Source organism: Chelonoidis abingdonii, chromosome 7 (assembly GCF_003597395.2).
Source record: "Chelonoidis abingdonii isolate Lonesome George chromosome 7, CheloAbing_2.0, whole genome shotgun sequence".
NCBI classification, from domain to species: domain Eukaryota; kingdom Metazoa; phylum Chordata; order Testudines; family Testudinidae; genus Chelonoidis; species Chelonoidis abingdonii.
In genome coordinates this window covers 96,169,382-96,313,560 of record NC_133775.1, presented here as the reverse complement: position 1 = coordinate 96,313,560, position 144,179 = coordinate 96,169,382, and the positions used below count along the sequence as shown (strand labels likewise).

The 144,179-nt window shown below is 41.6% G+C and overlaps 1 protein-coding gene and 1 long non-coding RNA gene across 5 annotated transcripts; one reads left to right on the top strand and one right to left on the bottom strand.

Annotated features, from left to right (window-relative positions):
• The first annotated feature begins 46,936 nt into the window (after positions 1-46,936).
• Positions 46,937-126,985, top strand: RAD50 (RAD50 double strand break repair protein). 4 transcript variants are annotated; one of them, XM_075068123.1, is made up of 26 exons: positions 46,937-47,069; positions 80,748-80,930; positions 81,675-81,758; positions 82,879-83,030; positions 83,857-84,042; positions 84,191-84,395; positions 87,675-87,803; positions 89,284-89,449; positions 93,793-93,986; positions 95,420-95,626; positions 96,493-96,675; positions 96,909-97,066; positions 99,291-99,466; positions 100,129-100,366; positions 101,891-102,080; positions 103,227-103,353; positions 103,658-103,851; positions 104,259-104,369; positions 104,945-105,037; positions 105,116-105,229; positions 107,944-108,071; positions 109,464-109,688; positions 116,700-116,785; positions 117,307-117,449; positions 125,529-125,662; positions 126,481-126,985. In XM_075068123.1, exons 2-26 carry the CDS (start codon positions 80,802-80,804, stop codon positions 126,665-126,667), a joined length of 3,939 nt encoding a protein of 1,312 aa, XP_074924224.1. In that variant the 5' UTR covers positions 46,937-47,069; positions 80,748-80,801; the 3' UTR covers positions 126,668-126,985. The 4 variants fall into 4 exon arrangements, with proteins under 4 accessions (XP_074924224.1, XP_032625011.1, XP_032625015.1 ...); XM_032769120.2 differs by lacking the exon at positions 46,937-47,069 and adding an exon at positions 77,995-78,073; XM_032769124.2 differs by lacking the exons at positions 46,937-47,069; positions 116,700-116,785; positions 117,307-117,449; positions 125,529-125,662; positions 126,481-126,985 and adding exons at positions 77,995-78,073; positions 110,647-110,702.
• Positions 121,907-122,790, bottom strand: LOC142047122 (uncharacterized). Its single transcript, XR_012656303.1, has 2 exons — positions 122,049-122,790; positions 121,907-121,961 (listed from the first exon to the last, which is right to left on the bottom strand). It is a non-coding gene; the product is annotated as an uncharacterized LOC142047122 (long non-coding RNA).
• Positions 126,986-144,179: the final 17,194 nt, after the last annotated feature.

The following is a 144,179-nucleotide window of genomic DNA, read 5'->3' as shown; positions in this document are numbered from 1 at the left end:
GCACCACCCTAAAAACCACATTCCTACTCATCAGCTGATTGAGGACAATGGACGGGGGGTTGGGGGGGGATTGTGGTTATCCCTGCATTGGACCAGAAGGGGGTAGTGAGGGAGACAATACACCAAAAGTCACCTCTCCCTGGAGTATCTGCACGAGTTTCAGTTCTAACTTCTTTATGGGAGACACAGTCCCTCCTCACTGGTTCTTGGAGCTAGGCTGGCTGAGCAAGGAGTGTCAGTGGTCCTTTGCTCCTGGAGTCTTCGCACCTGATTCAGTCATAGTGAGCTCTCCTCTTTCACTCTTTTTGCAAGAGTGTAACACTCCTGACTTCGGAGAGCTTACTCCTGATGTACATTGCTCTAAGCAGGAGGAAAACCAGGCCCACGCAATGTATCCAGGATCTTTTGCTAGGGCAGTGCTCCTCCCGTACCACAAGCAGTGACTCATATGTCATGATCTCACTCTCAATTTCTAAATATCTCAAGATATAACAACCCATCCGACTGCCATAAGTTTCTCCGACACAAGGGCCGGCGTGGACAGCGCTGTGTCGGGGGAAGGAGGGAGGTTGCTCTCCTGCTGATATAGCTACTGCCGCTCATTGGGGGTGGTTTAATTATGCCAGCAGGAGAGCTCTCTCCCGTCGGCATAGAGCGGCTCCACAGGAGACCTTACAACGGCGCAGCTGCAGCGATACGGCTGTGCACCTGTACAGTCTATAGTGTAGACATAGCCCAAGTCTCAGGGCGCTCGCTTTTGCTGGCTGTAAGAACAGCTGTCCCAAATGAAAAATCACATGATAGGATGCAAGGGTAGAGATTAGAAAGGGTTCAGCAACTTGGAGCTCATGGTTTTGTGGGTCCAAAAGGCAGCTATGCGCAAATCAAGAGATTATTGTATTGCATCCCCTTGACTGCCTGCACCCTCGCTTTCTGATTTGAAAGAAGCACAGCGTAGCCTGGAGAATCAAGCTTTGGAGAGCTGAGGTGGGCTGGAAATAATAATGAGTATAATTTAATCATGACCAGTGCAGTGAACAGTCTCTGAGAGAGGCTCTGTCTGGAGTGCTCTCCTTATAGTCACATATAAATGAACCTTATGTTCAAGGATCTCAAAATGTTCTGTGCTGTACTGGCCCATAGGGAATTTTACTATTAACTTCCCTGGGAGCAGAACCTGTATGGTACTGTTGCTGTTACATAATGGAGTTTACCACTGTGTTAGGTAAACTCCACACGACAGTCTGAGCGATGTATTTACTGCCTTGCAAAATTCTACTCACCCACTCACTGCACAGAGAGTGAATCTTTTTGGTGGGTAGGTACAATATCATTTATATGGTCAAGGACAGATGAGTAGCTTTGGTATCTAGGCTGTTAAATTTTCACAACTGTTTTGTTAGCCTGCATTAGGGGAATGTGTGGTATCAAGAGCATGACATGACTGGCAGCTAGCGCAAATTTGCATCGAGAGTTTTAAGGTAATTTTGTAATGCAGCTAGGTGCCAAGGAACAAGAAGGTTTATGTCTGCGACTCTGATATTGCGAGTGCAGTAAAGAGATTGGCCTCCAAATCACAGAGCCCTGGACTATATATTACAAAAATTGGAGTGTGTTCCAGCACTGTCACTAACTTGCTGTTTGATTATGACCCCAAACAGCTGGGCTCAGAAAAACATGCTTCAACATGAACCAAACCTGGAGCAGAACCAGTTGCTTACGCAATGTGACTGCCTTCATGGGGACTGTATTAATTCAATGTTTTAAAATCTGTTGACCAGTTTCTGCACTAGGATGAATGCAGTTTGGTCTTTGTGCACAAAGACAATCCACAGTATGTTACGAACCCAGTTCTGCCGAACTATCTGCAGGTGTGGCTGCTAAACAAACACCATTCTTCAGTCAGGACAGTGAGGGGACTGCTGTCCAGAGTGGGGAAACCTCTTGAGGAGAGTGGGGGGGATAACCTAAGCAAATGAACGCCAGAGAGCTTGCAAACAACTGTTTGAATGATTGCTTCCTGCTAAAGTAAAACATGGGGCGAATGCCAGTTGAGAAGGACTCAGCACCCTCAGCCAGACCCAAATTTTCAGATGAGCTCAGCTCCCATTTAGGCACCACAATAAAGGGCCAGATTTTCAACAGCTCATTGTGTTGGATGCACATTGGGTGTTTAGCCCTTTTGAAAAATCTGGCCATGGGAACTGCTAGGTGTTGAATACTTATGAAAATCTGCCCCTTATTCAGGTGCTTAAAGGGCAGCTGAGCTCTTATGAAAATCTGTCCCTCGTTGCTGCCGAGCACTGGGAAATCTGGGTCTCAGATCTTTTGAAAATCTGACTCTAAAGGTTTGATCCAAGGCCTATTGAAGTTAATGCAAAGACTGACTCCTATGCTCTTCAGTGGGCTTTGGCTCAGGCGTATACAATGAATGCTCTTCTATGGGGTTGTGAGGGTTAATTATGTTTGTGCTGGGCTTTGAAGAGGCGAAATGCTGTTTAGTGCTAAAAGCCTATACCAAAGCTCTCTGAGGCCAATGAGAATCTTTTCACTGACTTTGGATTCGTCTCTAAATATCCTATATCTATTCAGCCTCCTTTAGGGCCAGACCCTAACTTGCTTTGTGGAATCTCACCTACTCCAGTGAGATGTGTCTAGGGTGATCAGATAGCAAGTGTGAAAAATTAGGACAGGGGTGGAGGGAAATAGGTGCCTATGTAAGAGCTCCAAAAATCAGGACTGTCCATATAAAATCGAGACGTATGGTCACCCTAGATGTGTCACTTGAGAAAGGCAAACAAGAAATCCTGCTCCTGCATCTCTGTCTCAGTCTCTGTGCATTTCATAAATAAAATGTCATGGCAAAATAAATAAAAATCCCTTGGATATCCCCTTCCAATAAGGAAAAGGATTCCAATGATGATTCACTTGCGTTCTGCTGAAGCTGGCAGGGGTCCTAGTTCTTTTGAACTCAGACATGCAGCATGTGGGGATACTGAAACAATTGCCACATTCTTTGGTATCAGTACATCAAATAAGTGACAGAAGAGACACCAAAGCATTGCCCCTCCAAGGGAATGTGCAGAACCAGAACTATCTCCTCACTTCATACTAAACCAAAACATACCCAAAAGGGGTTGTCTCTCAAAAGACAACACATTTGCCATCCAGTGAATGGCTGCTAAGACTAATAAGAGTGCAATGTGTACCAAGGAATCAGTACTCTAGTGAATTCCTGTGATTAAATATTTTTCCATACACAAAGATACTTTTGGTGAGAATGAGCTTTGATTTAAGATTTAAGAAAAAACAAAAACAAAAACAAAAGCAAGCAGTAAATTCTTGAGGTGCTATCACATGACATTGTGTCCTTGGTAACAACCTGCCATGAAATGAACGCTAAATGGTAGCCTGCTCCTGCAGATGATAGTCCTTGAAGATTCAAAAGAGGCAGAGAGAGAAAAGGCGCCTCTCTAAGGCTCTCTGCTGTCTCCAGGGGCTGGGCAGTAGTCATAAACAAATAGACAAACTTATTAGGTCCAAAAGCCCTTCTAATCCACCAAAATAAACTTTTCTCCTTCCCTTCACTTCAATCACATTTGATCCCCTAGTGAAAAAGGTTGGGAAAACGAAGGAGGCTTGCGGAACACTCTGAAGGTCACCACATTTCTGGATTGTGTCAGATCAAGAGAGGGAGGTGAATTCTAGTGTAGGGGCTCTATCATGAAAAATGTCCTAAAGGATGGTGACCCCACCATACTTTCATTTACTACCTCTAAACAATCCCATCCCAAAAAGTCTCTCGTGCCTGTAACCTGGTCTAAGCTTTATACTCAAACAAATATCGTAAGTATTTTTTTAAAAGTCCTCTGGTGCACTTTCTGAGAGTAGTTGGCTTCCCCCTGCCCTACACTACAATCTCAGGCAAGTGCTAATATGCCATGGCAGAAAGGCAGGCTCACTTCTTCTGAGGCCTTTAGCTAAGCTCAAGCCTGAATGATACCTTGTGAGAAGGGGGATACTCTACTGCTGTTCACATGCTGATCATTAGAGCACTGGACGCCTGGGACCCCAAGAATGAGACTGTGTTCCAGGACTGTATTGTGCCCAGACACTACACCAAGCTGATGAGGCAGTTGATGGTTTCCAATACTATCCATTGATCAAGGGACATCTATATTGAACATGTTACTGGACACCACCAATATGAAGATAACATGATCCAGACCACTAGCTGAGAAGCAACAAGACTGAAGCATCTTTGAACTGATTTAACTAACTAGGCTCCTTTTTTTTTTTTCTGTTATATTATTAACTACTAATCCTTTTGTCTGAATTTTCTACTGTGGGCAATTGTCAGCTCATACAAATTCTCTCTCTCTCTCCATTTGCAATTCATGGATATAACTTTGTTTTTGACAAACACGAACTGATATAATTGGTGTATTTATAATGTATATTCAATAACTTGTGCTCTACAATATTCTCTGATAAAAGTTTTATCAGTTTAATACTGGAGGCATGTGCTGAGTGACTATAACTAGGTTCTGAATTTGTCATGGGATGGTCTTGATTACCCAACTTTTTTCCATCTCAAAATTGCTGACTTATACGGATTGAATGGAGAAGTTGTCATTTAGCATATTGATGGATGATATGGCACTTCGCTGAAGGAACTGCTCACTGTTGAGTCAGCAATTTCTGGTCTCTGTCATTCATCTTCTCTGTGGATGGGAACTTCCTTTGAATGGCATGGGGTTGCCAATGCCACGTCTTGTAATGGGACTCAAACTACTACTGAAACCATTTAAAACATGGTTTTTAAGACGTTCAAGATGAAATGGCTTAAATGTGGTTTAGCTGGCAAATTTAGCCCTGTTCACACTGGGTAGTCTCACTAGAGTTCAGCCAAGTTCGTGCAAACCAGCTTGATGAATGTGGCTACCAGCACAATTTAGAAGGGGCCTCAAATAGTAAAGTCTTCAGGGCAGCAAAACCTGGCTAAATTCCCCAGGAGTGAATCTGCACACTGTCTTTTACTCCAGGAAGTGGTGGTTGGATTTGGATCCAGATTAATGTTAGGCTGGAGCTTGGGATCTGGATTCAAGGCCAAACCATTACTAGGGTATCAAAATTTTGCAAGCAGCTCTCATGAAATTTCTACCCCAGATGGTGGAAAACTTGTGAGATCAGCTGTTCTTGCAAGAATTTGGCTGTGTCAAACCAGAAAATAGGCACCTATTTCTTTTTGTTCTCACGTAAACCAAAACCCTCCTGGCTGGTTCAGATTGGTGGGGTAGATTGTGAATCCCTTAATCCCTACCAAGGGGGGTGGATTTGAGGTTCCAGCTTTGGCCCAGCTGTCTTTGTGTGCTCTGCAAAGCCCAGCGAGCCTGAGTGCTGCGGTATCACTAGAAGATGAGAAAAGCGCTCGTGTCACTTTTGGCCACTCCTAGTGGTCATCGGGCTTTGTCCACATGCCCCTCTGCCCCAGCTATCCTTTGGGGGTGGGTAATGTTTTGCCCTTTGCCATCTAACCCAGCTCAGATACTGTACCTCTCCCTCTGCAAAGTCAGAAATGTTTTCTTTCCTCTAAGAACAGACATCCACATGAAATCACCCACAGAGCTTAAAGAAAACCAAGTTTAGTAGAGAAGGTGGGAGAAAATCATATCATATTCAAAGCAAATGGTGTGACACCAATGTGCTTTAAGGCTGGATAGTAATTCAGGGCTTTTTGCCACCAAGAAAAGCGTTACCAGTGATACCAGTAAAATGATACAGGTATAGTTAAAGTGCCATATAACTCCCCACCTAGGGCTTATCCACACTTAAAACACTGCAACAGCACAGCTGAGCCGCTATAGCCCTGCAGTCAAGACGCTACCTATGCTGATACACTGGGATCTCCTGTCGGTGTAGATGATTCACCTCCCTGAGAGGCAGCAGCTAGGTCAATGGGAGACTTCTCCCGTCAGCTAGCGCTGTCTACATGGGGAGGTTAGGTCGGTTTAACTGTCACTGTGGATTTTTCACACCCCTGAGTGATATAGTTACACTGACCTACTGTCCTAGTGAAGACCGGGCCTTAGGGCATGTCTATACTTGAAACGCCGTCGGAGCACAGTTGCATCACTGTAGCATGAAAGTGTAGATGCTCCCTATGCCAATGGGAGGGGTTCTCTGGTCGGTGTGGGTAATCCACTCCCCCTCCCAAAGATAGTAGCTAGGCCAACTGAAGAATTTTCTAGTGTAGGCCAGACCTCATTCTGAAATAACAGTGGCTTTTTCCAGGTTTAGTGTAAACCACTTCCAAAGCGACATAAGCTAGGGCCTGGTCTGTGCTAGAAAATCCACACCTCTGAGCAGTGTAGTTAAACTGACCTAAATCCTCTTGAGGGAGGTGGATTACTTAGGCTGCCGGGAGAACCCTGCCTATTGGCATAGGAGATGTGTACACTGAGGCCTAGCCTACACTACAGCGTTAGGTCAGCGTAAGCTGCTTTGCGTCAACCTAGCTGTGGAAGTGTCTTCACTTAAACTTGGCTCCTGGTAACCTGAGTGCTTTTCTACATCAATTTAGTGACACCACCTCCTTGAATGACGTAGTGTCACGGTTGATGTAATTAGGTGATGCAGTGTCAATGCAGACACTACATTGCTTACGTTGACTTTTGGTGGCTTTCAGGAGCTGTCCCACAATGCCCCATGCTGACAATGCAATCAATACAAGCGCTCCTGGTGAGGACGCACACTGCCGATACAACCATGTACACTCACAGTCAATTTAATAACTGTGGTGGCCAACTGCGGATGTAAATTAGCTCAACATAATTTTGTAATGTAGACGTGGCCTGAAGTGCTACAGCACGTGGGTCAAGGGGATCCAGTGGATATAGTGTAGATTTTCAGAAAGCTTTTTGACAGGGTCCCTCACTGAAGGCTCTTACGCAAAGTAAGCTGCCACTGGATAAGAGGGAAGATGCTCTCTTGGATTGGTAACTGGTTAAAAGATAGGAAACAAAAGGTAGGTATAAATGGTCAGTTTTCAGAATGGAGAGAGGTAAATAGTGGTGCCCCCCAGGGGTCTATTCTGGGACTAGTCCTATTCAACATATTCATAAACTATCTGGAAAAAGGGGTAAACAATGTGGGTGGTGAAATTTGAAGATGATACAAAATTAATTAAGACCCAGGCAGACTGTGAAGATCTACAAAAGGCTCTCTCAAAACTGGGTGACTGGGAAACAAAATGGCAGATGAAATTCAATGGTGATAAATGCAAAGTAATGCACATTGGAAAACCTAATCCCAACTATACATATAAAATGATCAGGTCTAAATTCAAGAAAGAGATCCTGGAGTCATTGTGGATAGTTCTGTGAAAACATCCACTCAATGTGCAGCGGCAGTCAAAAAAGCGAACAGAATGCTGGGAATGATTAAGAAGGGATAGATAATAGGACAGAAAATATAATGTTGCTCTCTATAATTCCATGGTACACCCACATCTTGAATACTGTGTGCAGATGTGGTCGCTCCATCTCAAAAAAGATATATTGGAATTGGAAAAGGTTCAGAAAAGGGCAACAAAAATGATTAGGGGTATGGAACAGCTTTGTATGAGGAGAAATTAATAAGACTAGGACTTTTCAGCTTGGAAAAGAGACAGCTTAGGGGACATGATTGAGGTCTATAAAATCATGACTGGTGTAGACAAAGTAGATAGGGAAGTGTTTACTACTTCTCATAACACAAGAACTCGGGGTCACCAAATGAAATAAATAGGCAGTAGGTTTAAAAACAAATAAAAGGAACACACAGTTAACCTGTGGAACTCCTTGCCAGAGGATGTTGTGAAGGCCAAGACCATAACAGGGTTCAAAAAAGAACTAGATAAATTCATGGAGGATAGGTCCATCAGTGGCTATTAGCCAGGATGGGCAGGGATGGTGCCCCTAGCCTCTCTTTGCCAGAAGCTGGGAATGGGCGACGGGATGGATCACTCGATGATGACCTGTTCTGTTCATTCCCTCTGGGGCACCTGGCATTGGCCACTGTCAAAAGACAGGATACTGGGCTAGATGGACCTTTGGTCTGAGCCAGTATGGCTGTTCTTACGTTCTTCTGTACAGTGTGCTGCCATCTTGCTGTAGTGTTTTAAGTGTAGACAAGCCCATGCTGCTATACATATAGTGCTTTAAAGTCAGACTCTACCGAGCACTCCAGGATCTGTCCTCTCTAGATTAGCCTAGATAAAACCTCTTTCTCCAGGCTTCTTCGCCAACTTTGCAGCTTGCCAGCCCTGGGACCTGCTACTACTAATCTAGTCTCAGTGCCAGGCTGCTTACAAGGGGCCAGTTAGTCTCTAAGGTGCCACAAGTACTCCTGCTCTTTTTACAAGAGGCCAGTTATTCCTTCCTCTTTCTTTGCTTGTTTCTAAAAACTCCAGCGAGTTATTAAAAACTTGAAGAGGTCAGGAGCTGTGGGTTCATTGTTCGGTTAAAGGCGGGGCGAGGTACAACCGGTCCCTGCCAACAAAACTTCTTTCTTTCTTCCTTCTTCCTTGGCAGGCCTCCCGCTCCCCGGTAGTCTGGAGTTTCGGTTTCTTGCAAAAGGAGCGTTGTGAATGAAATTGAGAATTTTCCGGGAATCGGTAACAGCCGCAGGAGGCCAGCAGGGGGCGGCAGAGCTGAGCCACGGAGCAGCGTCACAAGCCCCAGAGCAAACAGCTGCGAGGAAGGAGAGGTCAGGGAGGGGATTTTTCTGCGGCAGGGCGGAGATCGGTGCCTGGGGAGTAGGCGAGGGGGAGGCAGGTCCCGCCGTACCACGCAGGTGGTTGGCGGGTTCCTGGGCTAGGCGCGGGGTGCAGAGAACCTGGGGTGGGGTGAGGGGGGTGGTGGTAAGAGGGATGCATCTCGCTGGGTGTTTGCCTGTGTCGTCCCCATTTTCCTGCCCGCTCTAGTCTCTGGGGCCCGCCCGAGACCCCGGGTGACTGTCTCTGTGCACCCGATTAAACCTTGTCAGCTGCGGGAGCGGGTTTGCAACTGGCCCGCGGGGCGTGGATTCGGTTTGATGGTACCGAGTGTGGAAGGGCTCAAACCCCCCGGCTGGCAGCAGCCCCGGCGTGGCTCAGTGCGGACGGAGCCTGGTGTCTCTGGCAGGCGCTTTATAGCGGATTGAGCCCGGGGGCTGGGGAATCCCTGGAGTGGAGCGAGCCGTGAGTCAGGGGTGGGCGGGAGTCCAGCGCTGGAGCCAGGGCAGCGCTGGGACTTCCTGCGCCGGGGCTGGGAAAATCCGGGCCGTGGGGAAAAGCCCTGCTTGAATGCACCTGACTTTCCAGAGGGCTGTTTACACTCGTCCTCGCTGCCGAAATGGGGCGGGAGGCGCTGGTTTACGGCCAGGCTCACGGCTAGGGGGCTCCGCTGTCCAACAGCCCCAGCTGTGCCCCTCCAGGGGCGCCGCCAGCCCAAAGGAGAGGGATTTGTCTGTATGGCTGCAGCCAGGCTGTCCCAACACCCCGCTCTGCCTGTCCAAATAGTGCTGCTTTGTCTTGCACAAACACCGACTGACGGGGCTGAGCCAGGCTTCTCAACAGGAATTAGCCCCTCTGCTCAGCTGTCTGTCTGGGGTGCTGATACATCTTCCATGCCTACCTGTAACAGTTAGGGTTTCCCATTGTAGGATCTCAAAGAGCTTCACCAACACTAATTCAGCCTCGCAACGTCCCTGCGAGGTAGCTACAGAGAGGGGCAGTGAGGCACAAAGGATCTGCTCTGTTTATATTCTGATACTGCAACCATCAGTAAAGGTTTTGTGAGTCATGAGCCAGATCACTCCCAGCCTCCCGCTCTCACCACAAGGGGCTCTCTTGGAAATCTGGATGAGCAGGCGGTGTGACATGAGGCAGGGTGAAATGCAGGCTCAGTCTATGAAAATAACCTGTTTAGTGGTGGAATTCATTCGCAGAACAGGGGTGGTTTTGTTTACGCTGATGGAAAGGGTTCCCCATCAAAAGCTATTTACAGCGTGTATCAATATGGCTAATAAACTCGTGTTCCCTTTAAATGACACTTTGCTTTACAAACAAAAATAAGAGAGGGTCTGTGTGCCCAGGAGTTACAAGCTTAAATAGCACACAGATACCTGGGTACCCATTTTGCATGCACAAAGGCAAGGTGTACAGCCACATTGTCTCTGTGTGCATATGTTAATTACAAAATTAGACAATTAAAATAATTAACCCCATGTGAGTTACCTACCTCCAGCCCTATACACCTATCCTTAGATTCTCTAGTCACTGTGATGCTTTTGTCTTTTGAGTGTTCCCCAGGATGGACCTGGTCACTCGGAGACACCTCCTGGTCAGATTGAGACTAGCTGTACCAATCAGCCACCTTAAAATGACATCCCTCTACCCCCTCACTTATAGACTAGTGCAGGATCATTCACGCAACCGCAATATCCACAGTAGATGCCCCAGAGCTACAATCTCTATCAAACTGTTCCACAGTATCTGTGACCAACATAACTGAACTTCTTTATGCTAAATATTAGCTGGTCTCTGGATGCCATGATACCTGCTGCCCCACTGCTGCTGAACTGTATGTGAGGTTATTTCTAAGCCTTCTGCCTCTGAACTAATCCTGCATTGGCAGGGAGATGACCTAATACATCTTTCTCATCTCTGATTTCTGTAATTTAATAGTGGTCTGCAGCTATTCTGCCTTGGGCTGTGGATTTATTAAATCTCATTAGCTAGGCATCTTCAGGCTGAGTCAGCGCTTAGCTAGAAGACCTTGCGGGAAAAGCCCAGGTGTTCAAGAAGAGGAGTTGAAGTTTCAGTAGTTAATACTGTTCTCTCTGAATGCTGTTCTCTTTGAGGTACTGTTAAACCAATACCCCAGCTGGGTTCCCAAGCTCCCAGTAAACATTTCTCAAGTAGATTTAGAACAGGCCTTACTCATTTGGGATTGTGAAAGGTGGGGCCTTTCGGCTCAAGTCAGAGTATTGTTAGTGCCAGTGCCCTGGCCGGATTCCAGCTTTGGGCCTGTTACCGAAATATCGGGTCCGCCTAGATGAGAGCCAATGACAGCCAGACAGAGATAAGGAAAGGTTGCTTTATTCTGCAGAAGAAAGGAGAGTTCTGTACCTTGATACCAAAAACTCTACTCCATACAAAAACCAAGAATCTTTTATACACGCTCACACACAGGCTTCAGTTGTATTAGCATTTGATTGGTGGTTAGCAAAACCTGCACTTCTGCAATCTGCTCAGCATAAACCAGCTTGGGATCAGCTTCAACTGCCTCAAGTCTGATAAGGGAAGACAATTCAAAAGTTCAGGCTACTGTGTCCGTGAAGCGTCCAATTTCTCCTAATGGTTGCCAGCTATTATAAAACTGCTAGCTTTTAGGGGGTCGCTGCTAACTGTAACAGTCCCCCCTTCGGGCCTGACAATCCAAATTGTCAGGCCCGTTACGCAATTTGCGATCAAGCTGGAGGGAGAAATATTGTGTTCTCCTGTGGACAGTAGAGCCCTTAGTAACAGCACTACACAAACATTTTGCACACTGCAACATTACCCTTGGGCTGCTGACATGCAGCGTAGGCCTGTGACAGTTAGCATGTCAGTAGCCCACGTTAGAAGTGGCTGTTTCTCAGTGATGGGTGAAGTGAAGCAAGACTTGCCTGCATACAGTCCATAAAGCACCTTGAGGCTTGTGCAAGGCACTAGATAAGCCAACAAATCATGAGACTGATCCCTGGCTTTTCAGACTTGATGCCGAGTGAGCCTTTTGTGCCGCAGTCGCAAACAGCCAGCTTTCTCCAACCTGTTAGGACATTCTCTGGGGCTCACGATTCTCTTCCTTCTTCGTAGCGATCATTACAGAATCCTGTCTGTCTGTGCTGCGGCAGCTGAGGATTTTCCCACCAACCACCCAGTCATGTCTGTGTTTTAAACCCTTTCTGCTGTTACTCCTGGGAACTTGTGTGGCTCTCAGGGTGCTTAACAAACACTGCAAGAATCACTGAGTGGATTCCTATGACCTGTGCTAGGCAGAGTGATCAGACTGGATCAGTGGTCTCCAACCTTTTAATGCGCAAGATCACTTTTTTAAGCTAAGGGCAACTCAGGGTCTGCCCTGCCCCTTCCCCAAAGCCCCGTCCCACTCACTCCATCCCCCCATCTCTCTGTCGCTTGCTCTCCTCCACTCTCGCTCACTTTCACCGGCCTGGGGCAGAGGGTTGGGGTTGAGGTTCGGGATGGGGTGCAGGCAGCACTTACCTCTGGTGGCTCCCAGTCAGGGCTTTCAGGGGTGGTGCTTTCAGGCAGGAGCAGCACACAGAGGGAGACTCTCACCCCCGGGGCCACGGGGCTGCAGTGGCCACTGCTGGGAGTGGTGTGGGACCAGGGTAGGCAGGGGGTCTGCCTTAGCAACAGCCATACTGCACTGCCGCCAGAGATCGCGATCAGCTGGGAGAGCCTCTAGGATTGACTAGTCGATGGCGATCAACCGGTTGGTGACCACTGGACTAGATGATCAGAGTGGACTCTGTTGACCTGAAAATCCATGGGCCTGATTCTCAATAATGCTGAGGCTCCCTGAACCACTCCAGTGGTGTACAAACAAGGCACCTTGTCTCAGCAGTGTCAAGAGCCCTCAGTGTAACAGCATGGGCCCGATAGCCTATGAATTAAAGCTGAGAATTTGGTCCTATTGTGACCTGAGATGCTAGAGTTGGGCCTTTTATTTTCCTTTCACAACTCTTCCCTTTCCAGCATCTACCCACTGCAAAGGCTCAAGATCCTGTGAGGCCCATTGGGTAGCTTTGGCCACATATCTCCCAGGGATGTAAAGAAGAGGAAGGAGGTTTGGGGAATGGATTGTGATTGTGGCTGGGCTGATGAGATGGTGACCTCAGGTACTATTATTATAGGGAAGAAGAACTTAACTAGCTGTGATAAGACAGGTGAAGGTTTCTTCCACTGAATGGCCTAAGCACGGCTTGAAAAGTTCAGGAACTAATAGGAAAGAATGGTGACAGCATGGACTTGGGGAGAGCTTAGGTACTACCCAGTGATGCTCCCCACAGGCTCCCAAAATTGGACTGAATCAGAACCAGCTGCGTGGACTCTGCAGTGTTGTCTATCTAAATAGCTTTGTAACTGTTGACCACGCAGTCGCTAGCAAACTCCCCCTATGTGGTTTGGGTTCCCCCCCCATTTGTAGCTCTTACGTAGTTTGAAAACTCTCAGGACAATATTGCAGGGGAGATCAGCCTGGGAGACAGGGCTATGCTTATTTGTCCTTACTTTGTGTGTGGGGGGAGGCATATTGTGTTTCACCTCCTCAGTTCCTTGTGTATGGCTCTGCAGTATTTAAGCAGTGGAGAGCCTAGTTACCTGCGTCTACTTCTGTGCTGTGTTACATAATTCTGAGTTGCTTATGTGGGCAGGTACCTCAGTACTACAGCAACAGGTTCTGTTTCCTGCCTAGGAGACTGTGAAACAAAGCTGACCGGTGGCTCCCAAACAAACAGCAAATGGGAGAACCTCAGGGCACCACCTCCATCTATCATAATGCATAAAACTAATAAATACAATGACAGTAACAAAATACATGCTCTTATTACAGCTGAGCGACTGTAACACTACAGTGCAACCTCCCACCCTTTCCAGTGGGACATTCTAAGACCAATTAGCCCCAGGACATGATACACCATCTGTATAGAGCCTTAGCTATTGAGGTGAGTCCAGAAATCCAAATGCCTCCTGAGTGCTTTACCACTGGTATCAGGGCAAGCTGAAAGGGTTTGTCAGAACTGGAATAATCCCACCCAAGGGCATTTTGTCAACCTCCTGGTAGAGAAAGTATGTTTGCACTTACCAGTCGAGCTGGCCAGCATTTTTTGGTCAAAACGGTTTTTTCATTGGAAAATCCTGTTTCCGTTAAACTGAATATTTTGGCAAAATTGTATCCATTTTGACAAAAGTTTCCACGAAAACAAAATGTCCCCAAATTAAAAACGAAGGGCAGCTACTACTTAGTACAGATGGAAACATTTTATCTTACTCTCTCTAGATCAAAGTGTGTCCTGTTTGTGTTGTTATATGAGACAGTTTGACAGAGTCCAGAGGAATCTGCCATTGATTTCCTCTGTGATTTTGGGCAAGTCACTTTCCCCCTCTGTGCTATGGTTTCTCCATCTGTAACATGGGAGTGCTAATGCTGGCCAGCCTCATAGGAGTATTGTGAAACTTAATTGTTTGGAAGGTCTCTAGGAGCCTCATATGAGAGGGTGTTTTAGAAATACCAAGTTTTATTATGATGATTGAATTTTGTCTTGGATGGCCATAGACTCCTCAAATGAAGACCCTGAGACTCAAACAAGAGCAACTATGTTTAATTATGAGCAGCAGCCCGTGTGTAATGGCACAAATTGCTTCATGACTCTGGATATTTCAAGATTGCCTAACTGCGTTCTGGAATCTAAGCCTTAAATTTAAGCCTCTTGCCCTTATGATTGCAAAGATAAACTTTGAAATGTGACCTGAGGTTATGTCTACACATAAACTGCTACAGCAGTTGCAGCCTGTGACACTGGAGTGCTTCAGTGAAGATTCCACTTGTGCTGGTGGAGGGATTCTCCCACTGGCATAGGTAATCCGTCTCTCCAAAAGGCGGTAGCTTAGGTTGATGGAGATGACTGGACTCTGGGTATGGATCCCCCTGCCAGAGGCGAGATGCCCCCAGTGGCTGCCCCCCTGCTCCTGGCTGGGAGGCAAAGGCGAGAAGCTCTGGGAGGGAAGCTGGACTTCCAGTTGGGAACTGCGTAGAGCTGAGAGCCCTGGCTCTGTCCCCCACACTGCCCCTCTTGAGTGGGTGGAAGCACTCCTGGTGAAGACGCGCACAACCAACAGAAGGAGGGTAGTGTGGACACCAGCCACCGCAGTAATTAATGGCATGGCTGTAAGTCGACCTAACATAGGTCGAGTTATTGTTGTAGTATAGACATAGCCTAAGCTTTTGAGCTTACCCAGAGCTCTTCTTCAGTCCTAGGAAAGGCATTCAGAGTGTCACAGCTACATACAAGGTGGAACAGCTTGTTTAACATAAGTAGTTAATACATATTGTGAAGGACCAATCAAGGTGAAGAGGTCAGTTAACACCTCATCAGTCATAGGACAAAAAAGGGGGGTTAGTGCAGTGGTGGGCAACCTGCGGCCCTATGTCAGGGTAATCTGCTGGTGGACCGTGAGACAGTTTGTTTACATTGACCATCCACAGGCAAGGCATCCTGCAGCTCCCAGTGGCTTTGGTTTGCTATTCCCGGCCAATGGGAGCTGCAGGAAGTTGCGGTCAGCACAGATATGGCATTTTCCTGCAATATCCTTGCAAGACTTTATCAGACTAAGTTTATGTATTCTTGTGGGCCAGGATCTCTAAGGGGAGAGATGTGACAGATCTTGCAACCCCAGGCAGCGTCTTTGGGGTTTATAGTTTATGTATGATTGTGTTCTGCTCTATGGGACTGGAGGGAGAGGGACTACCACAGGCCCTCCAGGAGCTAAAAATAGTTGGGGGTGATAAAGGCAGATCAGCCAGGTTGTAACCCTGCAGAGAGAGGTACTCCCTTCTGGGGAGGCTGGCATATACTAGTTCGAACTTGCTGCAGAGACCAACAGACAAAGAAAAGACATTTGGATAAATAGCCTGAATTTAAACTGAGTCAGGGTCTTCTTTTTGATCCAGCAAACGAACAGGACTTTCTATCTAAAGAGGGCCCTGATCCTTGCAGAAGGAGTTGAAAGGACTTGACCTGCTAGGGCCTCATCAGACAAATGGGTGAGATCCAGTAAGCTTTTAGCACGCGGTTAGGAACTTTTATTGTTTTTACATGTTTTCTCTGTAATGCTTTTACCTTAAAAAGTAATGTGCTTGCTTATAAGGAGCTGTGTGGTAACTGATAACTGCAGGCAATATACTGCTCAGAGCCCTTGGAGAGAAAGCAAAGTGCAGGCACTGGCCTGTTTAGGCAGCCTGGCTTGCTGGGGATATCGCACTGTAGATCCGGGAGCTGTGCTGCCTTAAACCCTGCTCAGGAGGGAGTGAGACACAGGTCTCCACCCAGAAGAGGTGACCAATCTGAGAGCTCTTATAAGACTGTAGGAAGTTTTGCTTTTCAAAAATAAATAACCTGTCTTGTTTGATTTATGTAACTAATGTGGATAACTCCACCAGAGAGGTCCTTTGGGGCCATCTGCCTGTCCCAAGTCAGGATAAAGGAGGAGGGTTGGTGTAGTAAAGCCTCCTGTCCCAAATCTGGACTTTAGCGTCCAAAATCTGGGGGCTTACCTGAAACTCCCCCAAGCTCACTACCTGCTTGGATATTTTCTCGCTGCCACCAACTAGGACTATTGGGGGTCCTAGTATCCCCCCTGAGTCACCCCAACCTTCCCCTGGGGGACCCCCAAGACCCAGAGCCCTGGGTCTCCCTCTCTTCTCTCCCAGCTTCCCCCCCCTTTCCTGGGTTAGCCCGTGCAAGACTAGACTTCACTCTTTGAATGCAACCGGAGAGGCAATCTAGCGTCCCCGAGGCTATGCATTCACAGCTAATCACACTAGCACACAAGGAGATTCCCCCTCCCTGATCTCATAGCAGTAACTAGAGAAAAACTTCAAACACAAGAGAACAGAGATGATTCTTTTTCTCTTTCCCCGTAGCCTGCTCTTTCCCTGGAAACAATAGGAAAATAGCCCACAGCCTGGCTTTTCCCTTCCCTTTGCCTCACTAGGAAAAGAAACTCCCACCAGTTTTCAAAAGAACTTTATATAAAAAGAAAGAAAATACAAAACAATAATCTTGCATTAAGAAACTCAATACAGGCTCTTGCTTATAAGAAAATAAAATAAACAGTCTGATTTAACAAGATAGCCCGATTAAACCAGTCCAGCAAATCAACATACATGTAAATACAAACACAAAGCTCATCATAGCCGAATTTACTATTGCTTTCCTTTGTACTCACAGATGTTTATGGAGAAACTTTGAGATAAGATGGAGTTAGAAGAAAGCTTGTTTACTCATGCCGAGGAAACAACAAAACCCCAGTCTACAAATTCCCGCCCCTGACTTTAAACAATCCAGTTCTCTGATTGGTCCCTGGTCAGGTGTTTGGTTCTCTTTGTTCCCCTTTACAGGAAAAAGAAAATTATACCTTACCTTTACTATTCCTTATGACAGTATGGGCCTGGGGCTAGCAACTCCACCCGCGAAAAAATCAACCTGCTACAGAAAACGCCAACAGACAGAGACAACAGATGCAGAAAGTGAGAGAGACACTTGGTTAGTATGCCAGGAAGTGCTTGGAATTAAGAAACACCAGCAGAAAGAGTGGATCACAGCAAAGACCCTTGACCAAGATAGAAAGACGAAAGAAGAAGAAAGGCAGCAGCAACAACAGCAGGACTAGAGCTGCAAGGCCAAGCTCAAAAAAGAGTATGCGAACCCACAGAGCAGTGAGAGGAATATAGGAAGGACAAAGAGAGTATGTGAATGAACGCGGCAAGAGAAGCGGAGCGGCAACATACAGCGTAACGTGAAACAACTGTATGATTACTACCAAGCGACTGTCTGGAAAGTTCAGTAAGCAGAACGTCCGTTAAAGACAAGCAGGGAAAGTCTATAACAGGAATAGAACAACAGATGAACAGATGGGCGGAGCACTTTGAGGAACTCTGAACAGACCAGCAACCAAAATCCACCAGACATTAACCCAGCCAACGAGACCTCCCAATTAATGCGATAACCAAACCAGAGATGGAGATCAGAAAAGCCATCACCTATGATAAGAACAGGAAGGCAGCTGGACCTGAGAATCCCAGCAGAGGCCCTGAAAGCAGACCTGAATGCTTCAGTGAAATGCTGTACCCCTCTTTGAGAAGATATGGGAAGAAAGAAGTGATTCCGGCAGCTGGAAAGAGGGATATCTCATCAAAATCCCCAAGAAAGGGAGATTCTTAGCAACTGTGCACGATCATAGAGGATCACACTCCTGTCAGTGCCAGGGAAGGTCTTCAAACCGAGTTCTCTTAGAGAGAATGAAGGTGCCATCGATCCACAGCTTAGAGATAACAGGCAGGTTCCGGCAGAACAGATCATGCACGGACGAGAAGAAACGCTTCGCATCATAGTCGAGCAGTCTGTGGAGTGGACTCCTCGTTGTACATCACACTTTGTTGACTATGAGAAAGCGTTCGATAGCGTGGATCGAGAGACCCTCTGTAAAGCTCCTTCGGCACTAGGCATTCCAACAAGGTGGTCAACCTGATCAAGACTCATATGATGGTATACACTGTAGAGTGATCCATGGAGGGCAGCTCACTAACAGCTTCCAGGTGAAGAACTGGAGTCAGACAAGGTGCTTGTTGTCACCACTTCTCTTTCTCCTCGTCATCTGATTGGATTATGAACACAGTCCACTTACGAGCGTAGGAATGGAATCCAGTGGACGTTGTGGACCAGCTTGATGACCTGGACTTTGCTGACGATACTTGCAACTCCTTTCGCACAGTAAGAGAAGCAGATGCAAGAGAAGACCAACACTTGGCAGCCAGTCATCAACAGGTTGGCTCAACATTCACAAGAGCAAGACCAAGATCTTAGGATTAATCCATCAGCAACGACAGTCAACTGATGGAAGCCCCTTGGAAGAAGTGCAGTCCTTCACCTACCTAGGTAGCATCATCGACCAGCTGGTGGCACAGACGCAAACATCAAAGTAAGGATTGGTAGGCAAGAGCAGCCTCTTACAGCTCAAAGAAACTATGGAGCTCCAGAGAGCTGTCTTTGGCAATAAAATTCAACTGTTTCAACTCAATGTGAAATCAGTCTACTGATGGAGCTGAAACCTGGAGGACAACCAAAACAACCACCAGGAAGATCCAGACCTTCATTTAATAGCTGCCTCAGAAGGATCTCAAGATCTGCTGGCCAGCACCTATCAGTAACATCCCTCTTGGAGAGACCGTCAACCCAGCAGAGGAAGAAATCAGAAGGTGAGAAGGTGGGTTGCATAGAACATACACTACGCAAGCAGCCAACTAACATCCACAGAACAGGCACTGCAGTGGACCCCCAAGCAAGCGGAAAAGAGGCCGTCAAGAACCCTGGCAGCGACCTTCAGGCTGATAGCAAAAAAATGGGCTATACCTGGAACCAGCTAGAGCGAATGGCCCAGGATAGAGGACTCTGGAGATCTGTGGTTGGCGGCCCATACCCCGATTGGGGTGACGGGCATGAGTGAGTGAGTGAGTGAATGTGGATGGATTTCAATTAGAATCTATGAATGCATAATACTAATTTCACCACAGCTCTTTTCCATTCAGGTATTTCATTCTGCATTCATTTATTGTTGCTCCCTCCTGGTTTTCGTTAGTCTTATAAGATGAGAATGCTTTTGTTAAAGGCTCTTTCTTTACATGCCAGCTATCACTGGAATGGGAGCACATGGAACCTGTTGATGCCTGAAGCATTGCCTTTTACCTTAAGTACTTTTGTTTGTGTAGCTTATACCATGTTTTATGAGATGACTGGGTATTTGCATTTGTCTGACATGTTAGTGCACACCTGTTTTCCTGTCAGTTGCCTGCCGTTTCCAGCTAACACATACATCCCGCTGTAAGTAAATATGTGGGAACAGGTTCACACCAAATCATCTAACCTAGTTCAAATATTAACGAGAGTTGCGCTCTCTGCACACACTCAAAAGTATCATTTTGAAACATTGATCTTGATAAAGGCGACTATTTCTGAAACTGAAACATTGATACCTGTGCAGGGAGACAGCACGCAGGTGTTAATCCAGCCGTGTGGTGTTTTAGACAGTCTCAGGAATGCGGGAGGGGATTGCACTCGATGGAACTTTCTTGTCTGCACCAGAGAATTACTAGGGGATCGCCCACGTCATTGCTTCTGGTGCCAAGCTCAGTGCACCCACGAGAGGCTCCTCGTGTTCCTCTGTTTCACCCCAAGACCCTCAGTGTGCCATCTTCCCAAACTATTTCAGGGCCTCCCTGCAACTCCCGCAGCCTCCCTTTGCCAGGGGTGTGCCCTTTCATTCCAAGGTCCCCCATTCTCCCCTTCATGGCCAGGGCTCTGTGTGTGTCCCCGTTCTCACCACTCTACACCACCTGCATTCCTTCTTCCCCATGTCAGGTTTCCTCCTTCCTCCCCCAAGCCAGGGGCTCTGTCTATCCCCCCATACCCATCTTCTCCATGGTGGAGGCTCTGTGTGCACCCCCTTTCCTCTGTGCCCCCGTTCTTTCCTTTTCCCCCATACCAACGTCCTCCAATTTATCCCACAGCCAAGGGTTCTGTGTGGCCCCCATTCTGCCTTGTCAGGGATTGAGTTCATGCCCCATATTTGAGCATCTCTTAACCTAAATGTTCTTTAGTGGGTTTCTTAGCCTGCATGGTGTGGTCTTAAAGGCAATGTATAAGAAAAGATCTTTGCACTTCAGAGCAAGTACGATCAGGTGATTAGAACAGGGCAGATGATGTCAGGATACCTGAATTCTATTCCCAAATCTGCTCTAAAATCCCCGTGTAACGTTCAGCTTTAATACCTCCATTTGTAGATGAGAGTCTTGCCAGCAGAGATGTTTGAAGCAATGATATTTTGTAATGTTCTGTGAGAGCTCATGAAGGAAGATGAAAATAGTATTGTTGTTACATGTAAAATATTGCCTTAAAATAGAGTTAACCCGCAGAGCCGCTTCCACTGCACCTCAAGAAATTTACCTACATGTTCTGAGCCTCATTTTTCAAATCTGTAGCATCTTTTTGAGATAATAATACTAACCAGCCTGGATAGCAAATTTTACCTGTGGAAAATAAAAGCTCCTTTTAAAAAAAAAAAAAAAATTGTGAGATTGAGACTCAGAAGTTCAATTACTTTTCAGAGCAGTATGGTACAGTTGTTTAGAGCAGGATTGTAATCTTTCCTTGATACTGATTTGCTGTATGATCTTCGGCAAGTGACTTAACCTTGGTTCACTTTTGATCCTCAGTTTCGCCAGCTATGAAATGGGGACAATAACAATTAAATAAACTTTGTAAAGTATTAAGGCCAATCAGTGGAACTAGAACATAGGGCCTCCTTGGTTTCTGCCCTGTTTTTAATTCAGTGGTTCACATGGCTTTTGTGAGATGGAAGAGGAGAGACGATTCCACCTCACTGAAATTTTTGCAGGCCTCAACTTTGAAAATTCCCGCTATGCTTCCTGGTGAAACTGTCATGATTTCATAAGCACTTTGCATTTGTCTCATAACTCAACCCCCAACATTTTCAGTCTCCTGAAATTTCACTAATTCTGCGTTTCAGAGGACACACAATCATACAGAAAAATCTTGGGGAAAGTCTTGTTGCAGGTGTCTTTTGTCACCAGTTTTATCCATTCCTTAGCCAGACCCGAAGCAAAGCGCCAGTGTAATTAACAAGACATTTTGCCAGCAGAATCCTGTGGTGTTCCATTTTGACATCCTTTCTGAGATAACCCTTGGGAATGCCTTCTGCTTTTCATAGTTGCAACAGCATTGTTACCTTCCCACCCATTGGTTTGTTGCTCTTTGGTTTAGTTTGCTTCCTCAGAAATGGCTTTGTGGTATTAAAATGAGCCTCCGCCTCACTTCGATGTTTCCGTTTCAGCTTTCAGTGCTCCCTTGTTGTTTGTGCTGGCTTGTATGTGCAACCAGAAATCTTTAATTTCCCATTTCACAGCCTGTTGCCATTCTCACAGCTGGTACATATGGTACCTGAGGTACACTAGCATGGCCTGGCCTGTGAAACTGACAAAGTGGGAGGGAGCTGGGGGACAGGGGCAGGGCCTGGCTGAGAAATATTGCCTTTAAATGCTGATGAGCACAGACCCTGTGAGTGAATGCCCCCTGAATCGCAATGTCCCCTGTACTGAAAGACCATGCAGCGCTATTTAGGGTCAGATCCTCTGTATCTCTGAGATTCTGGGCCCTGCTGGAGTCCTGCCTGGCACAACTTAGAGTGGCCCTTCTAAATTATATGCAGGGTAGTTGTTGCTCTGTCCATCCTACTCTCCCTTGAATGGACCCTTAGAACATGTGCTAATTATTTATGCTAAACCGGGGTAGGCAATCTATGGCACAGGTGCCGAAGGCAGCACGCGAGCTGATTTTCAGCAGCATTCACATTGCCTGGGTCCTGGCCACCGGTCTGGGGGGCTCTGCATTTTAATTTAATTTTAAATGAAGTTTCTTAAACATTTTAAAAACCTTATTTACTTTACATACAACAGTAATTTAGTTATATATTATAGACTTCTAGAAAGAGACCTTCTAAAAACATTAAAATGTATTACTGGCATGTGAAGTCTTACATTAGAGGGAAAAAATGAAGACTCGGCACACCGCTTTTGAAAGGTTGCCGACCCCTGTGCTAAACAATCTGTTCCACCTTGTAGTTAGCTGTGACGCTCGGCATACCTTTCCCAGACCTGAAGAAGAGCTGTGTGTAAGCTCTAGCGCTTGTCTCTCTCACCAACAGAAGTTGGTCCAATAAAAGATATTACCTCACCCCCCTTATCTCCCTTCTGAATTATGGCAGCGTCGAACGGCTACCTATGGGCTTCCCTGATGGCCTCCAGCTAAGTGAGCTCTGGCTATGCCCATTCCCTTACTGACACACCTTCAACATGCACGTGACAGGTGCTTTATTTAACATTGGTAGCCTAAGCAATAAAATTCAACCACACTTTGAAATTGTACTGACACTGTGTAAACAGTACATTTTATAACCAGATACACCGGCTAAGGAACATAGTTAGTATTGCCTACACAGCCCTTACTCGTGTGAGGTGCTGAGCACTCACTCCTGTTGACTTCAGTGAGACTGAGAGCACTTAGCTGCTTGCAGGATGGGGCCCTTTCTGGGAACACCTATTCTTTCAGGCTGTGTGAGGCACTGGGGAAGTTTCAGGCAAGTTAATGGTATGTTGGCTATAGTACAATGAGATAATGACGTGGAAGGAGGGCTGAGGTCAGAGTTGCCAGCTGTGTACATCCAGGAACAGCCACGTGTCCTGTATTTAGAAAGATTTAGAAGTCCAAGATTCTGGCTTTTAACGCACTTTTAAAAAGCGAAGTAAGAACAATGAGTGAAATGTGATACGATGGCTGTGAATGCGCTAGCGTTGTTCTTCACATTTCCCACCATTGTACCGCCAAGTGGAGCCTACCAGGGACAGCGATGGGAAATGAGCTAGTGCAGGCTGGCCACTTGCATTTGAGCCACAACATCACCTAAACCTACTCAGCATTACGGCTGATCAGGGGCGGTTCCAGGCCCCAGCATGCCAAGCGCGTGCTTGGAGCGGCAAACCGCCGGGGGCGCTCTGCCATCTCCGCGAGGGTGGCAGGCAGGCTACCTTCAGCGGCTTGCCTGCAGGAGGTCTGCCACAGGCAAGCCACCGAACGCAGCCTGCCTGCCATGCTTGGGATGGCGAAATGCCTAGAGCCGCCCCTGCGGTTGATCTACACTGAAAAGTTATATTGGCATCACTGCATCTCACAGGGTTGTGAAGAATCCACCCCCCTGAGAGATTAGTTCAATCGACCTACCCCCAGGATGGACCGCGCCAGGTTGGTGGAGGAATTCTTCCATCAACCTAGGCCTGGTCTACACTATGCGTTTAAACCGAATTTAGCAGCGTTAAACCAATTTAACCCTGCACCTGTCCACACAACGAGGCCCTTTATATCGATATAGAGGGCTCTTTAAACCGGTTTCTGTACTCCTCCCCGACGAGAGGAGTAGCGCTGAAATCATCAGTATTGCCATGTTCGGATTCGAGTTAGTTGTGGCTGGAACAAATCGACAGTATTGGCCTCCGACGCGGTTTATCCCACAGTGCACCATTGTGACCGCTCTGGAAAGCAATCTGAAACTCGGATGCATGAAAACTGGCCAGGTAGACAGGAAAAACCCCGCAACTTTTGAATTTCTTTCCTGTTTGCCCAGCGTTGGAGCTCTGATCAGCACGGTGGCGATGTAGTCCCAAATCCAAAAGAGCTCCAGCATGGACCGTACGGGAGATATCTGGATCTGATCGCTGTATGGGGAGACAAATCTGTTCTATCAGAGGCTCCAGTTACAGAAGACGAAATGACAAAGCATTTGAAAAAATCTCCAGGCTATGATAGCAGAGGCCACCCGGGACAGCACAGTGCTGTGTGACAAGCGTAATGGAAAGCCAAGAATCAAATGGACGCTCATGGAGGGAGGGAGGGGGACTGAGGACTCCAGCTATCCCACAGTCCCCGCAGTCTCCGAAAAGCATTTGCATTCTTGGCTTGAGCTCCCAATGCCTGAAGGGTTCGAAAACACATTGTCCCGGCGGTCATGGTTCAGGAAATATGTCGTCAATTTACCCTTCTCCTCCCCCCGTGGAAAGAAAAGGGAAAAAAATCGTTTCTTGACCACTTTTCAATGTCACCTATGTCTACTGGGGATGCTGCTGGTAGACGGGGTGCTGCAGCGCTAAACAGCAGCATCCTCTCCCCTCCTTTCCCCTGGTGGCAGATGGTACAGTACAAATGACTGATAGCGTCCTCTCATCATCCCGTGAGTGCTCCTGGCTGGCCTCAGGTGAGGTCGGCCGGGGGCGTCTGGGCTAAAAATGGGAATGACTCCCGGTCATTCCTGGCAGATGGTACAAAATGCTGGGTAACCGTCCTCATCATAGCAACTGGAGCTGAGCTCCATCAGCCCCCTTCCTCCCTTCATGTCTAAAGAAAAGATTCTGTACTGCCTGGACTATCATAGCAGGGAGGCTGCGCTTCTCCCCCGACCTTTAATGTCCTGCTGGGACTATCATAGCAGTGGAGGCTGCCTCCCTCATTTTATCTCACTAAAATCAGTGTTTGTCATATTCCTGCATTCTTTATTACTTCATCACACAAATGGGGGACACTGCCACGGTAGCCAGGAGGGTTGGGGTGAGAGGGAAGCAATGGGTGGGTTGTTGCAGGGAACCCCCGTAGAATGGCATGCAGCTCATCATTTCTGTGCGGGATCTCTGGGGCCTGACCCGGAGCAGCTGTGCTTCTCTGGTTCTCTCTAGTACACTTGCCCCATATTCTAGGCAGATGACTCTATTTTTAGACAAAACATAAAGAAGGGAATGACCAGGGAGTCATTCCCATTTTTGTCCATGCCACCCGCCGACCTCAGCAGACCAGCCAGGAGCACCCATGACAGCAGCAGACAGTACAAATGCAACTGATAACCATCATCCTTGATCGCCAAAATTTACAATGGCAGCAGGACGTTGCAATAGGGATGGTAACCGTCTCTGCTACCTTGCAAAGGCAAATGAATGCTGCTGTGTAGCACTTGCAGTACCGCCTCTGTCAGCAGCATCCAGTACACATACGGTGACAGTGACAAAAGGCAAAACAGGCTCCATGTTGCCATGCGTATGGCGTCTGCCAGGGCAATCCAGGGAAAAAGGTGCGCGAAATGATTGTCTCTGCGTTGCTTTCACGGAGGAAGGATTGAGTGATGACATTTTACTCAGAATCACCCGCGACACTGTTTTTGCACCCATCAGGCACTGGGATCTCACCATGAATTCCAATGGGTGAGGGGAGACTCTGGACTATTGGGATAGCTACCGATTGGTACTGCACAGTTGTATGCGCTCCAAGAAATTCGAACGCTACGCCTCGGTACATGGGACGCCCCCCCGCCGAATTATTGTGCTTTGTGTGGCCGCGTGCACTCGACTTTATACAATCTGTTTTACAAAACCGGTTTATGTAAAATTGGAATAATCCTGTAGTGTAGACATACCCCTAGCTACTGCCTCTCAGGGAGGTGAATTATCTCTGCTTCAACTGTGCCGCTGTAGCATTTTAAGAGTAGACCTAGCCTGTCTGCATTAGCAGTCCTGCTGTTGCTAGCTTGGTTGGAGCTGCATCTGTCATAGTGTGATTGTGTGAAATCTGAAGAAAAATTCTAGACCACTAGGTTAAATTCATGCCTGGTGCCACTCCACTGAAGTCAATCAGCCACACCTGGGGTGAAGTTTAACCATGGTATCTAGTTTAACTTGATCTTTTAAGGTGGATTATAGGCAGGCTGCCTGGTGGCTGACTGAGATACTCACACCTGGCAGTGCACACAATGCTGTGTGGTGTATTTACAAAATGGGCACCTGACTTTTTTAAACTGAAAATCCAATGAAACTAACTAACTTTAGGATAACTGGATATCATGGATTTTCCACAAACATAAATAAAGTTTCTCCATGCATGTAAAGGAGGATCATATAACTTTAGTTTTTAACCCAAGAAAATACACTGTGCAGTTGTTCTGATGCGCAAAATCTTCTTGATTTGTATATGCAGTGTTGTTGTAGTGGTGTTTGTCCCAGGATATTATAGAGGCAAGGCAGGTGAGGTAATATCTTTTACTGGCCCAACTTCAGTTGGTGAGAGAGACACGCTTTCAAGCTTTTGGGTTTATGTAAGGTCCAAAGCATATATCTACCACCAACAGAAGTGGGTCTAATAAAAGATATATTACCTCCTGTCCTTCTCAATTTCTAGTCTAATGCTGCCATCTGCTGTCTGAAAGCTGTACTTTCACTGTGCTTGAATGATTACCCTCTGCTGTAGTTATGTATTACTTACTCCATAGTTACCCTTAGCAATATTAGAACTCAGCAATTCAAGGATTGGATTTGGGTGCATGAAGCAATAGGTTATACATAGCAAACAAGTCATAATGAATAATTTTGCTGATTAATTTTGCCACTTTCTCTCACACATATTGTCCTCAAACAGATAAGTGAAATGTTGAGAGGAAGGATGGTTTAATGGTTAGCCTGGGACTTGGGAGAACTGGGTTCAATCCCCTGCTCTACCAACTATCTGTGTGACTTTGACTAACTTACTTGGTCTCTCTGTGCCTCAGTTCCCCATCTGTGAAAGGAGGGTACTAGCACTTCCCTACTTCATAGAGGTGTTATGAAGAGAAATACATTAAAGATTGTGAGGTGCTAAGATACAGTGATGGATATGAGAGAGAGAGAGAGAGAGAGATTTTGCTTCTACTGTGTAAAGAGACTAACAGGGTTGTTTGTTTAATTTTTTTTTACAGTTTTACTTTCTTTCCTAAAATGAAGAATGTCAAGTCCAGTCTTCCTAGGTTTTGCAGGAAGGCTTCTTGACATTGGGGAAAACTCAGAAGATATGTATTATGAGCCTGGCATCTTTACTGAAGGATGAGGTTGCTGAATCTTTAACAAAGACAATATTTGTCCAAACTGTGTATTTTTCATTATAGTTAAATATAAATGCTAACAAGAACACCCAAATAGGAATAGTTTAAAACAATCTAACTAAACATCTCTTCCTCTTTCAATTGCACAACTTCAGTCTCTTGTGACCTCATAATTTCAGTAATTTTCTAGTCAGTTTAGAGTCTTCTAGGGTCTGAAATCCTTTTTTTCCTCTTAAAAACAAGAGGAACCCCCTTCCTCTACTATCCTCACTACCTTTCTTTTTTTAACAAGAAACCTTCCAGGCAGCTTGTGTGCATTGTAGAGACAAAAAGAGAGCACAAACCCATTTTTCCCTTTTTACTGATCACATTTTAAATACTCTTCTCATAAGCATTTGTGCCAGCAAATCTTATTTGTAGAAAGGGAACACAAACAGAGCATGAAGACAATGAAGGCAGATTCATTAACAACACCAAATGAATATTCCTGGGGAACTCTTTTTTTTCACTCACCAGCTGAAGTCAGAGCTGCTGTAATGTAATGGAAGAGGGTCAGGTTCCAGGAGGTGCCCCTCTCTGTTGTGAGGGGTATTTGAGACTGTAGTACAGGTTATGAGCCCAGGTTTTATACACACAAATACATCAGTATATAGACTGTGGTTATAAATCTATCTCACAATGACCGTCAAGTTCAGAATGTTACAAGCTTTCATAAAATGCCTTACTCTGCATTTTTTGTATACCCAATAACCTTATCTACAAAGAGTTGATTCAGTTGCCTACTCTTTGGGGTTCAGACCCCCTGTTCTCCCGCTGGATCCTGATTGTCACACTTCTGTTGGTTAAATACCAGGAGCTCAGGAGTGCAAGCTAGTGGTGAGGTTGCTAGTGGATAAATATAGGCTGCTCGGCATGTAAGACTGGCCACTGTGCAAACTCAGTAAAGATCTCTTTCCTACAACTCCGCCTGCTGCATTGCCAATGAAATAAGCTCTATCAAATGACAGGTAGTTTTTAAAACAAAGCTTTCATTGCCATCATATCTGATTTCCCTGCGACCCCGTAGTAGCAGCTCTCTGCCTTGTGACCAAATGTTTATACTAGCCTTATTGCTGTTGTATTTGAGTGCTTGGCCTCTTTTAAAGCAGGGCTTTGGACCTGTGCTCCGGCTCCGCTCCAGCGCCAGGCAAAAACCTGCAGTTCTATTGCTCCGGAGCTGCTCCGCACTCCAGCTCCGGGCTCTGCTCCAAAGCCCTGTTTTAAAGTTAAAATCGACCTCTGTTTCTCTCCTTTTCTCCAGTTGATTGCATGTTGGGCGTGGCTATTGTGGTATTGTTGCTTTTAGTAGGAGAATATCCTGGCCTATGCAGATGACCCTGAGAGTCTCCAACAAATGCTTGATATCACCAGCCAGACTGCCAACTCGATGGGACTGCGCTTCAGTGCTAGGAAGTGCGCGTCTCTGCATAGGTAGATTTTAAGTGATTATAAGTCAAAGCACAAGTCAGATTTGGTCAAATGAAATAAAAACAAAACGCGTTCTAAGCTGATCTTAACACTTTCAGTGTCCTTAAAAACTTAAGTGCTTCTCACCACAGGCTGGCTGGTTACTTTTCAGTCATGCTCTCCCCTTTGATCAGTATTTCAGTCGCTTGATGGTGGTGATGTCTGTAGATGTAGGTGGAAAAGAGCAAGCATAGCAAAATGTCTCTCCGTTTTATCATGTCCTTTCTTTCCTCTTGGCTTTGCCCCCCCCCGCCCCACTTTAGAGTCAGGTGAGCATTACCTCATCACAGTCCCAAACTGACCAAAGGAAGGGGGTGACTCCCTCGAGGGTCTAACAGATTCTCTTGTTGCTGCCTAAGCTAGTGTCCCTTGTTCCTGTGAGGCTGGGCAGAGTTTGTCCCATCCATGCCCTGAAGAGGTGTGAAATGCCTCTCTGTTCTTGGAGAGTTTTTGCATGGGCTTGCTTTAAGCCATGAGGATACATTTTTAGCCTCATAACTATATACATGAAATTATAACCTTACTATAACATCACTAGAACAGCAATGCTTAGCGCATTATGAGCTTTCCAAAGACACCCGACATGACAAAACTTTGCATTGGATACCACACAATCATTTTATAAAGATGAACATGGGGGTGTAGGGTGTTTCCCCGAGTTACAGAGCGTTGCAACAACCTACCCTAAATTCTCAATTACTGAGGGACAATGTTAACTCATTGCTATATTTGCTTTCCACATCCAACTCTCTGTATAACTTTTCATGAGTCATGTACCCGAATACTTGGATGCTAATATCTAAACTGTATTCTTAAATTTATTCACCTACATTTGGGTTATTGCTGATTATGCACTATCTGTATCTTATGACTTTGTACATACAAAGTTTGTTTTTAAATAATCCAAGCACTATACCCAGCTGTACTGACACTCTTAACCTGCGTACTATGCAATTGTTTTTACCATTAGCTTTAATACATTTTAAAAATCTGTTAACTATTGTGGAAAGTAAAATCAAAGAGTCGAGCTTTGCCCTTTATTGGGAAGATGCTGAGGTTTGCTGTCATTCTAATTTTGTAGGGAAATGAATTCTACAGCTTGAGATCACCCGTTATGAGAGCTGTCTCCTGTGCTCATGAGACTCTCATGCTTGTCATTTACACAGCTGTTTCTCCTGAGGAACGTAGCTGTCACAGGGTGTCCTGGCTTCAGAAGGAGAGGTGATCTCTCACAGGTAGCTTGGACCAGTCCCATGAAAGGCTTTGAATATCAAGTCCAAAACTTTGGATGTGAGTTGGCATTCAAGAGGGCCCCGTTGCAGAGAACTGAACACTATGGTGGTGTGCTTTTAGACCTTGTTTATGTTGATGGCAGCATATAGAGTACGCGTAGGTACATGGTGCAGTGAAAAGCAGGCTGCATCCACACTAGTGAGTAGCTACACATGGCAATGAAAGGCTGCCGGAGACTTTTCCTACTGCCTCTCCCACCAGAGCCTTTCCCCGCTGCCAGATCCTTTCCATGCAGCAGGGAAAGCTCCAGCAGTGGGGAGGCAGTGGGACATTACACTGCTAGAAACAACAGCGGAGCAGCATGTCTCGGGCATGTGGAGAGCCATGTATGATACAGACCCTACATTTCTGGCGTGTCTGTTCTCTACTCACCTAAACAGTGCCACTGTTTCTATGTGCTAGGGTGGCGTGCAGTGTATGTACTCTGTCTACTGCCATAAGCACAGGCATAGACCGAGTCCTGTGGGACGATGCTCCCTGTACCGATGGGAGCTTTTTCAGAGAGAGCAACGTCATTCCTAGGTATAATGTTCTTGAGTAATCAAAGCTGGAAGTCACAAATGCATGGATCGTTATAGCCAAACCTGAGTCTGATGACACGGGGGAGCAGCCTTCTGGCCAGCTGTTGATGGAACAGGGCATTTTATACCCTGTTATGTTGTGGTCAATGGCGTCGCCAGGTTTTAACAGCAGGGGGAGCAAGCAAACATAAAAAGGTGCCCCCCCTTGGCTGCTCCTCCGGCCATGCCCCCCAGCTCCTCCGGCCACGCTGTACCCCCTACTCCCCTTGGCTGGCTCCTCCAGCCACACTGCGGCCATGCTGCGCCCCCCTGACCACGCTGCCTCCCCCATGACTGTACAGGGAGGCTGGCAGAGGACGGAGGTACAAGGGGAGGTGAAGGGGAGGGAAAGGCAGGGGCACGGGATACATGGGAGGGGTACACAGGGTATGGAGCTTGGGGAGGGGTTACCAGGGATGGGAGTGGGCTGAAGTCCCCAGGGCTTTCTGTGCAGAGGGGGCTGGAGCTGCCCCTGGGACCGGGAGAGCCTGGGAGGGGCTCGCCTTGTGCAGCACCAGCCCAGCTCAGTGCTGCCCTACCTCTTGGAGGGTGGGGGAAGAAGGCAGCAAGCCCCGCCAGGTGCGGTCTGAGCGAGCTGCTTCCACGCTGGCCTGCCGCAGCCACCCGCCCCACGGCTCCTTCGGCCATGTTGCTGGCAGTGCTGGCCGACAGGCGCCATTTCTGCCCCGCGATCAGCTATCTCCCTCCTGCTGAGAGAGACAGCTGATCGGCGGGGGCGGGGCGAAAGCCGGGCAGGCCATTCAGAGCGGAGCCCGTGAGGTGCCGCTTTTTTAAAAAATGTGGGGAGGAGAAGCAGCTGCTTCTAATGCATCCCACTAGCTACGCTACTGGTTGTGGATACCTGAGCATCCTATTGAGTGAGGAGTCCAGGCAGACCCAGGTGCTGCGGCCTGATTTAATAATCAGAGAGCAGATGACCGTGATGGAGAGGGATAGTAGGGAATGCTCTTCAGAACATTTTCTTCTTCCCACCAGAGTTGTCTGGGTTCAGTTTCAGCCAGCTGTTCTTTGTCCAGGGTTTCTTGTCTCCCAGGCAATGAGCTGGAAGATAATGCTGTTTCCATGAAGAGGTAGGGTTAGGTATTGCCTTTGTGTTACTGGCATTTGAGTATGTGTTGACACATAGTCTCCCCCAGTGACTTCATGGAAACATTCAGTAAGGTAATAATCCTGAAGCTGGTCTGAAGGGGAGGAATAGTTGCTCATGATGGCCCTGTCAGAGGAAGATTAGGAGCTATTTCAACTTGATCCTTTTCACGACTATGTCTCTACAGAGGGACAGCCATATTTCACATTCTGTAGAATCAAATGCCATTGTGGTATACAGAGAATGCCAGTAACACTCTCTTGGTGGGGATAGGCTGACATCAGGTTAATTGTCCTTCCTTCATTGGTCTGTGCTTATTTGGAAATGGGTGTTAGTCCTGCACACCAGAAGATGGCAGACTTATGTAATCTTATCTTTAATTTATACAACTCTTTATCTTGCTTCCCTGCGTAGGTCCACAAGGTAAGTAACAGACTTGTCCTTTATGATTTCTAAGGATGTTGACTCACAGCTTTGGTTTCGCATTGCAGCAGGATGTACAATAACATTATTAAGGTTACAGTTAGCCTGACCCTTGCTGACAGAGACTGTCATGCGTTAAAAACCCTTTCAAATCCCTGTCAGTTCTTCTCTACTTCCACAGGTTCAATACAGATTTGGTACAGGTTAAATTACCAGGCACTGTTTTTATTAGAGATGGCCACAAATGAGAACACTGGTCATAATCCTCCTGAACTTTGGCGAGATTTTGATCTAGATCTGAATTTCAAAGCTTCAGGCCGCTTTGTATACAAAATCAAAATACTAATTATTGATTTAAAATCGGTTTGGATAGCAACTCTGTGTCTTCTCCACATTTCTAGTCCTTATGTTTAGTATTTGTGCATTTTCCTGTCCTTGGGCTCAGAAAGGGGACTGCATAGCTTGCAAACTCTTCAGCACAGGGGGCCAGTCTTACGTATAAGAAAATCGGAAAATCAGAGGAAATAGGGAAAGAATATAAACACATTATACCTGTTACTTCAGCTTTTCTTTAAAAGTCTTTTTCATGTTTCAGAGTCTGTACAGCTACCACAAGACAAAATAGACTAACAAGTCTAATGTAAACACAGAAAATGTTTGTTTCACTTGTTTGTCAATATTTCAGAGCAAATTGTTAAATGCATTTCACAGTGGATGTAATGTCCTGTTCCTATGACACTTTGTTTTTAAACATCAGGTCCCATTTGTAGAATATGAAACAATTCATAGCTGTATACATATTAAAAATCGGTACATGTTACTCCAGACTATTTAGTTGTGCATCAGAGGCCAAGATAGACATTGCTTTCTTGTCATTAGCTATTAGCTAAGTATTAATGAAACACATAGTTTTTATATTAGTCAATCATAAATATCAATGAAAGGGGACCACTTTGTTTCAGATACTTCTCCAATGATCCAGTAGGGTATGCCTTCAATGCAAAGTTAACTCAGGTGACTGGCACCTGGATCTGAGCCCCTTGATTAGCCTACCCCAGGTGTGAGCAGCCATACAGCAATGCCGGACTATATCCTCACTGGTGATGCGCTTTTCCGTGTGCACTGCTAGAACTTCTGGGGGCTTCCATGAACTTCCATGGTTCTTTGTTATTCAGTAAGCTGAGCTGCTCTGATTCTCCCCCACTGAATTGTGGGAGAACTTGTCTGCCCTTGTGGGAGCATGAGGAATTGTGGGAAGGCTTTGGAGGACTATAAATACACCTCTAACCCGATATAATGCGACCCAATATAACACGCTAAAGCAGTGCTCCAGGGAGGGGGGGCTGTGCATTTCAGCAGATCAAAGCAAGTTTGATATAACGCGGTTTCACCTATAACATGATAAGATTATTTTGGCTCCCGAGGACAGCGTTATATTGGAGTAGAGGTGTACTCAGGATTTTGCCTATATCCTCACTAACATGCTCCTTTTGCTGTGAAGATATATGTTATCGCCTAAGTGAAAGCAGCACACAGGTTTTAACCCATAACCCAAGCAGGGCCAGCTAGCGTGAACTGAAAGCATTACTCATTTCAGGTGAGTGGGTTTTGTGTGTGGGCTGGAGGGGAGATAGGGGCAACTCCGAGTCAGAGCCCAAATTAAGTCCTGCAGTAAAGTAATTTGAAAGAAATCCTTGTAGGCATTTTTCTCAATTGCTGTTTAAATTGTTTGGTGGAAAAAATGACCTGAACATATGTGGGTTTTGTTAGTGAAATTTCCAGGACCACATATATCATCTTCATGGCCTCCTAGAATAATTGTGCTATCTCACACCTCTGCTCTATGTGAATGAAAGTCCCTGGTTCTCACCTCGCAACAGGATTTGGTCTGTAACCCAGCTGATGCAATTTCAGCAGGGGCTCCAGGAAGCCCTATTGTATGTATTGATTTAAATGTAGCCTCTTACCTTCTGTGAATCACTTGACATTTGGAAAATACTTTAATCCTCTTGTGCCTGTCAAGAATCAACACTCCACTGGTTCTGAAGCGATGTCAGTCTGAGGCTGTTAGATTGTTGAATCTATGTATTCATGTTGGACTGCTGAGTAGTGAGCATGCACATTCAGTCAAAAAAAATTACACATAGAATCACAGAACTAGAAGGGACCTTGAGAGGTCATCTAGTCCAGTCAGAAGCGGCGCCAGTGTTTTTGGCGCCCTAGGCAGGGGTCCTTCCGCGCTCCCGGTCGTTGGCAGCAATTCTGCGGCGGGGGGAGGTCCTTCCGTGCTCTCGGTCTTCGGGGCACTGGAGCGAGTGAAGGACCTGCCGCAGAACTGACGACAACAACCCAGAGCGCGGAGGGACCCCCCGCCGCCAAATTGTCGCCTTCCCAAATCCTGGCGTCCTAGGCGACCACCTAGGTCACCTAAATGGAAGCGCCGGCCCTGAGTCCAGTCCCCTGCACTCATGGCAGAACTAGGTATTATCTAGACCATTCATGACAGGTATTTTTCTAACCTGCTCTTAAAAATCTCCAGTGATAGAGATTCCACAACCATCATGGATAAAGGCTGCTCAGTGCTGACTGTAGTCAAGGGCAAGTACGAACCCCATGTTAAAATTCTGTACACTTTTAATCTGGTGGAGTTAGACTATTCTCTCTATTCAGGTTCTAGATCCCACTCACCATCATGGCATCAAAGTGGCCCTGCAGACATTGTGTAACAACAGTGACGAACGTCTCTCAAGCGACGTCGTTCTCCATTCCTTCTTGATATGGAAAGCCCAGTTACTTGAGACTCTCCTTTAACCCACCAAGAAGGATAGAGATCTGCGTCACAGCTAGTGGGTCACATCTTAGAGTATCTGCTTTTTGTAACTCCCATGGAGCACCCCATGGAGCACTTCTATACTGTCCAAAAACACAGCATAGTTGATATAACTGCTGCAAAGCAGCTGCAAAACCTGCTTGGATTAGAAACTGTTCTGAGAAACTGTATTGTGTGGCAGGGATTCTTAGAAACTCTTAAAATTCTGCCAACAAAATGAAGGGAAGTTTGGGCTAAAACCCCTAAGCTGGATGGAGAGAGACCTAACCCATCAGAATAGCTGTCTACCTGACTGCATCAAACTGCAGGTATTTTCAAGACCCTTTCCTGAAATAGGATCTGTCTCCTTGGTCTTCCTGGAGGCTTCTCATCTTCACTACCCTGACCCAACCAGTCACACAGCAGCTCATTCAGATTACTAATGATAATACGAGGTAACAGATGTCCAGTAGCCATGCATTATCAGTTTGTACACTCCACTGTGTAATCTAGCACTGTCCCCACGCAGCTTTAGCACACACATGCTCTCTTAACAAAATTCCAAAACAAAACCCTCCCCTGCACACACTTCTCTCCCTGGGAGGAAGAGGAGAGAACAAACGTGACAGGTGTTTGTCACAACACAGATGCTACTGTGCACAGAATCTCTAGAGAATTTAGCTGTCAAACTCTAACAAACTATTGGGCATAGAGGAAATAAGTTTTTTCAAAGACTCACAGCTTGGCCAATTTTGGGTGAATTTTCACAGGAATGACTAAAAGTGACACCAATGTTGCTTTCTTGCCAAATTTCAATTCTCTGCTCCAAAGCAAGAGCGCACTAGAGCTTCTCAGTGAAACCATTGTAAGCACTTTTTTTAACCCGAGCAAAACAATATTTTTCTCTAATCTTATTCCTGGAAACAGATTAACCATTTAGCTGATATTTTCCAAAAAAAAAAAAAAATCAGGCAAACACTTGGCATGGAAAAGTTCAGGTTGAAATGTTTAAGTCTAGCAGTTATAAGCAACTGACAACAGGGTCTTATAATGGAAAGTGCTAATCAACCTTAACGACATATTTTGGGCACTATTGCTACACAAATAACATAGCACATAATATTTTTAGAAAGATTGTTATACATACATTTACACACTACAGGGAGAGCTTGTAGTGATCCTGGATTTTGGTTGCCTAACAAATTTCCATTGTTAAGGTTTCTTGCAACTTTTTTTTTCCCTGAGACACTCTCACACCACCATTATTTCTATCAGGCCTTTGATATCTGGCAGCCGGAATCACCTCCAGCTACGGAACTGCCTTTTCTTTGTTCCAACCAAATTCCATTAAGATTTAGCTCAGATACCAAGTTTTGAAAGTTGTTATTGCCTTCTCACGTGTTCCTCAGTAAAAATGTTGGCAGACTGCCAAAGTCACTAAACATTCTCATGTCATTCCCCAAGCAGCAGGAGCACACCTGGCACTGGAGACACCCGGGAGCTGCCTAAGCTCTATAGCAAGGGGAAGGGAGGGAGGAAAGGGAGCGAGGCTGGGATCCCTCCAACCTGAGGAGGGAACTGCAGCCAATGGGAGCTGCAGGGGAAGTGCCTGTGGATGGGCAGTGTGCTGAGCTGCCTGGCCTCGCCTCCACCTAGGAGCTGGCCACTTCCCAGGAACTGCCTAAGGTAAGCACCACCCAAAGCCCGCACCCCTCAACCTCACCTCCTCCCACATCCCAACTACTGCCCCAGCCCAGTGAAAATGAGCAAGTGAGTGACGGTGGGGGAGAGCAAGCGATGGAGTGAGTGGGGTGGAGCCTCGGAGAAGGGGCCAGGTAAAGGTGGGGCCTCATGCAGGGGATGGGGCAGAGGTGGGGCAAGGATGTTTGGTTCCATGCAGTTTAGAAAGTTGGCAACCCTAATCCCCATCCTTTCTAGAAAAACAACCTCTTCCTGCTGCCATCTTACTCCTTTTAGATGGGGTAGTACTGCAGTTTGTGCGTCAGTGCTGAAGGTTCAGGTTTCAAAACTTGCGGATGATGGGGTGAGGGGGAGTTGTACATAATAATGTTTGTTTTTCTTCACCATAAATCTGGCCTTTCTTAACTTCTGAGTGCCTGACTTTGCAACCTCAATAACATTGTTTGAACAGTTTTTGTGTTTAATATCAGCCCATACTGCCACCATTTATTAGAAAATGTAATGTGCCTTAACTGATTTTTAATTGATATAGCTGGGTTAGTATTTATTTATCACTACACAATGCATATTCTGGACCCACTGAAATGCAAACTGATTCCAAGATCAAAACTGCTGACTGTAGACATTTGCTACCTGTCACAGGGGAAAGTAATATAGCCAGAATCCCCTTATGCCTACCAAAGGAAAAGTTAGCTTCCTTTGAACCAAACAATAAAATGCAGCCATAATGTAAACTGCATGAAATAATAAACTGTTACCATATATGTTACCTTATATTGTAATTTTGCACATTCATTACAGTAGGAGTGAATTGCTCCCATACCAGTTACCAGCAAAATATTTCCCAAGGATTTCCCCTCGGAAAGTATCTGTGTTGGGGCTTGTGCCTGCATATATACATGCACACACATATAACAATTTATAATATGGGGAGAGGAGCACACGGGACTGGGCTTTTTCTCCTAACCATGGTTTTACTTTTGTGGAATGCTGCTGCAGAGTGCTCTTTTCATTGCAATGTACCAGCCCGGAGCAGCGAAGCGAGAGGATGCTGCTAATTTAGCCTAAACGGCTGCTATTATTCTGTATACCAGTAGAGCTCACATTTATGTCATTCCTTGTGATACTCTGTAAGGAAAGGATAATCAGGTTGTTTCCTAGTTAGAAATGGCTTTTTGCTATGTTGAGGTGCAATGGGGAAGGGTCTGAACATTTCCCTCCTTAAATATCATTTTCTTTTGAACTAATTTCTTATGCTTGTGTGACTGGGGTCCCAGTGGGGGCCAGCCAAGGTCACTCAATTAGAGTGAACCACAAAGAATGGGGCAGACAAACCCCACAACTGGTGGATAGTCCAATACTTAGATTTACCAAGCCAGCATGAAACAGCTTCTTTATTACCTCACTGGTTGCCCAAAAACTAACACCACAGTTCCCTTAAAGTGACCCAGCCTCAGGCCTCCATCCAGGTACCCAAATCAAATATGATGAAGATTTCTGAAAATCATATTTCATCATATAAAATAAAAGGTTCTACCAATCCCAAGGGATCGGACACATTACCTTCCATGTTATTGAATATTCCAGATCTTACCCAAATACACACATACAGCCAGTTCTTATTAACTAAACTAAAATTTATTAAAAATCGAGAGAGAGTATAGGTTAAAAGATCAATATACATATAGACATGAGTTTAATTCTTGAGGTTTAGATTCACAGCAGAGATGGCAAAGCGTTCTTTCAGAGATAGGTTATAGTCAGGACCGTCCCTAGACATACGCAGCTGTGTAGGGCACCAGGAAATTTGGGGCATGGTGCCCTAGGCAGCTGCGTGCTGCATACGTGGCAGCACCAGCCCTGGTGACCAGCCCTATCCCTCGGCTGGCCCCCCCTGCGAGGGGCAGGGCTGTCCCTAGGGACAACTCCCTCTGCCCTGCCTCTTACCTTTTTCCCCCCTGCTCCACCCCTGGCCCACCCCCATTCCACCTCTTCCCCCAGCCACCCCGCACTCACCAGCAGCAGCGAGAAGTGGAGCAACCCGGCCCCAGCCCGCTCTACTCTTCCAGCTCCCAGCCGCATCGCTCCACTTCCCGCCACCGGTGAATGTGGGGAAAGGATCACCCCCCTCTCCTGACCAGCAACTGGAAACAGAGAGACGCAGCCCTAGCTTGCTCCGCTTCCCTTGCCCTGGCCACAGCCATGTGGCTCAGGTTGGAGAAAGGATTGCCCCCGGCGGTGGGAAGCGGAGCGCCGCAGCTGGGAGCTAGTGGTGTAGAGTGGGCTCCACTTCTCGCTGCTGCCTGTAAGTGTGTGTCTAGGGGGGAATCCCTTCTTCCAACCCCGTCCCCCAAGCGACATGACTGAGGCCAGGTGAGGGAAGCAGAGTGGGCTGCTCCTGGCCCCCCGCTAATCCTCTGGGCCACTCTGGGCCTGTGGGGCCCCGAAAATTGGCCCCCCACAGCTCCCGCCTCCCAGACCTGGGGTGGCGGACTACATAGGGCACCCAAATGGCTAGGGACAGCCCTGGTTATAGTCCAATGTCCAATATCATTGCAGAGTGTCCAGCTTAGGACTGGGATCTTATTTCTTATGGCTTACGCTTCCCCTGTGTGAAACCTGAAGCAGATCTGAAATGACAGAATCAGGACCCAAAGATGCTTTTATACGATGTTCTAGCATCCACTTCACCATGCAGTCCTGGGTAATCAATAGGCTTTTGATGTAACTTTTTGCTTTCTAAACACCACTGGTAATTAGTTACACAAATTAACATAGGGCAATTTTTCCATTAGGCAGTATATCACAAACTACAAAGAGACATATAGACAATGACATTACTTCACTCAAGATTCATCTAAATGTTATTGTTCCGTTTTGATCTCTGAATTAGTAGCTATTGTGTCAGACAGGTAACATCTAAGATACATACAATTAGTATCACTTCTAACAATATAGGTTTGCATTTCAAAGTTCTAGCCTTGTCATGGTACAATTCCCCACTCTGAACCTTAGCGTCCAAGATATGGGGTACCAGCATGAATTCCTCTAAGCTTAATCACCAGCTTAGAACCTGTAGCGCTGCCACCAACCAGGAATTCCAGTGCCTGGTACACTCTGGTCCCCCAAAACTGCCCGTGACCCCAAGACCCAACCGTCTGATCCCTAACACATGAGAAAACCCTTCCCCACTTCCTCTCCAGGCCTTCCCCATCCCTGGGTTACCTGAAGATCACTGTATTCAACTTTTGAAACACAAAACGAGAGGAAAATTCACCTTCCTCCTTCCTCTCTTCCTCCCCCAGACTCTCCCGAGAGAGAATAATCCTGGCACGAGAGAATTAGCCTTCTCCTCCCATTCCTCCTTTCCCCACAACTTCCCTGTGAATCGCCAGACTCTTGCGGGTCTCACCAGATAAAACAAATCAGTCTATTAACAAGAACTTTTAATAAAGAGAGAAAAACAGTAAAATTATCTTTGAAATTTAGAGGATTAAGTAGGGTTTTTTTTAGCTATAGGCATGGGAATAACTCCTCAGCCATATTTCAAGTACAATTAAAATGCTTTCAGTCAAAATACAATTTGAACTCTTCACCAATACACAATTAACTCCTTCAAGCCAATGCACATTGCAAATAAAGAAAACAACATAAGCCGTAACTCGCTTTATCTATCTATACTCATATTTGGAATTATAGATCATGTATCAAGGAGATGGAGAGAAACTGGTTGCACGTCTGGCCTCTGGGCCCCGAGGAACAAAACCAAAAACTAACAGCGCTCAACAGAAACTTCCCCCTTCAAGATTTTTGAAAGTATCCTGTCTCCTGATTGGTCCTCTGGTCAGGTGACAGTCAGGCTTACTGAACTTGTTAACCCTTTACAGTCAAAGAGATATAAAGTACTTCTGTGGTATTAACTTTTCTTATCTGTTTATGACAAGCCTATTTAGCATGAATGCCCCTCATGACCATTCGCATACCTTTCTAACATGACTTTAAAGGTGGACTTTGGGTCATTCTGCCTGCAAGCTGTTTAACCCTTATATTTTATATAAAATTTGCTGCAATTATATAGCAGTGGTAGCAACAATGGTTTGCATGGTTATATTTTAATTAGACAACATCACAGCTTGATATATTCATTGATTGTGATAAATTGCAGGGAAAAGGAGTGGGTTCTAAAGCATTTCGCTTGTAGAATATATAAGCTTAGGACATAGCATTAAATATCTGTTGTACAGAAAAGATACACTCCCCGTAGCTAGATAATGCTATTTCCATATCTTAAAGGCTGAATTACTTCATTCTGGTGTCTGTCCACAAAGATGATGCTTCTAATCCAGCTCTCTTTAGATTCTCTTTCATGTCCCGTTGCTCTTCTAGTGGGACTATTATGGTCAAAAACACAGGATAAGTACCCCTTCTTCTGACATGCATTGAGATTGGTGTTTCAGTTCCTTCTAATAAAATCCAAAGGAAGAGGAAATCCTGGATTCATTTCTTGACCTATTTTAAGGGGTTAATTTTTGTGGAATAATAGAAAATCTTTTTGGCAATGCACTGATATCCAGATTTTCAAAGCTGGATGCCTCAAGCTAGACTCCTAAACCTATATTTAAGCAGTTAAATAGTTGGTCAGATTTTTCCACTGTGCCACACACCTGCAGCTCCCATTGAACTCAGTAAAGATGTTGATGCATAGTGCTATGGATTTTGAAAACATTGGCGTCATGGTTACAGGGTGCGCTGCCTTTTACACCTTTCCAGTCCCTCTCGAGTGTGCCACAGCCAGATGACATGCTTGGCATTTTTCATCTCTCTGAAGGGTGGAACAACATTCTTGGATTGGATCAGTGGGTTGCAGTCCCCCTGTTTCCCAACCATGTCAACGTGACCAGTCCAAATGTATTTGGCACTGCATGAAAGCTTCCCTCCAAGAGCCAGGGCCACCCAGGGAGGGGGGAGGAGGCAAGTTTGGCAATTTGCCCTGGGCCCCAGAGGGGCCCCACGAGCTGCTCCGGGTTTTTCGACGGCACTTTCACGGTGAGCCCTTCAGTCGCTCCGGGTCTTTGGCAGCGGGTCCTTCAGTGCAGCCGAAGACTTGGAGTGCCGCCTGGTGAGTACAAGCACCGCAAGCAGTGGGGCGGGCGGGGGAAGCGTGATCGGCAGCTGCTCTACTGAGAGGGACCCACTGATGAATTGCTGCCGAAGACCCGGCCCTGCCCCAGGCCCACTGAATCCTCTGGGCGGCCCCGGCAAGAGCCTATGGCCAATAGCTGATTAAAGTGACTCACATGTATTGTTTAAACAACAAGGAGTCCTTGTGCTGCCTTAGAGTCTAACACATTTATTTGGGCATAAGCTTTTGTGGGCTAAAACCCACTTCATCGGTTTGAAATGAGTGAAAAATACAGAAAGCAGGTGTGTATATATATTACAGCACATGAAAAGATGGGAGTTGCCTTACCAAGCAGGGGGTCAGTGCTAACAAGGCTAATTTAACTAAGGTTGAAGTGGCCTATTCTCAACAGGTGACAAGAAGGGGTGAATATCAAAGGAGGGAAATTACTTTTGTAGTCTAAGGAGGCCAATGCAATCAAGGTGGACATCACTCATTTCCAACAGTTGACAAGAAGGTGTGAGTATCAGCAGAGGGGAAAATTACTTTTTGTAATGACCCCACCACTCCCAGTCTTTATTCAGGCCTAATTTGATGGTGTCCAGTTTGCAAATTAATTCCAGTTCTGCAGTTTCTCTTTGGAATCTGTTTTTGAAGTTTTTTTGTTGAAGAATTGGCACTTTTAAGTCTGTTATTGCGTGTCCAGGGAGGTTGAAGTGCTCTCCTACTGGTTTTTGAATGTTACCATTCTTTATGTCTGATTTGTGTCCATTTATTCTTTTGTGTAGATGAAATGGATTTTAGCCTACAAAAGCTTATGCCCAAATAAATTTGTTAGTCTCTAAAGTGCCACAAGGACGCCTCAGCGTTTTTGCTGATACAGACTAACACAGCTACCTCTCTGAAACATGTATTGTTTATTCACCCAACAGGCTACACTACTGCATTCTCCCTTCCAGCACCTGCTGCCTGCTCCCAGCTTCCTCTCAAAAGGATTATAATGATTTTGTGTCCCTTTGACCCTAGGCTCTGGCTTTGGGAAAACAAATCTGCTTAATTGGCTGGAACCAGCATTTCCCAATTAAAAGTCCTCCATTGTTCTCCTCAGGATCCTTGGTATTCTCTGTGGAGGAATTTGATCTCTGTCATTGTTTTGTTGCATGTTGTTTTTTCCCTAACAGTCTCCTTTTGATTTAACTCCATGCATTCACACAGAATAATATCAAGCAGGTAAACTGATGTGCATACAATAATCATAAAAATGTTATAGCAATATCCCTCATTCTCCCCTATTGGCCTTCTACATTCTCACAGGCAAATGCTAATTCTGGTAATGTTAAATGGCTGCTGTCCGATAATCACATTTCCTTGAAAATTCTAGTGACACATAAGACAACTAAAAGATGGTAATGAAAACGCCCCCTTTTTCCCCCAGAGCTCTGCATGGTGTTTTGTTTTTAAAACTCTGTGCAGTTTCTGGGTAGTCAGTGTCACTGGGTTCTCCTGTATAGTTTCTCTCTTACTTAGAAGACCCTTAGAAATATCACCAGAGCCGGAATAATCTGTATAAAAACTCTTTTTAAAGAATTTTAAAATATACATATACGGAAAACAGACTGATCCGGATTCAGCAATGTGCTGAATGAGGTGCCTAACTTACATGACTGTAATGGGACCACTTACATGCTTTAGGTTAGGTTAGGTGTATGCTTAAGGAATTTGTTGAATCAGGGCCACCATCTGAACAGTGCTCAAAGAGGAACTGCAATGTTTTAAATTAGTTTGTTTAAAAAAAGTCAAGTTGACACTGCTCTTTTGATTTTGCCCCATAATAGTTTTGTTCCAACTCTCCAAATCCATTTGATTATTTAAGTGACAAGGCTCAACTTCAACTTACTAGCCCTGTATTCACCTGCTAAAGATTGACAGAGATGGTTAAATGCCCCAGAAGTAATGATGGCAGTGTTTGTTTTCATAGGTTTTTGTAAATGCATTTTCAACTGACTTAGGTACTTCAGACTGAAAGATGAGCACTTGAAATGTGTATTTAAGCATGCTTTGAAGTATCCTATTGATAAGGTTACTTCTGATCAGTTTATCTGATCTCTAGAGGTGATTGTGGATTTAAACAGCTCTGGTATGGTTTTGGATCTACTGACAAATTTAACAAATATCACCCCTTTGACCTGCCCCTCCCATAGGGTTTAGATAGCATGGCACCTTAGAAGCATCCAAGATAGATTTACCTATGACTTTTAGCACAAGAGTCTCTTGCAATTGTATTCTTGACACCACGAATCACTGACTAGGAGTACAATTTTTAAAAGTGGATAAGTGACCTGGGTTCCTAAATGCTTTAGTCACTTGTCAAAATGGAATGTAGGCTTCTAAGGGCCAGATTTTCAAAGGTATTTAGATGCCTAAAGATGCAGATAGAGGCCTAGTGGGATACATAAACATCAAGAACACATAAGGAGGTTGGGTGACTAAGTCCCATTTGAACCTGCCCAAAGTTTAGGGGTATTTGGTTCAGTGCAGTGTTTGGGATTTTTCCTTCTTTATATATTGTGCATAGAGCTGGGGGAAAGTATTCCCACTGAGTCATTATTACTGATAGAATTTAATTAGAAGGTTATCTGATTCTGGGCCTTTCCCTGACAATGGCACCGTCTGTCTTGAGTGTACTGTACTTCATAATAGCAATACCTCAGAAGGGTAGGAGACTTGCACAACTAATTCACATAGCAAGAGTAATTCAGCTCTCCTTAAGGAAGAAGATACATTATCACGTAACCAGAACATGAAAAGAAGTGGACCAGTGCTAACCCAGAAGACATATGATAAACAAGGATTTGCTGTGTCCAGATTCAAGGAGAGTGTTGGGAATCTATTGCCTCTTGAATGAAACAAATAAAAGGATCCAATCAAATCATTTCTACAGAAAAGCATGGATATTATATTCTGAACCATAGTGTTTATGAGGGTGGGCATTTGTGCATACAAAAATCTGGCTTGTATTCCCAGTCACAGTAAGGACATGTAGAAAATTAAACATGTTTTTGCAATTCTACATGAACATGAAATTTAAAAATCAAGCCCTGCTTGTCCTAAACCGCGCCCTGACACTTTTGCTGTGGTCTTTTAGAGAGATCCGAGCTATATACCAACTCCCAGCCAATTTCAAAAAATGAAAGGAGATAAGTAACAAACTCATAATCAATATGTCTTAGTTTAACTTCCAACAGCATAACACTCCCCTGCAGTTTTTCAATCTCCTTTCATAGGGCTATTTTCTGCTACAAAGCAGTAATGTGATAGAGTGGCTCATAGGAGCACTGCATTAAGCTTCTACCACTCAGTCCTTGTTTGGTGGACTTAAACCCCTCTCTGGATGCTGCTTAGTTATCTATGCCAGAAATAACTCACCCCTGGGTATCCTAAGAATCCTGCAAAAAAAATTGCCCTTGGACCAGATTGGAAAATCCCTGCCACTTTGTGCAATCTTTTCTCAGAGGAGTAGATCCTCTGAATTCCCCACATGTTCATCATCCCCATCCCATACTTTCAGCTACACAAGTTTGGATTCTGTCAGGCTGTGCTAAATTTACCAACAAACTCAGTACAGCTCTCAGGGACCACTGAAGCTATTTCCAGGAGTTTGTTGCCCAGTGGTGCAGCCTCTTGCCTTATTGTCGGTCTAAGAAAGCATTTTTCTTTAAATGAATGGACTCTCTAGCCTTCACTCCTTTCTGCAGCATCTGCCAACCTGCTACATAGCATATACTGAAGGCTACATTCAAGCATTTGTTGGGGAGACTAGTAGGGTGCCATCCCCGAGCACAGCCCCTTGTGGCGCAGCATGGCCCTGCAGCCATCTCACCCTCAGCTCCCTTGTGATTGTTGCAATAATTTGCTCATAAGCCAGAATACTTAAAGTAAGATCCCCCTTTATGAGGTGTTATTTGCTAAGTCTTTTCAGAATACAGACTCTTTGGCCCCTCAGTCCCAAGGTACCTTCTCCATGATTCTGGGGCCCCATAGCCCTCCTTCTTGGATCCTGTGCTGTGATTCTGCAAGGTTTTGCTCCTTGGTTCTGGGGTCTGACAGCCTTCCTCCTTGCAGTCTCCCTTCTTTGTCTTTCAGGAGGCTTCTCGTTTGTCTCCAGGGTGGACTGATTCAACCTCACGACCTTCCTGTCAGGTGACTACACTAATTTCCCTATCTGGGAGGAGAGATGAATGAGTCATGTGCAGGACTGGACCCGTTACCTCTTAAAGAAGCCAATCACTCTGTGACAGAGGCCTTCGTTACAGTATTGACAGTTCTCGAGTTTGAGGGTGGGCATATAACAGCAGGGCTGTTGGCTTTTACCTGTTCCAAAGGGCCTGAAACTTTCACTGGACAGGGGCACATCTTGTAGCAGGATTGTCATGTGGATCACTTCCCCTCCCACTGTAAGAGCCGGAAAGAGCCAGCAACATGTGACTAGCCAGGTCTCCATGGCTCATCAACACATGTCCATATTCTGTAGGCCATCAGTGGAGAACCTCTCATCTCTTGGATGGCTCTACTGACTGCAATGATCGGCTATTGCTGCTGGTAGCTGCAGGCAGTTTGTCTCCTGCCTCACAATGCACTCAAGGCGGGCACCATAGTGTACATCCTATTGTTGCCTATTGCTTAATCTGTTCCTCCCTAAAAACTAACTCTAGCAACAACTTTACTTAGGCTTCTCAAAAACCAGGAATCTAATTCACATAATTGATTTGGCAATTGCTAGACATGAACATGTACAGAAGCAAATTTGTTGAGAGGCAGAACAATTTTATTCACTAGTTAAAAAAATAACAAAATATAGAATTAATATTTATCTGCAAAATACATATACTGGTAAAATGTAATATAATTAAGTTAACTTCACAAAATAAATTTCTTATCTGAGTGAACTGAGCACTCATATTATTACATATTATATTAGGAAAATATATACATTTCGTAAGTGATTTAGTGCTTATGAAAGCTGTTGAGCTGACGGCTTAGAAGACTGAAGTTCTCCATTTCCCGATAGAATCGGTGGAGTGCAAGCTTCCTCCATCCAGCTTTGATGTTCCGTGTCTTTCCTGGAAGACCTCCTCTGTGGGGAGGAGGGAGGTCAGTCCTGATGGCTCGTTCAGTCCCTAGCTTCTCTGCAGAGATTGCTGCCAACAGTTGGTCCAGAGGTGGTAAGTTTTATAAGGTGGCATGTGTACTTTAACACACAATCTGTACCTAATCTTTGTCAATGGATGCTGTTGCACCACCTTCAACATCTAATGTAGCCAAATCTTCTTGACAAGACTGTCTACACCAACACCTAAATCACTGTGAACAGCTGTGCTCTTTTACTCTGTGCTGATCATTGTACAAAATAAGCTCTACAGCCAAGGCTAGAGAGACCACCAAACAAATAGCAGGTGAAAATGAATTTTGCTAGTTATCCTCAGTTCATTTCAAACCAGTGATGAAGGCCAAGTCTATTGTAGAAATTTTTTTGCCAGTATAGCCATAACCCTCTTAATGTAGACACAGCTTGTATCAGCAAAAGAGTGCTTTAACCGGTATAGCTTATGCCAGTTCCCTGAGCAAACTAAGGCCACGTCTACACTACAGGATAAATTTGAATTAGCTTAAACTGATTTTATAAAACAGATATTATAAAGTCGATTGTGCGCGTCCACACTATGCACATTAATTCGGTGGTGTGCATCCATGGTCCGAGGCTAGCATCGATTTCTGGAGCGGTGCACTGTGGGTAGCTACTGTAAAATAATGAGGCCAATAATGTCGATTTGCGTCCACACTAAACCTAATCCGATATAGTAATATCGATTTTAGCATTACTCCTCTCATTTTGTAGGAGTACAGAAATCAATTTAAAGAGCCCTTTAAATTGATATAAAGAGCAGTGTAGTGTGGACGGGTGCAGCGTTAAATCGATTTAACGCTGTTTAAATCGATTTAAACACGTAGTATAGACCAGGCCTAAGTTATACCAGAAGAAGCACTTTTATGCTGGTATAACTTCATCTACATTTGGGGTTTTGTTGGTATGAAAATATTGCAAAAAATCACATCCCCTAACTGACATTGCTATACAGCGGTGGTGGGCAACCTGCGGCCCATGGACTGCAAGAAGCCCGTCAGAGTAATCCGCTGGTGGGCTGCAAGGCAGTTTGTTGACACTGATTGTCTGCAGGCACAGCTGCCCACAGCTCCCAGTGGCCATGGTTCGCCATTCCCAGCCAATGGGAGTGGCGGGAAGCAACACAGGCTGCAGGGATGTGCTGGCTGCCACTTCCCACAAGTTGCCCACCACTACTATACAGGCACATGTTTCTAATGTAGGCTTGGCCTTAAACTTGAAAGGTTCTGAATCCTGTCACACCATTCTCTATATTTGATCTCTTCTTGAAACATATCGCCATAAATAGATGATCTTTGCAAGATTAAAATGCAAAGGAAGTATATTTATACCACATCTTATCATAATCATTGGATATGACTCAAACTTTATACCTTAGTTTACAGAATACAAGAGTCCATGCAATAGTTCTCATAATAAAATAAGTTATATAAATATAACTCATTTGTGTGTGTATGTGTATATAATATTCAAATGGACTTTATACTGCATTTGTGGACATTTCTAAGTCACTTTTACGCCAGTTACATTATTGTTTCTATCATGACGAATGCTCTTCAAAATACAAGGAAAGCAAAAATATTTTAGACACAGTAGTCCAAATTCATCCTCTGCTGAAATCATAGTTATACCAAGGTGAGTTTGACCCATTAGATGAGATAAAACAGGTATTCTGAGCAGGGACATGGTAGTATACCACACTGGCATTTCTCTGTTTCTGCAGCATTAAAATTCCATTTAAAAACAAAAATTACATTCTTGGTCCTGATGGTTGTAAAGGTAATAATCCAAACACAAATCAGTACAGTTCCTGAGGAGGTGATGATATGCATGTCTTCACACAGAGAAAGAATAACTCTAACAGAAATATGAATGTCCCCTGTTAATTTAAATTTGAGAATGATGTTATTAGATTCTACAGTCAACACAACGTTTTGCTTTTAGGGATTGTGTTTTGATGAAATGTTCCAATTTGTTTATAAATTTACTCACAGTCACACTTTCTGTATCACAACTTGCCTGCAAAATAAACCAAAAATTGGAAATTACCTAATAAATACTTAACATGTATAGTTCTTTATATCTTGAAAACATTGGGCAAACATTCACAAGTCCTTGCAAACCCTGCAGTCATGTACATATGCACATAAGTACAGTAGAACCCTGTTTAGTCGATCTAATTGGGACTGGGGCCAGATTAGATCATCAAAAAAATAACCCGGAGAATGGGCAAAAAGCTTTCTAGCTGTTATCTTAAGATGCAGAGTTGCTTTTAAACTAGTTGATCCCTCCCAGAAAAACATTAAAACATAATGCCTTTCTTTATCTACAGGATGCATGAACCAGTACTCCTAATAAAGAATACAGTACCGGTTTTTAAAAATGCAAAAATTATCGTTTTAACTTGCAGCAACAGCACTCCTGTACTATTTTTGAGTTGATTGAGTTTATCATTTCTGCATTTTTAAAAACCAGTACTGTATTCTTTACTAGATGTAATAGTTTGTGTACGTTGTAAGTGAAGGGGGGCAGGTTTTAATGCTTTGTAACAATCCCATGTATGCACTTATGGGGAGCCGGATAATGGATAGTCAGATAAACAGGGCTCTACTGTACCGTACTATGACTCCTTTCTGCAGAGAGGTAAAACTGAGAGGCAGAAAAAGGAGGACAGAAACACAGTCAGACACAGTGGCAGAAGGAGAGAATTGGAATTCATGAACTGCTTTAAACTTTCAGTAGAAAGAGATAAAGAACAGATAAAAGAGAAAAGGCATCTAAATATTCTGACTACAACAAACTATATTGAGAGCAGCTGAAGCTGGAGTCATGAGATATTTAGTGATTTGTCCATGCTACAGCAATCACAATGCAGAGTCAAAATTTGCCATCTCATTTTAAGCAGAAGTCCTCATTCAACACAACTTAGTGTTCAGTCTAAAAATCAATGGTATGGTATGACCCCAAGAAGTTCCTGATCAATCCATTAAATTATGCTGCCCATGAAGAATGTGTGATCTCTGGAAGAATAAACATAGCAAGGAAATAAAAACCTACCTGTGTTTTCAGGTTCTTTTGGAGTGATGTTTTTAGTTTTTTGAGGTTGAGAAAAAATGTTGAGAATTTTTGCATTTCAGGCTGTTTTTCCAGGAGGTCTATCCCGTCAAAGATTGTGCTGGCACAATCTGCAATCTAAGAAAAAAAAAGTTACAAAAAAAGGATATTTATTCAAAATTAAATTCAAGAATTGTCAACTGTTAAATGGAAATGTGTGGTTCAAAAAATACCGACCTAGATTTCACCCCGCAGAGTGACAAATGGATTGTGAAACTGGCTCTGATATTTAAGGGCCAGATTTAGGCAACCAGTTGTATACCTAACTTGTATGTCTATTTACCAAGGCTGCAGGCACAAATTAAGTACAATTTGCAAATGTCTGATTGGCAAGGCATGATTTTTTGTAATTTCTTAAGCAAATGAGGTGTATGGTTGCTTGAAAACGTGGTCCTCACTACCTTAAAGGCAGATGAAGTAAAGCAACTACATCAGTTTACACCACAAGAGGTTATGGCCCTGTGGCTGCAGTTTCAATTTAAGGCTTTTCACACATTTGAAATTAAAACTGACTGATAAAATATTACATCGAGTGAGAGAGGAATTAAATTCTCTTGAAATTAATCAGTACTATGGAAGTAACAACATTTCATACAGAAAACTTCTTAGGAATCTTTTACAAATGTGTTTAAACCACATGTCTACTACTTGGGGAAAAATGTTAATATCTAATAAGTATACACCTTGATAGCTCATTTTTTAAAAATTATTTTATTAAACACTCTCTTGCATGTCAGTATAACACTAACTAAACTGTATTAAAACTACACTAAACATTTTGAGGTTCTATAGTTTTGTGAATTATACCGAGAACGTATTTGTGCACGCAGAACATATACACACATGCAGGAAATGTACTGACATTTTCATCCTGATTTCCCTTTTTGTTTGCCTTTTACTGCGATGAGCATTTTATAATGTGATTGTCTTCTTGGCCCTGGATCAAAGCATCTACTCATTTAAACATGTCACTTCAGATAATCATTTCTACACAAAATGTGTGTATGTATATGTAAAATATAAAAACAAACTGTTCGCTGTCCTTGCTTTCCTTTCATATCACAAAATATTGTTCTTTAAATTAATGTTTATTCAAAGTTTATTTGGAGCAAGTGCCTTTTTAATTTCATGGTGACTAATATAATTGCCTTAAAAAGGCAAATATTCATTTGAAAATTAAATTGAAAGAACAACCCATTTTTCTAATCTACTGGCTGCACAATTTTAGGACTTTACAACTTAGTAATGTGAACTCTTCTAGTATCGTGAAACTCATTTTAATCAATATTTTTACTTACATTTTGATGAACTGGAGTTGGTATCTTCAACCTCTGAAAGAGAAAATAGCAATTAAAGTTTTCAAATACTGTTTTCATTAACACTGATAAAAGTTGTGGTGTATAGTATTAGGAAGTTGGTAAACATCTTCACATCTCAGTAAAAAGTAAATATAATGAATGAAAAATGACTACATGTATCAATTGTTAGAAAGGTTTAAGTTGACAGTTACCTGATCATCTTTCATTACATTTTTAATCATTTTTGTTGAATTCAGAATTTCTCTAATGGTCATAATCGAGTCAGGAACAGCATAGACGCTCAAAGCTAGCAAAAGAAAATATATATTCAATGTCATTGTTCTGAAATGCTCAAAGTGGGTCTGAAAACGCGTGCTTCTGGACTTATCCACTATCATTTTATGGTTTCTCTTTAAGGAAATGAATAACTTATCTTGATTTTTTGAGGTTGATAAAACAATCACTGTGTGGGTTTCTGGAACAAAATATTTCCAGTAAATTTTTTTTCTACCTTCCACCTTCTCCTTACTCAAGTAAAATTTCCAATGAAGTGAGTAACGAAAAATGTCAGGAGCTGGACCTTTGCTCTACATATTATCAATTAAATAAATAATGACCTTACCTGTTGTTGAACAGCTGCCACTCTGATTAATTTCCCAAAACGCAAAGCCAGCCCATTCAGTAATGAGGAGGAGAACACAACTGGACTGCCCTTCTCTGGGGGATATGTAGAGGGCACTCCTTCAGCCACATCCTTTTCACCAGCCACACTCCTGACAAGCACCCTGCTCCTCTATTATAAGGGGTGTGGCTCAAGGACTGTTGGGTTCTGGCAATCCTGAGTTTGTGGAACCACCCCTTTGGGGTCATTACCAAGTAGTCCAATGTGTAGCAGACCTCAGGTAACTACAGGGATCTGTCTACACTGCAGTCACTGGGTGTGATCCCAGCTTATGCAGATATACTGAGCTAGCTCTCAGGTACTGGAGTAGTGAAGCAGTAGCAGCACAGGTTTCACTGTGGTCTAGCCACCTGATTAATTACTCAGGTTCCCAAGTGAGTTTGTAGAACCCATGTCGTCACAGCTTCGCTGCTATCAGCTGCAATCAAGGTGTGCAATTGCAGCTCCTGCAGGCATATCCAAGTTGTGCTAATGGGCAAAGCAACTGTTAACTAACCCCAGGACCCAGAGTACATAAAGATGGTTTACAGCCACCTTTGCCCCCCATTTCCTCAGCTCTGCCAAGCACAACTTGGATACAGTTGAGGCTTCATCTCAAGACATTAAGCTTCAGCATTGTCTTGGTTGGACAGTGGTCTTGGCACCACCATTGCTTGGTGGGGTGGCTGGGATGGAAAAGCTGCAGTGGTGCTGTAGAGACATGAATTTATCCTCACAACACCCCAGCGAGGAAAGGAATTATTTTAATTAGAATCCTCATTTATTTGAGCCTGAGGGCTGTAGCAGTGGTTGGTTTGGTGATCCCTTGTTCTGGAGGAGGAGCAGTGTATTTGATTTACTCATGCTTTGAGCTGTGGTCCAGGATTTGGCCCTTCTTTTTCATCAGAAGTGGCTTTGAAGGGAGCAGAATGTAAAGAAGCAAGGCCACTGGTTTGTAACTATAACATCACCTAAAGCAGAAAGAGCTCTTATGCAAGAGAGCAATGTGCAGCATTTGGAAGGTAAATAGATGTTCAATGGAGAATGGACTCCACTCTCACTGCTAGAGGTGCTGGCTTCAAGGCATAGTGGCAGGGATGGCTGAGCTGGGTGTATACTAATTTAAGTCCAGCACTGTCATAAGTAGATAGGTAAGGGTTAATTTTCTTTTACCTGCAAAGGGTGAACAAAGGGGGAACCAAACACCTGACCAGAGGACCAATCAGAGACCTGGATTTTTTGATTTTTTAAAGTCTAGGGAGGGAACTTGAAACTCCGAGGTCTTTTTTGTTTCCCCTTCGTCTGTGAGTAAACAAGCCTTTTCTTCTAACTCCATCTTCTTTCAAATATTCTACTATTCAAACTGTGAGTACAAAGGAAACCAAAGTAATCGGTCTGTGATGTGCTTTGATTGTTAATTTACATGGGTGTTGATTTGCTGGAACTGAGTAATTACTTGGGCTATCTTCTTAAATCAGGCCTGTTTTATAATCCTATTTCCTTATAAGCAAGAGCGCTGTATTGATCTCTTAATGCACGTATTATTGGTTCTGTAATTTTCTGTCTTCTTTTTATATAAAGATTTTTCTTTTAAAACTTGTGGAAAGTTTCTTTGCCTAAGTGAGGGCAAAGGGTGAGAGGAATTTCTGTGCCCGGAGTCCTGTTAACATCTGTGACAGCTAGGGGAGGAGCGGGAAAAAGTTATGGGAAAGAGAGAGAGAGAATCAGGCTCTTTCCTCTGGTGCATTAAGGCTTGTCGCTTTGAGAGAAGAGACAGTTTGCTGGCATGTCATGTAAAGAATTGCAATCAATCCCTCAAGAGCGGAACATCACCAGCAGAGTTATGAGGAGGAGGTCGGGCTATCATAGGCCTTTGCCGGTAGACTGCACTACGTGTCTGAGGCCCTTCTGGGGTCCAGGCCACGAGGAGGATGAGAGGCAGCACACGAGGGAGGTGGTCCCGGCCGCGCGCGAAGGAGACTCGGGGGAGGAGACTGGCAGTGCGTGAGAAGTATGCCTTCGATATAGCTCGATCTGTGGCAGCGAAAATAAGCATCCCAGCTGGGTAACACGCTGGGAGCTTCCACAACTGTAGAGCTGCACCGCAGGACTTTGTTACGCCTCACACAGTCCAACGAGTTTGGCAGACGCTTACGCACATATATCCAACAGACCTACTCTACCGTGGACGCCCTTTAGGAAATATGGACTCTCACAAGTCAGGGGGCGGCAGACGCCTACAGTGGGCAGGGATTGGCGCGGAGGCAGCACACTGAGCTGGATTTCAGTGGCCATCTCACACACTCAGTCGCGCGAGCGCTGCCGGGCCAGACAGGCTAGATCCAGGGCTGTCCGCATTTAATTTAAATTTAAATCGAAGCTTCTAACTCTTCTAAAGCCTTACTATACTTTCACACATACAACAACTAGTTTCCAGTTATATATTAATAGACTTATAGATAATCTAGCCGCGCCTAGGTCATAGAGTACCTTCGAAATTAGCACACAATTCACCAGTGCTCACTTACTGGGTTTTGCCCAGCAATGCAACATATCTGTTAATATTCAGAGTGCCATAAATAATGACTTGGCACACAAGTTACATACGGCCACTTTTGAAAGGTTGCCGACCCTGGCTCATAAAAGAGTGCACTACGTTGACCGCGAGCGTCCTAAGGGAATAGCAGTGGTCAAGCCTAAGCCGCCTTCCCCACTAGGGAGTAGTAACAATGATTAACAATATAAGTAACGGCTAGATGGTAGGGACGATTTGAAATCTGGAACCTGAGCCACGTACACCGCTCGCTGAGAGAAGTGGAGAGTAAAACCTGAAGCACAATGCATGTTTGGATCGGCAGCTGAGCAGCGCCGAGGACGCATGGGAGCATCACCCCCAGCTCCGCAGCCTGTTAGGGACACACTCGGAGCACAGCTCCAGGCAGGCGGAGAACTCCAGCAATCCCAGGGGGTTATGCAGACTTGGCCAAATTCTCAGAAGAGTGCAGGGCCATGTTTTCTTGACCCCAGCAAATCCCACTGGGACACTTCGGGGCTAGATTTGCACGCCTGCTCGGCCCCCAGGGTCTGTTGAAAATCTGGCCATGTATTTAGGAGAATATGAGAGGGGAGCTCCTCTGTCCCGGAGACAGGGATGGTATCCCAAAAGCTAGAGGAAAGAAGCCCAGAGCATGGATATTCTTATAACACAGGTGTAGGCAACCTATGGTACGGGTGGCACTCACACTGCTTGGGTCCTGGCCACCAGTCCGGGGGGGCTCTGCATTTTAATTTAATTTTAAATGAAGCTTCTTAAACATTTTAAAAGCCTTATTTACTTTACATACAACAATAGTTTAGTTATATATTATAGACTTATAGAAAGAGACCTTCTAAAAACATTTAAATGTATTACTGGCATGCAAAACTTTAAATTAGAGTGAATAAATGAAGACTTGGCACACCACTTTTGAAAGGTTGCCGACCCCTGCTCTAAAGTCTTCTGTTGATGGCGTCCTAAGGAATCCCCTGCTCCTCAAGCAGCCAACCCCCACCTCACTGACTTCTTACTGTGATATGTTGACTTGCAAATTACTGTCTACATGTCAAAACATTGTCCAGAAGGCAACAGTGCAATACTAGACAAACATAGACAAAAACAATAATGCAATACAAGCAAGTGTAGGCCCCGATCTTGCCAATACTTATGCATATAAGTGAATCAAGCATGGAGATAGTCCCATTGAACTCAGTGGCGTGTAAAGCTACTCAGATGTGTATGTGTTGGCAGGATCAGGATATTAAGCACCAGCAACACTAGAAACAGGAAGCAAAAAGAAATGTTTCCAAGTTGAAAGGCAGAAAAGGAGGATACATTCTGGATACCAGTGGAGGCTGGCATTTTGGTCCCTGGTGACCACCCCAAAATTGGGGGCGGGATATCTCAGAGGTTTGAGCATTGGCCTGCTAAACCCAGGATTGTGAGTTCAATCCTTGAGGCAGCCACTTAGGGATCTGGAGCAAAAATCAGTACTTGGTCCTGATAATGAAGGCAGGAGGCTGGACTCAATGACCTTTCAAGGTCCCTTCCAGTTCTAGGAGATAGGTATATCTCTTATTATTTTATTATATTATATAAATTAGTGAATGAATCAGTGACCTTGGAAATGAAAAAGGTCGTAATGGGTAAAACATCTACTCTGGGGCTGGTGCGTGATTTCCACATCTGATAAAACTGTCTGACATAAAGGAGGAAATCAGATAATGATCTGAATAAGAAAATGAAACAAGGTCAAAAGTATTCAGAATGCCAGCTAAATGCATGTGATGCCAGCTGTATGGGCATCTGTGGCAAACTGCTGTCTGAAATCAGAAGTCTTGGATACAGCACTAAATCAAACAATAGATATTCAGCAGAAGTACATCAAAGATGTTTGATGTACTTTGTATAATTGAAATAAGAACATACTTAGCAGTCAATTAATGAAAATCTGATGCTGCGTTTTATTTCCTAAGTCTCCCTAACTATAAAGACAAGACAATTAAAAGTAAAGGGCCCAATCTTGCTAGCATTAAAGGTAGTGCCATTTGGCTTAAACAGAAGTATGATTGGTCCCTAAAGCGTTGGTCTGACCCTTTGAGTCTCTGTTGCCTAGGGCAGCATGGTGTGCGAGCTTCTTGAAACTCTAACGCTAGTGTGTGTGGAGGCTACAAGTGTAATATATTTTCAAAAAATTACATCCAGACAGTTTTGGAATAATATTTTTTGGAGTCATGAAATACTCAAGTGCTCCTCATTCTGGATCCTTACTTTGAACAGCTCCACCCAAGTCATCAGTTCATTGGAACTCTATTGCAGTGTTGCCACCTGGCACATTATGACAAGCTTTGGCTTTGAGCAATGGTTGACATGAAACGGGCTTGCTACATGACAAGAATGGAACAGGGGTCTATGAAACATAAGCAGTATGTCCCCAACACATCTTTTGTACAGTAGAACCTCAGAGTTATGAACAGCAGAGTTATGAACTGATGGGTCAACCACATACCTCATTTGGAACTGGAAGTTCACAATCAGGCAGCAGAGACTAAAAAAAGCAAGTATTGTAGAGTACTGTGCTGTGTTAAACATAAACTGTTAAAAAAATGGAAAAGTTTTAAAAAAAGGATTTGACAAGGCAAGGAAACTGTTTCTGTGCTTGTTTCATTTAAATTAAGATGGTTAAAATCAGCATTTTTCTTCTGCATAGTAAAGTTTCAAAGCTGTATTAAGTCAATGTTTCAGTTGTAAACTTTTGAAAGAACAGCCATAATTTTTTGGTCAGAGTTATGAACAACCTCCATTCCCGAAGTGTTTGTAACTCTGAGGTTCTACTGTACTGATAAAAAAAACCCCAAACCCTGAACGCTTTGATTGATTAACTGAAATACCAGGACATTGCAGGCATTCAGAAAGAAGTTCTTGGGACCTTGGGGCATCATGTGGAAAACAGGACTGGTCTGATAAAATCAAGACACACAGTTTCTTTATCCATAGGGATACAACTAAGGCTAAGTGTTAGGTGTAGTCCAGGTCACCAGCCTTCCACGAGGCCCGAGCACAGAAGGCGTTGAAGTACAGCCCGCTGGCCGACACCCTGAGAACCCAGGGCTACAAGGTCCAGATACATGCCCTTATCGTGGGAGCCCTGGGTGCATGGAACCCCCACAACGAGCCGGTACCGACAGCGTGCAGAGTTGGTCGATGCTACGCCCAGCTCATGAGACAGCCCATGGTGTCTGACACTATCAGGTGGTCCAGAGACATCTACACAGAACACATCACGGGACACCGCTAGTACCAGGTCGAGTAACCGAGACCGCCAATCAGGAAAATAACCCACTTCCTTCCCTGATGAACCTAGGGACGCACCCCACCCATGTATTTATTCTCTACACCAATACAGACTTGGATTCTTATTACATTCTATGGCTGGCATACCTGAGCCGATCTATCCACTGACATTTTAAAAACTTCCACACCCCAATCTGGATCTATGCTGGTTATGTGATACGTATGTACCTTGTGAACCTTGTAACTGATACTTGTAATCCCCCATAACCCAAGCCCGATCCCACATGTACAGTACCTTCCCTCTTAACTTGTGTAAATTTGATTTTAAACATTAACTTTAATACAAAATTTAAATCAGTAGGTTGTGGAAAGTCACTGCTCACTGTGGCCTTGCTACTTTACTCTCCCATGACAAAGTGTAAGTTTAAAGCTCGTCATGCTAATAAGGTGCTTAGCTATGTGTTCACCTCTTAAGCTTCACTCCTGCTACTGGGCAGCCACCAGCAGCATCCTCATTTTCAGGGCCTGGGTCCTTTCTGTTTTCTCCTTTGCTGACCCCTTTTGATCCTTTGTGCCTGCACATACTGCACTCTGGTCCTGCAGAACGCAGAAGCAAGCCCTTTAACTGTTAAAAGCACAGTAAAGGATGTTGAAGAATGACCTGACGGTTAGTAATTTTGGACTATACAAAGGGAATAGAAGTAAAATTATTTACAGGAATTGCTCTCAGGCTACCATGTACTATGTAAACACTGAAACCTGTAGCTGTAATCATTATGTGGAAATTACAACTGCAATGGCAGTTTTTGCTCACTTCATCTAGCTAGATCAGATAAAGTGTATTCACTGACAAAAAAAAAAAAAAAAAACCACTTACTTAACAGAGTTAAGATTGCCCAGGGATATCTTGTGCCCTACAGAATATTGATTTCAGTACAACTCAAACTTCTGAAAATCAGGAAATAAGGTTGCAGTACGTGCCAATGCAAACTTGTTTCTGCGCCTGCCTCCCCCCCGCCCCCCGCCCCAAAGCTGCTGTTACCACTGGCAATTATCTGCATGCACTCCAGCAACATCAGTGTGTTAGGTGTAGCTGTATTGAATGGAGGAGGGATTAACTGGAGAAGCTTGGCGAGCTATGACTGTGATATGAGGTGACATGGGGAGGCCCTGCCTCTCAGGGGAGGAGGATCTCAGTGCCTCTGTTTGCCCTTCACCCCATGTGAGTAATGAAAGGAAACAGGTGCACTTATACTAGGATGCAGTTTGCCTAATTTCACTGCTGAGTCTGTGTCAGTAGCGGTACCCAGAAATTTCCTTCCTGTGGGGATTGTCAGCAGTGGGATAGGATATGAGTGATGTGGGGACATTATGATGGGTGAGGAAAACTGCTGTGTTAAATGGAAGCTTGTGTGTAAGGGTGACGTTGTTAGCACGGGCTCAGGGATTGTAAAACATAGTAGGTGTGGGGCTTTGTGGAATAGCTTCAATGTCTACGTGAATGGCAGCTGAGGGTAGCTCCTGCTCAGAGCACCAAGACACAAGTTTTACTTTAGCAAAACGATGGCTTTAGACTGTTCTCCAGTCGTCATGTGCCCCATTCCCAGGCAAAGGCAGAGTGAAAGGATGTTTTATTATGAGTGTATTGGGTGGAGTTAAGCTTATGTAGGCATGCACCTGATTTCTTTATATTCTACTTTTCAGAGGTTTGGTTTTGCTGAATTTGATGTTCCAGAAGAGCACACAATTCTCAGGACAACCTTAACCCTGTGTCAACAAAATTTAATGTCAGTGAATTTCCTGATTTTGTTTTTGTTTGCTTTTTTTTTTTACCAGAAAGAAAAATGAGTTTTGAAGCATTTGGTTGTCATTTAGGAAGTTGTAGTTGTCACATAGGTTTCAGCAGAAGTGTTGGTGTAGCTCGCTAAAGATAAAGGATGCGATGTGACTTCTCCCCCATCCTATACACTCTGTTATGGTGGAATGGTGATAAGGGTCATGCTTTTAAATTTTTGGAGGGGGTATTGGCCAAGAAGTCCAGTGAGAGAAACCACAACATGGTCCATCTGCTGGTTGCAATAATAGTAAGCATGTGAGTGAAGACTAGGGTGTCTATCTCCTTCTCCACTCCCCTCTCCTACCATACCCCACATTATTGTTTCCCTTCCCCACCAACATTTTCAGCTAACTCTCCCCTTCCTGTCCTAGTGTTACCAACTTGGGATTTTTTTTCATGAGTTATGGAATTTCAGCTGGAGCTGGAGCTGATCTTCATATGACACAAGATGCTCCAACCCCACTCAGCAATTGCAGGCCTGCTTTGTGGGGAAATCCTTCTTATTGGCTGTCTTCCCCACTTGCCCACCCATGGGCAGTACTTTCTCCCTCACCCTTCAGGGGCTGACACTATTCTTACAAGAGATGGAAAGAGGGAGCAGAAAGCCCAGGAGTTCAGAACAACTCTGCACCCAGCCACTCTCTCCTTCCTATGAGTAACAACAAGGCTCCTCTCTGCTTCACCCCTTCCTGCAACAGTCATCCCAGGAAGGGAAAGAAGAGAACCCTGCTGTATCTGCCCCCACCCAAATTTGGGGGGATAGAACTGATGTGGGAGATGTCAGAACTGGAGGACAGGATAGATTTGGAGACTAGGGCACAGAACTAATTGCTGGGCAGGGGATAAGTAGATCTGGGAGTGAGAACACCTGCAGCGAGGCTATGGTGACCACCATTTCAAAATGCAAAAACGGGACACATGCAGTTTAAAACTAGAGGAAACTAGAGTATGAGTTACTCAGACAGGATGTTTGTTTGGTACAAAATCTGTCTCTCTTATTTTTCAGAAATAAGCAAGTAAAAATAAGGGGTATTTTGTAATCCAACACATAATACTTTCAAGTGCACATAATATTCTTACCAAAATGCAGGTGACATAATGCTTCTCAACAAACTTGCCCTCCACTGCAACACACACACAACACTATTCAGTGCACCTAACACCCTCAACCCCTACTGCTCTTTGTCTATCTTATGTTTTCCTAGCCAAATTCTGGCACAGGCCTCTCCAGCCACCTCCTTGTCCACAGGATCCTTGATCCATTCCATTCCTTCCACAGCACTGAACCACCTTCCTCTACTCTGCTGCTTCTTTCATAGAATCTCAGGGTTGGAAGAGACCTTAGGAGGTCATCTAGTCCAACCCCCTGCTCAAAGCAGGACCAATCCCCAGACAGATTTTTACCCCAGTTCCCTAAATGGCCCCCTCAATGGCTGAACTCACAACTCTGGGTTTAGTGGACCAATGCTCAAACCACAGAGCTATCCCTCCTCCCATATTACTTATCCTCCAGGTGTTCACTAAAGCATCTTAAATGTCTTGCAACTTCCTGAATGCTTTAAACATTGGTCTTGATGGCTCTCTCCTCATTTGGGGTTGTTCCCTTCTCTTCACCACTACCTTTGGCTCTAGTTGTGACCTCACCACGGACACTAAACTACTCCTTAGTGGGATAGTCCCAAGTTTTCGCATTCCTCTTTCATATTTCTTCTTGTTCACATGGGCCTAACATTTTACAATTCAACTCCAACTGCCACTTTTATTCTAATGGCACAACTCTCTCTTTCCCTTCAATTCTCCATTGACTTCCTTCAAATTTGTCTCCCCCAAAACACCTGTCTCCAGTTTAGCTTTCTTCAGTTGAAAATCCCAAGATGGACATCCTCAGCTCTGATCTTCCTTTTGCCTATCTGTAATCTTGGAGTCATTTTCAAATCTGAGCTTTCCTTTTCTCCTCACATTGCTGCACTCTGCATGTCTGCCTAGTATGATCTTTGCAACATAGCCTGATTCGGCCAATACCTTGATCCTTACTCTGCCAAGTTACTTATTTATACTTTTGTTACTTTTTACTTTGTTACAATCTCTTCTCTGTGGCTTCCCAAATCACGCCTATCCTAAGTCCATCCTGCTTAGAACTCTGCAACATGCCCTTTCATCCATTCATACCAATGTCACATCATTCTCAACCTGAAAGACTTCCACTAGCTCCCCAGTCACTACAAAAATTAAATTAATTTTACCAAGACTCTCCATTGCAATACTCCATTTACCTCTGTGAATCCATTTGCTTTCTTTGCTCTACTAGTTGTGACAACTTTGCAGACCTCAGCTTCCTCTTTTGGCAGAAGTTGTTCCTTTCCTGCTTCACAGGCTATTTAGAACACAAAGTCCACCTCCTTTCTTACCGCAGTTCTAATCTCCACTTTTATCTAAAAATACAACTCAGAGCCTCCTATTTTGCATTACCAACATCTGAGTAGCTATTGGTCACTTTCATCATGCCAGTACTTAGTATCACCCATGACTGGCGTAAGAAAATCTGAAGCAATCTGCAAAACTTTTTGATTTGATCCTCCAGCTGCAACATTCTTTCTCTTGCTGTTTCCTTCTCTCTATTTCAGCCTCCATTCCTGAGCCAGTTGGAGGGAGAAAAGGGATCAGGTGCAGCATGGCATAAGGAACAGATAACCCATAGATAACTGATGTGTGTTTGCAGAGTTTTAGGGGAATCTGACTCTCATTGTTGCTTCGTATGGCACACTCACCTGCTTCTGGCAGTTTTCTTGGTTAAAAATCTGATCAGCAGAACTGATGGCCTAAAAATATTTTGATTTGTCAAAAATTGGAGGCCACTTACCCAGTGTGCCTCATGGAAGAAATTAATATATTTTTTGTAAAACTAGATTGATCAGTTTGATAGGGTGCTATCCCTTTAAGAGGAAAGGGGTGGTGGGAACCCTAGCCAATAAATAAAATATGAAAATTAACAGATAGGAGGGAGTCTGGGTCAAGGTCTGGTAAGATTTGCAGGAACTGCAGTATGGGATGCAGGCCTCTGTGAAGGGAGCTTGATCTGGAGGCGCAGGTTATTTCTAAATTGTTGGGTTTTTTAATTGTTGCTAATAAACTGGGATTTGCTCATCTATATCTTGAGTCCTTCCATTTCTTACTCTGGGATGCATTTAGCCCTACATCACAATTACTAATCAGTGACATGTGTCGCAGAAATTTCAGAGTTCAAATTTCAGATTTTTTTCTGTAGTCAGCAGCCCTGAATTAACAAGTATACTAAAATATCCAGACTCTAGCCAAAGGGTCTTTAATTGATTAAAATCATGTAAGACTGATTACCTTTTGATGACCCCTGCTGGAAAGGGCAAAACTGAAATTTGAGATCATTTTATTAGTACTCATTGGTTCTGTCATGCTCTCTGGAGTGGTTCACAACTATGAGTGACAACCTCAGGGCGGACTGTCAAAAAGTAGGGCATACACCCCAAACTGGTAGTATGTTCTATAAATAGATTTCATCAACCCAGCAACAAACGTTAACTCGTGAAGCACTATAACAGACTTAACATGCAGTCACAGACACCAGGGTACCTTGCCACCTAGGCAGGCTGGACTTAGTGATAAATGGTCATTTACACCAAAGATCACAAAATATTCAGGTTGCTTCCCATCCCAAGTGACCAGTCACTTACCTCAGGTCAATTTGTACTTTAAATCTTACCCAAAGACAACATTAGTAGCCAATCCTGTAATAAACAAACGTGAAAAAGTTCCTTCTCTACCTTGGTGGGTCCTGCGCTTCTTGGCAGATTTGCTCACCTCAGTGATCTTCCCCACAGTCTGGGTCAACTTCTCCTGTCTCTGATCAGGAGTTGGGAGGTTTGGGGGGAACCCAGGCCTGCCCTCTACTCCAGGTTCCACCCTAGGGCCCTGTGGATTGCAGCTGTCTATAGTGCCTCCTGTAACAGCTGCATGACAGCTACAACTCCCTGGGCTACTTCCCCATGGCCTCCTCCAAACACCTTCTTTATCCTCACCACAGGACCTTCCTCCTGGTGTCTGATAACGCTTGTCCTCCTCAGTCCTCCAGCAGCACACTCACACTCTCACCCTCACCCTCACCCTCAGCTCCTTGCGCCTCTTCCTCCCAGCTCCTCTCTCTCTCTCTCTCTCTCTCACACACACACACACACACACACACACACACTTCCTCTCCTCTGGCTCCCCCTCCCCCACGTCTGCCTCCACCTGACTGGAGTGAGCTCCTTTTTAAACCCAGGTGCCTTGATTAGCCTGCCTTGATTGGCTGCAGATGATCTAATCAGCCTGTCTGCCTTAATTGGTTCTGGCAGATTCCTGATTACTCTAGTGCAGCCCCTGCTCTGGTCACTCAGGGAACAGAAAACTACTCATCCAGTGACCAGTATATTTGCCCTCTACCAGACTCCTGTACCCCACTGGCCTGGGTCTGTCACACAAACTAAAGGTTTATTAAGTAGGAAAAAGCAATGAGAGTTATTTACAGGTTGCAGTGGGAACATATATACACATATGAGTTACCATCTATGGTTCCAAAAGGTAACAGAGATGTAATCTGTCAATATTGAATGTCTTTTAGGGCTAATCCGGGTTGACCCCAGGGATCTCTTTTTTTGTTTCCTAGCCCCAGCCCTGTCAGAGTTCATACAGTAAAGAGATGAAGAACTTTCATGTCAGAGATCTGTATTTCCTTCTTCCAGAATTTAGGTTGATGGGAGAAGGTTCTTTGCACATAGCACCTTTATGGGTATGAGAGGGCCATTAGTAGGGTGACCAGATGTCCCGCTTTTATAGGGAGAGTCCCGATATTTGGGGCTTTTTCTTATATAGGCTCCTAGTACCTCCCACCCCCTGTCTCGATTTTTCACACTTGCTGTCTGGTCACCCTAATCATTAGCCCAGTCTTTTTATCGTGATTCTTCACAATGGCCCACTTAGTTTTGATAGTCCTCCTTGAGGGGTGGGAGAACCATTCCTCTTGCCTGAGTTCATAGGTTCAGAGCAGGCATTTTTACAGTTTAAAGCAAAACTTACATATTACCTTATTGCGTGGGATACATACATTACAAGTAAGATTAATATATGCAGCAACTTACAAGCATTTTATAGAGTCTAAACACATCCTTACAAGTCTAACTATCTTGAACAATACTAACATACAGAGGAGCTGGTCTGGTTTCCAGCTATGAATATGTCAGTGCTCAGCTGATGCCTACAGCATTGTCAAGAGCTTGTACCTGGTCAACCAGCATCACAGCCTCATAATGAATAAGGATAGCAAATACAAGCTTATAGTTCTGTTGGAACATGAAAATTAAGACATCTATCCTGAAGACACTTACAAATGTGCTAACTTTAGCACAGTAATAAAGTTAAGCACGTGTGTAAGTGTTTGTAGGATCAGGGCCTAACTGTGCCAGTCAGCCACCCTATTATGTGTCTGTTTTATATTAATGACATTATGATAAAAAATGCAGCGATTAGTGTTTAATGTACTGTATTCCATGCCAAAAAAAAGTTCTCTAGATTAATGAGTGTGAAAAATACCTTTGCCTTTGATTTCAAAAATATTCTCTAGTATGTAAAACATGGTCAATTTATTTTTATTTTTCATAGAATCATAAAATATTAGGGCTGGAAGAGACATCAGGAGGTCATCTAGTCCAATTCGCTGCTCAAAGCAGGACCAACATCAACTAAATCATCCCAGCCAGTACTGGGTTTATCATGGTGCCAGTGGCGCCATGGCCCAGGCCCAGAGTCAGAAGGGGCCCTGGCCAGCCCGATCCCCCGGGCATGGCACTGAGCAGAGGGGAAGGGACACGCTGATAGTGCAGGGTTGGGCGGGCCAATGTGCGTCTAGCAGTTGTGGGTTTGAAAACAGTGCCCTTGTGCTGGGCTGAGTGGTGCCACTCCTGCTGCGCTGTGCCTCATTGCCCCCAACAGGCCCCTCGCTCTGCACACCGCACCCATCACATGCCCTATTTCCCCAACAGGGGCCCACAAATATGTTTGGCTCTGGGCCCATAAAAAGTTAATCCAGCCCTGATCCCAGCCAGGACTTTGTCAAGTTGGGCCTTAAAAACCTCTAAGGATGAAGATTCCACCACCTCCATAGATAACCCATTCCAGTGCTTCACCACCCTCCTAGTGAAATAGTGTTTCCTAATATCCAACCTAGACCTCCCCACACTGCAACTTGAGACCATTACTTCTTGTTCTGTCATCTGCCACCACTGAGAACAGTCGAGCTCCATCTTCTTTGGAACCCCTTTTCAGGTAGTTGAAGGCTGCTATCAAATACCCCCTCACACTTCTCTTCTGCAGACTAAATAACCCCAGTTCCCTCAGCCTTTCCTTGTAAGTCATGTGCCCCAGCTCCCTAATCATTTTTGCTGCCCTCCACTGGACTCTCTCCAATTTGTCCACATCCCTTCTGTAGTGGGGGAACCAAAACTGGACACAATACTCCAGGTGTGGCCTGTCCAGTGCCGAATAGAGTGGAATAATCACTTTCCTCGATCTGCTGGCAATTCTCCTACTAAATACAGCCCAAGGGCACACTGCTGACTCATATCCAGCTTCTCATCCACTGTAATCCCCAGGTCCTTTTCTGCAGAACTGCTGCTTAGCCAGTTGGTCCCAAGCCTGTAGCAGTGCATGGGATTCTTCCTTCCTAAGTGCAGGACTCTGCACTTGTCATTCTTGAACCTCATCAGATTTCTTTTGGCCCAATCCTCCAATTTGTCTAGGTCACTCTGGACCCTATCCCATATCTACCTCTCCCCCCAGCTTAGTGTCATCTGCGAACTTGTTGAGGGTGCAATTCATTCCATCATGCAGATCATTAAAGATTTTGAACAAAAGTGGCTCTAGGACTGACCCCTAAACATCGAGCTGTTGATCACTACTCATTGACGAGAGTAGAGTATCATTTTTAATTATGATGGGAGAAAAAAATCCACAAATTATTCATCTCACACTGTAGTTAATGTATATAAACCAATACCTTTTTTTATGAAAATAAATCATGAATACAGAATTCATTTTATAAAAATACTAACTCAAAACTATTCCAAACAAACTTTTAGATAAAACTAGTACATCCAAATTAAACATTAAATTATTATTATTATTATTTTATTATTATTCTAACATAATATTTATATTGCAGTAGTGCAAAGACTTAGGATCAGAGCCCCATTGTGCTAGTTTCTGTACAAACAGATACGAAGACATAGTCCCTGCCCAAAGAGCTTATAATCTAACACAGTTTGACAATCAATATTACTCTGGAATTAAATAAAATATATACATTCTGTTTCCACAATAAATATGTTGACATAAATATACAATTGTTGATATAAATATACTGTAACAGTGGTTTTCAACCTGGGGTCTAAGATTTCCAAAGGAGTCTACACCTCAGTTTGAAATTTTGTAGGGATCCTCAAAGGAAAAAAGGTTGAAAACCACTGTGCTATGACATTGATACAATAAATATAATGAGCCCTAATGGGTGCCATAGAAATGCAGTTGGGCCCTGATTCAGGAAAGTACATTGATATCAATGGGAGTTAAAGGTAAGTATTTTCTGAAGTTCTTTCGTGAGTTGAGGCCAGTTTTATTATCTGTTTTCAAAGATGTCAACAGACAGAACTCTGAATTCGACCATCTAATATGAATTTTAAATAATTTTCATTTACAGGATTTAATTCTGACCATTTAAAAAGATACTAAATACTATAGTACCTCAGGAAAGAATAAGATGGAATTCATTATTTTAGTTGCCCCTTTCATTCTGTAACATAGTTGAATGCTCTGACTTTATATAAATATAAAGGCACCCTCTAAAATAATAAATACATAAATACATAAATAAATGCACTATAAATTTAAGTTACAAACATTGGTATGTTTTAGATATTCATGTTAACATTGTTTGTGTTGTTATGTATTTCCATGGTAATTTTGCAATATTTTCTTAATACTTAATCATGTGTTACCTAAAACATACATCCAACTAGAATGTGTTGCTTATCTCAGTTCATTGGGATTTAATGCAATTAAATTCATTCAGTCTTTCAAAGAACCTTTTATAGAAGTGCAATGCCCTCATTGGTCCTGCTTCTGTTTTCACACAGCTTTTGGATGGATTTACCTAGAAAAATTAAAAAGTTAATATTTGTGCTTGCTATAAACAGTCAACATTTTTTAAAAAGGAAACGTTAGTTGAAACAAAAAAGCACCATAAATTATGAATGACATTTTGTTCAATGTAAATTTTTCAGTAAGGAGAAAGAAATCATCTACATAAGTGAACAAAGAAAATAAGACCTTGGAAAAACAGGAATGTTTCTTTTTGGGTTATTTTGTGTGTCTGTTTCATGGGTTTTGGTTGACTGTCACAGGTGTTTTGGTCGTTTAGCTAATCTCAAGTACACCTTTAGTTTAAAATCTAATACATCTTTTAGGGGACTAAGGGTCTGATCCAAACCCCATTAAATTCTATGGGATTATTCACATGCCTAAAGCTAAAAATGTGCAAAAGTGCTTTGCTGGATGTGAGACAGAGTGCTCAGTACTTTTCAGGATCAAGCCCCTAAAGAGTTTACGATGATAGTTGAGGACAAGATGAAACAGGTAGGAGAAACAAACAAATGGGGGCGAGAGAAGAGGCTGGTCAAACAGTGATATAAATATGATTTTTTATAGACTAGCTGTCTGCACAATTTGTAGGTACGAATGATAAAATTCTGTCCCTTTGTAGTCAACAGGAATTTTGCCATTGAGTTCAAAGGGGCCAGAATTTTGTTTTGGTTTTATTAATGCAGACAAATAAGCAGACCAGTAGTAGTAATCGCAGATTTCCGCCTGTGTAACCATTACCAGAAACATACCAATAAACTTACTTTATCTCCTTTCTCTAATCTATGCATCAGCTGCTTCATACTGATTCGCATCAGACAAAGATGTTCCTTCGCCTTTGGCTCATCGTTAAATTTTTCTGTTAATTTTTCCAGATATTTCTCAGTATTACTGAGGTAATCATGAGCACATTTGCACTATAATATAAAACAATGACAAAATTATATTCTACTCAAACAAATTAAATATTAATCACTCACACACAACTCAGTAACCAACTATATGCACTGCAGTTCACATGCTAGACAGAATACAGACCCAAATCTGCAAAGATTTACAATGTGTGATTAACTTTATGCACATAAGTAGTTCCATTAAATTCAATGAAATGAATGCAGAAAGTTAGGCCAAGAAGTAAGTATTAAAAGGATCAGGGCTTTTGAGGCTCAGTCTTGCTCCTACTGAAGTGAATGTCAAAACTCTCATTGACTTCAGTGGTAATAGGATCAGATTTTTCATGGCATCATTTAACAATTTACTGTCCTCAACATTGTTGGCATTAAATATGACTTTGGAAGTCTACAATCCTTCAATTAAAATGTAACAGAATTAATAATAATTAATGGAAATTTTTTAATATACTTGTATCTCAGATGATAATTAAACCTTTCAAATATATAAAATGCATTTAATCTACAGTAGTCTATGTTAATATAATCTTTCTACTAAACTACGGCACATATTGTCTACTGTCACTGAATTCTCTTCTTTTTAACAGTGTATTACAGATAAATATCAATAATTTGCATTAGGTGGACTTCCATAATATGCAATAATGATAACAATTAAAAATTTTTTAAAAAACTTACCTCATAATTCTTTAGTATTGGAAGAAAGATCTAAAATTTAAAAAAAGGAATATTGTAAACAGATACTTTTAAATGTACATTGCCATTGTTCATTATCTCTAGCTTCATATCATCTTCATCTACGTTTCTATTTCTGAACTTCCTTTGAGGAAGCAATTGCCACATAGACTTCAGAAAAGGGTTCAACACACACTATCTTGAATATTCAATTGCAATAAACAAGAGACCATATCAGTAAACCAGAGTTGAAAGCCGCGAACACCAACTTTATGCTACAATGCAAAAAAGCGAAAGAAAATGAAGGGGAAAACTTAATGGCCCACCTGTTCTTTTGTCAGATTCAGAAAAGCTTTCAAGTTTTCTTTAAATTCTTCCGTCTCATTGCCCGCAGAGAGTGATAGGCAATAACTCAACAAGAACAAACTGAGAAACAGCATTTTCACTTCTAGGAAAGCTTATATTTGATTCATGCATTTTTGACATCAGAACTTGTTTATATATACTCACCTACACCTTGCATATTACATTAACTGTGTATGATAAAGGGAAAATTTTCTCATATAGGAAAAGGTACAAGTACTAATTACTTTACATATTGTGGGAGGCCTCACTGTGGGAGATGGGGGTTTCCTTTCACCGACATCAAAAAGGGAAAAATACCTTTACAGATAAGATTTGTCAAGATACCAAAAAACTGTTAGAAAGGAAATGGGAGTATTCCTCATGCTGTTAAATATAGATGTGTGATTCGGCTCTTGCTTTCATATCACAGACGTCACATTGGAAACCTGGACACCTGGGGAATTCTTGGGTTTGGTTTATTTTAGATGAGATCCTCCATTCAATGGGAGATTTGATTGCGGGATCAGTTGTAAAGCTGGTATTCTTCCTCTGAAATAATAATAGCTCATTTTAAACACCCAAGAATCTCTGAGCATTTTATAAACTTTACTTTATTAACCCTCATCATCCTTTGTGAAATGTACTAGGTATTAATAACCTTACAGATGGAGAAACCAAAGCACAGAAAGGGTGAATTGACCAAAGTCAACTAGCTAATCCATGATAGAAATAAACATAGAAACTAGCAACCAACTCCCCCACTCTCCCTAAAATGTGTGTGTAGAGAAGTCTTTCAGTTTTTTAAGGGAAGGTGCATGTGCTGAAAAATCAGTGGAGTCTGCATAAAGAACAAAAACGACTTTAATATATTTGCCAAGTGCTTATTAGAAGACAAAAATTGGTCATAAAAAAATTGCTAAAAAAGATTAAACACATACCTCTGAACAACAGGATAGAAGAGCCACCTTCTTTCTGTACTGCAGAAGGTACTCTGAACTTTTCCCTACCGTATAGAGCCCTTTTAAAGGCAACAGAAAATGTATGTCACATAAACAAGTCAGCCCTCCATACGGAGGCAGAACTCATTTTCCGGATACCATATTAATTTTATGAATACAGTGGCTAAAAATATTTAAACCTAAAAGCTATGGTTTTGATTCTCGTGATTAATTTTGAAATTCAGCAAAATAAAGATTCACTGAAGCGCAGAAACTCATTAATTGAATGAAAAGACCTTTTGGAATTCTTAAAGATAGGAGTTATTGCCTACACCATTGTCTATAAATAGGATATCCTAGGCTCAACTTAAGGTAGAGGGACAAAAAGACGCAGCAGTAAGTTTGAGCCACTGGCAAGGAAGACAGAGATCAAAAATATTTTCTCTGGTTAGAAAAGATTTCCTTTTGCTATAGTGTAAAGCTGAAACAGGAACTGGTGTTAATTATTTGTTTTAATATTACAAATAAAATAAAATGTTTCCTCTAGACTGATGGGGAACAGGTGCTATGTCACACTTTATTATTATTTATCATCATCATCTGGATTACAGTAGCATCTACAATGTGCTAAGTGCTTTCCAGACATTTAAGATGTTTGCCCCAATTTGCTTACAATCTAAGATGACTAGCATTACATGGGGCTTGTGGGGGAGGGATAAAATATGCAATATTTTTTAACAGATATAAACTAGTCTTCTATCTATCCATCATCAGCTGGAGTTTCTTGTAGGCATCATGATAACAATGGGTCTTGAAAAAGAATTTGAAAGAAAAGAGGGTTGTGGCATTATGGGTTCATAATGAGATAGTGTGGAAAAATATGCAAAGACAGATGTGGAACATGAATTTCCGTGGACCTCTTCTCCCACTATGATGTCTCTAGCCTATAGGGAGAAAATCCACATCTAAGTCTTTAATTGTCCATATTATTTAGTGCAAATGTGTGGTTGTTATGGCTTTCAGGCCATACTCATCATTGTGGCAGTCTGAAATTAGGGGCCACAATTGCACATTAATGTCTTGATATGACTACAAATCTGTTCAGCTTTTTAAACTAAAAACATTTCTGGAAATCTGAACTCTGTTCTGAGTGCCAGCCAAAGGAGACTGCTCAAGAATAACACAATGTACTCCCACTATCTCATCCCTCAATGACTCCTATACTGAGTTAGATACTAAGCTGGATGTTCATTGGGAGATAATAAATTGTCATTCAGAACAACAGAAAATGCTAGAATGGATAAAGTCTCTCATGAAAGAAACCTTGGCAGGAGATTATTAAAGACAGACCCTCATCAAAAAGCAATGAGGAAAAACTGTACCCCTGGGAGAAAACAGAGAGACAGCAGAGTTATCTGACTATACCGAAACGAGGACAGGAGACATTTGATATGGGTTTAATCAGGCTGCAACTTTATTATTAGATGTCTGGGGCTACCTGGCAGATAAAAATGTACAGTGCAGATAACTCCACGTTTATTCCATAATTACCCGGGGGGCTTCCACCAGCTTCCCCTGGCTTTCCATCCAGGTCCCCCCAGCCAATCCATTGCTGGGACCTTAACATCCACCCCATCTCACAGAAGGGTTAAGATGGGCTTTAAGGGGGGTTGGCTCCTGGCTGTATCAATCATGGGAATCCCCAACCCTGTTCATACCTTTAACGAACACCTCCTTTTTAAGTCCTTTTCCAAGCCATTTATCCAGTCACCATATACCTTCCCTTTGGAGTACCAGCACTGGACATCCACCCTACATTTATAGAATGAGTTGCAACATACAGCCTACCACCCTTCATGCCATGCATGAACAGAGCTCTTCCTGAACCTGCTGAGAGGAAGGTGAAAAATCCCCAACTGTACCTATGCCAATATGGTGGTTAGGAAAAGTATTCCTTCCCAGTCCCCATAAAAAAGGGATGGCTAGAGTAATGCCCACAGCAGGTCTTGACCAAACCTGGTATTTTACCACCCAAAGGGGAGGGAGGGTAGATACGGCCTCAGCCTGCTCTGTGTAAAAGGGGGCTTCAGGCACAGGGCTGCCCCTTTTAAACTCTTCATTCCCAGGGGATAAGTCAGCAACCACACTGACCCCTCCTCTTCTTTTGCAGCAGTTTTCCTCTCTCCCCACCCCCAGTCATAAAGCACTGTTCCCTTCATTTGACCAGACAGACAATTCCCCCCGCCACTTAAAGGTGTGGTGAGGTCAATGGCATGCCTTATGTAGCAACCAGATCATGACTGGATAGTAATGATGAATAGGCACAAGGGATCAGGCCCCAAACATAGCATGTAACCCTGTTCTGTGTGTGTTGTACCTGCCCTTGACAGTTAATGGGTCTGATTTTTACTTACCTCTTGGCAGAATTCAATTTTTATTTTTTAGCATTTTTTATATTTTTATCAATTTAAGTGTTCATAGTTGTATGAAATTATGGGGTGGTCAGACAGTGGGGCCAGTCGGAAAATAATTATTTAATGACAGTAGATGTTGAAATTCAAAAAGTTTAAGCTTTATAATCATTAAAACACAAACTGTCATCACGTCAAAATATACAAAGTAAATATACTTAAACTCAAAGAAATTCCCAAGCAGTATTTTTCTTACTTTGCCTATCTATGAATTTTGATTATTATCAATGGAAATATTTTCCATTGTTTTGTGTGTGTGTGGTGAAAGAGACATTTACTGATAAAAGTCTAATACTTCAAAGCCTATTCAAACTCCATGAATACCTTTTTACTATCACTCACAATGATTTCATCAGTGGAGTTATCACTGGACTAGGCTCATAGCCCTTGCCTGAACTATCAGTTACAAAACTAGTCTCTGGTCAGAACTCATGATGAGGTCTAAACCAACTTCATCTATCATTTATCCGTCAATCACTTAAACCAGAGATGAGTCTGATGGAAAGTTCAGATTCAGAAAGTTTGGGGATGTTTAAATGTAAAAGGTTGGTCCTCCGATTGTAGAAATAAGGAACAGTTGCAAAACTCAGATACAGCTTAAGATTTCAAACCTTACAGGATGTTGAGATCCAGGATTTTAGTTCAGGTCCATCTTTAGAACAGACCCAAAGTAAATTAAATGTATGTAACAAACTATATTCATGAAATGTTAAGGTTACAAGTTCAAACACCAAAAAGTCAGCAAATGCAAAAGGTAAAATTTGTAGAGGTACCCAGAAAAGGACAGGAGAGGTCTAGGGACTTTTAGCCACCCAGAAAGTGGGTGAACCTCCTTGCAATGGGACCAGGAGTGCATCTCCTCTTTTTCTCCCCATTGTAAGCAGGGTCAGATCTGAAAGTTAGGATAGTGACTTGAACTCAGTTCTTTATCCCAGCAACCCTTGATAGTAACCAGCTGCCTCACTGCTTCAGTATCTGCCACTGAACCAAAGAATGACAAGCACTTTAGCAGGTTGTTACTGTTACGACTTCTCTAGGTATAGCTCCTACTTTGTGTTTTATAAATACCTATTTAGTCACTAAAAGTGGAATCCAAATCATTCCATAGTTATGAGAGTCCAACATAGACTGCTGCTTATATGGAGAGTTCTTTGTTATTTCTTGATTTGTTCTGTTCATGTGAGATAAATAATTCAGACTGAAAGTATCTGTTAGCTGTTTGTGTACAGGAAAACATCTTAGATTCACCTGCAAAATTCTATGGGAGTGATGAATTTTGTGGCAATAGAATTCCCCTTTGGATATATCAGGAAGCAACTTTTAATTGTTTCTAATTTTCTTATAATTTAGTTGGGTGTGTGTTTGTTTTCCAAATAAATAAATACATTAGTTTTTTTAATGAGGACTAGACACAGAGAAAATTTGAAGTGGTTTTTGTTCAGTGATTTTGTTCAGTGATGAGAAACAGAAATCTTAATTTTTTTTTCAGTGGATGTATTGAAGTGTTTTTGTTTTATTTCCTTCTTCATAACCCAAACATAGCTCCACCTTTTTCTAAAACATCATTTTTGGACTGAGACCATGAAAAAATTCAGTCCACAGGAAGACTTTCAGAAAGCTAAGAACAACTAAAAACAGCAATTTGTAGTAGAAGCGTTATTGCACAATTGAGATTACCATACTGGATCAGACCAATGGACTCTCTAGTCTGGTATCCTATTTCCAACAGTGGCTGATACTAGCATCTTCAGAGGAAGATATAAAATCTACATAATAGACAATTATACAACAGTGTGCCTGTGGGGAAAATATTTCCCTACTTAAGGTGGTTAAGAAAAGGCCATCTATCTAGGTTTTCATACTGCAGTAGTGGTATTTTAGCACCTAAATAATACAGTAATTAGTGTTAAATAAGGGTATAAGAGACAGATATTTGTACTAAAACATGAGGGTTCAGATCCCTTATAATTATTTATTCTCTGTAATGTAACTGAAGGTATTCTTAGTCCATCTTGTTTAGATTCTTATGCCATGCCTACCACCATGACATTACTCATCTAAATGTTTGATCCTTTTTGAATCCTATTAAATCCTTAGCTTCAATAACACCCGATGGCACTGAGGTTAATAAATTAATTGCACAACACTAATCTCTAAACACTATTTATTTTCCAGGTAGATTTAATGGACAGGTTGTTTTTATCCCTAAAATTAAATTTTAAAATAATAATCCTACAGTAAGATACATTGCTATATTGTATCCTAATCCTACAATAAGCACTAATATTTTAAATGGGATTTTTATGGCTTTTGTATGAATTTATAGACTTCTTATTCGAATTCATAAATCGCCAACTCATACAATACTGTTTAAACTACAACCTGTAACCATTTCCTGGCTCAAGGTTGTCACTGAGGGAGAGCAGCTGCATGGCTTACACTGACATCAGCGTCATGGTACAACCGCTGCTCTGCCACGGATGTGCAAGCCCAGGCCATGAATGTAGAAAAAAGTCCCCTCAAACACACACAATTACCACGAATATGGTTGGGATTATTTTGCCATGTATGGTGAATAGCTCAGCTCTGATGGAACTCTTACCCACTGACCTGGAACATCATTTATCTTGGTTTTAACCGGAATTCTTATCTTGACAGTATTGAAGTGCTGAACAGGGTAAGTGGGTTTAAAAATGAAAACAAAAGACTGTGTTCTTACTCCTCTTTGGTTTGATCGCTTGTACTAGATGTACTATAATATAAAATTATCAGCATATAGCCTCTTAGTTTAGGTAGACTTTCACAAAAAGGAGGGACTGTGCTGGATTCTGAAACTGGACAGACTAAAGCATATTCTGATCTCTAATGGGGGTGTTCTATAACCTAGCGCCAAACACAGATAACATCTAGCCTTCATTTTTTTAGCATGGGCAAACTGCTTTGGTGTCCCCGATATGTGAGGTAGTTTTAGAGAGTGGGGGCTGTACATGATAAAATAATCTAGTTTCAGGCTATTAAGGACTTTAAAGATTTGGACCAAAAAAATTAATGTCAACCAGCATAGAATGCAGAGCACTTGTCCAATGTGTTCCTTGTGGCTCGCCTCACTCAGAAGGCTGACTGCTGTGTTTTGAACAACCCAAAGTTTTTGCCTGACAGTGGTTGCTAAAGCGAAAGTAGGGAGAGTTCAAGCCCAGAGGTGACTTGACATCAGGGAGGCAGCATGTACTGATCTAAAATAAGTTAGTTATTTAGACAGCTTTAATACACCTGTTCTCAGATCTTCAGCGCTGGATTAAATAACTTCTTTCAATAAAGAGCACCGGCAGCCCAGTCAGCCCCTATCAATAACCCAAGGATGGCCCACAGTCAGGTGACCAAACTGCTGTGGAAAGCTGGTTAAGAAATTGTAGTTTTTGTGAGGAAAAAATATTTTTCACAATTTCTCATGATTTTTTTTCTGTTGTTCTTTCATCTCCCCTTTCTTTTCTTCCCTTCGACCCCCCATTTCCAATGGTGACTTGGGAAAAGGGAAAAAAGAGGGAAAGAAGGGAGTGAAGGAAAAAGGAAGAGAAGGGAGATGGGGACTGACTGAACAAATGGACAATTCAGAAAACAACAAAAATTTCCCAACAACAATTCATTTAGAAAAAAGAACATGGGGGAGGCAGGGGGCAGAGGGAATGTTTAATGAGAAAGGTTGACATATTGCTGTATCTTGTATTGTTCCCTGAAGATCATCGGTGGTGGGTGGGGGAGAATGAGGTAGTTACGAGGGGAACTAGGAGGCTGAGGTAGATAGGGACACTGATATAGGAATGGGGCAGATGGGGGTCTGAAGAGGGTATCCTGGGAAGGCTGATATGAGGGGATCTGAGATGGGTTTACTGGGGTTTGATATGGGCATGGGAAAGATGGGGTTCTGAGGTGGGTATGAGTGGTTGATGCAAGCATGGGGTATAACGTGATATAGTGGGGGTCTGAAGTGGGTGGGACTGATATAAATGTGGGGTCAGTGGGGCGAGGGGGTTTGATATGGGTATACTAGGGTTTGATATGGGCATGGGGATGATGGGAATCTGAGGTGGGTACAGTGGGGGGTTGATATGGGCATGAGGAAGATGTGGGGTGTGTGAGGTGGGTATGGGGGGTTGATATGGGCATGAGGAAGATGCGGGGTGTGTGAGGTGGGTATGGGGGGTTGATATGGGCATGAGAAAGATGCGGGGTGTGTGAGGTGGGTATGGGGGGGTTGATATGGGCATGAGAAAGATGCGGGGTGTGTGAGGTGGGTATGGGGGGGTTGATATGGGCATAGGAAGATGCGGGGTGTGTGAGGTGGGTACAGTGGGGGGTTGATATGGGCATGAGGAAGATGCGGGGTGTGTGAGGTGGGTATGGGGCGGTTGATATGGGCATGAGGAAGATGTGAGGTGTGTGAGGTGAGTATGGGGGGTTGATATGGGCATGAGAAAGATGCGGGGTGTGTGAGGTGGGCTGATGTAAGTGTGTGGGTCGCTAGCAGGACGATGTCTGAGATCGGGGTGCGAACCATTGGTGCCTGGGTAACTAGGCAGCGCGCCCGCCTGGCCGCTGCCGGGCGCACGGCCCGCACAGACCTCAAGAGACGCCGCGTGCTCTGCCCCGGCACAAGCAGCTCAGGCGGGTGCGCTCCCTACTTGAACTGGGCGGGGCGAGCTCGCTCGCTCGCGCTGGAGGCCGGGCAACTACCAGCGTGAGCGGCGCTGCGGCCTGTTGTGAGGTGACCTGGGGCGCGGGCCGTGTGGGGGTCTCTGCTGGGGGCGCCATGGCCTGCGCGGGCTGGGGCTGTTTCCTGCGGGAATGGGGAGCTCTGGGAAAGGCAAGTGAAGAGGAGCGCTGCGCAGCCGCTCCCTGCCCTGGCCCAGGCGCTAACTGGGCGCCGGGCTGGGGTATGATGTGTCCGGAAAGGTGCGCTCGAGTCCGAGCGCCCGTCACCGCCACACCCGGAGCTCCCGAGCGCACCCCCTGGAACCAGCCCCCTTCCCGGAAATGCCCCGGGCCCATCCCCTAGAACAACCCCCTCCCGGAAATGTCCCGGGTCCACACACCCCCCAACCTGCCACCCCCCGGGAATGCCTCATGCCCTCCCGCCGCCCCTCCAAATGCCCCGTGCCCACCCCAACCCCAGACTCCACCATCTCTGGAAATGCTGCGTACCCACCTGCCACCCCCAGAAATGCCCCATGCCCACCCCCTGCCCTGCCACCCCAGAAATGCCCCATGCCCACCTCCCAACCTGCCACCCCCAGAAATGCCCCATGCCCACCCCTGAATCTGCCATCTCCAAAAATGCCCTGTGCCCATGCACCCAACCCACCATCCTTGGAAAAAGTCCAGTGCCCACCACTATGCTCTCTACACACCATCCCTAGAAGATGCCCCCTGCCCACCCCCACCTTAGTAACTTGGCATCCCTGGAAATTACCCACCCACTAACCTGCCATTCCTGGAAAATTCTCTGTGCCCACTCCTCCCCAACTCGCCATCAGTGGCAAATACCACATACCAACTCCTATCGTGATAATCTGCCATGTCTGGGAAATGCATTGTACTCCCGCTTACCCTGATAACCTGCTCTCTAGAAAATGCCTAATGCCCTCTCCCACCCTGCTAATCTTCCATTTTGACAAACTAGCCTGCACCCACTGCCAGTGTCCTAATCTGCTATGCGTGGAAAATTTCCACCCCCACCATGGAAATGTGCCATTTTAGGGAAATTTCCCTAGCTCACTACTATTTTGGTGTCCTGCTCTCTCCAGGAAATTTCCTGTACCGACTCCCACCAGAGTAACGTACTAGAATGTTTGCAGGGGTCGGGCAACCTTTCAGAAATGGTGTGTCCAGTCTTCATTTATTCACTCTAATTTAAGGTTTTGCATGCCAGTAATACATTTTAACCTTTTATAAGTCTATAATATAAAACTAAACTATTGTATGTAAAGTAAATAAGGTTTCAAAATGTTTAAGAAGCTTCATTTAAAATTAAATTAAAATACAGAGCCCCCCCGGACCGGTGGCCAGGACCTGGGCAGTGTGAGTGCCACTGAAAATCAGCTCGTGTGCCACCTTCAGCGCATGTGCGATAGGTTGCCTACCGTTTCGTGGATAGGGCACTGAACTGGGATTCAGGAAACCTGTGTCCTGTGTGTGACTCAACCATTGTCCTGTACTGTACTGTGATCTTGGGCAAGTCACTTCACTTTTCTGTGCAGCAGTTTCACCTCATATTTGGTCTATCTTGTCTAGATTGAGAACTGTTTGCACCAAAAACTGTTTCTTGCTATGCTAGCACAATGAAGCCTTGATTTTATTTGGGGTTTCTAGGAGCTACTGTAGTATAGATAATAATCTCTGGAATGGAATAATAATAATCTGTGGAATCAGGTGCAATGATCTGTTATTGCTGAGAAATGTTTTTTTTCTACTCCCCATCTGTTGCAGCAGTAAATTGCCTGTCATGGGAAATAACCTTTCATTCTCAAAAAATACCATGCTGCCGTGATCACTGTCAGGGAATGATGCACAGGGCAAATTGCTCCATGCCTCACCTAATGCCTTGGGGACATCCACTCTTGTGTTTATTTTTCCTAAATTGTAAATAAATCATATTGACAAATATTGATAGGTAAGAAACCTCCTGCCCCTGAATACTATGCCTCATAATCTTGTAACAGCTCTATATGGGCTGATGACCCTATTTCAGTTCCACTGATTTCAGTGAACTCCATGTGGCTGCCAGTGCCAACCTACATGATTGTAAGTGTAGGCCTGTAAATCTAGAAAAGACAAAAATATCTCATAGCACTGGGACCTTATGTGAATTAAAATGTTAGATTGTTGGGCAGAGGGTTGGGGAGGGAGATTACTGTAGAACAACGTGAAAGCCAGTCCATATGTGCTTGAGTTTTGATACTGTGTTTGTAGTGCCCAAATTTTTGAAATTTTTCAAGAAAAAGTATTAATTTCTATAACTTTTACTTACTGACACCTTTGAGCAAAAGCTCATTAAATTTGGTTATAGTTTTTACTGTAGTTAATTCAGGATATTTCTTTTAGTAAACATTCAGGAAATGTTAGACATTTTTAGGCTAACCTTAGTTGTTTAGTTGTAATGGGGAATAAGTAAAAAGTGGTAAGTTTCGTACCATTCTATATTTTGGTTGGCTTTTCACTGTAAAAGAGAAAATATCTAAACCAAAAATAAAATTTTCATTACAAAATAATTTAAAGGAATGTCTGTAATCCACACCTTCAACAATAATCAAAGAATCTTTGCTCTGCTTTCTTAAATTACACACAACATACTTTTTTTTTGATAGTACAGGATTTTTTGGGAGAAATGGGATAATGTTTGGTACCTAAATCATCACTAAATGTAACTGTTTATTTTGTAGGATTTTGAAAATTAATTCTTAGAATTCAGAAAAGAAGAGAAAAATCCTGCAGAAATGTCTAAGATTGATAAGATGAGCATCCTTGGAGTGAGGAGTTTTGGGGTAGAGGACAAAGACAAACAAGTTATCACTTTCTTTAGTCCTTTAACCATTTTGGTGGGGCCCAATGGTGCAGGAAAAACGGTAAGACTTTTGTACAGTGAAAACAGGCTTCATGTCGTTATAAATAATTACAAACTCGTACAAACATGGGTGATCGTTTACATGAATTTATAATTAATGAAAATATAAAACCTTAAACAGTTTTCATTTTGTGACACTTACATAATTTGGGCTCCACTTTCAGGCTTGCATTCTGCAACGAGCTCTGCATAGGCACAGTATTTTGCCTGCATGGTGTTCCTTGCAAGGTCAGACCCTTAGATGTTTTACAAATACCTGTTCATGCAGTAGGTATTAGAGCCATAGAAGTTAAGGGATGGGAAGGATCTGTTTAGTGTTTCTCAGTGACCAGTCTGTGGACTGGTGCCAGTCCCTGAGCTCTCCCTGACACAGTTTAGGAAGGCAGCAAGTCAGTCCCTGGTAGCCAAAAGGTTGAGAAACACTGCATTAGATCATCTAATCAATCTCCTTGCCAATGCAGAATTATGCCATATTATACATGTGCTAGTGTTTTGTCCAATCTAATTTTTATCCACTATTGATTGGAATATCTCCATTTGGGGGACTGTTCCACAAGCTAATTAGAGCTATTGTCATGAAACTTTTCCCAATACTCAAAAAGAACACTTATCTTAATTTCATCCCACTATGTCTCTCTCTTGCTTCTCAGGTATATACAGACTGTTACTCTCTTCCCTCTTTAGTCCATCTTTTTACTTGCTCTAAATTGATATTACTGATACCTATTTATTTCCATTTCTGTAGACTATCATTGAATGCCTTAAGTATATTTCCACTGGAGATTTCCCTCCAGGCACCAAAGGACACTCATTTGTTCATGATCCAAAGGTAGGAGTCATGATGGCTAGCTTGTATGTCTAACTGGTAGCAGATATGACAAAATATTTAATGATCACTGGAGTGTGCCACAAATGGGGGGAGTCCATTAAGAGTTAATTATTTAAATCATCTATTTTAATGTAATACAAAAGCAGGGATTGAAGTTGGAGGGAGAAATTGCAAGAAATGACTTGTCAACCTTAAATTTCTTTGTTGTCTTCTTTCTCACAATCGAAACATTACAAACTCAATTGTTTTGCAGTTAAATATACCTTTTAATTTAACTTTATGAAAAATTAATTTACCTTTTAATTTCACTTTATGTACAACATCTGAGGTGCTAAATTATTTAAATCTTTCAAAAAAAAAATGCCTAATTCATGTTAGCAACTGTAATTAGTTTCAGTGTGGGAATATCTGTTTCATTATTCTCTGGCTATGTGTTTTATAAGTTTTAGTTGCCAGAAAATACTTATACAAGAATAAGTAACATGTGACCTGATCACTTTGTATATTGTCTTTTGGTACAAAAAGTCTGTCAAATAGCTGTTTGATATTTGATATTTTCATAGCCAGTATTGGTAAATTGATAATTTTAACTGAAATGTTTTGAACATGTACTATTCCTTCCCAGTTACTGATACACTAAGTAACTAAGATTTTATGGGAATAAAACATGGACATGTTGCATATGAGTTAACCTACAATGTGGTTATCATGCTCTCTGCATGATTTAGCCTGAATCCTACAATGATTTGCACACTATGAGTAGTCCCATTGACAAAAATGAATGTTTGGTGTCAGACTTTGAGGAGGTTATTTTTCTGTTCTGTTTACTTGAGGGAAAGCCCTCTGTTGATAACTGTTTATCAGATGGGTGTGGGAGAGTGTTTGCATTTTAGGGTATAAGGATAGACAAAGTGCGAAGTATGCATAAGAATCCTGGATAATAACCTCAAGGCCAAAAAAAGATTTTGAGTGAGATTCTGGCCCCATTGAAGTCAATGGCAAAACTCCTATTGATTTCAGTGGAGCCAAGATTTCACTTATGGCTTTGGAACATATGTTTGGATGACAACAAAAGTTTTCTTTGTTAAATAAGTTTTCATCTTTTTTTTTCTTGCCAAAGGTTGCCAATGAAACAGATGTCAGAGCTCAGATTCGATTGCAGTTTCGTGATGTTACTGGAGAGCTTATAGCTGTCCAGCGATCCATGGTTTGTACTCAGAAAGGCAAGAAAACAGAATTTAAAACTCTTGAAGGTATCATTACCAGAACAAAGTACGTTATAGGTTTTTATATCTTGCCTCCTAGTTTGAGTGTCCATTTGTTTTGTCTGTATCTTTTCATGTAAAAAGAGAGATAAGTGGATAATTTATTCATTCAAACCTCCACCTACTCTTTCAGATTAAATTAAGTCTAACAGAAAGTTACCTGTAGTACCACTGCATTGTCTGTTTGTTTTATATGTTACAAGAAATCCCTAGATTTAATGGGTAAAACCTCCAAAATGACCGGAGTCTCATTGGTTTTCCTTGGACATAAGCACCTAAGTCACTCAGTGGTAGTTTAGTTCTGAAGGTTATATTTATGCACTACATTCACTTTATGTCCTGTTGGCACTAAAAAAGTCAATTAAAGTAATTTAGTGGGGAAATAGTCCCATTGCAACTCATTCCAAGTATCTATCTGTTTGACTCTCATCTCTGACATTTTTTTAAAAAGAGCATTTGTTTTGCACTGATCGCTATGATTTTTGCTCCCTCTGTTGGCTATGCAGTCATAGTTAGCAAATTGGTGCTATATGCATGGCTAACATGACATTAAGTTACAGAAAGATGGCTTGAAATCAAAGGAGTGTGTTATCAAAATCCATTTAGTTGGAAATGAGATATTCCGAGTTAAAAGTGGAAGAGGAGCGAGAGAAGAATGAGGGGCAGAAAACATTTACCATTGTAAAAATAATAATTTGTGACTTAGCATCAAAACAGGTTGAGTTAGAATGTTGGAATTATACAGAATATTATTTATTTTAGAAAAAAATCATGACTGTACAGCAACCAATAGTCATCTTATTGTTATGCATTTTCTTAATCTATGTACACAGGCATGGGGAAAAGGTCAGTCTCAGTTCCAAGTGTGCAGAAATTGACCGAGAGATGATCAGTGCCCTTGGTGTTTCCAAATCTGTGATTAACAATGTCATTTTCTGTCATCAAGAAGACTCCAACTGGCCCTTAAGTGAGGGAAGGGCCTTGAAACAAAAATTTGATGAGATCTTCTCAGCGACAAGGTTTATTTCTTTTCATAACTAATATAATTACAGTAAAGTACTCCTTCCATTTAATTATAATTGTTTAAATGCTCACTAAAAATGTTCATTCATAAAGCTGTATGTGCCAACAGAATTTGAAATTTAAACATAGTTTTCTTTTTGGAAGGTATATTAAAGCGTTGGAAACTCTTCGTCAGGTACGTCAGAAGCAAAGCTTGCGGGTAAAAGAGTGTCAGACGGAACTGAAATATCTAAAACAGAATAAAGAAAAAGCACGTGAAATTCAAGATCATCTTAGTAATAGGGAAGCTCAACTGGCTGCTTCTAAGGAAAATGTAAAATCTATTGAGAATCAACTTGATCCTCTAAAGGTAATTTTGTTTGTATGATCATGTAATTCAAGATTTTATTGTAATACTGTACATATTCACTAGGAGAGGGAGAGTAAAGCTTGCTTACTATGGGAATTTCCTGACTTTTGTGTGATTAAAATCTCTCCAGTTTAATGTAGTATTATCGGGGATTTTTTTTTCATTTAACGATAAAATTCAGAGCAGAATTTAAAGGCCATTTTCATCATGACAAATAATGAAATTATATGAGTAGAATTTATATTCAAAGATGTAGTGGAAATGAGCTTATCTTTACACCATCTTGGACCAATTTATTTTTTCTTATATTTAAATTAATTTACCTCCAATTGGGGATTTTCAAGCCAAACCTTGAAGCCACATGTATCTTTCCTCTCTTGAGCTGTCTGGTTTAATTAGAAAACTTTTGGGAAAATGCAATTTTCAGCATTTATTCAACAGCTGATTTTGGAAGATTGATTATACAACCTGTTTAGTTTCACAGGTTGGCATATATTCATATCTAGTACCTTCCCCTCTAATACTATGTTAATAGTTGAATATACTGTCAACAAAGGGGAGAAAAGCATCTATACAAAATCCTCTCCCTGTCTCTAAGTAAATAATACCTCGATCCTTTATTTACCATGATGCCATGACACATTCCATAGCTACAACCAATATAGATAAATGATGGCAATTCTTGTCTCTGTAACTCTTCCATTAATAGTACTGTGCATGTTTTTCTGGGCTAACCTAGTGCAGAAGCTTTTAACCACAGTATGCAGAGAACTGAGTGCTAGCTTTAAAATAAGTTAAAATACATTGTTTATATATTGTGTTGATTCTACATAAACAGTCAAGTCAAGTGTGTTTGTCTAAACACCTTAACCATCAGTAGCTGAGAGATGGTCATTATTTCCTTGCGCAAATCCATGAGGGAACCAAGTATCCCTTGCCGATGGGTGCAGCCAGTAAGTATGTGGCCTACATACTCTAACTGGCCACAGAAGCAAAGGAGGGAGTTACAGAAGCCTTACTTATCGTTGTTAGCAGCACATCTGATCACTCTACATCTAAAGTGATTGAGCTTTATCCAAAGATGGCGTAGAAGGTCAAAACCAGATGGCTGGACTGTTGGATGTGTCATAAGATAGTCATTGGCTATGTTTGAAGCTTGTTCTTACTCCCAGTATGCCACCTGAAAGTGATATGGAGGATCCTTAGGGGAATTGTCCAAGCAGGGTGCCAGGAGCTGAGATGGTGGCTCGGTAGATTAAACAAATCTTTAAACAGGGGTAGATATGGCATGTCTTGCACCTTAGGGAGCAGATTCTGCAAGGCTACTTGTTGCCTGATGTTAGGAGGACAGTGTTGTCTTATGTTGCTTGTTATATGCATGGTGTCATTCAACTGAGTGTCTTGTAGTCCGTTGTGAAGTGAGATGAGACACACCACAGGGAGCAATACTCTGTTACAGAGTAGTACAAGATAAGCCCAGGATTTCTTAGTGTTTTTTACTTCTGGGGGAATTCTGTACCAAAAAATGTACAATTCTGCGTATTTTATTTGTCAAAATAATGCAATATAATTACACCAGTTTCACTTATTTTGGTAATTTATTTAAACTACCATACAGGAAAAAATCACAGTAACTGTTCAGTATTTCCTAAGCACGTGAAAGTTAAATTACAATTACTTGGTAACCAATACCTTGCAATCCAATTATAATCCTGAATTTTCATTTAAATTACATTACTTTTATTTTGGTGTTCTGTAAAGTAGAATGTTGCTTTAAATTGCTCACTTTCACATATGAAAGTCATACAGTTTTGCTAATAATATTTTTTTAAATGGATAAGTAAAATATCCTGAGCTGTAATCTTACTACTTACGCCTCTCTGGCCAGCAGACTAGCCCTTAGTTGTTACATTTATATTCTGCCTCAGGGACAGCCCTACGCCTCCAAGCCCGGGACGCAGCGGCAGTGAGCGAGAGGCACAGAGTGAGTTTCTCTCACTCATTGGCACGCAGACGCACCCAGCCCCACCCCCTTAACGTCTTGCACGCACACGCAGCCTCCGTCCTTCCCCTCCACAGTGATCTGCTCTCTTCTGCTGGCTGCTCCCAGCAGATGCGCCTGGGCTGCCATGGAAGGGGCGTGTGTTCCCCACAGATTTTTTTACTTCCCCATTTTTCTGTGGGGGAATCAAGAAATCAGTGGAAGTTATGAATTCTACGTCCCTCCAGGAGTAGTGTTTGTGCATTGGCTTCCCAGGTAGAACCAGCTAATTTTCTGATCAGTCTGTAGTCTTCATTTTCAGCAACGTTTTGGTAAGGTGTTCCTTGAAAATTAATGTGCAGCCCAGTGTAACAGCTAGATAGATATACAGGCTTTGGGTCATGGTCCAGCCTTTGTCAATTCAGGAGGCTGTTGAGCAGTTTGTTGGCTTTTAGGTGGTATAGATGGTAGCTGCTGGGAACTGTTTTTTTGGTATTAGGTTTAAATCTCCATCTTTTACAATAGTAGGCTATCTCTTTCGTGTCAACATTCAGCACTTCTAGGTGACTGGAAACCTGGTACTGTACTATCAGACAGATGTCATGGCATAGATAAAATGTTTGGCAGTGGTATTGGGAAAGTCATTAGTGAAGAGATTGAAAAGTGTTGATGTTAGAATTGAGCCATAAGATAAAACATTGTTTTGGGACCTCTAGGAGCATAATTTGAAATTAGCAACTTCTCAGCAACAGTTCAACAGCCATTACAACCTGCTTCGGTGGGACCAGTGACAGTTTGTATAATAGGCCTGTATACCAGATCGTGTCATATGCAACAGTAAGGTCTAGGAATGCTGCACTTGTCTTTGGCCTTCAGATCAGGCAGTTCCCAGTGTGGGTGGTGAGTGCCAGCACTTGATCACAGGCACTGAGGTTTGGTCTGAAACCTGCATGATCTGCCCTCAGGATATCATCGATGGGGGGGGAAATTCTCTGAAGAATAAGTTTTCAAATAATTTGCTAATATTACTTTTCTTTTTAAGTAATTACTGAGGTTGCTGCAGGGATGCTGTTTAATCAGGAAGGAGAGGTGATCCACAAGATGGTGTCTTGATTAATATGTGGGCATGGTATGAAAAGATTTGAGAACCCTTGCGTTAGTGTTTAAAATGCCTGATGAACTTGGTGGTGCTGGAAATGACCCATTTTTAAAATGCAATATATTTAAATAGAAAATTTGATTATAAGATCCATAAACTGTAGTGAAACTAATTTTCTTAAGCATTCTTTCCTTTTCAGAACCGTCTTGCAGAAATTGAACAGAATCTTGCAAAAGTGGTGAGACTTGATAACGAGATTAAAGCTCTGGACAGCAGGAAAAGGCAGATGGAAAAAGATAACCAGGATTTGCAACAGAAGATGGAGAAGGTTTGCTTTTTTAAATTCTGTGCGTCACCATCCTTCATCCTAAAAAATCAGCAGCAATCATATATTACAGAATAAATAATATATTTACTATAGAATGAACCATACGTTTTAAAAAAAAAAACCTTGTGTACCCATAGCCAGAACACTGTATTTTTTGTTCTGTTGGTTTTATTTTCCAAACTTTTTTGGCCACAATTGTTGTAAAACTGAATGCAGAAAGTTGTGAATGTTTTCAGTGTACTCAATGGAGTATTCTTCAGTAAATACATAATTAATTTTTTTTTAATCCCTCCACTAGTAAAGTCTTAATCCAGGAAAATGCTTAAATATATGAACAGTCCCATTCAGTTCAGTGGGACTACTCACATTCTTAAGTGTTTTTCTGGATGGGGGGCAAAGTTTATAAAAACTCAGTAAAATAAAGTGCAAAGAAACTATGAAAGATGTTGGCTATGGTTTTAAAATACACAGTTTGCTAGGAGTATTAAGCGGTTAAGTGTGGCTGACCTTCCTAATCAGTACTGTTTTATTATCAGTTACCAGCATTGGTTGATGTCTTCAAGCATGCAAGATGCAATAGGTTGTTGTAGTTAGGTAGTAATACTGATATTCATAAATATTATTCTGCATATATCATTTCTGAGCAATTTACAGTGGCACTACAAAGTGAATTTTCAGTATTCTGTGGCGTTCACAGTGAAGAGCAACCAGACAGCCACGAGTATTAAGGAGTGGCCACCATCAACAAAATGGCCCCTGCAATAAATGGTTTAAATATCACAAATAGCTGGTAGGATACAATGTCATGAAGCTGTATTTCTTTTCGATTTAGTAGGGAGACGGGGATTAAAACTGTTATTACCTTTCCCTCCAAGATCTATGGAGTAGAATGCACTGCTCAGTGTGGTGAACAATGGAGTCAGCGATTTTATAGAGTAGTAATGACTTGTCATGACCATATGTAAATGGCAGTAACTGGCAGTGGACAGCAGAGCAACCCAAACTTGACTTACAAGTACAAGGACATCTCTTCTCATTAACATCACAAATCTTCTTATTTTCTCTCCCCTTTAGAATAACCAATTAAAAAGTTAGTGGTTTTCATTATGTTTGTGCTAAATATATGAAATTATTTTGACAACCAGAAAGAATTTGTCCAGGAGCATGTATCATAATGTTTTATCAGTAGAAAAAAGGGGAATCCCTTTATTGGACCCAAATAATTTTACATATTTCTTGAGGCTTAACTCCTGCAGAAAGAAGTTTATTCAAGCTAACCCAAAATACCTTTTACCACTGCCGTTTGAGTGGTCTTATGGTAAAAATTAAAAATGGGATGATATTTTATCTTTTTTTATTTTATTCTGTGTTTAACCTTTGGAAAATGCATTATATAGTTTATAAGCATGAGCATAGTATTTTTTATAAATCAGTTTAAAAAGCTAACTTTTTAATGCTGCAGTATACTCTGATTGTATAGGTTTTTCAAGGAACAGATGACCAACTAAGGGATATGTACCAGAACCATCAGAGAACTGTAAAAGAGAAGGAAAGGAGATTAACAGGCTGTCAACGTGAGCTGGAGAGAGCAAGCAAAGAGTGTCAGAGATTCAACAGAGAGAAATCAGAATTGCTTGTTGAACAAGGTATAATAGGCTGATTTTTTTTAAAAAAAAAATTAATACAGAAATGATTATCGAATATAATATAGACACTTGTAAAAGGATAAGTGACAGAATTTCCATCTTTGAACCAGATGGAATCTTGAAATGTGGTATACTTATTCAGTTGGCTGCTTGTACAAAGGGAGGTTAAAGTCTCATATTTGAACTTTGACCTTCACTGTCAGAGAGAACCAAAAGGTCATTAGTCTTTTCCATGGGATTTCAATTGTACACTTGCCCTTTTGACCAATAATGTTGACATTGGTGCACTCATTCATTTATGGACTTTTTGCGGAAAACGAGCCACTTTTGGCATTTCTGTTCTAGGTCACCAAGATGTCAGTCTAACAGTTTACAAAGCATATGTTTGGTCTGTGAGCTGGTTGCATTAACCTGTGTCCTCCAGTTTGGAGGACTTGAGATCTGTCACCAATTTTAGTTAATGGATTTTAGCCCAGAAAATTGTTGGGAGGGAAGTGAGTGCACCTTATGTACCCAAAGGGTTGACTTCAGGCAAGTTGCAAAGAATCCTGTGGCACCTTATAGACTAACAGACGTTTTGGAGCATGAGCTTTCGTGGGTGGTATTTACCCACGAAAGCTCGTGCTCCAAAACGTCTGTTAGTCTATAAGGTGCCACAGGATTCTTTGCTGCTTTTACAGATCCAGACTAACATGGCTACCCCTCTGATACTTCAGGCAAGTTGTATTTCATGTGATTTCTTTAAAATTCTCTAAATACCATGCATCTTGTTCTGTATAGCTTATTAATTATTACTTACATTAATTACAAGTTTTATGAGAATATCTATAAGCAGAAAGTGTTGTCATAAGTTCAGTTATAACCATATCAATATGGAATAGTATAGGTAATAATGATTTTTGGAAGGATTATAAAATGGAACAGGATTACTCAGATAGTAAGAGCATGACCTTTAAGTGATGGACATTCCTTCTTGGTGTTGTGGTAATTAGCCCATTAGCTCCTGTGTTCTTGGTTCAGAGAACTACCAAAATTCCGCAGTAGGGCAAATTAACTTAATACACATGGTATGGAGGGAGGTTATTGCTTTTCTACTGAAAACAATTTTAAAACCTATATTCTGAATTTTATGTGGATTTAGAAAGAGAAGAAAGTAAATGTGAGCTGGCAATTTTAGTGCAATTTTCAGAGTTATGTAATTTGAATTGGCTGAATGATTAAGGCCACAAAATAGGCACTTAGAAAAGTAAAAAGTAATCTTAAGTATTGGTGGCATCTTATCTCCTGCTGATCTGCCACTGCATTCTTTTGTCCCACCAACTAGAATCACTGCATTAGAATAAATGCCTTTTTGTTGAATTGGTCAAAAAAAAAAATTTTGCTTTTAGATTTTTTTTTTAATCTGTACAAAATACAGACTGAGAACTCCAATTCCTTGTTTCATTGCAAAGCAAGTAAAAGCTGTGATCTGCTGTTAATATTTATTAGAGAATACTCTTCTGCCTTCATGGAGTCCAAATGTAGGTCTTGTTGAAGTCTACAGATGGGGCCTAAAATAGGGAAATGGTAAAATGTGGGAATAATGGCAATGCCGATAGACCTTAAAAGGGGCATTGTCAGTAGTTTAGAACAGTGGTTCTCAAACTTTTGTGTTGGTGATCCCTTTCACGCAGCAAGCCTCTTTTTACATTTAACACTATTATAAATGCTGGAGGCGCAGTGGGGCTCGGGGATGGATGCTGCCAGCTCGTGACCCCCCTGCACCATGTTATAACTTTGTGATCCCCTGATGAGTCACAATTCCAGTTTGAGAACCCTTGGTTTAGAGACAAAATTTGATGTTAATGTTTTGGGTTTTTTTAAGAATTTACAAGACTGTTTATTGAAGTGTTTTCATTATTTTTTTAAAAGTCAGTATTTTTATTTATTTTAGAAAAATAACATCAAACTTGAAATATAGTCTTCTTTAAAAAAAAAAAAAAGTTAAATGTTGTTTTGAATACAGCATGTGATAACCATCCTAGTTTCCTGGGATCAGAGTGATCACATTTTCCTATTTTAAAAAATTGAAAAAGGTGGGGAGGCGTTCTCCTCTGCTGCTGTGTAAAAGACCCACACAAACTGGGGAAACTGAGTAAAGGTTCAGTCCTCCAAACACACTCACAAGTAAATGAGGATAGTCCAACTGAGCTCAGTTGACAGGTTCAGCCCTATTGACTACATGGGGGGAAAGTGACAAAGTGCTGTCAGATATACAAAGTAAAAAACAGAAAAAAAAATAAGATTTTTTTTCTCTAATGTCTGTCAGTTCTGGAAATCTTATATGTTACTTGAAACAATAGTGAGTAAAAACAAATTTCCAACAGAAGTGAGTTGGGTTTTTTGTTTGTTCTTTGGATGTTTTTTTCAGTTTTCTCCCCCTTAGGACTTGTTTGTACAGTAACTCCTCACTTAATGTTGTAGTTATGTTGCTGAAAAATGCGACTTTAAGCAAAATGATGTTAAGCAAATCCAATTTCCCCATAAGAATTAATGTAAATGGGGGGGTTAGATTCCAGGGAATTTTTTTTTCACCAGACAAAAAACTACACACACACACACACACAGACACACGCTATATGATTTAAACAAACAATTTAATACTGTTCACAGCTGATGATGATTGTGAAGCTTGGCTGAGGTGGTGAAGTAAGAGGGTGGGATATTTCCCAGGGAATGCCTTGCTGCTAAGTCAGTGGTTCTCAAACGTTCACTAGTGACCCCTTTCACATAGCAAGCCTCTGAGTGCGACCCACCCCCCATAAATTAAAAATACTTTTTTTATATATATTTACCACCATTATAAATGCTGGAGGCAAAGCAGGGTTTGGGGTGGAGGCTAACAGCTTGCGACCCCCCCATGTAATAACCTTATGACCTCCTGAGGGGTCCCTACCCCCAGTTTGAGAACCCTGTGCTAAATGATGAACTAGTACTGGGCAGAGCCCTCAAGGGTTAACACGTTGTTAATGTGGCTTCTCATACATGACAACACAAAGGAGGGAGGAGAGACAGCATAACAGACAGAGACAGACACACACCTTGTGGGGCGGGGAGAGAGAGAGATGCACACTGCCCCTTTAAGTAAGCTGACCCACTCTTAAGTGCATTGTCTTTTTAAGTGGATCAGGAAGTTGAGACCAGCAGCTGTTGCCCCAGGCTCGCTCTGTCTCTCTCCCTCCAGTCCCCACCCTGCTCTGTATGGAGAAGAAGGGGTAAGTGGGGTCTAGGAGCAGGGGGGAGGGGGACACGGGGGACACCCTGACAGCCCTTGCCCTTCACTTCTCCTCTCCCCCTCTCCCTGCCCCGCCCCTCCCCGCCAGCAGGAGGCTCAGGGAGCAGCTCAAAGGCAGAGAGCAGGAGCAGCACAGGGCAGTGGGGGGAGGGATAGCTGCAATTGCTAGCCTGCTGGTAGCTGTTGCACAGGGAATTTAGAGGAGAGGGGAGCTGATGGGGGAGCTGCCGGTCCACGCTGGTTCCAAGTCCCCACCAGCAAAGTGCAACAGGCTGCTCTTCCTGCAAGCAGTGGACAAAGCAAGTGGCTGCCAAAGATGTTAGAAGGGAGCATTGCACAGTTTTAAACGGATATGTTCCCTAACTGATCAGCAACAAAACAGTGTAACCCAGGACGACTTTAAGTGAGGAGTTACTGTACACTGAAGTTACATTGGTTTAACATAAATCAGTTTAAAAAACAATTTAGGTAAACTGTTGCAACCCCCTGTATGGGCACACCTGTGTTGATTTAAGCCTGGTTGTATTTTGTAGCTTGTTTCTGTAAATTTATCAATGAAGGCTAAACTGGTAAAAGTCATGTTTAGATTATTTTAGCGTCCACACACAAAGTTGCCCTGATGAAATCAGTTTAGCACCACACCTTTAGTGTAAAACTATGTGGGCACCGCAGACCTGACTAAAAATAAAAGTTGCCCTAATTAGTCTATGTTTGTTGCCGACGCTAATAGAAGTTCAAAAGTAAACAGCATAAATAGTAATAAGTAAACTAAACTGTTTGTGTTAAAAAATCTAAAGTGGCATTAGTAACATAAGAAATTAAACGTATTTCTTAAAAATAAGACATTTCAAGAGTCTCTTCAGCTATTCCTAGAAACTGCTAAAATTCAGTTATTGATGCATGTGATTTAAAAAAATTGTGTAGAAACATCCCTTCCAAGTGATTTGCATATTGAACATAATCAGATATAAACAATATAATAACTTCTTGATGTATACACTTCTAAATGTGTAAACCTTATTTTTGTGTGTGTGTGCACGCATGTATGTATACAAACATATTTGTGAAGGTCGTCTTCAGCTACAAGCAGATCGTCACCAGCAGGACATCAGAACCAGGGATTCATTAATCCAGACTTTAGCAGCACTGTTGGAATTAGATGGTTTTGAACGAACACCTTTTAATGAGAGACAAATTAACAATTTTCACAAGCTTGTGAAAGAGAGACAAGAAAGAGAAGTGGAAACTGCCAGTCAGTTAATGGTAAGATTTTGTCACCTTGCTTAATGTATTCTCATATCTGTTTTCGTAATGCATGTGCTGTCACAGCAGTAGAGTCATCAGATCTTATGTTCTTTATTTCCTAGTCAAATGTTCACAAAGGACCTACACTACCATTATGTGCATCCTTATCTCACAATTCTAATATTATACACACAGTTGTCAACAGTTTTTAGAATATGCTTGGTATTAGAAGATGCTTTATATTGTTCAGGGGTTGTTATTGTTGTTTAAATTACACACAGTGTAACTTATCACAAGCTCTAATGTAGTGAAAAAGCATTTAATACTTGGATTGTAAGTTCCCTGGGGAAGGCACCATCTTTTTGTTCTGTGTTTGTACTGTGCCTCGCACAATGGGGTTCTGACCCATGACGCGGGCTTCTAGGTAGCACAGCCACCGTCTTTTCGTTGTGTTGGCAGGTGCTCAACCCCTGGCTGTGCCCCAGGTCCCACCCCAACTATACCCCTTCCATCAGTGTCACAGCTCCGCCTCTTCCAGCCCTGTTCCACCCCACCCTGTCTCTTTCCGCCCCCAAGCGCGCCGCATCCCTGCAGTGCCCTGCTTTCCCCCCAGCCTCCTGCATGCTGCGAAACAGCTGATTGCGGTAGATGGGAGGCACAAGGAGGGGTGGGGAGCTGCTGATCGTGGGGGGGGGGGGCCTGCTAGCGGGCAGGAGGATGGAGGGGTGAGACAGATGCTGATGGGGGGCTGTTGGTGGGTACTCAACACCCACCATTTTTTCCCAGTCCTGGAGCACCCACGGAGTCGGTGCCTATGTTAGGTAGAATGTTAATACAAATAATAATGATTCTATTTAACATGAATGTCTAGAATTGGCTGGAAAAATCCTCCTTGCCTGTGAAAAATGTTGAATTTTTGGAAAAAAAAAATTTTATCCCACATCAGGAGAATCTAAATGGAATTTTTCAGTTTGTTCAGAGGACTGCCTGACTTCTGCTAGGATGGCTGACTCCCCAAACACATGTCTTCTTGGGCTGCCCAGCTTAGGAAACTTGCTGCCCAGGCATTAAGGCATCCCCAGCTCCCAAGCTCTCTGCCAGGTGAACTGCTGACAAGCTAGGAAAGGGGATAGATGAGCTGGCAAGAAACCAGGCAAGTTTTCGTTGGAAACCCGTCTGGTTTCTGTCAAAAGATTTGTCAAAATCAACACTTTCCTGCAAAATAATTTGATTTCAACGACTCAGTATTTTCCAACAGAAAAACATTTTGGTGGAAAATTTCCAACCAGCTCTATTATTATTCCAAAATATTTTAGCATGTTGCATTAGACAGGTGCCAATATGGTCATAGTGATCTGCTTATAGAAAAAAAAAAAGTCTATGGGGGGCTCTGTATAAAATAATTCAGCTGTAGATAATTGCTTAGTAACTGTTTTGGATGGTTTCTTCAGAGAGAATTTGCAGAAAAAGAAACAATGAAACAAAAACAGATAGATGAAATAAGAGATAAGAAAACTGGACTGGAAAAAACCATTGACCTGAAGTCAGACATTCAAGATAAGAAACAGGTTGAACTGAAGAATGTGAAATATGAACTGAATTTGTTGGAAGAGTCTTCAGACAGGATTCTGGAACTGGATCAGGAACTCATCAAGGCTGTAAGATTTTATATTTGAATAATTTAAATAAATTCACCACAGAAAGCATATTCAGTTGTCTTGATGCTTTTGGTCACATCAGGTATTGCAGATGTGGACAACAGTGACATAATGAAAAAACCTGATCATCCCTGCCATCCGAAAAAACCTGAAATCTACATCAGATTCTGTGAGAGTAAACTATTTTTTACTTGTTGTAATAGAGACCAAGAAAAATCATGACTGAAGTGAGCATGGTGCCATGATTTTCACAGTTATAAACTTATAACGAGCCATCCCTATTCAAGGGCAAGTTGTCTAACTGCTGACTCCTTACTTGTGCCTTTTTAGCCAAATGTTTGTACTTTGCTTGTAGCGGAAGAATTTATTGCATCGTGGAATTTCTCTACATACTCTTTCCCTTAAGGAAAACTCTTAAGTATAGATTATCATTCAGTGGATGCCAAAGAGCAAACAGGATATGGATGAGGCACATTGAAGCCATGTTCTATCCATCTATCACCTTAACAGGGGAGTGAAAACTCATTTTTCTTCTCTTATATTAGCACCCATCAGAGTAGTAGATGAGCAGTTGGGGAGACTGTGCAGCCTTGTTGGAGTCTTCACATCCATGTCCTCTTTTCTTTGTTTTACATCTCTTGTTAACAGCACCATTTCAAAGCCTTCATCCTTCTGTATGGAGTCCTTTCAGATCATGTAATTGTCATTCCTTTATCCATCAGAGTTTTTGCTGTTGAGAAATGAAAAGTGCTCCCTTCCTCTTGTCTCATTATCAGTCTGACTTCATTAGTCTTGTTCTCTAATTGGCATAATTATAAATCACATTTTAAAAATAAATCTTTGGTTGATTTTATTTTTCTGTTTAGGAACGTGAACTAGATAAGGCTGAGAAGAACAGCAATGTGGAAGCTCTTGAATTGGAAGTACAAAAACTTCAGAATGAGAGAGCAAACCTGGACAAGGTTCTTCAGAAATTGGATCAGGAGATGGAACAGCTAAACTTGCATACCAAGACAATCACCCAAATGGATATGTTTAGGAAAGACAAAGTAGCGTATTCCTTTTTATTTTCCTAATATCGTTGCCTTAAGAAATTTACATGAAGTTAATATCTTTCACTGAGGCTTTATGAGGAGCAGTTATTTCTCAGAATCTTACATCATTAATTGCATAAAAAATTCTTTGTTCCTTTGAAAAAGGATTTAACTTTGTATGTACACTGAACAAAATAACAGTTTGTGAATTTAGAAAAGTATATTTTAAGAGTATTTTGTTCCCCAAGGTGGACAAAGAGGAGCAGATCAGAAAAATAAAATCTAGACATACTGATGAATTAACCTCATTGCTGGGATATTTTCCTAACAAAAAACAGCTTGAGGATTGGATTCATGCTAAAACTAGAGAGATTAACCAGACAAGAGACAAGCTTGCCCAGCTTAAGTAAGTATTCGTTTGCTTGATTCTGGCTTCAGAATTAATTTCTGAAGTTAGTTCATTTTGAAGTTGGAGAGTTTAATCCATTGTTTCTGTTCTCTTACTACAGTTATGTCTTGTCTGATTTATTGTTACATCTTAAAATTAATGCATATTTAAGGTCAGAAGGAACTGTACGCTAATCTAGTCTGACCTTCTGCATAACACAGGCTAAAAAACCTCACCCAGAAATCTCTATATCAAGCCCATAATTTCTGTTTGTAAAATTATTGAGGCCCCAGTCCTGCAGTGGGATACATATTTGGCAGACCCCTTAAATCTGTGCAGAATCCAGCTGAAGTTCATAAGACTCAATATGGATCTGTAAAAGCAGCAAAGAATCGTGTGGCACCTTATAGACTAACAGACGTCTTGGAGCATGAGCTTTCGTGGGTGAATGCATCTGATGAAGTGGGTATTCACCCACGAAAGCTCATGCTCCAAAACGTCTGTTAGTCTATAAGGTCCCACAGGATTCTTTGCTGCTTTTACAGATCCAGACTAACACGGCTATCCCTCTGATACTTGACAATATGGATCTGGTTACAAGATTTGGGACTCAATGATACTGCAAGATTCAGAAACATTAAATGTAATAATCTGTCAAGAAATATACTTTTCTTGAAGAATAGAATGATGATTTGGGTTTCTTCCCCTTATGGTTGTAGAATAATGTTTTATTCAATAATATTGGTCTGATTTTTTTTTATGTTGGAAATATCCACGTACCAGGTCCATTCTGTAATGAACTTTGCTTATAACTATTAGGAAGCAGTCTAATTTTAGAACGCCTAACAAATATATTTTTGCTTATGTCACTTAGCCCCCTTTCACGAGGATACTTAAGCCAAAAGACAGCTCAGAATATTTTCAGAAAACAGATTAGTATTAGGGCTGTCAATTAATCGCAGTTAACTAATGCGATGAACTCAAAAAAATTAATCGCGGTTAATCGTACTGTTAAACAATAGAATGCCAATTGAAATTTATTAAATATTTTGGATGTTTTCTACATTTTCAAATATGCTGATTTCAGTTACAACACAATACAATGTGTACAGTGCTCACTTTATATTTATTTTTTATTACAAATATTTGCACTGTAAAAAACAAAAGTAGTAGTATTTTTCAATTCACCTAATACAAATACTGTAGTGCAGTCTTTTTATCATGAAGGCTGAACTTACAAACGTAGAATTATGTTCTCACTTTCAGGTGACATTTTAAACAAGAAGTGGGCAGCATTATCTCTTACAAATAGTAACCAAACTTGTTGTCTGAGTGAGTGGTTGAAGTGGGATTGAGTGGACTTGCAGGCATGAAAATTGTACATGGTTTTATTTTTGAATGCAGTATTTTTGGTACATAATTCTACATTTGTAAGTTCAACTTTCATGATAGAGAGATTGCACTACAGTACTTGTATTAGGTGAATTGAAAAGTACTATTTCTTTTTTTTTACAGTGCAAATACTTGTAATAAAAAATAAATATAAAGTGAGCACTGTACAGTTTGTATTCTGTGTTGTAATTTAAATATATGATTTGAAAGTATAGACAACATAAAAAATATTTAAATAAATGGTATGCTATTATTGTTTAACAATGCAATTAATCGTGATTAATTTTCTTAATTGCTTGACAGCCCTAGTTAGTATATAAGTGGAGTAAACAGCAATAAAAATGAAATTCAGATTTCATTTCTAAGAAGTTATGGCCATGGATATATCATTTAGAAATGGATTCCAGAAATAAGCTAGAAAACAAAAATAATGTCTTGGCATAAGAACATAAGAATAGCCATACTGGGTCAGATCAAAGGTCCATCTAGCCCAGTATCCTGTCTTTTGACAGTGGCCAATGCCAGGTGCCCCAGAGGGAATGAATAGAACAGGTAATCATCAAGTGAGCCGTCCCTGTCGCCCATTCCCAGCTTCTGGCAAACAGGCTAGTAGACTTTTGAAATGCAACATATTATCCTATTCTTCAAATTAGCAAATAAAAAGTATTATCCAATGCTTATAGTATTGAAAGTATTCCTTATAGATTGGCTTTTCAGCCAAAACTGGCAGGAATTTGTCCAATGTGGATTTGAGATTCAAACTAACCTAATAGTTTCTGGGCTATAATGGTTTGTAAACTTTGTTTTGGTCCCCATCTTTAATATAAGAATTCACACATTCCTGTTTCAGCAAAGAACTAGCTTCAGCAGAACAAAATAAAAATCATATCAGTATTGAGCTAAGGAAAAAAGAAGAGCAGTTGTCCAATTATGAAGACAAACTTTTTGATGTTTGTGGAAGCCAAGATTTTGATAGTGATCTATACAAACTTCAGGATGAAATTGAAAAAACTTCAAAGCAGCGAGGTAAGTTTATGTATTTCTTCACTTTCTTCTAAAGCTCTTTTTAAACTTAAATTCCAAATCCTAAGACAGTAATACTGCCTATTATATGGAGTAGTGGGTCCTTGTGAGATGAGCAATAGATAATATAAAACCTGATATAAGGCCCAACCTGAAGGTGCCATATTTAAGAATAGAATTAAAATCATTTTTCCTTAGTTTTATTCTTTTACTTCTATATTGCATGTAAACAGCCACGAAAATGTTTTCATTCCCTCAGTGAATTTGCTACCTTATTGCTTGATTCTTATAAATTTACTAGTAACTACTTTGACATAGTAAATATTTAGGTCCTGATCCTGGGTTATGTCAAAGCTGAAAGAATATTCCGCTACCTGGATCTGCCAGCTATACAAACAGTGCAAATGAGCAGCTCCAGTGTGGCCACAAATGTGGCTCGTTGTGTCTAATGTTAGCAAAAGAGTCTGGTAGTATTAAAAGAAAATTACAGTCACTTTCACAATTGATTTATTTAAGAGAGAGCAATTTAAGCTAAAATATTCCCTTGTTCTATTAATTTCACAGGTATCAAATTTGTTTCCTTTTATAGAGCAACAAATTATTGTTGCAGATTTGATTATTCACAACTTTAATTGACAAACTTTAATTTATTCTTTTAAAAACAGCTATGCTTGCTGGAGCAACAGCAGTTTATTCACAGTTTATTACACAACTGACAGATGAGAACCAGTCATGTTGCCCAGTTTGTCAGAGGGTCTTTCAAACCGAGTCAGAACTGCAAGATGTAATTAGCGATCTGCAGTCCAAGTTACGTCTTGCTCCAGATAAACTGAAGTCAACAGAGTCTGAGCTTAAAAAAAGAGAAAAGAAGCGTGATGAAATGATGGGGTTTAAACCAATAAGGTAAAGTACCACACAGAGTATACTACGCTTCTTGTTACAAACTTTTAAAAGGAATCATATTATTCCAAATGATGATTGTTTCTGTGTGTTACAAAGAACAAGGATAAATGTGAGGAAAATATTTTGGAAGTAGATAATTCAACTCTCAAAACACTAACCCTCGAAAGTGTTGTCATTTCAATCTACAATAACTAAGAGCTTTGTCCTCTACTCAGTTTAGACTGTACTATATGTTTGACAATTCCAGGACTTTCACATTCCTGTTGAGGGCTAGGCAGAGGAATTGGTTAAGTGTTACTTCTTCAGTGGTCATGTCCAGTATAAAAAAATCCTTCTTTTTCTTTCACCTTCTAATATCTATAATTATTAAAATGGTGAAATTATTTATGCTGTTACTAAAATGTCTTCTTTCTACTTCACGTTAAATATGTTTGCTGAAGCAGCGGCTATGTTGCTAAAAACAAGCTGTGAAACAAGCTCACCATTTTACAAACATTTTGTTACAGGAGATATAAATCAATTATTTTTATTAATCTCTTTCTGTTTCTGAGTAGGTGGTGTGAATTCAGACCACCTGGAGCAGAAGCTCTGAACTTGGGATCAGCAGGGACCTCCTAGTGGGTCCACAGTACCTCCTCTATATTTCTGAGGTTCAAGTGTGTATGTGTGTGTGTTTGTTTTCCTGCCTTTTTTGGAATCCATCCTTGTATCTGTATACTGCTAATCCATCCCTGTACGGATTGAATTTTATCCCTTGAGGTTAGAACTGTCTAAGGAGCAGTTTAATTATTGTTGTCTTTGAAATTTACCAGATGGCACCAGATAGTAGTTAATGTTTAAAAAAAAAATCCCCAGAAGGATCTCTGCAGATCTCTCTACAAAGATTAATTCTCCTTGCTTCAAAATTGTCTGCATCTTTTAAACTGGGAAAAATGTATCACACAAGACACTTGGAATGACTCTCCTTTTCTTCTCTCCCCACAACTCCCTCAAAACAAAATTGAAAAAAGTTTAGCATTCATGTCAGTACCAACAAGATTTGGGGTTGGGGTGGAAAACACATGAATTTTGCAGAGATGAAGGGTCTCCAGGCTCAAGAAGTTTTGGGAGCCTGTTTTCTAGTAGAGTCTGGTTAGCTCAGGGTTGCATGGGACATAGTGTGTAAGAGAGGGGGAAAATAAAGTACACAATATAAAAACTTTTTATGCTTTTCCTTCACAAGGTGGTAGTATTGTATAGAGGTTTTCTGTATGATCTGAGACTAGCATGAGCACGTTGCTTTGATAAGTTTTCTTGGCTTTGAACTGATCTTAACTGACTGGAAGAATAGGATCTGTTACCATAGGTTGATAAATGAGATGACCAGATGGGCAGATTTCAGTGACAGTAAGATTTCTGTAAAATAGTTTCATCTGCTCCAATTTTAAATCATAGCACAAATTACCCATTATTTTGAACTTAAGCTACTTTAAACTTGAACTTTAAATGGGCAATTGTTATTATGGATTTATATTTTATATTAAGGCAGACCATAGCTGAACTTAAAGAAAAGGACATACCAGACTTAAGAAACAAGCTACAGAATGTAAACCGAGATATTCAGCGCCTAAAGAGTGATGTAGAAGAACAGGAAACGCTCTTAGGTACAGTTATGCCTGAGGAGGAAAGTGCCAAAGCATGTTTACAAGATATAACACTTATGGAAAGGTACCAGGTAAGTTTACTAGACTTATTAATTAATAAAATTACACTCCCTTAGTGCTACCTTGGTATGCAGTCCGTTGCAGTTCCCCGAAACGTTGAACGATCTCAGAGACAGTAGAGGAAAAAGGATTTTAAAAAAAGAATACCAAAATTATCACAAGTGGTTATGGGTGATAATAATATATAGTTGTATAGTGACCTTAATTTCAGAGAATTCTAAAGTGCTTTACAAACAATTCACAAGCATCATTGGGTTTTGTAGAACGCCATGGTGGAAGTAGGGGAGAGATCTTTTACCAGTGTTCTCCAGGCCTTCAAATGGGAACACAATCACTTTGGAAGCTACTCCTAATTAGTGACTGAACTGTCCTTTACAACCCTAACCTTCTGCCACTCTATTCCAACTCTTCCTGTCTCTGGGCTTCATACTATGTGCCTTTCCAAATATTGCCCATTTGCTATAGCACCATCCACATACATGTGGGGGCAGCATTTGCCCCATAATTAAGTGAAAAAATTCGTGCAGCACTGAATAAGAGAAGATAAATTCAAGAATGTTCCTAATTCTGACTGATTTTTAGAAAAAACAAAGCAATAGCTGACATAGTTTCAGCTGTGTCATACCATGTCACAGTGTTTAAAGGTGTTGTGTCAAATGGGCAGGAAATAAAGTATATATTTCTGCACCCTGTATGATTTGAATCATACTGATTTAAAATTCCGTTAGTTCTGAATGCATCATTATATATTTATTACTCTGGCTACATTTTTCCTTTCTTTGTTTCAACGGACCTTTAAGTGTAAGCTTTTACCATTGTGCCTAATTTAATAACATGGGCTACAAAATGGCATCCTGAGTTCTGCACATCTGCATTTTTCAGATAGAAACCCTTATGTGAATGCTGTTTTCCCATGCACATCTGAAGTTCTGAATTTGCAAATGTTGTCTATGATATAAACTCAATTTCTAATAACCTCATCCATTTGTACATTTGTTTTAAAAATAAATAGTACGTTTTAGATTAAAACACATTTTTTAGTATAAGCTGCTCTGAATTTGAAGTAGGGTAAGTGCAGGATCATTTTCTTAAAGTTATTAAATACAGCAATCAATACTACAAAAATTTTAACGTTTTTTTCCTGTTGTTATTTTCAGACTGATTTAAGGGATGTTGAACGAAAAATTGCCCAGCAGGCCAATAAGCTGCAAGGGGTAGACTTAGGTAGAACTCTTATGAAAGTAAGCCAGGAAAAACAAGAAAAAAAACACCTATGGGATACAGGTAAATCAGACAAGTAAACTGGTAGTTTCCCAGCCTCTGTGCATTTTGAATATTGAAAGTAACTTTTTGAAACTTCTTTTATGAAAGTCTCTATTTTAAAATATATGCTTAATTTATATTTTTAATTTCTAAAGCAATAGCTGATTATTTATTTCAGGCATACTGCTTCTCATTTTTCATTGGAATGTTTTGTATGTTATCCATTATATGATACTAAGAGTAATTTCAGTTAGTGCAGAGTAAAAGGTTTTGGTTAATGTAAGGTTGACTGAATGTGTGTGTGTGGGTATTTATTTTTCTGCAGTTACTGGTAAAATTGAGTTAAATCAAAAACTTAAACAGGACCAGCAGACTCATATCCAGCAGCTAAAGAGTACAGTGAATGAACTTAAAGCAGAGAAGCTACAAATTTCCAGTAATATGCAGCGTCGACAACAACTGGAGGATCAGACTGTGGAATTGTCCACTGGGGTTCAGTCTTTATACAGAGAGATCAAAGTAAGAAAATCCAATAGTAGTTTCTTTACTTTTGTGGAAATACTATTAAATATTGAATTTAACTGGGGTACACTAGGATTAACTTTGTCCTATTTTAACAATATCAGTTATCATGGAAATTAAGATTATTTTTTTAATTCCTCCTGTTTATTTTGCCACCATATAAATTTGGGGACCTATTGCACTTGCTTTATCTGCATATTCACAATTTCATTAACACTGAAAAAATAAACATACTTCCTTAAAAAACATTCGAGATCACAGAAAAACCAGGTGTGTTCACATGCATTCATGTGTTTTTTTTTCACAATTTTACAAGCAATAACAGAAAACAATCTGTAAGGCACTGAGAAGATAAGGATGGATTTCTAATGGAAATTAAGCCTCTTGGCTTTTTTTTCCCCCAGGAGGCGAAGGATCAGCTATTTCCTTTGGAAGCAACTTTAGAAAAACTTCAGCAGGAGAGAGTAGATCTAATCAACAAAAAGAACACAAGTAACAAAGTAACACAAGAGAAGGTTAGACTACTTATCACATGTTAGTAAAATGTATTTTGCTTAGGTTGGGATAGTAGAAATTCAGTCAATTAAAATGACACTTTTTTAGACAAAGGTGCAGGGCCTTTGTCATAAGGAAGTTTGCCTTGTTGAGAATTGTGGTAGGTTTACATAGTAGAAGATTAATGTGAAGCAAACTATTAGATTGTTTAGAATTTATATTGGTACTCATTGCCAAAGCACCTGGCTACTTTACAATTCTGACAACAATTAATTAAAAATCAATAAAATGTAGTAATATAAATAGCCTTCTTAGGGGAAAAAAGCTTGTGTAACAACAGTCAGTAAAAATAATTATGCATCTATCTGCTAGAAAATAAAGCATTTAAATGTGTTTTGAAAAGTATGGTAATGTGAGATAAACTGGATTATACTCTGGCTTTTAAAAACTAAATAGTTCCACAGTTATGTAAGCTTTAGCTACGATAATGATCTGCACTTTGAAAATGTTCTGTACTTAAAGTTTATGCAGTTCTGTGAAGTATATATATTTCTTAGACATACACCTGTATTACATTAGATATTTTTCTCCACAGATAAATGAAATCAAAGAGAGAGTTAAAAATATCCATGACTATGTGAAAGAAATTGAGAAATATATTCAGGGAGGAAAAGACGACTATAAAAAGGTAATTTTATAATGAAGAGAATAAAAATACTTAAACTTCTATTTTTTGTTAAACTAACAAAATTTCCTTTCTGTTTAGCAAAAAGAGTCTGAACTTGATGAAGTAAAAACTCAACTAGCTGATAGTGAGAAACAGAAAGAAAAAATAAGTAAAGAAATGGGAACAATTAGACAAGACATTGATACTCAGAAGGTAGGTTCCTACTTGTCTTGACTTATGATAGAGTATAAACTGAATGGTTAGGCCTTGATCCTGTAGGTGGGTCCAGGCAAGTGGTCCCTAGCACCCAGGCAAAACTGCGGTGACTCAGGAGTGACCCACGCTGGCACAAGGGTCTTTCCATGTAGATCAATTTGCCTAATCAGGACCTTAGTGAGAATAATTACCATGTATGAGCCCCCAAAAGTGCAAGATTTACACATGCTAAAGTAAATGCATTCTTGAAAAGTCGGGTCTATAATGTTCAGTTTACATGGTAGCCCAAAAGAGATAAGTATATAGTATAATTAACAGCCTAAATTTTCAGAAGTGACTAGTAATTTTGCATGTAGAACCTTCTGAGTAGGAGGGCCCTTTAAGGATACCAGAAATCACGCAAAAAGAAAGAGGAGTACTTGTGGCACCTTAGAGACTAACAAATTTATTTGAGCATAAGTTTTCATGGGCTAAAACCCACTTCATCAGATGCATGCAGTGGAAAATACAGTAGGAAGATATATATACACAGAGAACTTGGAAAAATGGGTGTTGCTATACCAACTATAACGAGAGGCAATCAATTAAGGTGGGCTATTATCAGCAGGAGAAAAAAAAAGTTTGCAGCGATAATGAGGATGGCCCATTTCCAACAGTTGATAAGAAGGTATGAGTAACAGTAGGGGAAAAAATTAACGTGGGGAAATAGTTTTTACTTTGTGTAATGACCCATCCACTCCTAGACTTTATTCAAGCCTAATTTAATGGTGTCCAGTTTGCAAATTAATTCCAATGCTGTAGCTGATGTGATTAGGTCCTCTGATGGTGTCCTGTCCTGTAGTAGGTGACTTGAAGAAACAGATTGACAGATCCAGAAGAGTACCCAGAAGTCACCTACTACAGGACAGGCTCAACAAAGAAAGTAACAGAATGCCACTAGCCGTCACCTTCAGCACCCAACTAAAACCTCTCCAGCGCATTATCAAGGATCTACAGCGTATCCTGAAGGCCAGTCCTTCACTCTCACAGATCTTGGAAGGCCAGTTTTCTCTTACAGTCAGCCCCCAACCTAAAGCAAATACACCTCTACCTCAATATAACACAACCCGATATAACATGAATTCGGATATAATGCGGTAAAGCAGCATCTCGGGGGGGAGGGGGGACTGCGCTCTCCAGTGGATCAAAGCAAGTTCGATATAACGCATTTTCTCCTATAACGCGGTAAGTTTTTTTGGCTCCCAAGGACAGTGTTATATCGGGGTAGAGGTGTACTCACCAGTAACCACACAACAAAACACACTAACCCAGGAACCTATCCTTGCAACAAAGCCTGTTGCCAACTCTGTTCACGTATCTATTCAGGGGACACCATCATAGGACCTAATCACATCAGCCACAGTATCAGAGGCTTGTTCACCTGCACATCTGCCAATGTGATTTATGGCATCATCTGCCAGCAATGCCCCTCTGCCATGTACATTGGCCAAAGTGGACAGTCTACGCAAAAGAATAGATGGACGCAAATCAGACGTTAAGAATTATAACATTCAAAAACCAGTTGGAGAACACTTCAACCTCCCTAGCCACTCAGTTACAAACCTCAAAGTCGCAATACTCCAACAAAAAAAATTCAAAACCAGACTCCAATAAGAAACTGCAGAATTGGAATTAATTTGCAAACTGGACACCGTTAAATTAGGCTTGAATAAAGACTCAAGAGTGGATGGGTCATTACACAAAGTAAAAACTATTTCCCCATGATGATTTTTCCCCCTACTGTTACTCACGCCTTCTTGTCAACAGTTGAAAATGGGCCATCCTGGTTATCACTACAAAAGTTTTTTTTTCTCCTAATAGCCCACCTTAATTGATTACTCTCATTATAGTTGATATAGCAACACCCATTTTTTCATGTTCTCCGTGTATATATATCTTCCTACTGTATTTTCCACTGCATGCATCTGATGAAGTGGGTTTTAGCCCAGAAAAGGTCATGCTCAAATAAATTTGTTAGTCTCTAAGGTGCCACAAGGACTCGTTCTTTTTGCTGATACAGACTAACACAGCTACCACTCTGAAACCAGAAATCAAGGCATCAGAAGCAACTAGTCACTCTTGAATGTGTTATTTAGCTTGTACTTGTGCTTTTTCAATACTTGAAATTCTTTGGTAGGGTATTTAACAACTACTACTTATATTCTCAGGCATTAGACTGGATTTATCCCATTTTTTTCACTATACTATTTGTTTAATCAGAATAAAGTGTTATTGTGACACCTACATTTTATTTATTTACAAGCAAAAATCCATCTGGAAAGCTCAGCGATTCGAGCATTGGCCTACTAAACCCGGGATTGTGAGTTCAATCCTTAAGGGGGCTATTTAGGGATCTGGGGCAAAAATCTGTGTGGGGATTGGTCCTGCTTTGAGCAGGGGGTTGGACTAAACCTCCTGAGGTCCCTTTTCTATGAAAACTGGCATGTCTGATATTTTATTATTTATAATATTCATTGTAATGCCTAAAGGCATTTTGAGGCATACATGGTTCATGGAAAATTTCATCTCCAATGACTTATCTATCCAGAGCCATTGATTAAAATAATCAAAAGCTTTCATTTAGATGTGGAAAGTTATGTAATTTTGTAAAAACATATGGAATTCAAAAAGTGCATTAGTCTATTAAACTGCTTGACATTATTTGACTTCAGATCCAGGAAAGATGGCTAGAGGATAACCTTACATTACGAAAAAGAAATGAAGACCTAAAAGAAGTTGAAGAAGAACGAAAACAAAATTTGAAGGAGATGGGGGAAATGAAAGTTCCACAACTGAAAAAGTAGGGTTACCTTATCTTTTTTTAAAAAAATAACTTCTTAAATGTTAAGCAGGAGTTTTCAAGAAGTTGACCACATCTTAGCAGAGAATTGTTTCATGGACCACCTTTCCTTCCACTCACGCAGACCACTTCCCCTCCAAGTTCATGCTTATGTTAAATCCCTGTGGCAACTATAGCATAAGATAATTGCTTAAATTAAAAGGTGATGCTAATTAAAAGAACCTTAAATATTTTCCTGTCTTTTTGTTTGTCATTTAGTAGTGGGAATTAAGAGGAAGGCCAGCAAATTTTTGTTATTTTGATCAGCAAATATTCCAGAAACCATAGTTTTGAGGGCTGCTGCTTTTCAAAACCTCCAAAGGTCCAATCCTACAGACACTTCTTACATGAGTGAAGTTACACATGTGCATGAGTCCATTCGATGTTGGTGGGACTCCTCATGCGAGTAGTCACTCACGTGTGTGTTTGCAGGATCAAACCCCAGTGTAATCGTATATACTTTGTGACTACTGTGGCAACCAATCCTGCAAGTAGCATTTCAGATAGAATTATAAAATAACAATTTTATCACTTTTATTTTTTTTTTATACCACATCTAGTACAGCTTAATATTTTATGAGCAGTGTATCTTTTCTGATAGTTTTGTAATATGAAATTTAAAATGTCATGTATGATTGTTGAATTTTAAAAAATGTAGCTGGGAGAGTGTCTTTGCCCTCTTTCTTGTTGCTGCACATTGAATGGTTTCAGTGTTTTTTCCCTCATAATTCCAGACAATGTGTGGGGAATTAATTCTCTTCTCCAACCTAGAATATCTTGTCTTCGTCTTTTTTTCATGCTCAATCCCGTTTGTATTAAAGCCCATGGCAGATCTTCCATTTATTTCAGCAATTTTGGTATTAATCCCTTGGATTGTAAATTCTTTGGGGCAGTAGCTATTTTTTATATTTGTTTGTACAGTGCCAAATCCAGTATTGGCACCTAACAAATTATCAAAATAATAATCTTGTTGCTGAGCAGCAGCATGAATAATTAGGTCCCTAATATCAGACTAGTTATTTTATATATTTCTAGCATTCCAGGCTCCAACATTGGTAACTTATTTTCTCTTAACTAGATAGTGGCTTTAAGTTTATTCTGTAAACACATTTTATGAAAAATGTTTTCTCACTTTTTCCAATAGTAAATATACTTCCATAGTACGCCTCCAACTTTCAGACCAATAAACATACTTTAGGCCTGGTGGATTAATTTCTAGTACTTAAGTTTGTATATACAGTGTTACTTTCTGGCATAAATAGGGAAGTAAGGCTGTTTTTTAAAGACTTGTTTATGTATGAAGCCTTAAATGCAGAACAGTTTATATACTTTGATTCTTCTCTTACTTGACAGTGAAAGACAACGTCTGGAGGAGAAAATAGAGGATTTGAAAAGAAATCACAGTTTGGCATTAGGTCGGCAGCGTGGATTTGAGGAAGAGATCATTCGGTTTAAGAAAGAGCTTCGAGAATCTCAGTTCAAAGATGCTGAGGAAAAGTACAGAGAAATGATGATTGTTATGAGAACAACAGAGCTGGTAAACAGGGACCTAGACATGTACTACAAGGCACTTGATAAGTGAGTATTTTAATATGACGAAGCTCCCTAAATGTTTAGAGACTGTTTTACATTTAGTAACATCACACACTTCTCTTATTGAGCTTAAAACTAAAATAATTTTTGAAATGCAATATTATCTTTTGCAGTGAAAACTGACTTATCATGTGTAGCTATTGGGGGGAAAAAAGTCTGATCAATATTCTTTTCTCCCAAGATATAATTTTAAAAAGATATTGTCAAGCCCAAGGTTGATTGGGTCAAAACTGGTTAGGTTTTGATCAAAGCAAATTCGTCAGTGTTATAAAAATTTATCATTCATATAATAGCCCAACACTTAGAAACAACATTACAAACCATTGGGCGAACACTACTGGAAAGGGAGGAGTTTTGATATGGAAACAGCTTTCAATTTCAAGCTTTCTAGCATAAATTCAAAATAGTGAGTAAATTAATTCTTAAAAAGTCTTGAAAAATACCATGATTCTTTCCCTGATATAAAATCAGTTATTTAAGTTTAAAGTTCCTATAGAAGTGTAGGGTATTTTTTTTGAAATGGTTCCATAATATTTATCCTGAAAACTTGCAACCAGAACTTCTTTATATCTAGAAGATAGGATGAAGATGGCTGCATTTTCTTAAAATAAATTTTATTAATGAAGAAAATAATTCAGCACATTGCACAAGATTGGAACCATAAAAATGTCCCCAGAAGTTAAGGTATATTTGTCATCATGTCATCCACTCCATTTTCATGTATGCAATACAACTGAACCAGTTAAATCATAAATCAATAACAAAATTGTCTTCCTAACCCTCTCAAACCCATTTCATTCCCGGTTCTTTGGAGAAACTATTTGGGTCTAGATGTACAAGTTAGGAGATATGGGAGAGAATTCATATAGTTATACTCAGCAAAACTGTCCAGTGATTGAACTTTAATGATAACACAGGATCATTCTGTTGGCCTTTTGTGTAGCATCCTTTCCACGCTATGAAACCCTCTTTCATGGGGTTCTCCAGGCAACACAATTCCCTAGCAGCAGAGTTGTCTGGAAACCAGAGGAGGATCCAAAGGTGATATGGAAACACAGGGTCTCCAGGCAAATTGTCCTGTTCTCCTATGGATCCTTTCCCACATAAAGGTATTTTTAGGAAACTGTGTAAGGGGAATCACACACAGTTTTTATTTTCTTATCACTCCCTCTGATCATTGGCATGCCTCCCAGTTTTTTTTTTGGTGGCGGGGGGGGAGGTAAACTCTTGACTCAGTAAAGATATACAAGATATAACTCTGTCTTACGGATAATCAGGAATTTCTTTCTGCAGTTTTTCTCTCATACAGCCCCAAAAGACAAAAAGTCCAAAATAACAGTGATGAGCACTGTGGAATCTATTTAGGTATTTGGATATCAAACTCATTTTTCTCTTCTTTTCTATATAAGTTCCTGTACTACCTTCATTACCATAGTATCTTAGCACTAAGCAATATGATTAGCATTTGTCACAAGTGGTTTGCTCTCTCTAACTCTGGTATCAAGTGGAGAAATGCATGTGCAGTGTAGTGTTTTGACTTGCAGGGGTTTGAGGTTTTTTTAATGTTTTCTGTTAGAGAAGAAAAGATTGAGCAAGTGTTCCTCAGAGTAGAATGTGATGGGGTTTGTGATGGTCCTTACTTCCTGTGGGAGCTCATTCTAGTCTCAGACTGACCACCTCAAGAAAGACTTTTCTCTTGCACAGAAGATCTTTCCCTTCTAATAGAATGCTCCATTGTCCCCAAGAAGCAGAACTGTTGACCACAGTCTTCATTCCAAAGCCTTAGTTATTCTTTTCTGTATATTCAGCTGGCCTAGGCTATTGAGCACTTCGCAGATAAGGATTGAGAACTTCATATTGATATTCTATGAGAAACCAGCATAGAGAGTGGAGAACAGGTTACATATGCTTGTGGTAGCCTATACTTCTGAAGAGATATGATGAAGCATTCTGTAGTAGTTGGAGTTTCCTAAGGGCTGATGGCTTCATGCCCAGGGTCTGTGTTAAATGAATGGTAAAGATAAAGTAAGCTGTTGGGGACAGTTTTTCCTCCGTAATGTTTTTTAAAAGCAATAAACTAGTTTTTCTTTCTACTAGGCATACAATTTTTCATCAGTAAAGGTATTCTACATGTTTATTTTACGATGGAATTTAAACTACAACAAATATTCTTTAGTGTCTTTCGTATTTTACAAAAATTTAGAGAGACGGAGCACAGTTTGGGTCTGATGGCATGCTACTTAACATATTATAGTAGATTATCACAATCATAATAGTCTTTTATTGATGCACTGCAGACATATAAACATTAGTCCTCCATTGATAATGACTTAACCAGAGATGCTTATAGATTGTGATGAACAAGGATTAAAATTTAAATTTATTACAGTTGCATTCAGTACATTTTACCTTGTGTTTTTCTGCAGTGTTCAAAGGTTGATTTTCAGTGAAAGTGTACTTTCTTTACATGTAGATTTTTTCAGAATACTAAATTAGTATAATAGAAGTAATTTTATTACTAAAAAATTAATTTCAGTTAAAGATTTGTTAATATTCCACTGTAAGCTTCTCCAAAATTCATTAAATAGTGAGTGTTGAAATGTAGTGTGCAACTTTGCACACTAAATTTTAACCTGTCAACTTAAATAGATGTGCTCTCCAGGAATTCCCCTTTTAGAGTTCAGAACTCACTTGCATAGTGTAGATTCTATTGTGTGTCTGTTTAAGGCAATACAGGAAATCCAGTCATGTAATTTCAAGAAAAAACAGATAAACATCACTTATTGGTAATCTACAGTAATCAGTGAGAAGAAATGCTGCCTCTAATGAGAGTTTGAAATCTCTACATGTAGGCTGGGAAAACCAGCATTTTGTATGCACTTTTGTGCTGTCAAGGTTTTGCTGTGAGATTAATTCTTCTTTATATAGTTTTATTGTTTTGAAATTTAAAGATTGGTAATAAATATTTATGAGTAACAAATTCCTAAGTCCTTGAGAGTGGTTTGAAGTTATTTTTCCTTCATTCATGCTTAGCAATTCCTTTTAATGGCATTGGGAATTTTGTGTATCCCAGCAAGAGGTAGCGAGAGAATGTTCCTCTTGATGGACAGGTGGAAAAAATATTTTTTTTTAAATAGTGCATTTTATTCCTCCAGTTTAAAAAAGGAAAAAAGAAACTTTCATGTAAATGACGTGAGCCAGCAATCTACTTCTATTTCCATGTTCTTATCTGATATTATAGTAAAACACCAGGTTGAGCACTGCTTTCTGTTTAAAGGTCAACTCAAAAATGCATCTTTCCTTCAGTGCTTACTTCTTGCAGGTCTTGGTTCATGTCAAAAAGAGAGATGACTCAACATAAAAAAAAATCTACGTTTGATATTATTAGATTGATGATTAAAATAAAATATAGGATTAATAAAGTCCTTATGTCAGTTTTACTACTGTAGGACAAGGTCGGTGGAATTTATTTCCAAATGATTGAAACAGTATTCTTGGTAGAGTCAGAAGGGAGGGAAGAGTCCCCTCCACTTTGTAATCAAGAAGATACTACTCCATCTCCCCTCAGTACTTGCTGCCTTCAAAGCCCAACATGTTATTGACTTGACTTCTTGACCGCAGAGTGAGTGCCTGAGTTGACTTTTCAAGCCTAACCCCTTCATAATATTAAAGGGGCAAAAAAGTTCCTTTTTCTAGTTAAAAGAGAGAAAAAGAGCACACCTTTCTATATACATGTCAACCAGAGACCTAAGTTTATTTTTTATCCTTTTTGACTATTAATACAAAAGCCTTCCCACCATAAGAATAATGCTCACTAATATGACATTCCCTTCCCCCCAATAAACTCCTACCAACAATATCTAAAAAACCAAAGGAAAAAACCCACCCACCTACTCCAAGCAGAGGTTTTACCTTGAAAAGGGAACCATGCCAGAGATTACATTAAATCTACTAGTGACTTGCTTTTGCCATTCGTTTTACTTTGTAGGTACTCAGATACTATGCTGATGGGCAACAGTATAAAACACCAAGATAGATAGATACTTGTAAAATCTCTTAAATTACTTCAGGTTTTAAAATATGCTATAAGACAACACAAAGATAAGAAAAAATAAATAATAGTGTGAATTAAGAAATGCTTGACACAAAAGAGTGTTGTTTGCTCAGAAGAGTTTCCAGAGGGAAGTATTGGACTACAACTTTTCTCTGTGAGGAAAATTATTAGCAATTATAAGAGATTGTACATTAAATATACTGTTTAGGGGAAGACTCAGTGCTCTGGGAGCCAAAAGATGAGGAGTTCAGATATTACCTCTTCCATTTCCTGCTGTTTAAACGTCTGGGCATTTCATAGCCTTACTAGTAACATCAGACTAGATTATCATAATGGTCCAACATGGCCTTAACATTTGAGTGTATGAAATATATATCTAAATTTAACCTCTTTTTTAGAAAAACGGGTGTGCTGCCAAGGGTTGCTTCTCCATCCTTATGAGATAGAAGCCAAAACAATCCAGTATCTATCCAGTTTTAAATATTTTTCTAGCCCCCCTAACATTAGTGATTTTCCAGTCTTGTCCAAAAGAATGAGAATTTGTCAAAATAAAAGGAGATGACTGAGTTAACATTTTTTTGTTTTATAGCAACCATGTTTTCATATTTATTTTGATTTGCATGTTTTTATAGTTTTTAATATACACTTTGGCTGGGCTAAGAGGCAGGGATGGTGAACCAACCATCATGTACTGGTATAGGGTTGTTTGCTCATTCCACTGTAGTCAGCACCTACAAGTTTGCCTAGTGACTGAGCCATAATTTTAAACTCTACAGTGCATACCAAATGTAGCCCAAGCTTCAAATGTTCTTTGATTGTGGTAAGTTACATGATGTTCATTAGTCTCTTGTCAGATCTTATTCACTTCTAAACGGATTCTATTTTATTTATGTTTTTAAAAATGAAGAAATTTTTTTGCTTTTAAATTTGAAAAAGATGGACATTTTTAGTGAAGGAAGACAAAATTATTACAAGGTTCACTTGCAAGACTGACAGATCCCTAAATGTGACTTTAAATACCATTCTGTTTGCACATGGTGTCATTCCCCACTCTGCTGGTCTGCTTTGTTTTTGTATGTAGGCTAGGCAAGCTGTCAAAATATATAAAATTTCTCTGAGTGCATCAAAAGTAGGACTCTGGAAAATTTCAGTACCTGGAATAAATGGATAGAATGAGGCAGAAGGTATGACAACATGTATCTGCATACTCTGTCACATGCATGTGTGTGCCTGCGAAGCAAGACATGGCTAAGAAGTCTTTCTGGAAGTTTCTAAGGCCACCATCCTTGATGATATCCATGTGCCTTCCTGTTGTGCCTAAGTATTGCCTAAGTTTGCAAATCAGTGCATAAGAATTACCTGTGTGCTTCAATACACCTCTTCCCCATTAGAACACCACACAAATTTGGATATAACGCAGTAAAGAGGCGCTCCGGGGGGGCAGGGCTGCACGCTCCGGCAGATCAAATCAAATTCGATATAACATGGTTTCACCTATAATGCAGTAAGACTTTTTGGCTTCCAAGGACAGTGTTATATCGAGGTAGAGGTGTATTTAGAAATATTGATTGAGATTTTCAAAGTCCAGGATACTTAGCTATGCATCTCTGTTCTTTTTAAATGAAAGCTAAATTCCCTGAACTTCTTTGAAAATCTAAACCATTATATAGAATCAGTCATAAAGGTGAAAGGCAATGCTTTTTTTTTTTGTGTTGTCAACATTCTGTTCCTTTAATAATAACAAAAAGTAAATAAAAATTAAATATTAGCAACATATGAAAAGAACAGAAAAGTTTTTCTGTTTAATAAAATTGTAATTAGCACCATCCTTTTTAAAAAACTACCCCTTTAAGAATCTGAGCTGTTGACATGGTATGTCTGCCAGAATGACAGATATCAAGCACTATAACCAAAAGGTAATATAACTAGAAATTTAGAATGAAAGTTTCTTTCAAATCTCTGTTTATTATAGTTGTGATCTCATTTTTCTGAAGGAGAAACCAAGAAAGGCCAATTCTGCAAACATGTATGCACTTGAGTAACTTCATATATTGGAGTCAGTGAGGATACTTACATATGTAAAGATAGTCACCAGCATAAGTGTTTCCAGGATCAAGGCCTAAGTCTACAATTCATAACTTTCAGAATCTGAGACAGGTGTCATTTTTCTGAAAGTTCACTGTGATTTTTTTAAAAATGTGGTGTACCCATAACTTTGAATTTGTTTTTGCCACTTTAATGCTAAACATAACTTACTAACCCTAATATAACTTAATCATAATTGTTTCATATTCACTGCAGGTTTGAGGAAACTTTAAATTTTTTGTAAAGATTTGAAATGCAGATTTTACATGTGAATTCTGATTACATTACAAGTTCGTAACCCTGTTCTTCAGTGAATGATTGATTGCACGTCTAAGAGTTTGCCTACATAGGAAGTTACTGTGCTTCAAGTGAAGGTGTGAAGCTACAGTATTACTAGTTTGCTGTGTGGTACCATCTCATGCAAACATAGCCACAGCAGTAGAAGTCCTGGAATGTGGTGGCTTAGTGTACTGCTGCGTGGCAAGCTGGTGCGCAATAGATTTACATCCTGAATTGCCATGCAGTAAAGTGCCATGTAGACAAGCCCTAAGAAGAGCAGACAAAGAATTTTGTTTCTAATGCTCCAACATCTCTCAAGATGAAAATATGTTAACATTAAAAAAATAAAAAGGGTGCGTAAGAGAGGGAATATTTACTTGTTTATAATGTATTTGTTGTATAGATATTTCTACTACACTCACCACTATACATTGCTATTTTAAAGAGCATTTGAGTACCAACTGTTTGCTTAGAAGACGTAGAAGGAAAAGTGGTGCTTGCTCCACGGAGCTTGCAGTCAGCTGCAGTACACAGTTACACCCAAAGTAAATGGACTGTTTCCTCCCACCCTTTCTTAGAGCAATAATGACATTTCACAGCATGAAAATGGAAGAAATCAACAAAATCATTCGTGATCTTTGGCGAAGCACCTACAGAGGGCAAGGTACATTATTTTTTATAGTTTCAGTTTATCAGTCTCCAGGTGCTGTCAAGTATAGAATGGTCTATAATAAAAACTGTGTACTCAAAATATAAAAAGCTAAGATCTCAAGTTAGAGAAAGTGCCATTCTTCAAAATCTGCATCTGTCCCCCTTTAAAATGTGAGCAGATTGTAGTAATCATAAAGAATTATGTGGTTAACCATGATTTGGTTTAACCAGAAGTAATTCATTCTCTTCCCATGTTTTCCAAAGTTCAGACATCCTTCCAAAGAAAAAACTTGTCCCAATTAAGCACACTTCTTTAGTTTTTACCTGTTTGGATAAATTAACCTGCCAATGTCAAAAATTAATCTGTTGGCACGAGTGTTCTGAATATTGTTTGTATAATTACATTGCCTACAGTAACACTGTCTCTCCTTTCCCAGCTCTGTTTAACTATTGCACATTTTATCACCTCACTGTCTCAATCCATTGTTTTAAAACATGTTTTTATAATGAAATTGCATTTTCTTCCCATATTAGATATTGAATATATAGAAATTCGTTCTGATGCAGATGAAAATGTTTCAGCATCTGATAAAAGGAGGAGCTACAATTATAGAGTAGTAATGGTAAAAGGAGATACTGCTCTGGACATGCGAGGGAGATGCAGTGCTGGGCAAAAGGTATGTTATAGCATTTTATTTAAATACACATTTGAGGGACAGGAAGTCTGTGAGAGGTTTGGAGGATTGGGAGAATAGGCATACTCTGGATCTTTAGAAGTGAAGATAAGGAAAGGAAAAAATGGCCCCCAAATTAAAATGAGTGATGAAGAATATGTCTAGCTGCTCCGTGGCACTGATGCATTGAAAGGATATTCTATGAATAGATGCATACAGTGTTATCATCCTGGTGTGGGAAATGCTCTCAAATTAATCTCTTGCTGAAAGCAATTCTATCCTTTTTTTAAATAAAAATTGCGCACATTATCTTTTGAGGAAAATCTAAGACTTTTGCCAGACAGCAGTGTAAAGATAAAACAAAAATACTGTTGCAGTAGCCCAGGATGGTCCATGAGAGCCTTTTGTAAATGAGAGTGAATGAGAGATTTCTTCTTAGTCATTTTCTGAGAACTAGTTCATCAGGAAATATGCCTGCATATATGGTCACTGAAAAATAACCTTTAGTAGAATATACCCCTGCTACAGTTCCCATGATGTGTTTATAATTTTTACTTGTCATAAAGTCACATGAGAACCTCATCAGTCAGGCTTAGTAACATAGTACTAGCCTGAGTAGTGGCAATTCAAGTGTCTCAACTTTAGAAAAATAATTAGTGGTTCAGTAATCCAAAAAGGGGCCGGGTCCACTAAGATTTGCACATAGATCTCAACCATCCAGTGTCAAAAGGTGTGAGAATGGATCAAAATAAATGTGATCACCTAATTTAAAGACTGTATCGTAATGCATTCTTACACAGATGCGGAATTAAGGTTCCTGAGACATACTTAATTCTGTTATTTCCTAAGTTTTAAGTATTCCACTTTCCAACCTTCACAACATTCTTTTAGCATAGATTTTTTGAATTAATTGTTTAATTTAAATTAGATTTTTTTCATTTAGTTCTGTCTGTTAACAGTGAATGGATCTGTTAATAGACATTTACAAACATCTGACATGTTCCCAGGCCTGTTATGTAATTTACGATGAAGCTGAAGAGACAGATACTGAGTTGTCTTACAGACAGCAGCTTGTAAATTTACAGCTTGTAAATCCTGTTCAGTTAAGCCAGAGTGATTAACATAAAAACAACAGTTTTCCCCAATGGGAGCACAAGCCCCCTCTATTTCAGCATTCGTAGCATCTAGCACACGTCTGTTTTGCAAAGCCACTTTTGCTACTTCATCAGTCTCTCTCTGTAACTTTTGAAAAGCGTCTATTGATGCATTAGCTGCTTTCTCAAGCTCTGCAGAACTATTTACAACTGCTCTCTTGAGCTTAGCCACCCGCAACTCAGGAATGAGTGCACGGACAAAAGAATGGAATCCTGTTTGTCTGACAACTAAGGGATTGGGGCACTGACTATAAATCAGTTAGGTATACCAGGTGGTCTAATTTCCCAGATGTCTCGGTGAATAAAACTCCAGCCACATGCATCCTCCCCCAATGGACCCTCAGGATCCCGTAGTCGAAGCGCACACCCCCTAACTGGTCAAGATGCCTGGAAGGAGCACTGTGAATGTCCACCGCCTTCCACTCAGAAAGTGTCCAAATAGTCTCCATGACCTACCAGATCAGATTGGTACTCCTGATGTTCTGTAAGGGCAGTGGCCTAAGCCTGTGTAAAATCCACTCCACGAATGGCCACACCGTATTCAGGAATCCTGAATTTCTCAACATACTAGATCCCAAACTGCACATGCCTTCCCACCTCAGGATATCAATACCATCTTTCTGGTGTAGTACTGAGATTACATCTGTAACACTATCCTCGAATATTTTCAAAAGGCATCTAATCATTAATAGCCTAGCCAGACGGGTGGGATTACAGGTACATGGGGAGATCGCCCGAGGGCAAACAAGGTGCCTGTGGTACCTGTCATTAAAAGCCAGTTAGGAGAGAATACAATACTGAAGGAATTTATCCAGTAACACAGGGCAGCCTTAGAATCAAACCCCAAAATCCAACTCAATACCTCATAATAAACACATTCCCTCACAAATGTTCTAATCCTGCCTGGGAGGTCTAGCTTTTCTTTGTTTCTCCCAGGTCTAGTCTTAAAGTCCTTGCTAGTCTCAGGAATTCCTGACTTTGGCAATGGAAGGTAAGAGTGTAGTGTGCCTCCTTACTTCCCGAAACAGTAAAGCATGGTTCCCAGCACTACAGGGGAAGGCTGACCAGTCACCACATTCCCGTCATCCCTGTACACCTGGTATTCTTCTTCCAGAAAAATTCAAAAAGCCCGTACAGATAGTCTGATTCAGGTCGGCACAAGGGAGAGGTTACTAGCACTTCACCTTCCTTTTCCCACTCGCTGTCCAGAAGGCACAGCAGAAGCTAAGAAGGAGCAATAGGCTAATCATCAGTTAGGAAAGAGGATCCTCGCGAGGAGGGGTCCTTTTGCAGTGAGAAACCACGAGGTCCAAGCAGAATCAGCTCTTTGCAACTCACAGCGGTGTTGGTAGTTATCAGACTTAATAAGGGCCTTTTCAGCACAGAGGCAAAGCCAGTCCTTTATTGGGTCGGACCTATATACATAGATCCCAGTCTCCCAAGTTCCAAGGACGTGGCAGGGCTCCTGAGCTCTTGGTAAGCGCTTCTTTACCTGTCAGAAACAAGAACCTAGACATTTCATAAGTGCTGGCAGTGTTTGTCATGTATCTCATAGCGCTTGGGCACATTCTCACACGCACACAGCTTTTTCTGGTTATCAAGCGCAAGTCTGGCTGTGAGCAGTATCCTTGAATGGAGCCACGTCTTATCTTCAGCCTGCTAGCTATTATTTTTTTCTTTCCAGTTAACTCTTTGTTTTTTCCTTCTCCTTTTGCTTTCTTTTTTACTTACAAAGGATAACCATACACCTTTTCTCCAACACGAAACACATAAGCATTGCCAATTATAACAGACAATTAAGTCTTTTTATTCAATGTATGTGCCTAATACCCTTCCACTAAAAATAATTTATTAGCAGAGCTTTGGAAGCAACCAAGCAGGACAAGTCACACCCACTTTGAGGAGTTCATTCACATACAAACATAACCTTTAGTCCATAGCTTCCCACCATCCCCCAGCCCTTGGCTAGAACAAATCTGAGGAGCCAGAAGATCATCCACGTAAATATGGGAGACGGCGTTAATCTTTCATGTCCTCTGCTCCAAAACGTTAAGTATGCAAAGTTTTAAATAACAATCTTCAATAGAAGATTGGCCAATGAAGTTTTGTTTCTACCTTAAGCAAAATGTGTGTAACTTTATATTAATATCCAAAATATTCTGATTTATATTTTTTCTCAAACACTTGTATCCTCCAAGTTGAATAAAACAAGTAACGTGCATCCCAGATTCAACCCCTCTGCCTGATCCAAACCAGAACCATCCCAGAAACACTAAACAAACAATTCTGGCCACGAGAACATAACAACCAAAGACAGAACATAGAACACAAAAATAATATGCTGTTCGTTGCGCCAGTAAAATGCAATGATATCGGTTGAAATGTGTTCAGACTTTGGCATCAGTTTCTGTCTGAATTATTCGCAAAGACAAACAACAGAGGCCTCTCCCCATCTGCGGAGCAGTTCAACTCATACTTAAATATAACGAATACCACTTGGGATTTCAAGGCGCAAAAACAGAGATTACCCCACGCCATATTTTTTTTTGTATTGTTTCATAGAGCAGCCAATTTCAGTGGCTCTCTACCCTATTCAGTTATGATTATCGCATCTAATACAGAATGCTTTCTCGGCTCTGTCTTTTTGATCCAAGGCTATCCCAGCTTCAAAAGATATTCTACTTAAAGGGACATTAATTAACTTTAACCTACAGAATTTTTGATTGCTTTTACTTTTAAACTCCTGCTTTCCAAACAACATGAAAGAAAACATACACTATGATAGTGCCCCTAGAGCCTAATAAAATTTCATTACAGACAGCAACTGTATATATTTCTTTAGCTACATTTCACTAAATGGTTCATAAGCCAAATGATCGGAATCTATATTTCCTTGCCCCTGAATTATTTACCACACATTTACAAGACACCAAGAACTGTCCTCTTACAGCATTTTACAAAGTTCAACTGCTGTTCCCTCCAGCAACTACAGAGTTAACTTCTCACTCTTCCTTAAATCACTTGCTTGTCTCCCAACAGCCACTTTTATCAACGCAAATTACCATTTCAGGATATTGTCCTGGGTATTTGAAATCCCCATGCTTACACTTACTTACTCCTTCCTTCCAGTATACCCTCAGAATTTCCAACCTGTTTTCCAATCTCTCTCTCTGTTGCCTGCCAACCTGGGCCCGAGCCTGCTTTTCTCGCTGAACCACCCCTTCCATGGGCACCAACTTGTTCCACTACAAGTTTAGCTAGGAGGGTGGGCTTCTCAACTAGCCCCCACTCTTCCTGGTCTCTTCCCTTAAACATTCTTATTCACAAGACTACCCGAGTCCTCCCTCGTGAGGCTTGCCACCTGGACAAAAACACATGGCCCATTGGCGTTTAACTATTCAATTTCTTCTTGACATTCCTTTCTGAACACCAGGTAAAGGCCATTTACTTAACATATAATCCAAACCCCTTTAGAGGGTTTACCCAGAGACCCACCCATCTGTCTGCTGACACTCAAACAGAAAAGAGAATTACACAGAGAATAGAGGGAATTACAGTCTAATGCAGGTTTTCCCACTTCTGTACACTGACCGCTACAGGGGACGGGACAGAAAGATCTCAGTTCGACCTCAGAGCTTCCTCACACGCATGGCTTCCACTCCGAGGAATTACGAATGAGAGATTCAGTTCCGCCCACACTCCTAACACCCAAATGTATACAGAGCAGAAAAACAACAGTAACCGGTTGAACAGAACCAGAACCAGATAACCAGATAAGAGGCCCGCCTCTAACCAGAACCAGATAGTATTTCCTTATCCTATTAGGGCTCACCTTATCGGAGCACGAACCCCAGGGCCTGCGGCGGAGTGAGGAAGAGGGGTTAAGCACCCCAGTGGCGCCGCTCCTAGTTCGCAGCAGCCATCCGGAGTCCAATGTCCAGGCTAGGAGAGTCCCATCTGGGTTGTCAGAAACTGTTACCGAAATATTGGGTCTGCCTAACTGAGAGCCAATTAACAGCCTGACAGGGATAAGCGAAAATGCTTTATTCTGCAGAAAAAGGAGAGCCTGTACCTTGGTACAAAAGACTCTGTCTTACACAAATTTCACAAACCTTTTATACACATTCAGACAAAGACTCTTGCGTGTTAATATTTGATTGATAAGTGTAAAATCTCATGCTCCCGTTATCTGGGTAGTACTGACTGGTTTGGAGCAGGATTTTCCTGCTTTGAGGCAGAGGAAAAGAGAGAGTGCAAAAATTCAGGCTGCTGTGTCCTCCACTGGCCGCTTGTAATCTATTAAGGGGGGCAGCAAGCTTTCACAGGATTAAGGATGCCTTGACGGAGTAATTTGATGCTGAAAGCCAATGCTTGTAGGCATCTGTGTTTGCTACGTATGATGCATTGATTTGCAGCGTCTGTTGCTTTCCTGGGCTACAGTATCTTTTACTTAATGCAGTAAAGAATGTTTTCAGAGCCAAGAAAATAATTTATTGAAAAGAAACGCAACTGCTTCGAAAACAGACAGGTGTGTCATGCCCTTTACTGTGTAGGAGGAGGGAAGGTGGCAGGTTGGGGAATGAGACAATCACAGATTTGCATATGTCCTATTATACTCAGCCTTCCTGTCTGGAGTGCCGTGCAATGAGTGCTGCACTTCAGGCTGGCTAAAATGCATGGTGATGGGGGTTGAGTGCACTGGGTAAGGGTCATAGTTTGCAGGGGTGGGTGCTGAAGCTACAGGTGTTGGAGACAGCTGGTGGTGATAAGAACCCAGATGTTGAGGAAAGTGGGTTGGTGGTAGGGTGACCAGACAGCAAGTGTGAAAAACTGGGATGAGGGTGGGGGTAATAGGAGCCTATATAGGAAAAAAAAACCCTGTCCCTATAAATCAGGTCACCCTAGTTTGCTGTGACATAGAAGCACAAGGAAAAGAGTTTTGGGATGAGGGCAGAAGGCATGGATGTGCTCTATCTGCATTGCCATGAGCGCCTGTATCGATTCCTCTTGGCACTGTATGATGTTTAGCAGCCGCTCCGTGGTTTGGTGCCGGCGATCTGCATTCTGTTGGCAAAGCCTCCTTTCAGTCTCCTGCCACTCCTGCACTTTTTGATTTTCATTAAGAGATTGCTGCATGAAGTCATGCAGCAGATCCTCTTTGCTTGTTCGTGGACGCTGTGAAGTCTTTCAGCCTCAAAATCTCAAAGTTTCTTTGAAGTCTTTCGGCCATTGATAACAAGGGTGGCTGGGATCTCAAAGTTGCATCTGTAAAGCCAAAATGCAACACTTAACAGAGACAGCATTGTTCACACAGACAGAGCAATGATTAGGCTGTACTTAAAGACAAGTACAGTGTACACAGTAGCAGAAATTGCCGGTCCCAAAGCAAGCACACATAACCTACAGGAGCCCCAAAATGGTGAGTAAGCACAGGGGTAAGGAGGACTGATTGTTTCATGGCCGTACTGTCCTCTGGGGTTCTGTGCCTTGGGGAAAGCCAACAGCTGCAGGGGGCCTCTATAATGAACACTGTCCACACATTTTCCACAGGATAAGTTTGTCCTGCAAGATATCTTGCTGCTGACGGTGACCTGGGAAGCAAGGGGGGGTCTTCTACTACAATGCGGATTCCGCCCTGGCCCTTATACAGCTTGCCTGTGTGCAGCAATGGTCCCCCCGCCCATCATGGCACAGTGGCAGGACATTAGCCTTACTGGGACGAGCACAGTAGCGCTGCCAAGGAACCTGCGCAAGCGGATTGCCCAGGTTCTGCATGAGACCTTTGAAGAGATGTCTGAGGCCAATTACTGCGATGTGAGAGAGCACATCAATGCCCTAATGCACATCTAGGCATGCATGCAGCCCTAACTCTGCAACCCTCCTAGCCCCAAAAGCCCGCACTGAACAACTACCTTCCCAAAATAAAAGCCACTTACCGGGCACCTCTTCTGCTGTTCTTCCCCAAGTACCATCCATTGCAACTGGCTACCTTCCTCCTGGTTTGAAAAGAGCTCCTGGCTGCATGCATCTAGGGATGCCAGGCTGTCCCCCTCCTCCGCAGCACTCTCACTCCCGCTTTCCTCCTCCTGTCTTGTTGAACTCTGTGCTGCTATGGTCTCTGAAGTGTTCATGATAGTCTTTGGAGTGGAAGTGGAGTCGCCCCCAAGTATCGCATCCAGTTCTTTGTAGAAACGGCAGGTCATGGGGGCAGCATCGGAGCTGCAGTTTGCCCCCCTTGCTTTGCGGTAGACATTCCGCAGCTCCTTCACTTTAACCCTGCATTGCTGTGCGTCCTGGTCATGGCCCCTTTCCGTCATGTCCCTTGATATCTGCCTGAAGGTATCATAATTCCTATGGCTGTAGCGCAGCTGGGACTGGACAGCTTCCTCCCCTCAAACACTGATAAGGTCTAGCACCTCACCATTTCTCCATACTGGGGATCGCCTGGGGCGTGGAGGTATGATCACCTGGAAAGATGCATCGAGAGCACTCCACACCTTGCTTAGCAAACAGGAAGGGGAATTTCAAAATTCCCAGAGAATTTAAAGGGCGGGTCTGATGGCAGCGCAGTAGAGTTCAAAGTGATGACCAGAGTGGCTAGAATAGGCATTGTGGGACACTTCTGGAGGCCAATCAGAGTGCATTAATAGACCATGGTGTCCACACCAGTGCCGCGGTGCTCCAGCCAGGGTGCAGCAAGCATTATGCTTCTCGTGGAGGTAGATTACCAGGGGTGCTCCAGCCACAGAGTCCAGGCACTCTTTGTACCTTGCCAGTGTGGACACCTAAGGAGTTAGGGCGGCCAGGGATGACTTAATGTGCTCTAACTTGCAAGTGTAGCCAAGTCCTTGGTGTTATAAATTGAACAGTTATGTACATTGGTGCTTTCTAATCACATACTGAAGAGTGAGTTTTTATTTTCTTTCAGGTGCTTGCTTCCCTCATTATTCGTCTTGCTCTGGCAGAAACGTTCTGTCTCAACTGTGGCATTCTTGCACTGGATGAGCCTACCACCAATCTTGATCGAGAGAACATTGAGTCTCTTGCACATGCTCTGGTGGAGTAAGTGACTTTGGCTTTCATTGGGAGTCTTTTGGGATGGATGTCTTCTGAGTTTTAATAGACTTGAGATAGGTGGATTCTTTGTTATAAATAGATTCGGATTTACACTGCTGTGTCTTCATTGACATATACAGTTTTAAGTGAGGACAGAATCAGGTCCAGCATTTACAGTAGTTTTGCCACTGGTTAGAATTCATTTTGCCCAATGGCTTGCTAATTCTGTACGTCTCTTACCATATTTTGGGCAGGAAGAGCTTTAGATTCCTGCTGCTTTGTTGGGAAGGGAAGAGAAGAGAAGCACTGTATCAGTTTTCTTTCATTTTACACATAGCCAAGAAGTAACATGAACATTAGCTGTTAGATTGTTTGACAGTTTATGCTCCTTGTCTTGGTGCATCCACATTAGGGTACCACAGCAACAGTGAAGAGCTTTTCAGTCATGCAGTTAATATGGGTCACAGCTCTTTATTCTTTTATCTTTGCTAAGAGTTCACTACATCTTTGATACTCAGGGCCTAAGAGTATGAACTTTGAAGCATTTTACTAATGGGCAGATTCATTAGCTGACAGAAGGAGAGCCTGCATTTGTTTCCAATACATTCCTGTTTTTGCCCAAGTAGTTAATCACATTTTCTTATACATGAAAAATTAAATTAAAAATGAAGAGATAATAATTAGGAAGATACCTTTTTTATTGAATACAGTATTGATTAGAATATTGCATTAATGTTGTTTGAGTTTATTTTGTGTATTTGCAAGTTATGTAAAGTTAGCACACAACTTCCATAAAAGTGTCCTAAACTTCAACTCTTTCATAGGATAATAAAAAGCCGCTCACAACAGCGCAACTTTCAGCTTCTTGTCATAACACATGATGAAGATTTTGTGGAGCTTTTGGGCCGTTCTGAATATGTGGAGAAATTCTATAGGATAAAGAAGAATATTGACCAATGTTCTGAGATTGTGAAGTGCAGTGTCAGTTCCTTAGGATCCTATGCTCATTAGAACTTTCAAATAATTTTGTATTGTAGGATGACTCAGTAACACAGCAAAAATTAAGATATTGGATATGAAAATATGGACTATATTTTCTGACACTGAAAAATAATATAGCTTAATGTTTAAATTTTCTAGTTAAGTAGTACCAAACTATTGTATTGTTAAACTCTGCATCTTCAAAAATATCTAAAAGATACGCATTTCTGTGCTTGTTTTAAATATAAATACAAAAATATGGAGGATTTTGAATTATTACAGAATGCTTAGATAGCACTATAAATGTACCTGGTGCTTTAAAAATATAAATAAAGGCATGTTCTTCGAGTATGTGTCAACATGGATTCCACTGAAGGTGCACACGTGTCTCATGCATGCAAGGTCAGATTCTTTTAAATAGCAGTGTCTGTTAGGGATGTATATGTGCCCTGTGCCACATAAGGGGCAGAGTGTCCCACCATCCCTCAGTTCCTTCTAACTGCCTATGGTAGCAAGATGGAACCCAACAAGTCTCTGATCTTCTACTTTTCAGAGCTTCAAACTTGTCTTTTTTTCAGTGAAACTGAAGAAATTTTATGTTCACCCTTCTTCCATGTTTTCTTTGATTTGGATGTCCCCCATTCCTCCCCAGAATGGGGGCGGGGAGGGGAGAGAGAGAGAGAGGCGCGCACACACACACACACCCGAACAGCAGGGCAAGATTCTGTATGCCAACATGGTTCACTCTAAACCATCAGAGTTCAAATCCTGCCTATCCTGTGATGGACTCATTCCCCTCAGTGTTTGATACAACCTGTGACTCTTCTGCCTGGAGAGAGCCACATCCTGGACAGGTGTTTGGTGTGCAGGTGTGTTTTTCTCCAGAACCTGCATGTCAGGGACATTCAACTCAAGTTACACGTGCTCAAGGAACCAATGTGGGCATGCTTGAGCAGATGTCCATTTTAGACCCAAAGGAAATGTCAACAAGGTGGAGCCAAAACAGCAAGCATCAGTCAGCATTCCCCCAAGCAGACACCATATCCTGGGATCAAGCAGTGAAAGCAAGGAAACAAAGAGGACATAGTCAGAACCTGCACCATGAGTGTCAGCCCTGACAACCTCGATGCCAGTGTCCTCAACACTAATGACCTTGACCCAGACAACTTTAATAATTGAGCTAGCACCTATGCTGATGATACAGAAAGGCAGTGCACAAGACAAACCTGCACAGACCATTAAGGTAGCTCCAAACAGCACATGGGATCATCCCACGAGGAAGATGTAAAACATAACTCCTTCAAGGACTGAGTCTCCCAAGTCCTCTAGCAAGGAGAGTGTAGCACAGGATGAAGGAGGCCTGGCACTGATACTAGGGCCTATGACTGAGCCAATAACAGGCTCAGTTATCCCCCTCAGAGGCTCCAGCATCTCCCACTCCAGAGTGGCAACCAGTTCCAGAATTGGTGCAGATGCCACATTACTCTATGGCACTGCCATTTGAAGTGATGTACTTGTCCTCACTCTCACTAGCTTACGCCTTCCTGGCATTGAGCAGAGATGCCTTTCCCCTGCCTTCAGAGAGCAACCCCAAGAACAATGCCACAAGTCCCTTGCTAAGATCTCCGTCTCAGGCTGGGCATAAATGACACTGGGCCAACCAGCCTTAAGCAAATCAGTACCCCATGTCACCTTAGCTATAACTGACTTAACTGGGGACTGTCATTGCACATGCCCTGGAGCAGATCCCCCTTTCATGCATCCAGGAAGAGGAGGTGATCCCATTCTCCAGCAGCATCACTGTCTAGGCCTCATCACCTGATGAGGCAGTGATAACAGCTCCTCCCCTAGGAGCTGATGACTTCAAAGCATTCTCCTGTCTAACATTGCAGAGACTCTGGACATTGAAATAGTAGTAATATGAGAGAAGACACGTGCTTTGGGGGATGGTTTTTAAGTTTGACAACTCCAGCCAGGATTTCCCTCCCCATCAGTGAGGCATACTGGAGCCAGCTAAGGGACTCTGTCAGAATCCATCCACTCTCCTCCTCTATCTAAACGGGGAAAAAATTACCAGATGTCTCTGAAGGGCTTTGAACATTTTTCCATGCACCAACTCCAGGACCTTCAGTGGTTTTCACAGTCCAGTAGAAAATACATGTCATCACAGGGTACACCTATGGACAGAGTCTCAAAGAAATTAGACCTGTATGGGTACAAAGAGTACACCTTTGCCTCACTCCAGCTCCAGGTATAGAACTATCAAGTCCTGTTAGCAAAATATAACATTTCTCACCTGGGAGAGGGTCACTCCCTTCCTGTTAGAGATCTCTGACAGGAGAATAACAGGGAGGAGTTGCAAGAAATTGTAAGAGTGCCAAATGGTTGCTAGAATGTCACTGTGGGCAGCGGTGGACATATCCAGCAGTCACAGAGTTGATGGCTGTGGCCATCATGATGAGATGGACCTCTTAATTGTGAGCATCTGGGTTACCCAAAGAGGTACAAGTCATCTGCTCTTTGAGAGATTGTAGCTCTTTAGCCAAAGAACCAGTGGTGCTCTCCATTCTCTGAAGGTCTCAAGGAGTATGTTACTGCTGTTAGGGATTTACATACCATCTCCCTACCAGAAACCAGAAAGGTATCAACCTTGGCAGAGGATGCCATTTTGCTCACAAGGCTGACAACCTGCCATTTTACTCACAAGGCTGAAAATTTTTTTGCGTCAGAAGGTATCTCAGTTTTCTAGGAGGCATCTGTCCTCCATCGTTCACCTGATGCCATCACAAAGGCAGCAAGTGTGACGGGAGGGTTGAGAGTCACACTGGAGCCAACCCAAAGCCTGCCACTACCTTTGGGAGCTGCCTTTCCCATTTCAACCAACCTTGATCCATTGTCCTATTGGATAAATGGGTGTTAGCATGGCCACCCTATTCATTTCCACCAATCGAGCTGCAGAGAAAAGAGAAAATACTTTCTTCCCCAAACCTTTACCCCATTTCCTGTGGTAACAAGGTCTCTAATATTCACTCAGGTTCTCAAGTAAACATTAACCTCTCTGAAGGAAGCATGCATTCCCTAACCACCTTACTCTACAACCTCCTGAAATGGTTTGACCTAAGTCGTATCCAAGAGTTGCTTGCATCTCCTCTACAAGTCCCTTACGGACAGAGAAGAAGAACTGACTCTTTCTTAAAAAGAGTGGGGGAATGCCTTTGAATCTCTAAAGAGAGCTTCTCATCATGAAAAAGCAGTAGTGTCACCCAAAAATCTAAAGGTCTTTTGGGGGGGAAAAGGCTGAAAACCCAACAAAAACAACTCCCCAAACATACAAATACAAGGAAAATGTCCTTGGCAGAGTGGAGCAGGGGACAGAGAGTCTGGGTCATCGGTGCCAACTCTGTGGGTGCTTCGGGGCTCAAGAACCCATAGAACAAAAATAGTGGGTGCTCAGCACCCACCTGCCACAGCTGTTTGGCCATGCCGCAGGGAAAACTAAAAGTCAGCGCCTGTTGTCAGGGCCCCTGCTATAACTTGGAGTATGTACAGATCACCAGCAGCAGTGCATCATGCTCAAGCTCTGCTACCTCCCCACCCTCAACCTCACAATACGCACTCCTTATGTCTCCGGAAAAGGCAAGTGGGTGCTGTTAAAACCAAAATAACTAGCTATCCCCAGATACTTTTTATGTTGGAGCTACTTGTCAGATTTCCCCAAGCTCAAGACTGTCTTATCCAATAAGAACAGTGTTTGTTTGTCTCAGGCCACTAGGTGCAGTTCATTTCTACAACCCAACATCTCCCACAGTTCTGTGATGTATGTACTGTTCCCCTTCTCTCTGCATTTCTGGAGATGATTCAGTGTTGCAGTATAGCCTGTGCTGTGCACGTCCCTTTCTCCAGCTTCCCTCCAGAACTTCTGCCTCTAGGGCAACAGTTAGTGGCGGTTTGCTTTGCTCCCAACCATTTCCTATGGCAACGTTTAGTTTTTAGGAATTAGCAAGCAATTTATAACTTGTTTCCTTCCTTTTCTCCTGGATTGGGTAATTGGCAGTGTGGTGGCCTCATCCACCTACGTCTGCCATTCTTCTGCCTCCCACTCCAATTCACCAAAGAGATGCCAAGGTTCTGGCCCTGGGACTGCAGAAACCCACTCCAAACAGTGTTACTATACAGCTTCTCTCCTCATTCATCACGAATTTGGAGCCAGTCCAGTATCGTTGTTTGAGACTGCAGATCCTAAGCCTTACTTTTCAGCTCAGGTCGACGGAAGAGTTCTTCCAAAATTGTCAGAACACTCCAGCACCTCATTAAGATATTACATCATGTAAGCTATATTAATTAACCTAAATGCAATTAGAGATGAATAAATTACAAGACTTGAATGGATCATTGTGATCATCTAGTCTGACTTCCTGTATAATACAGGCCATAGGAGTTCCATGAATTAAATCCTGTTCGAACTTGAGAATATTGTTTAGAAAAACATCTAATCTTGATTTAAATTTCCAGTGATGGAGAATCCACCACAACCTTTGCTAAATTATTCCAATGTTAATTACCCTCGCTGTTAAAAATTTACACCTTATTTCTAGTCAAAATTTATCTACCTTTAGCTTCCAGCCACTGTATCAGATTATATGTTTGTCTGCAAGATTGGAGAGCCCTCTACTATCATATTTCCATTCCCCACATCGGGACTATGACCAAGTCACCCCTTTAATCTTCTCTTTGATAAGATAATAGATTGAGTTATTCAAGTCCTTCACTATAAGACATGTTTTCCAATGTTTCACTCAATCTTGTGACTCTCATTTGAACCCTCTCTAATTTGCAACATTGTTCTTGATTTGTGGTCACCAGAACTGGACACGCTATTCTAGTAGTAGTTGTACCAGTGCCAAAATACAGGTAAAATTACCTCGCTACTCCTACTTGAGATTCCCTTGTTTATGCATGCAAGGATCACATTAGCCCTTTTAGCCTAAACATCTCACTGGGAGCTCAGGTTTATCTGATTATCCACCATGCAGTCTTTTTCAGAGACACAGCTTCCCAGGATAAAGTCCCCATCCTGCCCTGCGCTTCTTGTTCCTACATGTATAACTTTACATTTGGCCTTATTGACATGCATGTTGTTTGCTTGCACCCATTTTACCAAGTGATCCAGACCACTCTGTATCCGTGACCTCTTCTCTTTATTACTTACCACTTCCTCTATCTTTGTGTCATATACAGACTTTATCAGTAATGATTTTATGTTTTCTTCCAAGTCACTGATAAAATCTCACATAGTGTAGGGCCAAGAACTGAACCCCCTGGAACTCCACCTGTTTGATATTTCCCCATTTATGATTGATTACATTTTGAGACCTCTTAGTTCATCTGGTTTTAATACATTTATGTTTGTTGTTTGATTTTGTGTTGTTCTAATTTCTTAATCAAAATATCATGCAGTGCCAAGTCTAATGCTTTGCAGAAATCTAAGTAAATTACATCAGCGCTCTACCATTATCACCCAAACTTGTAACCTCATCAAAAAAGATGTCCAGATAGTGTGACAAGACCTGTTTCTATAAACCTGTGTTGATTGACATTAATTGTATTACCTGCCTTTAATTCTTTATTAATTGAATCTTATGTTAGTTGTTAGTTATTTTGCCCAGGACCGTTGTCAAGCTGAGTCCACTTACTTTTTTAAAATATTGGCACATTAGCTTTTGTTCCAGTTCTCTGGAACTTCTCTGGTGTTCCAGATTTACTGCAACTCATTAATGGTCCAGAGAGCTCCTCTGCCAGCTCTTTTAAAGTTCTTGGATGGAAGTTATCCAGAACTGCCTATTTTAAAGTGTCTATCTCAGTGGTTTTCAACCTTTGGTCCACTGACCCCTGGTCTAACTTTAATAGCTGCTATTTAACAGCCTCCTGAGTTGGAATGGAAAGTGTTTCTTAATCATCATCATGATATGAATACATCATCTGTTTTCCCCCAACATTTCTTCCTTTTCTGCATTACTATTGACAATTCTACCATTTCCAAATAGTAATGAACCAATTCCATTGTTAAGATTCCTTTAGTTCTCAATATACTTTTAAAACTTCCTCATTATCCTTAACTTTGCTATTCATAGATTTTTCTGTTTGCCTTTTTGTTTCCCTTATCAATTGCTACAGTTCCTAGCTTCTAATTTATATCCATTGCTATCAACTTTCCCCTTTCCATTAGAATCAGTGAAGTCTTCTTTCTCGGTTGTGTTATTGTAGCTTCATGAGCATCTAGCAAAATGTTCTTGAACACTTCCCAATTGTTATTGACATTACTCTATTTAAATGCTTTCTCCCAGATGCTTTGGTCATAATTGTTTTCAGGTTTTGAGAAATTGGCTCTTTTAAAACACGAAGTATATGTATTACTGGTTTGGGCTTTATACTGTTTGCATATAACAAATGTGATCAAGTCATAATCACTTACATGTAAGTAACCATGTATGCAGTGTTATTGTAGCCATGTTGGGGTCCCAGGATAATAAGAGAGTTGAGGTGGGTGAGGTAATATCTTTTATTGGACCAACTTCTGTTGGTCAGAGAGACAAGCTTTTAAGTCATACAGAGCTCTTCTTCCAGTCTATGTGGCTCAAAAGCTTGTCTCTCTCACCAACAGAAATCAGTCCAATAAAAGATACTATCTTGTCTTTCTTAAAATAACCACTCATTTTAATTCTTTGATTAATTTCCCTTTATCAGTCAGAATAAGGTCTAGTGTAGAATTCCCCCATATTGGAGGCAATGCTCTTTCAGTGAAGAAATTGTCATCTATAATTTTTAGAAATTCCAAGGATGTTTTAATATCAGCAGCATGAGACCATCAGTATATGTCAGATTGAAGTCCCCTAAGATAATGCAGCTTTTTTCCCTACACATTATAGATAGGTGCCTAAGAAGCTGGTCATCCTGTCCTCCAACTAGTCCCTCATCTTGTGCTTTATTTGTTAAAATATAATATCTAAATCTCCCTTTAGAGAAAATTGTCATTTGTTATAGATTGTGTTCTGGTGGTGCCACAGCTATGGGGTGAATGTGCCTTTGACCGCTTTAGTTCTGCTTGAGTGCACCCTTTAGGAGGCAGGTTTGGCTTCTTGCACCTCACTGTGGGTGAACCTCCATAGTCCAAACACACTTAGACTGGATTTCTGGGCCACAGCCCAACACACCTGGTTCCCAACTGTGTTAACTAGACAGGCCTAACTTAGTTGTGGCACTGATAAGAATTTCCCTTTGGGAGCCTTTGACCATCTATATTTGCAGTGACACAGAAACAGCATCTTCAAAACAAAGCACTATTTATTTATCCCTCAAATGCACAAAGCAAGTAGAGAAATGGGTAAAAGCAAGAAAAGAACTACATGCATTGGTATCACTGATATCTTAAACTTTCCTTGCTAGCTATTAAATTCCCTTCAGCCTTGTTAAATCCATCACTGACAGGGAAAAGCAGCCTGTCCTGCTCACAGTATCTGTGGCTCTGTCTCTGTGTATCTCGTTGCCAGTTTGTCAGTTTTCACTGACACACTAAGCAGTCTCTGACCCCTACCTCCTTTACTAGCATTTGAGGTTTAGGATTTCCTTTGATACTAGCCATAGGAAAAGTAAACCATTCTAGCTTGTATGGAGCCAGATTGATAGTTTCATGTTGGCCAAGGAAAGAATGGGTTTTAGACCTGGCAGACTAGGTGTTGAAATCCCCACTGCATCTAACCGTGAGCTTTGACATCCTTAACTGAGATCCTAAGGATCACGGAATTCCAGCTGTTCTGGTTTCTCTTTAGGATGGTGCAGGCAAGGGACTTAAGCCCAGTACCATAGTGCATCAGATGTTGGCCACAAGATAATCCCTGCCTATCTTACAAATAGGATCCTTGAGAGTTTTAGTCACAATCCTTAAGTCTCAAGTTTTCTCAGCTTGCTCAGTCTGGCTAGACTTCTCAGACCAATCTTTCCAAACTGGGATCTACCACTCATACTAGCAGCCCTGACCACCCACCCCTTTGAACCAAGAACAATGGTCACACCATTCTATCTATCTAGCAACACCTGCCACGTGGTCACTATCACATCTGCTAGACAAGTCTTGGAATTAGCAGCTCTATCCATGCAAGAACCCTATTGTGGGTTCCATGATGACAAGATGGTTCTTAAGGACTCCAGAATTTTCTTACCAAAGATAAGTGGTCCTCCCATTGTTCTGTCCAAATCCACAGCATCCTATTGAAAAGATATCACATGATCTGGCTGTATGTACAGCTTTAAAGATCTACCTCAAGCCCACTGCATTGTCTAGAAGATCTGGCTCTTTCTTTGTGTCCTTTCATCCAAAGTGCTCAGGTTTTCAGGCATCCAAACTATGCTGGCCAGATGGATTAAATTTTGCATTGTAGAGGCACACAAAGCATCAAGTGAACCTATTCCTGAAGGTATTGAGGTGCACTCTACATGATCTCTAGCGACTTGGGCAGAAGGACCTTGTACTTCAGCTGAGGAAATCTGCAGTGCAGCAGCTTGGTCTTCTATCAACACCTTTTATTAAACATTACAGGGTGGATTTTCTGTCTTCTACCCCAGCTTCCTTTGGAAGGAAGGTGGTGCCTCCACTGATCCAAAAATAACTTACCAATCAGGCATTTACCGGTACTTTCAAGGAAAGTCTTCTCTATTTGTCTGTTTTGTTCTCCATACCTGTTTAATTTTCAGTGCTTTTGCTATTTCCCAATATATCACAGAATTGTGGCATCTGGGCTGCAGAGTGGAAAATTTAGTATTCAGTCATTTCCTTTCTGATAGCAGCATCTCCCAAAATTCTTCCCTCCCTGGGGTGGCTTTGTTAGCCAAGGGACATTCAATTTTTTGTCTACAGTATGTGGGCCAGTTAGCCTACTGCATAATTTCACTGATTAGCATTAAGGTTATTGATTCCAATCATGCTCTAGGAGCTCTGGAATAATGCTTCTGATGGGAAGGTAGAGCAGGAGACATGGCAGGCATGGGCTCCACTACAACACAACCATCTCCAGAACTGCAGAAAAAAGTGAAAACAGCTTTTACATCACAGAATTGTGGAAGATGCTGCTAGCGAAAAGGTAAATATTAGGTAAGAAATTTCCCATTGCCTTGGCTCAAGGAGCTCAGGGCTTTCTTTTAACAGTGTTGCTAGCTCTCCTGATGTTATCATGTGTCTTGTGGTATTTGGTATTTTACTTAAAGCCACAGCTGCTGGAAGCAAGAAATTGCATGAGAATCTCAGGGTTTGCTTGTGTTTTCTGTCTTGAAGTATGAGTCTATGTAACTAACAGTATTGCCAAAGTCAAGTGTTCAAAAATTGTCTGTCAGGACCCCCAAAATCATGACATTGGCTTAAAAATCCTGGGATATTTTAAAAAATAATATGTTTTGATTTTTTTTATTTCCCTTCTGGTTTCCAGCTTTTCTCTGCCAATATGAGGGCTAGAAACTTACTTAAAACAAGACCAGAAAGGACCATCATGATCATCTAGTCTGACTCCTGCACATGATGGAAGTTCTCAAATCATGATTTAAAGACTTCATGTTACAGAGTCCACCATTTACTCTAATTTAAACCTGCAAGTGACCTGTGTCCCATGCTGCAGAGAAAAGCAAAAAACTCCCAGAGTCCAATCTGACCTGGGAGAAAATGCCTTCCAGACCCCAAATATGGTGGTCAGTTAGACCCTGAACATGTCAGCAAGACCCACCAGCCGGACACCTGGGAAAGAATTCTTTGTAGTAGCTCAGAGCCCTCCCCGTCTAGTGTCCCATCAACAGCCATTGGGGATATGTGCTACCAGCAGTCACAAATCTTTTACATGGTATTGTAGGTAGTCTCATCATACTATCATCTCCATAAACTTATCAAGTTCAATCATGAAGCCAGTTAAGTTTTTTGCCCCCATTGCTCCCCTTGGAAGGCTGTTCCAGAACTTCGCTCCTCTGATGGTTAGAAACCTCCATCTAATTTCAAACCTCAACGTGGCCAGTTTTATATCTGTTTGTTCTTGTGTCAACATTGGTGCTTAACTTAAAGAACTCCTCTTCCTCATTCATTAGGCACTTCTGTGTTTCTCTCAGTTACACTGTGGAGTTAATTGGCTCTCCTCCCCTATTCTTTGGTGGCAGGTTTTCCTCCAATATTCTTTTGGCCTCTTCTCTGTTGGACAGGCTGTCACAACAGAGGACTCTCTAGAGAGGTCCCTATGGCCTGCAATCTCCTACAGGGCCTACCATGTCTGTTGGGCTCTCTCATGGCAGCACCATGAATATCTCTCAGGACATCTTGGTTCCCTTTCTGGTTCCATTTCAATGCCTATGAACTGCCAGCTGTCCAGTCAGACTTGTGTTCTGTTTCCCTCCTGAAGAAAGAATGCTTCTTGTGAGAACAAGGGAAACATAAACATCAGGTAACATGGTCTAAAACTGGCTTGTTTTCGTTATAGCCATCATTTATATTTTCTAAAATATTAATGATTTATGGCTGCTACTTGTGCTATGTCCTATGTGTCCATGAATTCTCCCCATGTAATAAACAAGGTGTTACTCTGATACTACAGTAATGAATGCTATAGAAATGCCAATAATAAATTGAATACGATCATGTTCACACTAAGTAGTAAAATAAGTAACAGTATTCCCCTACTAATGCAAAAGCAGATTAGAAAAAAATACACAATTCATGACTAATTTTATTATTTACTATGTAGCAAAAATAGTGCGCTAAGATCTTTCAGACAGATATGAAGACAAGGTCCGCACTTAGAAGAGATTTCAATCTTTATTTTAGAGTTCTTCAGTTAGGGAAGTTGGAAATTCTCCCTTTGCTCCCAAAACTATGTTCCCTGACACTTGAAATAAAATAATGACTTAAGGAAAAGAAAAGAAAAAAAATGGTTCTTCTAGGAACAAATTCTCAGCATAGTCTCTAACTTGGAAGTTCAGTTTTTTTGATGCATAACTATAGCTACTAAAGTTTTTGCATGCCCTAAAATTAGGAATTGCATATTCAAATAAGATAACTAGATGGCTAAACTACTCCATTTGTGTGTAACCAAAAACAACTTTGCAAAAACTCAAAAGTTGGATACAAAAAATAGATTATACTTTTAAATGTTTGACCTTTTAATATCTCCTTGTAACTGTCAGAGTTTATTATTTAAACATTATTTAAATATCTGTCCTAATCTATTTCAGTATGACAATTCTGTGCTAACTACTTGGCCAAAATGTATCTAACCAAAATTTTATCATCTACTTGTGCATGACAACTGAAAGGTTTCAACTTTGGCAAACTTGATACAATTTACAGTTCTCCTTAGGTCAATTTGATGGAATGAGAGACTATCTAAAATAATAAATAGCTATTTGGATTTTTCTGCATCAATCATTTACATTTGCTTATGTAGCCAAATGATTTGCTTACTAAAAATGTGACTGTAGTGTATTTCCAATATACTTATCGAAATGGCATATAAAATCAACCACTGATTAAGAGATAGTACACATGCTGACATGAGATATATAGTGACTCATGTCTAGTGCTATTCAGGTTATAAAAAAATTCATTTAACTCCTACATCATCATCTAAAAGTAAAGATCAGTGCAACAATCAAGAACTCTAGAAAAATCCTGTGAGGATCTATATTCTCTCTGAGGGCTTCTGAGCACAGGAAAGTTATACTTGTATACTCAGAAAAGTGATAAAATAACATTATTAAAGTCACAAAATCAAGCACTCAAAAGCTATGGAATGATGTCTGCATTCATACATTCCAAGGCCAAAAGGGACCATTGTGATCATCTAGCCAATCTTCTGAATTACACAGGCCATAATACTTCCCCAAAATAATTACTACTAGAGCAGCTCTTTTAGAAGAAAATCCAGTCTTGATTTAACAGTGGCCAGTGCTGAGAATCCTCCACAACCTTGGTAAATTGTTCCAATGGTTGATGACCCTCACTGTTAAAAATGTACACTTTATTTTGTGTCTGAATTGTCTAGCTTCATCTTCCAGCCATTGGACTGTATTATACCTTTGTTTGCTAGATTGAAGAGCACATTACTAAATATTTGTTCCCCATGTAGGGATGTGTAGATGGTAACCATGTCACTCCTTAACCTTCTCTTTGTTAAACTGTATAGATTGAGGTCCTGGAGCAGCGGTTGCACCAGTGCCACATATAGAGGCTCTCTACTTGTACTCAAGATTCTCCTGTTTATGCATCCAAGGACGTAATTAGCCCTTTTGGCTACAGCATCGCACTGGGAGCTCATGGTCATTATGATACAGTCTTTAACTACACGATCACATGCTATTTCTTCCGAAAGACTCATTCAGTGCACAGAATGGACAGTACTCAGTCAATATTTTGTTTTATCTTCATTGTTCAATATGTGCACATGTGACTTATTTGCTATAACCTAGTCAACACCTGCAATGAAGATAAAATTATTAATTTCCTCATGGGCTTCACCAGCAGTCATTAATATTTCTTCAGAAAAACCCCTGTGAGCTGAAAAACATTTCACATGAAAATTTCACCCAGCTTACATTCTGGGTGCTCTGAACTTCTGTAAGTCATGCCCCAGGCTCTCCGGTGGGGGCATCCAGAAAATGAAGAATATACAGTTGTTAACCACCCGAAAGGGCTTGCTCAGCATCTCATATTAACACTGTGGCAGAGACAGGGATAGAATCCAGTTTTCCAGGGAAGCACTGATCTGCCTTTACCATGGGACTCTCTTATCTCTTCCTGCAGTCCCCTGCCTCATTCAATACACACGTTCCAACTTCTGCTGGGGTCATACAGACAACAGCATCCTTTACTACATTACTCTGATTCATCACCAGCGCAGGTCCAGCCTGTGCATGGCATGAGGCAGAGGACCTGTGGAGAAAAATAACATGTGATCATGTAATTAAAGACTGTTATAATTCTCTCAAACCCCCAGAGCTCCCAGTCCTCCCCACCACAACCCATCTTCGTGTCCAAGCTCAGTGTTTCCCTCAGCCCCACTCGAACTGGCTTCCAATCCCTCCCTCATCATCTTCCAGTCTCAGTTTCTCCTGCTCCTACTTCTAGCCTCTCTGCCCAACTGGTGCCACGCTTCCCTGCCCAGTCCCAGTTTCTCTCCCTCCACACTTCGGTTCCAGTGTCACCAGACTCTTTGTCCCAGTCTATTCCTTTCCCTACCCACTGATCCAGATTTTGTACTCTCTGCATTCAAACCAAACAGCTTCCTTCTCTCTGTGGACATGTGCCAGGCAGGGAGCACCTAAAGGAGAGACAATCTGACCCAGAGCAGCAATTAGAAAGTCCTGAGCCCCTGTAGCCCTGGGCTTGGAGGATGCTTGGTTGCTCTGTAGGGATTGCTCATGTGCAGGCTGGTCACACGTAGGAGCTGTGAGAAGATAGACCACGTTCAGTCAGTCTGGGCCAGTGCGTGCAGTATCCAGCTACACACAGGCACTCTGAAGAGATGGATCATGCACAGTCCAATCAGTACTAGGAGTATGAGAACCTCCAACAGGTTCAGGGAGGACAGATTTTTGGAGATTTTAGTTGTTAAGCTCTAGCAAGCCTCCACTGAGCAAATGCAAACAGAGTTTTTAAAGAGCTTGTAATACGGCCAGATTTGGGGATGGCAAAAGGCACATCCCTGAAACAAAGATCAACCCCTTGCTGAATTTCAAGTCCCTCCTCCAAGGCATGGGAGCACTAGAGCATTTCAAAGAAAATGTCTCAAGAATTTTTTGATATGAACCCAAGAATATATGTTTCCTTAGCTTCATTCTCCAAAATGACTGAACTGTTCTGGCTGAAATTTTTAGAAATAAATTCAGTCCGAGGCCGATATCCAGCATGGAAAACCTCAGCCCAAATGTTTGAAGTTTGTCAAAGTTATAAGCAACTGTAAATAGGGTCATATACTGGGAAGTGCTGAGCATCCTTAGTAATAGGCAATAAGTAATCTCAGCCCTGCTAATGATAAAGTAGTACGTGAAGTTATGTTGATATAACTCCCCATGTGGGCAAGTTTATTCTGCTTCTAGTAGGTGTCCTTTTTCCAGGCTTAGTTTTTAAGTATCCACACTGGGAGTTATACTGGTATATCTATAGTGCTTTAACTACACCTGTGTCATTATATTGGTATAACTGGGAAATTTTCCTATGCAGACAACCCCTGATATCAAAAAAGAGTCGAGGAAAAGTACGTGGAAAAAGCAAGTCTTCATCAATCACTGGGGAAGAGTGAGGTGCTAAGTGATAGCACTGTAAAACTTTGACTATCACGTAGAAGGAAAACCAAAGCTCGTTATCAGTGTAATTGCTTACCACATTCAGCTCCCTTGTGTCAGCTTTCCATGCACTGTAACGTAACTTAAGCAATAGGGTATGACAGTGGGTTATTTAAACAGTAAAGGTTCATTTCAACTAAAAATAGTTTCATTGCTGTAAGGTTGTCTTGTGTGCTTCAGGGGACAGGAGGAGTTGTCTATCTTCAGTTGGAATGGAGACCTTATTAGGCAGTCAAAGCTATCCCTTTATTTTCACCAGTGTCACCATCCAGAAGCACAAATGCTGAAACACTGAGCCCTAATTGGGAGCCCGCAAAGGCCCTGTGTGCAAATTCGTAGGGTGCAGAATGGCTTCAGCTTCAACTTTAGTGTTACGCACCTTTCAAAAGGCTTTCACTGCAGGTACACTTTAATTTTCCAGTAGCTTTCAATGGGGCTTCATGCCCTCACAAGCAGCTGCCTCTCTTGGGCAGAGAAAAACAGGCAAAGTTGGTCAATTCGTGCACTTACGTTTGCTTACGCAAATTGGTATTTAATGTTTAAATACCTAAATTTGCATGAAAATCCTGGGAAATGAATCTTTGAATGAAGACAGGCCTCAGTTCACCTTCACTGGAAGTGATTCACTGTGACATTCCCAGGATAGCATAACATTAAGCTTTATAGAGTCAAAGGCAGAAGCAAAAAGAATAGACACTTCTCACTCCATCAAACAAAAATAGAATTGTTAATTGTTGCACAGTTTCAAGATGGGTGGGAGTTTATGCTTTATCATTTTCTTTGGGGGTATGGCTATACTGCAGTCAGTATTGGAGCAGCAGAGAATCCTGTGGCACCTTATAGACTAACAGACGTTTTGGAGCGTGAGCTTTCGTGGGTGAATACCCACTTNTGTCAAGTATCAGAGGGGTAGCCGTGTTAATCTGGATGTATAAAAGCAGCAAAGAGTCCTGTGGCACCTTATAGACTAACAGACGTTTTGGAGCGTGAGCTTTCGTGGGTGAATACCCACTTCGTCAGAGCAGTGAAGTTACACAGGATGGTCTTCAGTTCAGGCTAGCAATCCGAGTTATTACCCAGGGTTAGAGGCAGCTTGTACAGGCCATGTTGAGGCCTATGCTGCCATGGCTTCACTGCTTGAGCACTTGAAGTAGCTAGATTAAATTACACCCTGTGATTGCAGCGTAGACATACCCCTCAGTTGCTGAATTTGCTTTAGTACTTTCAGTAATCCGAGGCTGATCTGTAGAACGAAGTTGTGTCTTCCTTTTCCCTCCATCACACCACCATACTGATAAGCCCACTTTTCTTCCACCTTGAGTATTTTGGTAACTAAACCTATAGATTAGTGTTGTTTCTTAGAATCTCTCTCCACAGGCTCCCCTGTTGCATTCCACCCACACTGGCTGAACTGACATAAGTATAGTAGGCTTTCCCCATCTCTTTAACTGTTACAGTATCTAGAATCAAGTTCTGTCATCTGTCTGGTAAAAGATTGTATCTCCCTCCTGGATGATAGACCCATATTTACCACAGTTAGTTGTTGTGCTTTTAGTACTTCAAATGCTTTGGGGACATTCTCCTAACAACCCCAAATCACTCACTTTCCAGTCACAAACATGGGCAAATATGACAGGCACCTTTCTAGAGTTGGCACCAACAAACTCCCTGAGATCATGGAATTTCTGCATTCTTACATCAGGCTTGGGCAGTAGATTTTTAGGCTGTAAACTCCTTGCATCAGGAACTGTCTACGTCTCTTCCGTGCAGTTGTAATCACTGTGCAGGGATTTCACTAATAAGACTAATATTGGAGCAAGATTCCTTTGGATGTCTTAAACAGCATGGGGGAACAGAGTCTGACTGTGACCACTTAGCTGGAGAAATTTCCAGAATGAGGAGTCTCCAGTAGGAATACACATAACCTATCCAATTCCTAAATCTCTAGCCCTGTGACCTCTGGCTGAGAAGGTGAGACAGGCAGGCAGAGGAGTGAGCCAGTCACTGACTGGGTCTGAGCTAGAGCTGAGTGGGAAGTGGATTTTCCATTTTGTGGGCAATTCCACTGTTTTTTAATGTTTTTCCATTCCAAAATGGAATGAAAACAGAAATTTCTCAATTTCCCACAAAACATTCCAGTAATAATTTAGTTTTAGGTCAATCAAAACATTAGACAAAAATCAAAATGTTTCTTTCCAATTTTGACTTTTTTATTTTATACAATGCAATTAACATACAGACATTAACTAACAGTTGTTTCAAAATGGCAAATCAAACCATTGCATTCCTAAAAGGTCAAAACAGAACATTTCAATGTTAATAAAATGCCTTTTTTTCAGTATTTTTCCAAAACAACATTTCATCAACTGACCTGTTTCCACAAAGCATTTAATTTTCACCAGCGCAACGTTTTCTGACAGCAGAATATTTTCTCAGATGATTTCCAACCAGCGCTACGATCCCTAGGGCAGCTTCCACAGTCTAACCTGGGTTTCAGCCTAGGGTTGGGCAAAGAACTAGGTAGGATACTCAGATCCCAAACTCACAATCCTCCTTTCCTATATGCCTAGCATTAAGCCAGATGTGGCAGAGGATATGCCATAATTAAGGCTACGATTATGTCACGGAATCCGTGACTGCTGGAGATCTCTGTGACATTTTCTGCCCCAAGGCTGGAGCCGTCAGCTAACAGGCTGCATAGCTTTCAGCCGCTGCTGGCAGCAGGCCCCCAGCAGCTCCTAGCCTCTAGGCAGCAGGAGGACCCTGAAGCTCTCAGCCAGTGAGGATGCTGGGGGACCCCCACACACAGCTCCAGCTGCCTCAGCCAACGAGAGGACCCCTCTAGCTGGTGGCCAGGGGAACCCCCTCCTTCCACATTTTGTCAGAGATAGTTTTAGTAAAAATCATAAACAGCACAGGCTGCCGTGAATTTTTATTGCCCTTGCCCTATCCATGATTTTGACTAAAACTGTCCCTGACCAAATCTGAGCCTTAGCCATAATGAAGCAAAAGTTCTTATTGAGTAACAAAACACGTATGCATTTTGTAGAGTTGTTTTTCTAAAACTGTGTTAGGAAACGTAATGACTTACGTCGTTTCTGAAAAACTTTCATGCTATGGAATAATTTGGCTTATCCTAGAGTAATGTGTCTGCCAAATACTAGTCTATAATATTCAA

Excerpts from the sequence above, each read along its gene's own strand:
- RAD50 (XM_075068123.1), top strand. The coding sequence starts at position 80,802 with ATGTCTAAGATTGATAAGATGAGCATCCTTGGAGTGAGGAGTTTTGGG. Across the intron at positions 83,031-83,856 it reads GGTATCATTACCAGAACAAA|GCATGGGGAAAAGGTCAGTC; the intron begins GTACGTTATAGG and ends CTATGTACACAG. Across the intron at positions 103,354-103,657 it reads AAAACACCTATGGGATACAG|TTACTGGTAAAATTGAGTTA; the intron begins GTAAATCAGACA and ends ATTTTTCTGCAG.